General features: G+C 37.1%; 3 protein-coding genes and 1 long non-coding RNA gene across 7 annotated transcripts; 3 read left to right on the forward strand and 1 right to left on the reverse strand.

Moving 5' to 3' along the window:
• The first annotated feature begins 13,558 nt into the window (after positions 1-13,558).
• LOC110677705 lies at positions 13,559-26,820 on the forward strand. The gene is made up of 2 exons (XR_002501141.1): positions 13,559-14,173; positions 26,641-26,820. It is a non-coding gene; the product is annotated as an uncharacterized LOC110677705 (long non-coding RNA).
• A 723-nt stretch (positions 26,821-27,543) lies between these two features.
• LOC5572554 lies at positions 27,544-52,333 on the forward strand. 2 transcript variants are annotated; one of them, XM_001654018.2, is made up of 5 exons: positions 27,545-27,974; positions 36,359-36,687; positions 38,814-39,074; positions 39,276-40,125; positions 51,050-52,333. In XM_001654018.2, exons 1-5 carry the CDS (start codon positions 27,785-27,787, stop codon positions 51,103-51,105), a joined length of 1,686 nt encoding a protein of 561 aa, XP_001654068.2. In that variant the 5' UTR covers positions 27,545-27,784; the 3' UTR covers positions 51,106-52,333. The 2 variants fall into 2 exon arrangements, with proteins under 2 accessions (XP_021704525.1, XP_001654068.2); XM_021848833.1 differs by having other exon boundaries at positions 27,544-27,974; positions 38,814-40,125.
• Positions 52,334-63,003: 10,670 nt separating this feature from the next.
• LOC23687878 (thiamine transporter 1) lies at positions 63,004-76,304 on the forward strand. Its single transcript, XM_011495216.2, has 3 exons — positions 63,004-63,121; positions 74,678-74,851; positions 74,915-76,304. Exons 2-3 carry the CDS (start codon positions 74,726-74,728, stop codon positions 76,118-76,120), a joined length of 1,332 nt encoding a protein of 443 aa, XP_011493518.1. The 5' UTR covers positions 63,004-63,121; positions 74,678-74,725; the 3' UTR covers positions 76,121-76,304.
• Positions 76,305-76,346: 42 nt separating this feature from the next.
• Positions 76,347-109,293, reverse strand: LOC5572556 (protein kinase C-binding protein 1). 3 transcript variants are annotated; one of them, XM_021852923.1, is made up of 9 exons: positions 108,792-109,293; positions 108,457-108,719; positions 103,875-104,123; positions 102,718-103,676; positions 102,381-102,653; positions 92,374-92,548; positions 83,727-86,107; positions 82,631-83,284; positions 76,347-76,797 (listed from the first exon to the last, which is right to left on the reverse strand). In XM_021852923.1, the coding sequence occupies exons 3-9, from the start codon at positions 104,113-104,115 to the stop codon at positions 76,540-76,542; spliced, it is 4,941 nt and encodes a 1,646-aa protein (XP_021708615.1). In that variant the 5' UTR covers positions 104,116-104,123; positions 108,457-108,719; positions 108,792-109,293; the 3' UTR covers positions 76,347-76,539. The 3 variants fall into 3 exon arrangements, with proteins under 3 accessions (XP_021708615.1, XP_021708614.1, XP_001654069.2); XM_021852922.1 differs by lacking the exon at positions 108,457-108,719 and having other exon boundaries at positions 108,792-109,292; XM_001654019.2 differs by lacking the exons at positions 76,347-76,797; positions 108,457-108,719 and adding an exon at positions 82,390-82,535 and having other exon boundaries at positions 108,792-109,288.
• Between the last annotated feature and the right edge of the window lie 12,603 nt (positions 109,294-121,896).

The following is a 121,896-nucleotide window of genomic DNA, read 5'->3' on the forward strand; positions in this document are numbered from 1 at the left end:
TGATATAGACCATTTCTTTGTTTAATGTTTGTTATGGTTTGTTTATAAATTTTTGATATCGTTATATCAGCCAATACAGCGTAAAAAACTGAAGCACCTTCAATATTACGGTGGCTTTGGAAGGAAAGCAAACATTTCGATGCATCCTGCGAGCCTCCTAGCATGCAATCAGTTATTTTATTTTGAAGCTTGTTCGATTTCGGATCATAAACATTAAACAAAACATCAATTTATGATTACACTCTCGATTCAATTAACCCGAAAATGGGTAAACACATCAAGATGTTGACTACGCTAGAAGTTGTCCCTTGCCATGGGCCTGCTTAAACTCAAATTTTGGGTGTATTTTGCTTTCCGTGTCCCTTCCGAAATGTCAGATGGACTTATCCACGGTCTTCTTTTATCCTCGATTTTCTTTTTCTTTTCTGCTCTAAATGTGGGCAATGTTTACATTTAATGACATCCGGACCAACATCCGGACAACAAATGTTCACCGGATGAACACGAAGTGGATGAATGCACAACGAAATCGTTCATTTTTTTGTAAACACGGCCCGCAGTAAAGGTTTTCTTCCCGCTGGAAGTTGTAGCGTGACGTCATTGTAGATTAGTTCATAGAAACAGTGTTAAAACTAAAAGCCCTGTGGTGTTTTTGTCGATTAAGCGAACGTCAAACATGGTCAAAAGTGTCAAGGTTCATTTATGGACCCAATTTTTAAATTAAAGTTTAAATATGATGTAGCCGTTATTTGAGCGGAAAAAAATTGCTAAAATAGTTGCAATAACATGCGTTTTCGTGTCATTAAATAAAAACAAGATTTCATTAAACATTTTAGGACCCAATTGGGCTCCCGTTAGGTGAGCTATAGCCCATCTAAAACGAAGACAAGCGTCACTTTCTGACATAAAACGAATTTTGTGAATGTTGGTAGCTCTGATTTTCTTTTGTTCTAGATAAATTCACACACTGAAATGAATGGTTACGTAAATCGAACGACATTCAATCAGTTGAATTTACAATGAGCAAATATTGTCAAAGTTACTATAAAATCAGTTATAATGAACCTCATTATGTTATTTTCAGAATGTGCTCGGTCATTTATGTATGGTAACTTCAAGAACACAATGTCTTCAAAAAGTCCACGCATATTTTGTTATTTTATTGGTCAATCCACTATATTCATTGTTGAATTTAGAATGTATTATGGTACAATTCTCAATTCTACAATAATTAGAATGTAAAATTGACGAACTTCAAAGTAGAAATTTCCATTCGTTTTGTTTACGTTCCACCATTTTATCATTCATCTGTATCCCTAATATTTACAAGTGGAAATTAAGAAAAATTGTTATGTTTCCGTCTTAATAGCATATGAAACCACTGTTATTTGTGAGAATAATAAGCGCAGAGCTAAGAGCCTAAAAGATTATATTGGGTAAGTCAACATTTCATATAAATTACTGTTTTCTTCATCTGTTTGCTGCTGTTGGTATCTTCAGGTCATCCTGGGAACAAGTTCGTGAAGTACAACGATTGTACGTAATATTGTTTTTAAGGCTCCAAGTTACCGGCGTCTTACAAGTGTATCACGGATCCTAATACATAAAAATACCAGCTGACAAAACACCGTAAAATATGCGTATAATTATCGTTAGGTATGTGTAATATTTATCAATGTTTAATCCTGTTGTTGAGCATAAAATAAATAAAAACAGTTTTCAATGACACAGTATTGAAGAATTTTTTTAAAGTGATTGAACGCCATGAACTATGCAGCAGTTTCATCAGCACAGTCCAAATAACAGAGTTTTCTTGTATATTTAACTAATGAATAGTAATATCACAGACAAACAGACGTAACACTTAGAACAAATGTCGATCAAAATCATAGTCACGAGGACATGTACGCCCAATGCTAAAATCGGTGTGTTTGGCCGATAGGCCAACAGATGGCGGTAGTGTGCAAACGTCAAACACGAACAAAAACGATGCGAGCGCTGCGGGTGGTGGATCGGCCACCTACCATATTTTTGAACCGACCGTTAAAAAGGTTGTCGATGGCCAATGATGAGAGTGTGACGTCTGTTTGTCTGTGGTAATATAGTATTCATTAGTGAAGCCAACAACCTCGACAAAATTCTGTCATAATAGTAAAAACTACAACACTTCTTCTTATTGTAATCATGAAATCACTTCGGTTAAAAAACGTTGGTGCGAGTCTGTCAGTTGTAACCCCTATTGTAGTAATTTTCACTACAAAGCTGTTTTCAGTGCAGCTCAAAACTCATTTATACCGGGTACCCCCGTTGGTTTGACCACATTTAATCTGAACACTTTTTAATCTGTACCCCGCTAATTTGCACATCGTTCAAATTAAAAATGCTTCAAACGTCATTTAGCTCATGGAACGGAGTGAAGTGAGATGGAACGCTATGGAACGGAACGCAGAATCAATACAAAACAGTGAAAGAGATTACCAGAAACACGTTTTTAGGGTGACTAGATGTTCAAATTAAACATAAACCCCGATGGTTTGCATGACCCGCATAGAAAAATACACTTTGTCTTATTTTCCAAACACTATACATCTTTTAACTGATACTGTTAATGTATCACAAACAGTCAATATTTCATTTAACAGTATAAATTATAAAGCCTTGGACTATAAGACATTATTTGTTTAATTCATACCAAACTGTGACAATAAATTATACTGTTCAGAAACAGTTCAATTATATGGGGTTGTGAAAATGCGAGAAATAGTAGCAATATAACACCACCTTCTCCCAAATTGTTCGGGCTTTTATAAGCGCAACACACTCATACACAGTACCATTTTACTATATCTAACCAAAGCATAACAGTTTGGCAAACAGTGACGCGCATTAGTATTTGTGAGCGATTTGTATTGCATGCCCAGCTACAAGCTTGAACTTTTTTACGCTTGGGTTGGGTATGCCTCACATTCGTGAAAATGTTTTTTTTGTATTGTAAAGGAACTTAACCTGAAAAGTAAAACAAAACACATTTTGTTTTGTTTCACAGTGAACGATGAGTGTTTTTTTAAATAAAAATTTAAAGGAATAAGTAAAAATGTTAGCAGAAATTTATTTGTTGTGTGAAAACAACGGAGTCAATATATTTGTTTTTAGCGTGTTTGTTTTCGCACCGATTGTCAGTCACGAAAAAATAAAGAAAACCTTATTTTCAGTTGATACTCAGTGCTAAGTTTTGGATTTTAGTTTAAAATGTTCGGAACAACCTGGTTCTACAGCAATACTGGTAAGTAATTCATTTCAATCAATCCACTGAACAGACAATTAATTCATTGTTTCTAACAAATAGGCTCGAATGTACCTTTCTTCGATGCAAGTTTCTGTGGGCTGCTGTGAATCCAACAAATTCAATGAATCGGGAAAAAATGGCCAAAAGGATTTCTCAAGGAAATGCTTCAAGAATTCTTCTAATAATTTCTCCAGAAGTTTTTTTTTTCTGGCCATAGCAGCAAGTTGAATTGATGAAAGTTCTCCCACCTACACCCCACTGACTGTCCAACATAACACCCCACTTTTGATTACAATATAGCAGATTTGGGAATTCCACGTGCATTGTAATTGATTGCATGAATCAAAGCATTCATAGATTGACTTATAATAATTATTATTGAACAGTTAATTTGTTAGATTAGCTTCAAAATGTTAAGTGCCCATTATCAAATAACAATTTTAGATTAGCCCTTTTACCACCCCTTATTTTCAATGCTGTAAATGGGCGAATCAGCACTCTAGGAATAAACTTCTCGAAATCCAATTGGGCCCATTTGTTTTTTATGATTTATTTATAGTAAAATCAAAGAAAATTGAAGTTTCGTGGCTGTTTTTGAAACTACGCAGCGAGCCTATGCATCTACTGGGTATAACTAAATTTGTTTATATTTGTTACTTTCGCCCTTTTGAAGAAAGCACACAGACTTATTTTCAGTTGATACTCAGTGCTAAGTTTTGGATTTTACCCAAGTAACACAACATGTCTCATATAAATCACAATGACTTCAATATGACTAATGAGAATGTTCTGTTTCATAGCGAAATAACTGGAATTCATACTTATATATGACTGGATAAGCGCAGAAGGTGGAGCTTGTGCAACATATTTTTGTTGACAAAATTATGTATCATATGGGTTTAGGTATACATAATTATGTATTATACTTTGTCCAACAAACCATTAACGCAACAAAATACTGAGAACATTTGGTAGTGGAAATGCATTGGATGGTCGACAATGAAAAATGAAAAGTGCAAACATTGACAAGCCTTCATTTTGATTGCAAAACTGTTATTGACTGATAACTGTTAGTTAACACTAAATTGATATGCGAATCAAAAATTATGGTGAAATATGCACTTTTGCTTCGAAAAAATCAATTCGCCCTTATAAATCGTTCAATATACATTTTTCGACATCAAGCCAAGTAAATATTTCCAAAAAGGAATCATCACATTTTGCAAATTGGTTCATTATTTTGTTTTCTACTAATACACTGAACTTTTACTGAACTATTATTACTTTTTTCAAAGCTTCAGAACAAAAATATCATCGTTGTGGTAAATATTCAAAATTAAATTCAAAAATTAAAGATGGTCCCCTTAGACACACTGCATGACGAGTGTTTTGGGAAAAGACAAAAATTTTATTGCCAATCATTAGCCATTGTTTCATTCAAGGCAGTGAAAAGTTTTCAGGGACAACCAATGTGATCATAAATTTACAGTGTGATATAAGTTTGATAAATCACTTGACTATGACAGCATAAATGAAATTTGCTTCTCAAATCTCACGAACCGTTGTTGATTTGTACCCGAAATAAAATAGTCTAATCAGGTTTTTAACAAAAACTATTCCGGCAAACTTTATGCTACAATTTTGTTGACGAAAGCTCCTATACCAAATGACTATGAAGTGCTTTCTAAGTCTTTATATTTTTTCCTACAATTTTTCACAAAAACACGTAAGCCCTGCATGAACACAACTGTAAGCGAGTTAGGTAATTCCATTGAACCTTTTTCGTACTAAACAGTGGCAAACAACCACCACACTCTATTCATTCATATAAATTGATAAATCGGTATTTAGAGCATACCTTAAAATAATAATTTACTCAAAACATTTGCTTAAAAGTATTCAGTGAACACCACATGGCGAATTTCTTAGCCGGCAGTGTATTATCCATGCTATGAAAAGTATTTAATGTCACTTTTGTTGCATTTGTTTTATAGACAACTAGAAAAACTTATATTTGACTGAAAATAAACATAATTCGTTTATTCAGAATATGTTTGAAGATAGTATATATTATGACATACATGTAACATGAATATGACATATTGAGTCTGTTGATTTCTCGCGTAACTTTTCAAAACGTCCTAAGTAACAAATGTAAACAAATCGAGATTATCATTGTAAATCATTTGCGTTGCACCACTAAGCAGCACACTAGAACACTCGTTCTGATATATTAACAATAAATTAATCTATTAAAAGCTTAACAAAATGACCAATGTTCAAAACTGCATCGCTTTTAATCAATTGTTACATTGGACCTTTGATCAGAGAACCAACCACATGTCCTATGTAACATTTATGAATAAACACGATTCTAATGTTACATTGGACATTCCTGAATAAAGCTTTGGAATGGAGTTTAAAAGGTAGAATGATTTGTAGAAGCGTGTCTGAGACACTACTTAGATGTATAGAATGCCACAATAACTGCTTCTCAATCATTTCAGTCGATATTTTCAGAGTCGAACTGCCTCGCAAAATTGAAAACGCTCAAGTGACAAAAACAGAATGAGTTACACAAAACTGTATTTTGGTCTTCTTGCCAAACCATGTTTTACCGTTTCGCTGGATTGGATCAGCTGCAACTTCTCTTTTCATATAATTAGCGCATTGCGTGCATATAGGGGAATGATATTGAGCACAAGATTGAGCATCATGATGTCATTGTATCTATCTGATTCAGATGCATGATCGATCAAGCATATGAATATGCTTCCCGGCAGCAACACGAGCAACGTACATGCGCGACTTGCTCACACATATTTTCAGAGCGATCAATCCCCGACGGGAGGAGAAGCTGTATGTATTTGTTAGGCGTGGGCTCCTTTCTCAAGTTCCTACAACAAGATGGACGGCGTCGTCATCGTCATCATTCCCCACCGCAATTTCTTGTTTCAACCGACGGCTGGTGCTGATTGCAACACAGCCGTCACCACCACCACGTCATGCAGTGGGAAACTCACACATGATCATGTGGGCGAAACCGTCATAAAAACGGGGGGAAAATTGAGGGAGAATCAGTGAGAGAGCAAAATGTCCTACATACAGCTCAACGTTTCCCCTCCTTCTGTTGTTACATAGGACACATAGACGGAGGGAAGAAGTGATGTCGTGGGATTGAATGAATCAAAACAAAGCACAGCTGGTGTCTCCGATTAGCATGCTTGAACTCATTTATACCGGGTACCCCCGTTGGTTTGACCACATTTAATCTGAACACTTTTTAATCTGTACCCCGCTAATTTGCACATCGTTCAAATTAAAAATGCTTCAAACGTCATTTAGCTCATGGAACGGAGTGAAGTGAGATGGAACGCTATGGAACGGAACGCAGAATCAATACAAAACAGTGAAAGAGATTACCAGAAACACGTTTTTAGGGTGACTAGATGTTCAAATTAAACATAAACCCCGATGGTTTGCATGACCCGCATAGAAAAATACACTTTGTCTTATTTTCCAAACACTATACATCTTTTAACTGATACTGTTAATGTATCACAAACAGTCAATATTTCATTTAACAGTATAAATTATAAAGCCTTGGACTATAAGACATTATTTGTTTAATTCATACCAAACTGTGACAATAAATTATACTGTTCAGAAACAGTTCAATTATATGGGGTTGTGAAAATGCGAGAAATAGTAGCAATATAACACCACCTTCTCCCAAATTGTTCGGGCTTTTATAAGCGCAACACACTCATACACAGTACCATTTTACTATATCTAACCAAAGCATAACAGTTTGGCAAACAGTGACGCGCATTAGTATTTGTGAGCGATTTGTATTGCATGCCCAGCTACAAGCTTGAACTTTTTTACGCTTGGGTTGGGTATGCCTCACATTCGTGAAAATGTTTTTTTTGTATTGTAAAGGAACTTAACCTGAAAAGTAAAACAAAACACATTTTGTTTTGTTTCACAGTGAACGATGAGTGTTTTTTTAAATAAAAATTTAAAGGAATAAGTAAAAATGTTAGCAGAAATTTATTTGTTGTGTGAAAACAACGGAGTCAATATATTTGTTTTTAGCGTGTTTGTTTTCGCACCGATTGTCAGTCACGAAAAAATAAAGAAAACCTTATTTTCAGTTGATACTCAGTGCTAAGTTTTGGATTTTAGTTTAAAATGTTCGGAACAACCTGGTTCTACAGCAATACTGGTAAGTAATTCATTTCAATCAATCCACTGAACAGACAATTAATTCATTGTTTCTAACAAATAGGCTCGAATGTACCTTTCTTCGATGCAAGTTTCTGTGGGCTGCTGTGAATCCAACAAATTCAATGAATCGGGAAAAAATGGCCAAAAGGATTTCTCAAGGAAATGCTTCAAGAATTCTTCTAATAATTTCTCCAGAAGTTTTTTTTTTCTGGCCATAGCAGCAAGTTGAATTGATGAAAGTTCTCCCACCTACACCCCACTGACTGTCCAACATAACACCCCACTTTTGATTACAATATAGCAGATTTGGGAATTCCACGTGCATTGTAATTGATTGCATGAATCAAAGCATTCATAGATTGACTTATAATAATTATTATTGAACAGTTAATTTGTTAGATTAGCTTCAAAATGTTAAGTGCCCATTATCAAATAACAATTTTAGATTAGCCCTTTTACCACCCCTTATTTTCAATGCTGTAAATGGGCGAATCAGCACTCTAGGAATAAACTTCTCGAAATCCAATTGGGCCCATTTGTTTTTTATGATTTATTTATAGTAAAATCAAAGAAAATTGAAGTTTCGTGGCTGTTTTTGAAACTACGCAGCGAGCCTATGCATCTACTGGGTATAACTAAATTTGTTTATATTTGTTACTTTCGCCCTTTTGAAGAAAGCACACAGACTTATTTTCAGTTGATACTCAGTGCTAAGTTTTGGATTTTACCCAAGTAACACAACATGTCTCATATAAATCACAATGACTTCAATATGACTAATGAGAATGTTCTGTTTCATAGCGAAATAACTGGAATTCATACTTATATATGACTGGATAAGCGCAGAAGGTGGAGCTTGTGCAACATATTTTTGTTGACAAAATTATGTATCATATGGGTTTAGGTATACATAATTATGTATTATACTTTGTCCAACAAACCATTAACGCAACAAAATACTGAGAACATTTGGTAGTGGAAATGCATTGGATGGTCGACAATGAAAAATGAAAAGTGCAAACATTGACAAGCCTTCATTTTGATTGCAAAACTGTTATTGACTGATAACTGTTAGTTAACACTAAATTGATATGCGAATCAAAAATTATGGTGAAATATGCACTTTTGCTTCGAAAAAATCAATTCGCCCTTATAAATCGTTCAATATACATTTTTCGACATCAAGCCAAGTAAATATTTCCAAAAAGGAATCATCACATTTTGCAAATTGGTTCATTATTTTGTTTTCTACTAATACACTGAACTTTTACTGAACTATTATTACTTTTTTCAAAGCTTCAGAACAAAAATATCATCGTTGTGGTAAATATTCAAAATTAAATTCAAAAATTAAAGATGGTCCCCTTAGACACACTGCATGACGAGTGTTTTGGGAAAAGACAAAAATTTTATTGCCAATCATTAGCCATTGTTTCATTCAAGGCAGTGAAAAGTTTTCAGGGACAACCAATGTGATCATAAATTTACAGTGTGATATAAGTTTGATAAATCACTTGACTATGACAGCATAAATGAAATTTGCTTCTCAAATCTCACGAACCGTTGTTGATTTGTACCCGAAATAAAATAGTCTAATCAGGTTTTTAACAAAAACTATTCCGGCAAACTTTATGCTACAATTTTGTTGACGAAAGCTCCTATACCAAATGACTATGAAGTGCTTTCTAAGTCTTTATATTTTTTCCTACAATTTTTCACAAAAACACGTAAGCCCTGCATGAACACAACTGTAAGCGAGTTAGGTAATTCCATTGAACCTTTTTCGTACTAAACAGTGGCAAACAACCACCACACTCTATTCATTCATATAAATTGATAAATCGGTATTTAGAGCATACCTTAAAATAATAATTTACTCAAAACATTTGCTTAAAAGTATTCAGTGAACACCACATGGCGAATTTCTTAGCCGGCAGTGTATTATCCATGCTATGAAAAGTATTTAATGTCACTTTTGTTGCATTTGTTTTATAGACAACTAGAAAAACTTATATTTGACTGAAAATAAACATAATTCGTTTATTCAGAATATGTTTGAAGATAGTATATATTATGACATACATGTAACATGAATATGACATATTGAGTCTGTTGATTTCTCGCGTAACTTTTCAAAACGTCCTAAGTAACAAATGTAAACAAATCGAGATTATCATTGTAAATCATTTGCGTTGCACCACTAAGCAGCACACTAGAACACTCGTTCTGATATATTAACAATAAATTAATCTATTAAAAGCTTAACAAAATGACCAATGTTCAAAACTGCATCGCTTTTAATCAATTGTTACATTGGACCTTTGATCAGAGAACCAACCACATGTCCTATGTAACATTTATGAATAAACACGATTCTAATGTTACATTGGACATTCCTGAATAAAGCTTTGGAATGGAGTTTAAAAGGTAGAATGATTTGTAGAAGCGTGTCTGAGACACTACTTAGATGTATAGAATGCCACAATAACTGCTTCTCAATCATTTCAGTCGATATTTTCAGAGTCGAACTGCCTCGCAAAATTGAAAACGCTCAAGTGACAAAAACAGAATGAGTTACACAAAACTGTATTTTGGTCTTCTTGCCAAACCATGTTTTACCGTTTCGCTGGATTGGATCAGCTGCAACTTCTCTTTTCATATAATTAGCGCATTGCGTGCATATAGGGGAATGATATTGAGCACAAGATTGAGCATCATGATGTCATTGTATCTATCTGATTCAGATGCATGATCGATCAAGCATATGAATATGCTTCCCGGCAGCAACACGAGCAACGTACATGCGCGACTTGCTCACACATATTTTCAGAGCGATCAATCCCCGACGGGAGGAGAAGCTGTATGTATTTGTTAGGCGTGGGCTCCTTTCTCAAGTTCCTACAACAAGATGGACGGCGTCGTCATCGTCATCATTCCCCACCGCAATTTCTTGTTTCAACCGACGGCTGGTGCTGATTGCAACACAGCCGTCACCACCACCACGTCATGCAGTGGGAAACTCACACATGATCATGTGGGCGAAACCGTCATAAAAACGGGGGGAAAATTGAGGGAGAATCAGTGAGAGAGCAAAATGTCCTACATACAGCTCAACGTTTCCCCTCCTTCTGTTGTTACATAGGACACATAGACGGAGGGAAGAAGTGATGTCGTGGGATTGAATGAATCAAAACAAAGCACAGCTGGTGTCTCCGATTAGCACACCGCAACAAAATGTCGATATTTTCAGAGTCGCTCTGCCTCGCAATATTGAATACGTTCAAATAAATAACAAAAAGAGAACGAGGTACACAAAACTGTATTTTGGCACGGCAGCAACACGAGCAACGTACATGCGCGACTTGCGCACATATATTTGCAGAGCAATCATTCACCGAAGAGCGGAGAAGCTATCATTGTATTTGTTAGGCGTGGGCTCCTTTCTCAAGTTCCTACAACAAGATGGACGGCGCCGTCATCATCATCATTTCCCACCGCTATTTCTTGTTTGCGCCGACGGCTGGTGCAGAATACAACACAGTCGTCACCACCCGTCGTGCAGTGGGTAACTCACACACGAACAAGTGTGGGCGAAACCAGCATTGAAACGGGGGGAAGATTGTGAGAGAAACAGCGAGAAAGCAAAAAGTCCCATGTACAGCTCAACGTTTCCCCTCCTTCTGTTGTTACATAGGACACATAGACGGAGGCGAAAAAGTGACGGCGTGGCATTGAATGAATCAAATTGTTGTTGTTTGTGAGGGACTTTAACCCGAAGGTCATTCGTCCCTTCTTCAAATGAATCAAAACAAAGCACAGCTGGTGCCTACGATTATTACACTGCAACAAAATGAACAGTTCAACTTGAATGTTGAAGCAGTTCAACGCACGTGGATACAAAATGAAATAAAACATGCTTGCTGTGTGCTCAAATCAAAATGTCCGATGTTACTATAACTGAAACAAAATGACCGAAGTGCATGTCCAATGTAACAATTGTTGAAACAGAACGACCTATGTGATTTATCCTATGTACATATTTTTGGTCAAAACGTCCTATCTGATGTTTTTTTAGATTTCAGTGTAATTTCCAAATAAATTGACAAAATTTCATTTCTTACGTTGAACTCTATTACACTGCTTCCCTCTACAAGCAACACAGTGGGGAAAAATTGTTTCATTTTGATACAGTTTCAAAATATATTTTCACAACCTTCAAGCTCGATTTACTCGAAATGTGTGAATTGTTAGATAGGCCGTTTTGAAAAGTTACGCGAGATTTGTCGTACATGTCTAAAACAACCAAAATAAGACATATAACCAAACACATGTTTTGATAAACATAATAAGACAAATATAAAACATAATATGGTTGAAACATAGTAAACATAATTAGAACATTTTCAGCAAAATGGTAGATTTGTATTGCAAAACAAATTATATGCCTTAGTAGAACATCTCCATTCAAGTTCAATATTGAAAGGTTTAACAAAACAAAATAGCGACTTACGTGAGACATGACATGTTTCAAAAACTTTCTAGCAACCATTGTAGGACAAACTGTGTATTTTTACATTTGGATTTATGTTATCGGTGTTACTTGGGTAGTTTAAAATGTTCGGAACAACCTGGTTCTACAGCAATACTGGTAAGTAATTCATTTCAATCAATCCACTGAACAGACAATTAATTCATTGTTTCTAACAAATAGGCTCGAATGTACCTTTCTTCGATGCAAGTTTCTGTGGGCTGCTGTGAATCCAACAAATTCAATGAATCGGGAAAAAATGGCCAAAAGCGGACCAGGCAAACTCACATTGACGGCTGCCTCCATCAGAATAAGGCAAACTACGGTACATATTGAATGGGAAATCGAGACTAGCTGCATGAACTTGAATTTCCCGGGGTGTTCCGCGGTCTGTTTGGCGTTCGGTACTCACAGCTGCAGAATTGGTGCCACCAAGAGCTGAATGTTTCGGATGTTACCTAATCGGATCTCGTACGCTAAATATTGATGTAAATTAAGTTCCGATTGTTTTCAGTACATGCTTATTTATTTATATTTCTTGAGGCTTTAGAAATTTTGAGATAGAACAGCATCCCGCCGGGTTTTTTTCCTTTTACATTCCAACAGTATGTGAACTGTTTGCCTTAATGTATTCCACCGAAAATGTGGATGGTATACCAACCGTTTCCCATAACATAATGCGAAAAATTTGTTCGAGAAAATCGGCGATTTTTTATGGTTACATAACTTAACCGCCTATTTCCCATATTGTGATTTTTCTAATAACCATTCGCGAAACTGTGAAAATTGTTTCTGGTACGGCTGCTTTATTGTTTTTTTTTGATGTTTTACAATATTATTCAGATATGGTCGAAAATAGTGGTAAACAATCTGGGAAATGCTAATAGTATGGTTCTTGATTATGCGGGGAGGTACACAGCAAAAAATAATGTAATATGCATCGACGTAACTCATGCCGATGTATTGAAAATCCGATGTAATCAACAATTTCAGGTGTATAATAACATATTTTCAATGCTATATTACATCGCCCCAAAATTACACGGAAACATCATTACCAATTGGGTCCTAAAGCCCTGTCCCAATTTTAGTGCCAAACGCTTAAGTTTAGGCCAAAAACACATGTTTACTCAATTTTCTAATGTTTTCCGTTGGTTTAAGCCCAAAAATATTTTTATTAGATTTTGTCGCATCCTTTGGCTTGAACTAAAATTTTGGGTGTATTTTGTTTTCCGTGTCCCTTACGAAATGTCAGATAGGAACAATCCCAGTGGTCGAACTAAAACCCCTGTGGTGTTTTTGTCGACTAAGCGAACGTCAAACATGATCAAAAGTGTCAAGGTTCATTTATGGACCAAATTTTTAAATTAAAGTTTAAACATGATATAGCCATTATTTGAGCGGGAAAAATTGCTAAAGTAATTACAGTAACATGCTTTTTCGTGTTATTAAATAAAAACAAGATTTCATTACAAATTTTAGGACCCAATTCTCAACACGTTGCTGTTGTGTAATATTCACATCTGAAAATGTTGAATATTACACAGAAACAGCTGCAACCAACTCGTTCCAACTTACGTTAGTGATATTACACTAATTCGATGTCATTTCACATTCGGCATCTATGCTATAATACATCTCGCAACACTGCTCAGACTTTGTTTTGGTCGGCGGTTGTTGGCCGCCATTAGTGCGCGATCGCGTTTTATTTTGTGGATTTCCGGAGTTTCCGACGCAAAAAACTCCTGAAAATAGTGAATTTAGAAACATCGGCCAGGAAGGCAATCAACGAAGCAGGAAATTAAGACGTCTCTGGAGAAAATGTGCTCCCTTGTGATCCTTCCGGCATAAACGTCTCAACCGGTAAACCAGTCGGGAGAATTCAACCTTTGTCGACGTTTGTTGTCCAGCAAAAGCCATGAAACCGGCCATACCAAAGGAAGTCTGGTGGCTCATTTCAATAATCTGCCCATGGATAGACTTGGGAATAAGTGGAGACGCTCGTAAACGGGATCCGGCGTCCCGTTTATCTGCCATTCCAATCGATCTTCAGCAACTGGCGCGCTGCAATGATGTGAGCTTCTAATGATGAACCTAAATGGAGCTTCGGAACAACTACGGTAAAAAAGGTAACTGTACGTCAATGGGCGAAATTAACTACTTTTTGATTGAGAATTTTGAAAATTGTTTTTAGTGGTTTTTGAGTTGATTAGGGTCTCGGAGAATGATTGAGAATTTTTGTTTAATATCTAGCAATTCACACAATTTTGTAGGTTTCGTGGCCGAGCAGTTTAGTGTCGTTCGGCAGTAATTTGCATCGTGTCATGGGGTGTGGCCATTGAAACTTTTCATAAGGAATGTTTGTCGGCTGTGTCTGGAGCATGTATGTCCGTTGTCAGCTGTGCAGTGTCTGTGCAGCTAGATGGTGTCCGTGTCTACACTTTTTCCTAATAAAGATTTCGACGATACAACAATTTAACACATAGTTTATTTGATCTTACTATTTTTCTGCTAAATTTAAAAAGAAGTAAAACCCTTTTTATTTTATTGTTTTGAATTTTGAACTATTTGAAATATTTAATTTATTTAACAAAATGTGATTTGGTTTTCTATCAACACATTTACATTTTGCAGCGTTAATTGCATTACTGTGCCAAGTCTACACCAATTCCCTATAAGGGGAGATCCCCCAGTGCCGGACAGCACCCAATACCGGACAAAGTCGAAACATTGAGAAATCATGGTCCAATCAAGATGGTGTATTAGTAGAAAAGAAAGCTATTATGTAGACTAATGTTTGCGTAGAATAACACATCCTTGAAATATGCATGCCTTTTTAAAAAAGTAGAAAAATTTGAAAATCTTTAAAAAAATGACGTATCTTTTTAATTTTGAGCCTGTTTAATAATTATTTTGAACATAAAAAAATACTTTGGATCCCACAAGCATGATCGAACAACCCTGGCCACGATCACAGGGTTTGACGGTGCCAAAGTAGAAGGTGCACCATAATAATACCCGTCTGTGAAACATATCACCTTCCCAATACTTTGGCACACCTCTAACGGTTCATGATTTATCATGAAACGGCTGCATTCAGGCGAAGGATCTGTTAATATGTTTCGGCATATTATCAGGTCCTCTTCGAACGGAGGGACCGCCAGGGCTCATTAGTTACTTATAAACCAGTGCTGGTTGTTGATGGTTCAGTTCGTTTACCACGAGCTGTAGCATCCTTTGTACTAATCAGTAATGGTTGTTAAGTTTCGAAGCTAACGTGTGATCAATCGTTTTATAATGCAACATAAGAATGGGTGTTTGGTGGAACTGCGCGTAACACTTGTTGTTATTAAATTTAGTGATTGTGTTGGTGCTAATAGTGTGTTTATAATAAAATCTATGGTGATAAAAATTTGAAATTGAAATTGGAAGTGATTCTGATAGTTTTGTTAGAAATATAATAATGATGATGTATAATGATGTGAATTCTACTAATTTAATAAAGGCCATAATGCCTTTTGCAATCATTTCTCTGAATATAAACATTATTGCCTAGTTCTTCGAACATGCATGATAACAGTGTTAATAATTACAGCGAGTGCCGAAAAACGGATCGAAGTGATTTTGTTCTACTGTAACTTTGTTGATAGTACTAAATTGTAGTTTGAATAGTAATGACTCTACAGCAACAAAAATAATTGAATATCTTTTAATTAGTTAGTAATGCTAATAGATGGTAAATGCTAATAACAATGAATTTATATGAAAATGGTGTGATGTGAAAAGTGATATAATGGAAAGTATATCTGAAGTGTATTACGAAAGTTGATGAGTGATAATTGGTGATAAACGTGATAGTGTCGAAAATAAAAGTGACGATAGTGAGTGATGAAATGAAATGGGGAATGAGGACCTTTTAATAAAACTATTTCGTTCTTCACTTTAACCACTCTAGTAGCATTTCAGGCCTTATCATAGTTTGATAGTAGTCTAAAGTACTAGACTGCAAAACTACGGTAAGGGCTGATTGCTGCTAGGGTACACAGTGACCATTTGAGCAACATTGCTTAGGAACGTCTGTGTGATGAACGCAATAGAGGCTTATAAAAGCAAATGCTGGGAAGGAGCTTAGGGCAGATTAAGAGTGCCAGTACTACCCCTATCGCTACCGACAAAAAAAAAAAAAAAAAAAAAAAAACTGGATCCCACAAGCATGATCGAACATAATCCTAATTTGATAGCATGAATGTATTTTGTACCATAATTGAACTAAATATGGACAAATTACAATTTTGGTTAAGCACCTCCTGTCCCTTAGTTTCGGACAGCTTGATTTGTTATATGATATCTTTGTAATTTTTGCATCAGTGTCTCAAAATTCTTTCATTTTTCATGGGTTCCGTCGATCGTGGTATCAAACATGCAATAAAATTAAGAAGAATGAAAATTCAGAACAACATCGTAAAATGTGCTTTTTTTCATCATATATGATAGAGGTTTTTGATAGGCATCTTGCAAACTAAGAAAAACTCAGATTACCCTTGTAAATGTTGCAAATGCATTGAATTGGAATTATAAACTATTCCTGTAGTGTACACATTCTATGATGTTTAAATTTGCAGAATTCGAGGCATTCCCAGATCGTGTCCGGTATTGGGTGCCTTTCAAGATCGATCAATGTGGTACTAAAATACAACATCAAAATGCAATGTCAAAACTCATATTTATATTTTCAAATTTATTTTTGTACACTATAAAAATGATAATATTTATCATAAATGGGTAACACGAGCCCATAAAATCAATATTTTTCGAATTATGAATTAAGTGGCTTAAGTGTCCGGTACTGGGGGATCTCCCCCTACCCTATCACAACCCTCTCTATGCTTTCCGATGGTGTTCATGTAATCTGCATTCTGCATAGACCAGTGTTGTGAAAAACTCAATTTCTCACAACTCACGCTTGAGATTTTTCATGCGTGAGCTGTCAATCACGCAACTCAGCAGTCAAAAAATCATGGATGAGTTGGCTCACCTTTTTAACTCATTGTCTCGTATTTCCACAGTTTACTCACACACGGCAATAATTTCTTGTTAGTCTGGTAAAATTATAGTAATCCTTTCTAACGTAAACAACAACATTCGGGTTTCACGAGTTTTTGCCGGGTTTTGCGACTGAATCATTTTTTACGGTTTGAGTTGATTGAGTAAGCGTGAGAATTGCGAAGCAGATCTTTAATGAGTTTGCTCTCACGGGAGAGCGTATTTATTGAGATTTGAGTGTGAGTCTATCAACACTGGCATAGGCTATTACGTCTCCTTCATGATCCTGGATCTGGACTGACTTGAACCCCTGTTATGTACAATTAGTAATTAGATCTTAGGTAATTAGTCCGGTATAACAAAAAACTTTTCAGTAGGGGGAGATCCCCCGGTACTGGACAGCACACAATAGCAAAGTCGAAAAATTGAGAAATCATGGTCCAATCAAGATGGTGTAGGGTCGGTGTTCCCTTAGTGGACAGTCCCCTATAGTCGCACTAGTGGCTTTTTACGGCCGTTTTGCTATAAACCTTTTCAAAACATTTTTTGACATGAAGGTCAGGAGCTATTTATCTAAGTACCATTGATACACAGCTTGATTTTGTTCAAAAAATGATCTAAACAATAAGTTTTGCTTAAAATTTGAGCTCCCTTGAGCCTATAGTAAACCTATTGATCCTATAGTAGCACTACTGAGAGAAATTATTTTTTATTTTACAAAATAATTGATGAATTAAAAACTTTTTTTACATCAAACGAAAGCTTTTGATCCACACTTTGTAGGAAAAATATAAAAGTTTTGTAAACATACGGTTTTGATAAGTATTTTGCCAACGCCGGGATGCTAGTGCTACTATAGGAACAGAAATTAGAAATAGTGCTACTATAGGCACATGTATGCCTATAGTGGCACACGCGATAATAAATGCAAACATTTGAGTTTTCGTAGTTTTCATATTTTTCCCACAAAACCAATATAAAAAGCTTTCAGATGATGAAAAAATAATTACGATAACGTTATTTTTCGATTTTTTACGAATTTTTGTTCTTAGCTATGCGGCTATTGGTACATCGACCCTATTCGGAGTAAAGAAAGCTTTAACGGGGAGTAATATTTGCGTAGAATAATACATCCTTTAAATATGCAAGTTTTTTTAAACAAGTAGAGATGTTTGAGAATCGTTAAAAAGTTGTCGTTAAGGTGATAGGTACTCATATTTTTGTATATATTATCGCTTGTGCCACTATAGGAACATATGTGCCTATAAGGGGTCATGCACAAATGACGTCACGCTTCGAGGGGGAGCGGGTCAAGCCAAGCGTGACAAGCCTTACAAAAATTTAGGAGGACTCTAACAAAAAACGTGACAAACGGGTCAAAAAAGTTGAAATTTAGCGTGACATTATTTGTGTACCTTCCCTAAAAGCACAATTTCTAATTTATGTTCCTATAATAGTACTAGCTTCACGGCGATGGCAAAACAAATCAAAATCGTATTTTACATAACTTCTATAATTTTCCTTAACAGATTTTTTTTTTTCAGGGGAGCACGAATGCTTTACAATTTGCATCATGACTGACAATATGATTTTGTAATAGTTGACAGAGTTGGTTCTTTTTTCGAAATACATTGGATTTTAGGAAATACCTGAGGCAGATTTTGCTCACATTTGAAACCGATTTTTGTGAGATCTTTCGTGAATTTCTGCCTGAAAATATTGAGCAGATTCAACTGAAATTTTATGTAATATGATTGGATCCTTGGAAAATTTCCAGTAAAGTACTTATGGATTCCTGGCAAGGATGCTTGAAAGATTTCCATTAAGGTTCGTGACAAATTCTTGACAATATCTTTGCAAGAATCCTAACGGGAATCGAGGCGATAATAATTATTGACCAGATACTTGAAAATTCTTTGGAACATAACTGAAAAAGTAATTGGCGGATTCCATAAGAGATTTTTAATGAATTCTTCAAAAGATCTTATTTTCATGCAACTCATATGCTATGAATCTTAGCAGTTGATTTTTTTTTAATAAATTTCTTAGAAGAGTGGTTTCCTACTAAAATCCTGGATAGTTTCATTAAGGAGCCTGATTGGTGGATTCCTACAGCGGCTAATAGGTTTTTTTTGTTGGTGTGAAGCCTTGTTTGGATTACTAGCTTAACTAGTCCACAGTCTTAATGACTTGACGTGATTTTGTATGGCTTTCCGAATTCTTATGCGAATTTCTAGTGAGATCCGCAATTAATTAATGGCGAGATCATTAATGGATTAATAAATGGCGAGGACACTTAGCTAGTATTGGGCAGATTTTTGTTTAGTTCTCAACGACACAAGCCATCAAATATGTTTGGCGAGATATTGTTTTTGAGTTTGACCAGGACTCAGGAACCAGCCACAGGTCATGTCAAACTTTGCTGTTTTGTAGAACAAATTGACCAGATGGTTTTCATATTATTTCAAAATATCCCAGAAACTTTTATGATTTCTAATTCATGCACGGCATCCTTCACTCTTTCGAATGAATGTACTGTACGTATTGAAATGAAAGGTTATTTTTTCTGTGCCAAATATTTGCTTTAAAGGTTTCAAAATATACATGTGATTTTTCGATAAGAAAGTTGAATCACAGAGAACAGACGTTCATCTTTTCTTGTCAGCGTGTGTAAAGCATTGTACTGGTCAATTCGAAGTATGTCGTTATGCTCCTGTTACGCGGCGCTGTCGTCATATTGAGAACGCTACAAATTTGCCGCTTTTTCCACTTTGGCGTTAGTGTCGATATCAAAAATTGCCACTTGTCGCTAGCGTTGCTTTGTGTACTAATGCATTTTGATGTTCTCTAGTGACATCGTGTTGTCGAAATGAGTTTGTATGTCGGGCTGTCTGCGTTGGCGGCGCTGATGGTTGATTCGAACTTTACACATGATTTAAATGAAATTTTGTTCGAGCCTCCATGTCTGTTCTCTGTGGTTGAATTGATATTTCCTAAAAATCGAAGACCTGGTCCAAAGGTAACTTCAGCAAACTTTCAGTGTAAAGTTTGATAAAAAATTTAGTTGATCTATCAGATTTTCAATAAACTGATTATATCTCTTCGTAACTTGTTGCTTCTTCAGATACTTGTTTTTATTTTCCATTATTGGACAATCTACATACTAACCAATGCAATGGTGTTCTACGGGAATTTGAAAACTTATTTTGAATAGACACCCTGCGATTGGTTTTTAAGATCGAAGCCACGCTGCAAATTTTTAAGGGAATAAATCTATAGAATCAGGCAGCCATTTAATAGGAAAACTTGATTGATTAGTCTCTTCCTGATGATGATCAATCGATCAAGTTTCCAGCTTGAACCACTTGTTGGTTCTTTTGATTAGTGCTCTTGATGTTTTGAAGTATTGCTTTGATTTATCTTTTTCTTAATTATGTCATTATACAACCCATCAAATTCAATGGTCTAGATTTTTTTTTTCTAAAATCGACTGGAAGGTCAGGAAAAATCAGGGAATTTATTCATCAAAATTTGGTTGATACCCTGCTTAGACTATAAAACAGACTTACCCAACCTTTTTAAACCGCGGGTCAATTCGCTGAAACAATTTTTTGTGGGGGGCCATTTTTTACAATGTATAAATATTCGCATGAAATTTGACAAAAGTCAGTAAGCCAATTTCTTTTGAACACATCGAACAATAGGTGATTGCTGCTAAACATCCAAACATCCTACTGTAGATTGTGAGATTCCCTTACGAATTCGTGCAATAATCTTTTTCAAGCTATTTTGAAACTCTGCCCTCTTCCTTCAAAATTTCTTCCAATTTTCATTTCGCAATTCTGAATTAAAATCATTTTAAATACTTTCCAATAGTTCAACTCATAGTTCAACACAGACAAGCAGACGTCACACTGACGCAACTTCCATCCAACAGTATTTCGTGCAACATGCTCACCAGATGATGATGGTGTAAACTGGACGATGGATTTTAATGAAATTTGTTCTAAGTGTTACGTCTTTTTGTCTGGGGTTCTATTATAAATTAATTTGAGAATCATTTTAATCCCTACCTAAGGCTGCATTTTAATCTTTTCCATTATTTTCGAAAATTGGAATTGAATACGTTAAAAATCCTGACCAGAAGTCTATGGAATCTTGTTGAAGATTTTATGAGAATCCTGCTCATGTTATCTCTGAAACTCGTGTCCAGAATTCTTTGAGAATCCTGTCCAAGATTTTGTGCAAACCTTGTCTTTTTTATAATCACACGTATAGGTATCACTCCTAGGAGTTGGTAGAATTAATTTTAAGGTCCTGTGTAAATATTCTAATGTAATTAAGTAAAATCATGTTTGAAAGTTGGACCTTGATGCAATGACTTTTGTTTAACGAAAATTGAAGGAGGTTATTGCACAAAAATGTGTTGTTATAAACCTAGCAAGATTCTCATAAATTTGTGGTTTTTAGAAGTAACCTCAGTTTGGTCTTTTCAAGTTAAATTTCTTTGTGGAATGTTTTGGCTGTGAAACTAAAATCGACAGGGCTTACAATCTTACTGCAAAATATCCCGAATTTTTTTTTAAAATATTTGAAATAAAAACTATTAATAATTCATAAAAGCAAAAATGTTTTCAATATAAAAAAACAAGCTCAAATGTTAACTAAACTAAATTTAAACCAACCACGGTATCTCAACTTCACGTTGTAGAATACTCAACGAGCCAAATATGAAAAAAATCTTCGAAACCTCCGTAGGCCGCACAAAATTTATAGAGCTGATGATTTTTGTAAATATTTGACTATTCTTGGTGTTTATCAAAGCTGTTTTGTTTTGAAAAAGCTAGGGTAAAAACACTTGAATAATCTGGAAATAAAATATATTATTTCTGAAATTACTGTAGGGTTGATAGCGAGTAACTTGTTAAACCCTTGGTCACTTTCTTGAAGCCGGTCACTAAAAAGTTACTGTTTTAAGGCCAGTGGTGGAAAAGTTCGCATCACGATGCAGCCCACGAGTTTATACCAACGCATAACAAACATCACTGACTCGCGAACTGGTTAGATGTGAGTAAGTCCGCACCCGTCTGCTCGGGAGAACATGTCAAAAGAAGTAGCAACAAGCTCGGGAACGTCTACTCGCGAGTAACAGAGCAAAGTGTGATTTATTATGGTTTTGACAGACAAATTAATTGGAAACCCATCAAATCGACAGTAAACTACTAGTTTGTAGTCAAAAACCCTTGGAAATCATAAATCTCGGAAAGGAAGCAGTTTTTATCCTAAAAGCACAATATGACTCTGAACTGCTCTGAACACGCTCGCGAATCACTTTTAGCTTCGGTTACTCGGGAGCACGACGGATGCGAGTAAACCAGCGCTCTGACGCTCGGGAGCGTTTGGTTTTGTTTTTGTTCCAGCTGCTAGATACCTTACCTTGATACCTTGATGGCTACAGCGTAGCATCACGCCATTGCCGGGCGTATTGTAGAGCTCCATCTTCTTCGGTCTTGGGCGAAACTTCTCCAGTTGCCCCGAACGTTTAGGGTCGCCAGGTCCTCTTCCACTGCGTACAGCCAGCGTATTCGTGGTCTTCCCCGAAGCCGCCGGCCTCTACCTGGTTCCCTGCTGAATAATATTTTCGCAATTCTTTCTTCCGACATTCGCACTAAGTGACCAGCCCACTGAAGTCTGCAGTATTTTACACGATTGATAATATTCGCATCTTTTTACACTTGATACAACTCGTGATTCATGCGTCTGCGCCACACACCATTTTCGAGTTTCCCACCGAGTATTGTCCGCAGCACTTTACGCTCGAAAACACCGAGAGCTTTCCGGTCTGACTCTTTCAACGTCCACGCTTCGTGCCCGTAGAGAGCCACCGGAAGAATCAATGTTTTATACAGGGCGAATTTTGTTTCGGTTTGCAAGCTGCGGGACCTAAGCTGGTTACGTAGTCCGTAAAAGGCCCTATTCGCAGCCGCAACACGTCTTTTCACTTCGCGGGAAACGTCGTTGTCACATGTCACAAGTGTTCCAAGGTAAACAAATACTTCAACAACTTCAAACACATCCCCATCAAACACTACCTCAGTACTTACACCACCATGCCTGACTCTATCTCTACCTGCAACCATGTACTTCGTCTTGGTAGAATTGATGGTCAGGCCTATCCTCGCTGTCTCCCTCTTCAGAGGCACGAAGGGCTCTTCCACTGACCTGCGATCGATTCCAATCAGGTCCATATCGTCCGCAAAGCCAAGGAGCATGTGCGACCTTGTGATAATAGTGCCATTTCTTTGCACGCCAGATCTCCTAATAGCACCCTCAAGTGCAATGTTGAACAGTAAATTCGAATGTGCGTCTCCCTGCTTCAATCCGTCTAACGTCACGAACGAGGTTGACACCTCGTCTGCGATCCGAACACTTGATTTCGAACCATCCAGCGTAGCACGTATCAGCCTAATTAGTTTCGCCGGAAAACCATTTTCAGACATTATCTACCAAAGCTCATTTCTTTTCACTGAGTCGTACGCCGCCTTGAAATCAATAAACAGATGGTGAGTCTGCAAGTTATACTCCCGGAATTTGTCTAGGATCATTCGCAAGCTAAACATCTGGTCCGTTGTCGAACGGCCCTCACGAAAACCAGCTTGGTATTCGCCGACGAAGGACTCCTCGAGCGGTCTCAGTCTGTTAAACAGGATGCGCGACAGAATTTTGTACGCCGAATTCAGCAGGGTAATTCCTCTGTAATTGGCACACTCCAGTCTGTGCCCTTTCTTGTAGATAGGGCGGATGAGGCCATCCAACCAGCCGGTGGGCAATTCTTCGTCCTCCCATACCTTCAGAAGTACTCGGTGGATCGACTGGTAAAGCTGCTCGCTTCCGTGCTTGAGAAGCTCGACCGGGATCTCGTCCTTCCCAGCAGCCTTACAGTTCTTCAGCTCGCTGATAGCCTTTTTAACCTCTCCTATGGTCGGTGGGTCCACAGCTTGATCGTCATCATCTATGTTCATCCTGTTCCTCGCTACATTTCCATTCTCACCGTTCAACAATTGCTGGAAGTGCTCCTTCCACCTGGCAGCCACCGCCGTTTTATCGGTCAGCAAATTCCCTTCTCGGTCATTGCACATGGCGGGCACTGGTACGGTATTGTGCCGCGCACCATTGACCGTTGCATAAAATCTCCGCATATCATTTCGGTTCATGCTTTCTTGTGCATCAGCTACCACACTTTCTTCGTGCTGCCTTTTCTTTCTGCGGTGGATTCGCTTTTCTTCGGCTCTCGCTGCCCTGTACCGCTCTCTGTTCTGTCGGGTACCGGCCACAAGCATACGGCTTCTGGCAACATTCTTCATGTCTGTCACCCTCTGGCACTCTTCATCGAACCAGTCGTTCCGTCTTCGTCGTTGACCAGTGCCGATCACTTCCCGCGCCGTTGTTGTCACAGCTTCGTGGATAGGGTCCCACAGGCTGTCGACGTCTCCAGCAACGTTGACTCTTCCCAACTTCTCGTCTAGTTGCTGACGGTACTGCGCAGCTACCCCATCAGTCGACAAGCGTTGTATATTGAAGCGCAGCGTTCTGTGTGTTGCGTAACTCGTGACGCTGGATAACCGCGCCCGAATTTTAGCTACAACGAGATAATGATCCGAGTCGATATTAGGGCCTCGGAAGGTCCTGACATCAATGACATCTGAGAAATGTCGCCCATCAACCAGCACGTGGTCTATTTGGGAGCAGGCATCGCCACTCGGGTGTCGCCAGGTGTGTTTGCGGATATTCTTTCGTGCGAAGTAGGTACTGCTGATTGCCATCCCTCTAGCAGCAGCGAAGGTTACTAGCCGCAGGCCATTATCATTGGTAACGGAATGAAGGCTTTCCGTTCCAATAACGGGTCGGAAGAAATCTTCTTTCCCGATCTGCGCATTTGCGTCGCCAATGACTATCTTGACGTCTTGTTTTGGGCACTCTCCGTAGGCCTTATCCAGGCTCTCATAGAACTCATCCTTCATGTCATCGGGCTTATCGTTCGTTGGCGCATATATGCTGATCAGGCTGTAGTTGAAGAACTTGCCCCTCATTCTCAACACACAGATTCGGTCGCTTACCGGTTTCCACCGAATAATTCGCTTCATCTGCTTCCCAATCACTATGAAGCCAACTCCACGTTCTGCTCTGTCGCCACCGCTGTAGTAGATGTGGTACTTGAGTGAAGTGTTGGCGATGGGGTCCACCGCTCGGAATTCGCGTTCTCCGGTTCTCGGCCAGCGTATTTCCTGGATAGCTGCCACGTTCACGCCGACATTCCGCAGTTCACGAGCCAGGAGCCCAACACGCGCGGGTTCATTCAAAGTTCTCACGTTCCAAGATCCAACTTTCCAATCGTTGTCCTTTATTCGTTGCCGGGTCTGTTGCCGTAAAATCAATCCGTTTGCTCTACTTTTGCCTTTCTTGGTTGGTGAAGAGTCTTCGATAGGCCACCTAACCAGGGTTGCGCTACCTACATCGTGCTAGTGGGGCTGCCTCCTCGATGCTGACACGATACAGCATCGTCCGCTTGTTCTTTACATGATGACCACGGTCATAGCCATCACAACCATCCACCTTTATCAGGGCTTTGGACCTGTAGCTCTGGTTCTCAATAGTTTCAAGTTCTTTCGGACATGCTACTATGGTGAGCCGTCATGCGCCAGCTGCTAGAAAAGAACTTAAATATTATCTTTTTTCGTTGTTTCATTTATATGGTGTAGTGGCGTAGCCAGAAATTAATTCTAGGAACATAAGGGGTCTTGAGAAGAAAACAATTTTTTGACCAGCATACACAAACAAACCATTTTCAAAAACCCTCCTTTTCCTACCTAGGTCCAAAACTGCTAAACCATTCATATTGTATATTGCAATACTAAATTATTTTAATTTTATGCATAAAAACCAAAAAACAAGAATATCAAAAATCATACTCCGAATAATCGAGTCTAAAATTCCGAATAATCGAGTCTCCGGATAATCTAATCCGACCTGTATACCAGAAAAATAAATGTTCATTACTCAAAAAAGTGATACCAATATGATTCGTTTTCTCAGTCTCTCATCCTATTCTAGTTTTGAACAACAAATAATCGAAATGATAAATAATCTGTAGGCTGAAATGTTTAAGATTAAACATCTCTGAATCCAAACATGGCCGTTACAATGGCCGACATGTAGCCCTATTCACGTTTTCAGAAGCACTCAGCTGATGAAATCGTCAGCTAATGGACTAGATCTTCTCATTTTAAGCTCTTTGCTAGTACACTGTTGTTTGATGCTTTATTCGTCAGATTTGTGCCTTTGAAGTTTTGGTATAAGATTGAACTAGAATCTCAAACTGTTTCATCTTAATTACATTATGGATATGCGTCGGGCTCCCAAGAAATCGAAAATTTTGATCATTATGTTTGTAGGGTGATGAACAATGTATAATATTTATTTTTAAATATCACATTTTACACTTAAAAAATACCAAACAGTACATTTTACTCACATTTTATTTTTTTTTGTATAGGCTCAACAGAGTACGAACTTTCCACAATGGTTCACAGTCTAATCAGGAAGTCAGCACACAAGATCGAGCGTCTTCTGGTATTCATCACTCTGGGTTTCATTGCGAAGGCCTATTACTGTTAAAAATAATAATATGTAATAAAAAAATAAATAAAATTTAATACTGTCTGTTTAACCATTCTTTATTTTTATCGTCAAATTCTTTTCAATGGCTGATCAAATTGCTTTTTATCCATTTTTAATATGCAAAAAAAAAAACACTAATATGTAACTCTTGTTCCCGAGTAATACGCGGTTTATATCATAAACGAGATTCAGCTGCAAAAAAGGATAAAAAGGCAATTTGATCAACCATTGGACGGAATTTGCAAACGTTTTGTTGCTAAAATCGTTCTGATTACATAGTTTTCATATTACATCGCATCAATTACATCGTATTGTGTACATGGAATATATTACATCGCAAAAATTACATCGGTCGCATTTTTTACACCAATTGCCCTCGAGTACGTCGGGCTGTGTAATATTCCACAACCGAGGGAACGACTTGGTTGCAGCAGTTTCGATGTAATATTCAACAACTTTTTTTGCTGTGTACCGTTCAAATTAGCGGGGGTGCACGGTAATATGTTAAATGGACCTTTGCATGAGTTCACTAATTTGACGTTTGAGCGGTGCCGAATTCACTCGTTGCCATGGTCACGTAAATAACACGGCACCGCTCAAACGTCAAATAGTGAACTCGTGCATTGGTCCATAGCATTTTCCGATTTATCCGTTTTTTTAGAGTCATGGATTGTTTTCTCCGTGTAGAATGAATTCGAACATTCTACCATCCTACCCCTCATTCTATCAACGCAGTGAACTGTCACGCACACTTCGACAAAAATACGTGAGGAAGGGCAAAAACATCTTTTGTTGACGTTTTCTTTGCTGGCTTTTGATCCATAAAAACGGGAGAAGTAAAAACGGAGCACACGATCTTCGGGAAGCAGCCAGAGTTTGATTAGAAAGTAATAATTATAGTTGCGTCAATGGTCTAATAACGTGCGATAAAAGGTCAAACTTTTGGAGATCAAGTGCTGTGTGGTGTGCCATCACTGAAAATTGAAATCTTGCGGAATCCGTTCCGCCACCACAGTCCAATGAAAATGACCGCTCCGCGACTAGTTGCCAGGGCTAGTCGCAGTAGATTCTTCATCGGGCTTGGCATACTGATACTGATGGCCGGGTTCGTGGCTATCTTCCATAGCTCACAGCAGCAGCTGGACGAATTGCGACAGCTGGGAATCCGGTGCGAGCAGCAGCAAGAAGCCATCTCAGCAAAAATGCAAGGTAAGGTCAACAAATATTATGTTTTGGGTACAACAGGGTTGGTAGCGAGTCACTCTTTTGTTACTTGGTCACGTATTTTGAAACCAGTCACTAATAAGTCACTTCTTTTCGACAAGACTTCATTCATAATAATACCTAAGGTCTCTAGTACCTAAGGTAGCATGTCTCATTTTTGTTGAGTTGGTCTTTCAATGCAAGTCATCAAAAAGCAGGGTTCTGAATTTTCGTTCAATGATGCGAAATCAACGATTTTTCGCACGTAAGGAGAATGCTTTTTCACTTCCTCACGCGAACATCTTTTTTCGCTCACACTAATTTTCCCTAGAGTTACGACGGAGGATAACCGATAATCATTCAACTCTGGGGATAATTTCTTTTTCACTCTATCATATTTTCGCTCACTAACTGCTCCGGAGAATTATCCATGGAATTATCAATATGTGGGTAAACAAAAACTAGAATTCAGCCATTTTCAAAAAGATTGTTCAAATATTTCTTCTGGAAATACTTTCTCATATAGGCATATCTCCAGAAATTTCTATAGAGATTTTCCACGAACTCTTCTAGATATCAGTCCTAATATCCTTCCAGAGATTTTTTAAGGAATAATAATAATTATTGAAGGAATTCATTAAAATAATGTGTCCAGAATTGGATTCAGGAAATCTAAAGCAACTACCTTTCCACAGTAATTACTTCGTATTTTTTCCCAGATTCCAGGATTTCCTCAGTAATTTTTCCACAAATTCTTCCATCGATTCATAGAGTAGTTACTCTAGCTGATCTTCTAAAGCTTTCCACAGTCCATACAAGAAAATCCTTAAAAGTTTATTCAAAAGTTTTTAAAGAAATTCAGAGAGGAGGGTATTTTTCCAGGAAGCCTTATAAGAAATCCTCAAGTAGTTTCTACGACGATTTTTTCAGTGTACTTCTTACAGTCATTTTTATTTTGATTCCTTCACGTATCCATCAATGGTATATCTAAGTACCTATTTATAGTGGTTACACTATTAAGCGTCGCCCACTATTATGAATCATTTAATTCGAATTGCGTGTGGAACAGAGTGACTAGTTGACCCATAATAATGTGAGCACGTCTGTGTGATGAATGTACCGTAAAGACGCCATTCACCGCTCATTTAACAGCATTTCAACACATTAAATTTTGTCAAAAATCGTTTTTTTTTTATTTTTTGCAACTTTTTGCGCTAGATGCAAGATAAAACATTTGTGTTTGTAGGAAAAAAGTATAAATGTGAACAACGTATAATGATACCGAAAAACATGTATGCCAATGATACATGTGTAGGGCGCCATTCACCGCTCATCCTAAGTATGAGGCTCTCTATACACAACCAGTTGGAATTAATTTACTTTCATTAGCTGGTTGTTATCTTTGTACTATAGTACAACAACATATTAAAGCGTGGCAGCTAAAAAGCATTTTTCGATCTGCCATAATAAAATCATTGTTCAACTCATGTTTACCGCCTTTTTTTTTACTTATCTCGTTTATTTGGCAGGCTCAGGCGCCGTAGGGCATAACAGAGCCGAAATCTCTTCTTTTTTTTACATTATTTACATTTTGAAATTTGAACTTATTTTAAAAACTATGTTAGTTTGCGGAAGTTTTAAGGTTAGTGGATACATTTGAAACAGGGAAGGAAAGGATTTTTTGGAATTTCTTAAGCTACTTAGACTACTAAGCTGATGAAGCTTGAAGGGACAGGATGTCCAGATCTGTAATGAAACTAAACAGAAACGGTTTGTGGGAGACACGACGAGAAGAGGACAATTTGAAGGGGAAAAAGAAAGACAGGGAACGAACACAATCAAACCCGGATATTGATACGCTTCAAAAACAGATGGATTAAATTCATATATTCTAAATCAAGGCCCGCCAGCACTTCCCTGACAGGTTTCTGCTATTTTCCTCGGATCCGGAGAGTTTTAGTCAGCTCAGATCTGACGCCACGATGCTCAACGCATCCCCACACAACATGTTCGATATCCTGGTAAGCCACGCCGCAAACACAGAGATTGCTTTCTGAGAGCCCAATACGGTGGGTATGCGCGCTTAACGAATAGTGATTAGACATAAGCCGACACATGACACGAATGAAATCACGGCTCATGCCCAACCCCTTAAACCATGACTTTTTCGACACCTGTGGAAATATGGAATGCAGCCATCTACCCATTTCTCCGTCTCTCCATTTCTGTTGCCAGCTGATCAAGGTCTCCCGACGGGCCAATGCAAAAAATTCTTCGAAGGCGATTTGACGCTCGTAAACATCGCCTTCTTTAGCGCCTACCTTAGCCAGAGAGTCCGCTTTCTCATTGCCAGGAATGGAGCAATGTGAAGGGACCCAAGCTAGGGTAATAGTGTAAGAGCGAATTGACAAAGCACTCAATGCCTGGCGTATTCTATTCAGGAAGTACGCTGAGTGCTTCACCGGCTTCATTGACCGAACAGCCTCCAGAGAACTTAAACTGTCGGAAAAAATGAAGAAGTGCTCGGGTGGGAGAGAACTGATGTACTCTAAGGTGTAATGTATAGCTGCTAGTTCAGCAACATATACAGAACATGGTTTTTGAAGCATGAAGGAGGCGCTATGAGAAACGTTGTAAACACCGAAACCAGTGATATCATCCATTTTTGACCCATCAGTGAAGAACTGTCGGTTGGATGAGTGCTTTGTGAAGCCCAAGCAGGACAGTTCGGTTTTTCGTCGTCCGATTGATTTTGCTGACGGATTCGCGCGTATTTTCGTTGCCGGAGAATTTTTTCCCCTGTTTTGTAGTAGTGTGTGATCCTTTGACTGCGACGCTTGCTCCTGCGGGGGCGGGTGATGCGGGCAGGATCGAACGTGTTACGCGTGGAGTGCGGTGAAAAAGTGTATAGTATTTTACGGAAACCCCAGTGCGGCGACGGAGAAAAACTGCTTCACATCCTGGTAAAATCGTTCTTTATTATTGTTTACTTTACTCACTTATTACCAATTCAAACTAAATACGTGCCAGAGTCGAAAATATAATTTTCGATTCGGGAAGTGTAAAAACATTGCATATATCCATTTGATATCTGGATGTTTTTATGCGGGGCTTACTGTAAATGAAAATGACCTCAGAATGTGTGTGTATTTACTGCCATTCTTGAAATGGGTCGTTGGAATTTCAGTAGAGCTATCACCTTTCATCTCCTGGGCTAAAATTGTCTGCAGATATAAAGATATCGAAGGGTATTATTAAATACATGCATACAATTTTCTTCCATAAAAGCACTGCCGGCCAGTGGGAGGTGGATTGTATCACACACACACACACACATCAGTGAAGAACTGTCGGTTCTCGCTGACATGCCCGAATTTACTTGCAAACATGGGAGGGATAACGAATGAACGAAAGTGATCTGGTATACCATGGATATCTTGCTTCATGGACAAATCAAATACTACAGAGGAATAGTCGAAGTCTAGGAAGTTATCACGATTGGTGTTAACCGAAGATGGGCTAACCTCCAGCGTCATGTACCAGTAGTACACACTCATGAAACGAGTTTGAGGGTTATGTTCAAGCAGCTTTTCGTAGTTTTCAATAACCAATGGATTGAGAACCTCACAACGGATGAGGAACCTGAGTGTTAACTCCGCGAAACGATCTGTCAGGGGCTGTACTCCTGCAAGTACCTCTAATCTAAACTCATTGTGTGAGTCGTGTTCATGCAGCCTAGCGCGGTGCGAAGACAGCGGTACTGAAACCGCTGTATCTTCAGCATATGTGTTTTCGCCGCGGATTGAAAGCAAAAGCTACCGTACTCTAAGACCGACAAGATGGTTGTTTGGTACAGCTTGATCAGATCTTCCGGATGGGCTCCCCACCATGTTCCGGTTATAGTTCGCATGAAGTTGATTCGTTTTTGGCATTTCTGTGTCAGATACACAATGTGTTTCCCCCAGGTGCATTTGGCGTCGAACCAGACCCCGAGATATTTAGAAGACAAGCTATGAGTGATTGTCTTACCCATGAGTGTAAGCGGAAACTTGGCAGGTTTGTGTTTCTTTGAAAAGACAACCATCTCAGTTTTCTCCGCAGAGAATTCGATACCCAGCTTTAAGGCCCAAGTAGACAAATTGTCCAGAGTATCTTGTAAAGGTCCTTGTAGTTCGGCTGCTGTTGGTCCTGTGACAGAAACAACACAGTCGTCTGCAAGCTGTCTTAACGAGCAATTTTCCATGAGACAGTCATCAATGTCTCTCACATAAAAATTATAAAGAAGGGGACTCAGACATGATCCCTGGGGGAGACCCATGTAGCTAATTCGTGAAACTGACAAGTTGCCATGAGTGAAATTCATATGCTTCTCGGACAACAAATTGTACAAAAAATTGTTCAAAACTGATAGGAGATATATTTAGAATTCTTCGAAGAATTCCACAATAAATTCGAGCAGTGATTTATAATTGAGTTCCTCCTCAAATTTGTCTAACACTTCATACAAAAATTACCCCCGCAGCTCTTATAAAAATACTCGACTAATTTTCCAAGTTAAATCTCTATGGATTCTTTAATATTTCATTAGGGCAAACGCTCCCTTAGTGGAGGTAGCTCCAATAGTGGAGGTAGTGTGTTTTGGCATGTTTCGCGCTAATAAATGATTATGTGATATTTTTGTATTATGTACGATGCGAAAATGATACAAGGAATCGAATAATATTCATGAAATTTAACCGTAAAACTATTTAAAACAATTATTTTGCTTATTTTTTTTGCTCCTTTGCATCTATAGTGGTGCATCAGTACCCATAGTGGAGGGTCCCATAAGAAATCAATGGTTTGCGCCACTAAAGGAACCATCCTTAAAATATACCTCCACTAAAGGAACAGTGTTCCTATTATTGGTGCAAGGCTTTTTGCAGGGAAATTTCAAATGAATCGTGATTTTTATACATTTGAATGATAGAAGGATTTGAGATCTATCGAATGATACGTTAAAATCATATATTTCATGATCTTAACACCGTGTTTAAGCAGTTTTCCCTTAGGTGCACCACTAATGGTACACTTGCCCTAAAGCTTTCACACCAAATCCTTGTTAAAAAAACCCAAGGTAATTTCGTTAAGAACTACCTTGAGAAATTTCTCAAAGAATTTCTGCTGGACTTTCTGAAGAAATCATAGGAAATCTGAAATACCTATAAAGGTACCTTAGAGAAAGACTTGGTTGAAATCTTTAAAAAACTGAACTACAATTCTAGAGTAAATCCTAAGAAATCAGTGGAGACATCCCTCGAGAAACTATAACCGTTTAGCACATGGAAATCTTGAACGAAATCTTAGTGAAATCAATTGAAAAATCACTGGATTAATTCCAGTATTTTCACAAAAAGTTGGGAAAGAAGGAATTCCTGAAGAAACTCATGGTGGAGTCTCAGAAGTACTTTCTATGGTTATCTTTTAAAAAATCTAAAATGAATTTTTCAAGGTATCTTTAATTTCACGGTGGAATTCTTTAGAGAGGCCGTTAGAGATTCACTAAATGAATTTTTTGGGCAAATATCTGCATTAGCTTCTGATGAAATTATTGGAATTATAAAATGTATGCAGTAATAGCTGTAATTCTCAAAAAATAAAAATATTTATAAAAAAAATACTGGCGGGATTTTTTGAAAAAAAAAAGAGTCTTATGAGAATGTTTGTCTCCTAATTCCGGTTTGAGTTATTTTTGTTTTAGTTCCTGTATAGTCTTTTTCGATTCCTAGTTTTTTTTTGGTCGTCCAGAATTTTTTCAAGATATGCTTAGAAAAGTTTCTCCACAGAGCTGGCAGCAGGTCTCTGTTTTAATACTTGGTCTCTATTTTAATGGAAGTCTCTTGTGTTAAGGCGAAACATTTCAGAATCCGCACATGGCTGTCACAATGGCCGGCCTGTACCCCTACTCACGATTTCAAAGGCACTAATCTGCAGAAATAATGAACGTACGAAATCGATCTTTTTATTTTGAACTTGTTGCTAGAGCGTAAAGTTAAAATAGAAATTGATTTTTCGTTTTATACTTCTTTTGCGAGATTTGTGCCTTCAAAGTGTTGGTACATTAATGAATTTGGATTCTAAGCTGTTTCATCTCAATGCATGGTTTCTAAAGTCTTTTTTTCACTAAAATGGTCTCTAAAGTACATATTTTCCTTTTTCTCCTTATAGTAGTGAATACTGAATTCTGGTGCAAAATTACAGAGGTCTTCAGAGATTCTAACGTGACTATTCCACGTGACTATTTTTTAGGAATCTTTTCACGGATTTCTCAAGAAAATGCTTCAAGAATTCTTCTAATAATTTCTCCAGAAGTTTTTTTTTTTTCTAGAATACTATCAGGAACTTCTCTAGGGATCTGTCCAGCAATATTTCTAGAAATTTCTTCACCAATCCTGCAAAAAACGGTAATTTTTGAAGAGATGCTTAGAGAAATTCCTCCAGAATTTTCTGCAAAAAAAATCTTCAGCACTCCAACGCTACCTTCTTCAGTAATTTCAACAAAAAATACTCTGATAAATTTGTTACGTATGGTATCACACCAGCAAATAATACAACAGTTATTAAAGTATATCATCTGATCATTCCTACACAAACTTCTGAATGGATGTACAATGTTTTTCAAGAATTTCTTACAGAAAACCCTGCGTGATATTATCTACACGCAGAGAAAACAATTTTAAAATCAAATGAATTCTGTATCATTACAACAATATATCTGTATTATTTGCCGGCTTATAATTGCCTTTCATTGTTTCAATAACAAATCGTAATTTGGTTTAAACATATTTATTGTTGAATTTGACAGCTGGGTTCATTGTGGCGCAACAAAATTAATTTTTGATTCAACTTTCTTTTTCTTTTCAAACAACAATTTTTTGCATTGAAATAAAACCTATCGTTTTTGAAGCAAATAACAATGTTTTTTGATGCGATAACGTTTTTGTTTGAAATAAAAATCCATTTTTGTTGGTCCCAGTCCCCTGATACCTCGTTTTTTTAATGAAATAAATTAGGATAATCGCTTTTAAAAGCCTACTTTATTTATATTTCACGTAAGTTTATAAAACTTGCTCCATAATCCGGTGGCAGGAAGATGATCTTTATCCGCTCCGCGACAAAGCAAAAGGAAGAAATCACCAGCTCATGTAGGAGTTGACTGCAATAATTGCAGATTCTTTAGTGAAAACAAAAATTTTGAACAAAATTATTAAAACTTACCAGAAATAGCTTAGATTATAGTTTATGAATGCTGCGAAGCTGTGATGCAAAATCGATGACCTGAACTTCATAAACATACATTTTCTGCACGTCTTGCACTTTGGTCTAATTCAACGCACTAGAAATATCCACATTCTCGCCGTTTCCAATTAAAACCAAAATGGCAGGCCAGTTTTTATGTTATACGCATGATTAATTGAATCAACGATGAAAGAAATTGAAACAAATAAAACTTTCATTTGATGTAAAGTTTTTCTTTTGTTGTTTCAACAAATTTCTTGTAAGGATTGCTTCAACAATATTTGTGTTTTATTCTGATAAAAAATATTCGCATTTTTTTAATTGCAACAAATTGAAAAGGTTTATTGAAAACAAAAAAAAAATATTTTGAATAGCTGTTAATTCTCTGCGTGTAGGAATTCGATTAACTATTTTTATAATAATTATCTTACCAATTTACCGGGATTACGTTCTTAGGTCATTGCTGGAGTTCTTCGAATATTTCTACCGAAGCTTCATCAGGTATTTAGGATTTCCTTTGGAAATATTTCCAGAATACAGAATGAAAATTCAAGTTTAAATCTTAAAGAAATTTTTATGGGTAAATCGTTGTGGAATTTCGTAAAAATACGTGGAGCTGTCTTTATAATTTGTACTTTAAAAAAATGAAGATAAATTGGTCATTTTAAAAAAGGATTTCAAAAGGAAATGTTGGAGGGAATCCTAGGAAAATCGAGATAATAATCAATGGATTAATTACTTCCTTAAAAAATTTCTGAGAGAATGTTTGGAAGATTTGCTGAGGAAATTCCTGATGCATTTTCTGGAGTAATTCATGGGATGATCCTTGGGAAAAATTCCAGAGTGAATTTTTGTAGGTATATTGAACGAAATTCATGAAAAAATGCACACAGTATGATTGTGTAATTAAAAATAAAAATAACAATAATGTTCTTAGAGAAACGTCTAGCTGGATTCGCTGAGAAAATTCTTATGCTTAATCATGTTTCCTGGTTGGTATTAACTTCCTTAGTTTCTGTATGGTATCTATTTTTAAGACTCAGTCGCTACCGGCCTAGCAATTATTATGATGTATTTGAACTCAATGACTTATTTCACAAATTTTTTTTCAGTGGTGGTGGATCAGAAGCTAAGGCTCGAGAACTCGCTAGCTTCGGAGCGTATGATAAACGAACAGAATCGCCTGGAGCAACAACAGAAGACTCAGGATGAAAAGGAGCAGCACAGCAAGGCAACAATGGAAGCCAACATTCGATACGCTTCCTTGCAGCAGCACTACAATTTGGTAAAGACCCAGAAGGATGATCTGGAAGAGGAATGCTCCAAAGCGAAAAAGAAGCAACTGGAGGAGATCAACTCGCTCAAATTGAAGGTCACGGAACTGCAGGGAAAGGTGTCGCTTCATCAGAAGGCTTCCGCGACGGATGTGGAGCATCTTAAGGTGCGTACAATTTTGATATAGGTGAAGGTCTTAAACACTTATTAGCAAGCAATGTTTCTTCGTCCTTTTAAACTTAAAGAATGAGATGGAATGGGGCTTTTCTTAGTTGAGTGGTTAGATTTCGAGGCTACAAAGCAAAGCCATGCTGAAGGTGTGTGGGTTCGATTCCCGGTCGGTCCAGGATCTTTTCGTAAAGGAAATTTCCTTGATTTCCCTGGGCATACGAATGCGAAAATAGAAACCTTGGCAAAGAAAGCTCTCAGTTAATAACTGTGGAAGTCTATGAGCACTAAGCTGAGAAGCAGGCTAATGGAGTTTTTCGAACGAATTATTTTGAATTTGCTGCAAGGAATTGAGCAGAAACTACTGTAAGAATTTCTTTGCAAATTTCCGCTTGGGTTTTTAGCGGAATTTCCGAAGCATTTCAAGGGAATCCATGGAACAATACTTTCAATGAATCCTGATATACTTCGCAGAGGTTGCAGAAATTCTTCACGATTCTTCCACAGGGTCTTTAGGAATTCCTAAAATGATTCCTCGACAGCTTTTCCTACATTTTGTGACTCTTCCAGAGATAATGTTTCCAATATTAGTTCCAGCAATGTGCGAAATTTTTGAAAGGGATTTCAGTAAATCGAAGATTACTTTAGCAAATATTTCTAATGGAATCGTTCCTGAAGGTTTCCTTAGAAAACTTACAGGCTAAAATTAAAAAAAAAAAATCGCAACGCAACATTTTGAGGAAGTCTGTTTAAATCTGAAGTGATGGACAAGTTTATTAAGCAATTCCAGAATCACAGAAAATAAAAATAAAACTGTAGGAACCTCTACAGAAATTGCTAAAGCAATTCGTAGAGGAATTTCTGAAGTAGTTTCTGAAAATATCATTAGTGAAATTATTGTTTGAACTATTGTAGCAGTCCTACGCGTAAGTCTCGAAGTAAATTTTATGAAAATCGTTAGAAGAATTACTGGATGAATGCTTTGAGAAATTTAAGAAAACTGAAGGAAACATTGGAGTTATTTCTAGGGATATACTTCGAGGAACTCTCGCTTGAATCCTTATTAATATTGGATACATGCATGAAGATCTAATAGTTTCCTTGAGAAATTTCAGGAATAATCGTGGAGAAAAAGAAATATTCTTGGTGAAAGTTTTGGAGGAATTTATGGAGAAATCCGTGAGAGAACAACTGGTTGAATTCCTGAAAAAACCTTTGGAGTATGTGTTGGCGTACAAAAATGGTTTTGGCTTTTTTTCGGACTCTTGGAAGGATATTTGGCGAAATCCTGATAAGATTTTTAATGAACTTAGGAAGCTCCAGATGAGCTTAGTAGAATTCTAACATTATCTGTGGTGTATTACATATGCTACTTTTGGGTATGCCTTCCAAGAATATCTGTTGATTCATAATTATATCTTCCATAAATTTTCATTTCGAGAACATACATTTTAGGGGTCTGTGGGATGTTTACAACTTCGGAGGAGGTCACTGCTTCAAAAAGTTTTGGAACCACTGTTCTAGAGTACCCACTAGTGAAAGAATAAGTGGAAGAATCTCAGGAGTTTAATATTGGAACAGCCCCTGGAAAAAATCATGGTAAACCCAGTGAAAATTTCTGAAAGTAACGTTGAAATACTAAATAAAAATAAAAATTACAATTTCTGACGAATTTCCTCTAAGCATTGCTTGAAACATTACTAGTAGAATTATTGGAAAAATTCCTGGAAGACTCGCTGGAGGAACTTCTAAAGAAGCGGAGTTCCTAAAAGTATTCCAGAAAAAATCTCTAGATAAATCACTAGAAGAATTGCTTATGCCTTTTTTTGCAATTTCTGAAGAATCTGTAAAATAATCGCGTTGGAGATTCTGAAGGTTTGTCTGGAGCCTCTAGAATTTTTGACCAGGATTCACTACAAACAGAAAAAGAGAAGAGACTGTATAGATCGTTTTGATTAATATAGAGACTTAAGAGTTCTTATTAAAATTAGAGTCTTTCATTAGATTAGTTATCAAATCTCTAAATAGAGATCTACAACCAGTCCTGTCTAGTTTATTCATAAACAATCGGTTTGTCGACACGCATTTTTTAATTTAATAAATAACTTTTTTTTCTATTTTCAGAACCAAATCGTCCAACTCAAACAGGAAAAGGCCAACATAGAAAGCACTTACAGGCAAAAGCTTGCATACAAAGATAAAACAATAGATAAATTGAAGGACCACAACGACAAGATGGAAAGAGAGAACGCTCAGTACATCGAGCTGTGCAAAATTCCACCGGAAAAAATGCCTCATCATGTTAAGGCTAGCGATATATTTGACCAGCTGCCTCCTAGCATCCTCGAATCCGGTCCGCTGAGAAATTTCGCTGAGCAGATTTCCGTGAGTCAAGATTTGTACAAAATTCCAGTAGTATTGAGCAACCGAACTAACCGCCTTGGGTCTATACGTGATGGTGATCAAGAACTAGATGGTCGTGGTGTTATTGCTAAGCCTTTTGAAACTAACGATCAGATTAAACCCAAATCAGCCGCTGCCGCAGTCGTTGACGGGGGAGTAATTAATTCTGTGGAAAATTTTCAGATGATTCCTAAGCCTCTGCCGCTCGTTTCGACCAATGAAGAGAACAAGAAGCCAATGGCGCAAGCCAGTAATGTGCTTCAGCAGCCTCAGTTGATGAAAACGTCTACATCCATTCCACCGTCTTTGAATAAGAAAACTTCTGAAAGGAACAGTAATCTGCAGGTTCCTATTCTAGCTGCTCCGACGGTCGTTCCGCCTGGTGGCGCCAAGTCTTCGTCTTCTACCACGACGCCAGCCAATGGTTCAGTCAAAAAGCCCGCCAATAAACTTCGCTCAAAAGCTCTTCCAGTAGGGGTTGTTCCTTTCCCTGATAACATGGAAGATCTGATGAAGGTTGAAGAGAACAACAGCGAGAACGCTGTGAACAAACATTACCTTAATGCGGCATCCCATCAGAATGCTAATGCGAATGGCGAAAAGCGATCTCGCAGTGACAAAGATCTAAACTTCAATAATGCCGACCAGGAGAATGGTGCTCATGAAGTGTTAAATGACAACGATTTCAACCTTGGTGGCGGAGTTGGCGCCAACAACAACCAGCTTCAGCAGCCCAATCTCAAAGATGCCAATCAGAACGGTGAAAACGCTGCCGAAGAAGATACCAATCTGTACGATCAGAGGATATTCGGGAATGCACATCCACAACCGCAGCAGCAGCATGGAGACTACAACGATCTGCACCATCATCTGGGAGAGCAGAGGAAAGGGGTTGCAGGTAAGAACGGTATCGGTGAAAAGTTGATCAATGAGATCGTGCGTGATCATGGCAAGGAAGGCGATAACTACCCGAACGAAATGGAGGAAGATCTGCACCTGGACGGACTACCGGAAGCGGAAGACGAGGGAGACGGTGAGTACGAATATTTGCTTAATTGACTGGGAAAATGATCATTTTGAAGTACGCTTTTCCCAATGTCAAGATTTTAATGGGAGAACTCCCGAAATTTCACACAGATTGTCACATCTTTCAAATCTATTTTACACCGACCAAAACCGTATATAATTTACATATGACGGATTTCACGCCAACTCGACAAAGGGATTGGCAGCACCCCTTCAGAATTCAATGAAACTTTCTGGGTATCAACGTCATATGCAGCCCAGATTCCCCTCTCACGAAACGTCAAATGCAGCCCACCGTTTTTATTTCTGAAAAAGTGAAAAGTATTGTGTTCAAAGTAAACTGTTATTAAAAACCTCAGTCGGTGGAGCAGTTTTTTCCAAAGTTGTTGATAAATCTAAGCAGAAGTTTAATTATTTATAATGTCTGCTACGTTTGCTGGCATGAAATTTCGGCTATTTATGATTCGATGTGATGCAAACTCAATCATTTTTTACTGAGAGGTTCATGTGAGGATTTGAACAGCATGTGCATAATTGGTATAAACACAACGTGGAATAAGAAAAAAACTCAGCAATCACAGAAAAAGAAGACCGTCTTCGCGAGTCTCGTCTCAGATCTAGACTAACATTTGGAAAGGGTCAAAGTTTTTTTTAACTTTTTTTTTGTAAACCCGTATAACTCGAAAACGTTAAGACCTACAAAAAAGTGTTGTATGAGGGACTGTCGTGAAATTTCCTGACGTTTTAGTAAAAAATATTAAAAAAAATAAAAACACATTTTCTACACTGAAAAAAAAAATTATTCAAAACTTCAAAGTCTATTTAAAAAAACGGCCTTCAGATTTTGATCATCCTTAAGCAAAAAGTTTCGTAATTAAATTTACTAAAAGTCGTCCATACATTGCAAATTGGGCATATTTTATAGAAAAAAGTTTTTCTAACATCGAAATTTTCAAGTCCCTAAGATTTTTTTTTTACTTTTTTTTATAAATCCGTATAACTCGAAAACGGCAAGACCTACAAAAAAGTGTTGTATGGGGGACTGTCGTGAAATTTCCTGACGTTTTAGAAAAAAATATTGAAAAAATAAAAACACATTTTCTACACTGAAAAAAAAATATTCAAAACTTCTTCAAAACAACTTTAAAGTCGATTAAAAAAACGGCCATTTCAGATTTTGATCATCCTTAAGCAAAAAGTTACGTAATTAAATTTACTAAAAGTCGTCCATACATTGCAAATCGGGCATATTTTAGGGAAAAAAGTTTTTCTAACATCGAATTTTTTAAGTCCAAAATGAACTTTTTATTTAATTTTTATTTCGCTTCAAATCGTCTAGTATGATCATATTTTCAAGTGATAAATGAGTTTTAATCACAAAATAGATTATATTTGTTTTATTGGGAGTAGTTAAAAGAAATAAAACGGAATTATACAGTTTTTTTTTAAATTAAATTCAATTGATCTCGCACCATACCGCTTATGAGAAAATCAACTCCTTCTAACAATCCGATGGGTTTTTTTATGGTCGGAAAGATATCACAATAATATTTAATTTCTTATTTGGTCAAAGCTAATCTTAACAGGCGTCTGGAAAGGATCTATATTATGCTTATGAAAAAAGTCGTGGTTTGTTTTTATTTTTATTATTGCTATATATCCTAAAACGTAGTACCTGCACATGAATATTTACATTATTTTTGGGCTTTACAGAATAAATTGAATATTTTGGTTCATCCTCTGAATTCGTATAATATTTGGCTGCAATTTGTGTATCACTAGTAGGCATAAAACAATGATATTTTTGGGTACCAGGGACAGCTTTAACCTTATCAAACAATTCCACGAATTCCTCTGACATTTTAACATATTGTTCATTAGATATATAACAGAAATTTAATTTGGTGATACATGTATCAGTTTGTTTCACTGCCCAGTCGAATAGTTCTCGCGGAGTTGCGATTGTGTTTCCATAGTATTTTGCAAGACTTGCTTTTTTTGCCATTCGCTTGAGAGTGCCACCAATAGCGTCACAGGGGCCTTTGCCGTGGGATGTGGCAAAAAAGTGCCACTCTGCTTCCAATCCATGTATTTTCTTGAAATTACATAAGCTGGCATTTTTTTTCTATTTTTATAATGAGCTGCAGCTCCATCTGACTTAAAAATAACTTTTGATTTGTTTAACAAAATTTATCAATTTTGTAATAAATAGCTGAACTGCTACTGTGTCATGGGTCTGATATTATAATAAAACTAACATTTTCCAATTTATTATCTTTTTTATGATAAATTTAGAATTGGGAATTATTCCAGTGATATCCTTGAGCAGCGTTATAATTTTCAGAAAAGTCGCTAATTACCAGTATTTAACCTTGTTTTAAGGAGTCTTTTTTGTTTCGTGAAAAAGAAGACTGTTATTTGCAAATAAAATCATGAGTTATGAGCTTATCAACTTTTTTTAGGTAGATAACAATACAAACATATTCATTACAGTGGGATTCCGTTTTTGGCATGCTCCGATTTTGGCACCCCCCGATTTTGGCAACAAAATGGATCCGTTTTTGGCAACATTTTTCAATACCATTACAATTTGTAATTTTTCGTAAATATTATCGTGTCTGTTGCTTTAGTCATTTAAATAGCATGTCAACTCCACACCGATTACAATCCAGAGCTCCATTTTCGTCAATATTTCCCCAAATCTCACGAACTACTAAGGACTCGCGTACGCGCTTTTTTACTTCAGAATGGTCATTGGTCATACATTGGCAACGTTTCATGAGGCCAATAATCTCCACCAGTAGCTCAACTAAAGACCAATATCTTTTCTTAGGCATTCATATTGAGTGACCAGCCCACTTGAGTCTGCCAGTAGGTGCTAAAATAAAAAAACACTGTTCTTCAGATTTGGAACAGCTTGTTTGAACAAAGCACCAGCACCGACATAAGAGCAACAAAAAATCTATGACTCACACAGAGTTACAATCAGAAATTTTGTTTCATCTGTTTGGCTCACTGTCTTTATAATTATGAATTTACAATCATCGATGTTGAAAAAAACACCGCAGTAATAGTTACAAATATGTACAGCAAAATGTCGCGTATCATAAATTTTAATAAATTTCATTAAATAACATGACAAATGCGAATACAGTCCAAACTACAATTTATTCTAAAGAATATCATTGAAGCGTGCGATAAATATGACTGAGAGTGTTTTAACTTTTTATATTGGTGGTGGTATTGGTGTGTATATTGATCTTTCTGCGTCAACAATTTAAAGCTACCTTCCTTTTTTTCAATAGACTCTGTAAGGAGTTAGATTTGTTGAGAGACGATCCAAAATTTTGTCAAGACTGTTAATCAAGGATACGGGTCTCAACATCATCAAAATGTTCCTTACGAGCTAAGTCTTCTTCTTATTCTTCTTTCTGGCGTTACGTCCCCACTGGGACAGAGCCTGCTTCTCAGCTTAGTGTTCTTATGAGCACTTCCACAGTTATTAACTGAGAGCTTTCTTTGCCGATTGACCATTTTTGCATGTGTATATCGTGTGGCAGGTACGAAGATACTCTATGCCCTGGGAATCGAGAAAATTTCCTTTACGAAAAGATCCTCGACCAGCGGGATTCGAACCCACGACCCTCAGCATGGTCATGCTGAATAGCTGCGCGTTTACCGCTACGGCTATCTGGGCCCCCCACGAGCTAAGTCTATGAGTTTCCTAACTGTGCCCTGGAGAATCATTAAGGGATTCTTGGATCTTTTGGGACTTTTCGGAAATTTTAACGCATTCATGAGGATATCTGCAGATTCCAAGTGGACACTGAGGGCTTGTTGAGGGATCCTTAGAGTGTATAACTGGTCATGGAGGATTATGTCCAAAATCTGATGATTCCTAATAAACTCTAGGGCGTCCTGTATATTTTAAGCGGGATAATGTGAATTTCTAGTAGTATTTTCAATACTTCCGGCGAAATCTTGGGGATTTTGAAAAGGTTCCTAGAGGGATTTGAGGTGTGCTAGTGGTAGCCTAATAATAATAAACTTTTAAATTTTTCATCGGAGAATTGAGAATATTCAGCAAAATTGCAGCGGAATTCCAAGATGTTAACTCCTATCCAATTCCTAAGCAAGATCCTGAGAACTCTATGCGAAATTCTACGGATGCTTAGCAAGATGCATCAGAGCTCATGCGTTTTTGTGTGGATTTCTTATGAGAACCTGAAGATTCCTATAAGGTTCTTGAGGTTTCATAACAGGATCCTGTATATTTCAGTTGATTTCATAAGGTAGGTATAAAACCTATATCTAGCTTTTGCATTTCTAAGAGCTTTTGATTCGCAAATACGTCTTTGAAACAAAGTAAAAAGAAAAAATCATGTTTTTTCATAGTTTTAAGAAAATGTTCAGTTCTTCTATAAAAGTCACTTATGCGATTATTGGTTTTACAAGGCCCTCCTATACAAAAATTATACATAAAGCTTCTAAAAAATAATTGAAGACGTTGAGACGTAAATACGCCACCAGAAAAATGTTTGCCAGATTTAACATTACGGGGCTATAGATTCATAGCATAGTATAACCCTTCGGGAAAATGCTTCGAAGTGAACCTTTTCGAAGTCTTAACGCCTTATGATTCCATAAAAATGATGTTTTAACATTGTGATGATGTTTTCTAAACCAATAGTTGAAAAATAAAATTTTAAATATGGGTTCCAATTTTGGCACGGTTCCGTTTTTGGCAACTGAAAATTTCAACTTTGTTGCCAAAAACGGAATCCCACTGTATTTCTTATTCATCTGGCGTTTAACGCAGGTACGTTTAGTAAGTTATTTTTCACAAAACTTTTTCTAGAAGAGAATTTAATGGGATATGGATAAGGTTGTAACTTTTCAATGTTTGCAATACTGTTGTGATACCTTTAGAACCATAAAAATCCGTCGGATTGTTAGACGGAGTTGATTTCCTCATAGGCAGAGGCGAAGTCCATTGATTGCCTTCATTAAAGAAACATAATCACTGTATAATTCCGTTTTTTATTCTCAATAAAAAATACAATCTATTTTCTGATTCAAACTCATTTATCACTTAAAAACACGATCATATTTGACGGTTTAAAACAAAATCTTTGAAAAAAAATTCGACGTTAGAAAAACGTTTTTCCCTAAAATTTGCCCAATTTGCAATGTATGGACGACTTTAAGTAAATTTATTTACGAAACTTTTTGCTTAAGGATAATCAAAATCTAAAATGGCAGTTTTTTTTAAATCGACTTTAAAGTTTTGAATATATTTTTTTTTTCAATGTAGAAAATGTGTTTTTATTTTTTCAATATTTTTTTCTCAAACTTCAGGAAATTTCACGACAGTCCCCCATACAACACTTTTTTGTAGGTCTTGCCATTTTCGAGTTATACGAGTTTATAAAAAAAAGTAAAAAAAAAACTTTGGGACTTAAAAAATTCTATGTCAGAAAAACTTTTTTCTCTAAAATATGCCCGATTTGCAATGTATGGGCGACTTTTAGTAAATTTAATTACGAAACTTTTTGCTTAAGGATGATCAAAATCTGAAGTGGCCGTTTTTTTAAATCGACTTTAAAGTTTTGAATAATTTCTTTTTCAGTGTAGAAAATGTGTTTTTATTTTTTTAATATTTTTCTCTAAAACGTCAGGAAATTTCACGACAGTCCCCCAACACTTTTTTGTAGGTCTTACCGTTTTTGAGTTATACGGGTTTATAAAAAAAAGTAAAAAAAAACTTTGACCCTTTCCAAATGTTAATCTGATCGATTTTGAAAAAAACAAAGTATGCAAAGTATCTTAGTTTCTTACTTCTTCATACTTTTGACATCCAGAAAGTTTCATTGAATTCTGAAGGGGTGCTGCCAATCGCGTGTCGAGTTGGCGTGAAATCCGTCATATGCTGCTTCATCATTGAGATTCTTACATTATCAATGTCTAAGTTCCCTACGTACCTATATAGACATTGAGATAACATTCTCTGAGTTATTTAATTTGTTCAGGAATACTTTCAGGGATCCAAAAAATCATCTCTACAGTTGTCTTCTCCTTTTTCTTCTTGGCATTAACGTCCTCACTGGGACAAAGCCTGCTTTTCAGCTTAGTGTTCTAATGATCACTTCCACAGTAATTAACTGAGAGCTTTCTTTGCCAAAGTTGCCATGTTCGCATTCGTATATCGTGTGGCAGGTACGATTATACTTTATGCCCAGGGAAGTCGAAGAAAATTCCATTACGAAAATATCCTGGACCGAGCGAGAATCGAACCCAGACACCTTCAGCATGACTTTGCTTTGTACCGCGGACTCTAACCATCTATTCGCCTATTATCCTAAACATTCTTTCAAAGATGCTCACAAGAATTTCTTCGGAACTTGCACCGGTAGATGCTTAAGCAATCCAACGCTACCAGATCCAGTAATTTCCACAGGGAATACTCAAAAAAAAAAATGCCAGGGACTATCCCAGGATTTCCTCAAGATATTTCCACTAATTCTTCCACCGATTTCTCCAGTTATTACTCAAAGAGATTTTTCAATGATTGATACAGTAGTTCTTCGAGTAATTTCTCAATTGACATTTCAATGAATTCTTAAATGTTCGTTTATGGTTTCACATTTGTTAATACTACAGCAATTATTCTAGTATTTTTTCAGTCCACTGCTTAAGAACTTACACAAATTGATTGATTACTTTCTAAGGTATTTTTTCTTCAAAAATACCTCGCGGATGTTTAAAAAAAATTCTATTGAATTCTATTGCATTCAGTAATTTTCACACCCTGAAAATTATCACAGGATTTTTGCCAGATATTTTGCCACCACTGATTTATCCAGTTGTCTCTAAAAGAACTTTCAACCATCAACAACGATTGGTTCGTCGAAGAATGCAAGCGGGTTTTGGAGGAGAAGGATGCTGCGCGGGCTGCAATGCTGCAGCAAGGTCGCAACAAAACGTGAAGCGATATAAAAGGAAACGAAAGCACCAAACCTGCCTATTCCAGGACAAAAAGCGTCGCCTGGAAGAAGCGGATTGTGAAGAAATGGAATAGTTGCATCGTTCAAAAGAAACGCGAAAATTCTACGAAAAGCTTAACGCATTCCGAAAAGGCTTCGTGCCGCGAGCTGAAATGTGTAGGAATAAGGATGGAAGCATCTTGACGGACGAACATGAGGTGATTGAAAGGTGGAAGCAATACTATGATGAACACCTGAATGGCACGGAGAACACAGGCGCGACAGCGGAGGAAGTGACTACGCCAGCACCAACCTGTTCCCACATTGAGGGAAGTTAAAAATGCCATCAACCAGCTCAAGAACAACAAGACAGCTCGTAGGGATGGTATAGGAGCTGAACTCATCAAAATGGGCCCGGAGAGGTTGGCCGCCTGTCTGCACCGGCTGATTATCAGAATATGGTAAATGGAACAGCTGCCGGAGGGGTGAAAGCAAGGGTTAATATGCCCCATCTAAATCATCACTGTACGGCAAATCCTCCAGAAGTGCCGTGAATACCAAATCCCAACGCATCACCTGTTCATCGATTTTAAAGCGGCTATGGAAAATCATGGATGAATACAGCTTTCTCGGGAAGCTCACAAGACTAATAAGAGCAACGATGGATGTTGTGCAGAATAGCGTGAAGATTTCGGGCGAACATTCCATTCGTTCGAATCCCGCCGGGGACTGTGGTGATGGATTTTCGTGCCTAGAAGGTGTCATGCGGAGAGCCGGGTTCAATAACCGAGGTACGATTTTCACAAGATCCAGCCAATTTGTTTGCTTCGCGGATGATATGGATATTGTCGGCAGAACATTTGGAACGGTGACAGACCTGTACACCAGCTTAAAACGTGAAGCGACAAAAGTTGGCTTGGTGATGAATGCGTCACAAACAAAGTACATGCTGATAGGCGGAATCGAGCGTGACAGACCCCGCCTAGGAAGCTGTGTTACGATAGACGGGGATACTTTTGAGGTGGTTCATCAGTTCGTCTATCTCGGATCCTTGTTAAGGCCGCACGGGACGTCATTATAATCACCCTATCCATTTGAAGGATATATTTGAAATATCACCACATACTGCGTAGATTTTTCTAGCATGCACATAGTATTTAAAGTACCAGATTTCTAAACACTTATTGCGATGCTCGAGATTTCAATGGAATGAGCTGAAACTTTGCAGAAAGTATATGTAAAACAAAAGGAAACTTTAAATTGACGGGGAACCCAAATCCTTGATGGTCGCGGAATAATGGGACACCCTAATTTACATGAAGCTTGGACCATGCTAGAAGAGGACCTGCAAGCACTTGGAATCTTCGAACGAAGGGCGCTTATGACCATGTTTAGCGGTGTGCAGGAGCCTGCTAGGCTCTACGGCGAACCCAGTATCCAGAAGGTGACGAAAGTCGGAAGGGAGCGTTGGGCAGGGCATGTTGCAAGAGTACCGGACAACAACCCTGCAAAGATAGTGTTCGCGTCGAATCCGGTTGGTACAAGAAGGCGGAGAGCACAGCGAGCGAGGCAGCTTGATCAGGTACAACAAGATCTGGAGAGCGTGGGCCAAAATCGAAGTTGGAGAGACACAGCCATGGACCGAGTAAATTAGCGTAACATCGTTGACGAGGTTTTATCAAACTAATTGATGTAACACCAAGTAAATAAATAAATAATAGAATTTTCTTCAGAAATGCCTAAACACCGAAATAGATTTTCTCAAAAGACATTTCTCACGAGACATCGCTGGAAGAATGCCGTGAAAAGTTCTTTAAAGATCTTCTTGGGAAACAACAATCAACTGTTTGAGGAATTCCTAAAGGATTGGAGTATTTCCTGAAGTTAGGTATCCTTATAAAAATTCCTACGGGAACCATGGTGAATAACAATATTTTTGTAGGGAATTCTAAGAAATCCCTGAAGGCACTTATGAAGAAATTACTGGCTGAATTCTTTAGGATCTTCTAATCGCGTTTCTTGGAGAAAGTCCTAGGGAAATCTGTGAAAGGATCACTGTTTAAATTCCTGGAGAACATAGGACCTCTTTGAAAAATTTCTAAAGAAATATTTGGAGTAGTTCCTGATGAAAACTATGAGGTAATTTTAGTAGTGATCCTATCTATAACGCAATTCTTGGAGGTATTCTTCAAAAAACGTAAATAAAAAAATTTGCCTAATTAATGTCTGACCAAAAATAACTTCGGATTAATATCTGAAGGAAATTTTGAACAAATTTGTGCCTAAAATAACTTTATAATAAATTTCTGTGGAAATTTCATGAAAAATTACATATGATAATACGAGCAGTAACACAGCAGGAGTTCCTCCAAAAACTCATCCAGGGATTATGCCAGGAATTCTACTAAAAACTCATCTGAGAATTCACTTTGGTTTATAGACTCTTGTATGGTATCTTTTTCCAACCTGGTGTCTCCAAATTCGTATATTCAAGACACTCAGTTGTTACCAGCATTGAATATACCGTCATATTTTGAGAAATTCCGTAAAAACATTCCGATGGAATTTAGCAAAACTAACTTCGAATCATTTCATTACAAATTCCGCGGGGTATCTAATCAATATCCTGGATAACGACATACAGTAATTAGTGAATCTGTTGAAAAATGTCCTAGAGTAGAGTTGTTTCCTAGAATAATATCTGAAGAAATCACTCTTGAAATTTCTGAAGTAATCCCTGTTCGCGCCAACGCGAAGTTTCCATTTGTATGTTTGTCCCTCACACCCTGTTCCATCTAACCTCGAGCCGCCGCGAGTATTTCGGCCTCTCATCCCGACCACTAACAACCACCCAACTGTTAGCGTTTAAGAACGAAATAAACAGTAAACCCTATAGGGGAAGGGGTGGTGAAATGAACACCTTAAGGATATCACCCTGTTTTTGATAGAAAAACGAGGAAATTGTATAATGCTATCGCACAACATCAAAAATAGGGATGTTATCTATGGACCGATGCACGAGTTCACTAATTTGACGTTTTAGCGGTGCCGAATTCACTCGTTGCCATGGTCACGTAAATAACACGGCACCGCTCAAACGTCAAATAGTGAACCCGTGCATAGGTCCATAGCAGACTGAAATAGTTAATTTTTCACATTTTTTCTGCGCTAGCAAAAACCAATGGATATGTTTATTTTAAATGCACTATGTGGGTAAAATAAACATCATGCAAAAAACGTGAGCAAAACAAATATTTTTTAAAATTTTCATTTCATTCCCGAAAATATATCCATTTATGGTTATATTAGTTTTGACATCATATCATAACGATATTGATCTCACTGTAAAACCTCAAGACTCCCGACCTAAAAATTACGTCAGTTCTATTTTTCAAACGTTGTTTTCTAAAATTTTAGTTTTCGTTAATATTTTCACTTCAATTGTCCTCCGTATCAACCCGAACACTTCGATTTATGCTCTAAATCGTCCGTGCGTGATAAAAAATCAATCAAATTTGTTTTTTCTCGGTAAAAGGCACTGTGTTCATTTTACCACCCCTTTCACTAATATCGAACCATGATATAAGATTCCATAAAAAAAAACTCTTAAGAAACACATCTAAGGCGATTCCTGGTAGTATCTATTGAGTTTTTTTTATAAAATCTCTGGAAAGATATTCCGATGATCCGCTAAAAATTTTTGAAAAAGGTTCACAAAAGACTTGTTACCTTAGACGCGATTAAAAAATTAAGGGAAGCATGCTAGCAAACGTAAATGACAATTTCTAACTACGTAACGCTTAAAGGAGGAAAGGGAGTAGGTTCAAGCGTTACGACTCATACAAAAAGAGTTACGGCGGGACGTTTAGCGTTACGTACCTATTGCATAAATAAATGCTGTCTTACTGAACCAACATTTTTTTTCATACTCTATTTTTGTCTATCCAGATGGAGAATATGATGATCCCAATGCACTGAAGCAGGGCCACGCAGAGCGCAACTAAACCATCGTTGAGCAAGTTCTTCTGTTTTGTTGAGAAACTTATGGGTTCTATAGAAATAATAGATTTGAAAGAATGGAGACACGACTTTGCTCGGTTGAGATACGAAATTCTGAATATTGTGGTACAGAATATGTTCTATAAGTTACTAGTAAATGTGCTTGTTTACCCATCACGATGAGAAGAGAACCGTTGCGTGAGTATGTCGTGACATCATTTCCTAAGCCAGGTAGTGTACATGTAGAATTATAGGGAAATGAAATACCTATTTACTCTAAGGCAATCAGCACTGTTTTTCGTACATCCTTAGAATAAAGTGCATATAAACGGTAAAGTGATTGAATCTTTGTAGCAATTGCAATATGATACCAACTTCCGTACTTGTTAAATTTGAGCATATGTCTTAGTTTACTCCTTCTATAGTCTAAGTTAAGCTAAATGTCTTGAATTCGCGAACAAGATACAATTTATCAGATTAATTCCTATTTTATTCTGATATTCAACCACGAAACATACGTCCATAATGTAGATCTCTATTTATTAAACTAATCGTGCTCAAAAGTGATTTAAGGTTATTTAGACTCAATCTTCTTTTAACTACTTTTTTCTTATGTTATAGTTTAAAACGAATCGAATATTGTCTATAAGCTGACTGGTGTCCTAATACTCTTCATTTGCCATACATCTCATACTTTCTTGCCGTGATCATAACTAAGTACTACAAACTTTATTTTCATTTCAACGTACTATCTGTAAAATAACTTTTGAACCCGTTGTTGAGCACAAAACCTTTTTGGTATCCTTTAATTTCGCGTCAAGCATTTGAACATGTGATTACAGTTATAACAATAATCCACCGGATAGTGAGCAGCTCGGTTCGTGTCGGATTATTTGGATAATGCATTTAATAGAACACTATCGGCACCTGCTAACGAAGTAAAGTTATCCAAAATAAACCTCAAAAGAGGAGATTGGCTGAACTTATTGCTAATCCGAGAATTTGACACGTCGTCTAACGAAAATTAATCTCCTTTCCATCAGTATCAGTGTACCGCGCAAAAATCTTTTTCAATAGTCGAATTGTCAAGTTTTCATATGGATTAGCAATGACGGCTTTCATTTTTTACTTATAAGTGTAAAATTTTCCATTCATGTGGCAACATAAACGAAAACAGAATGAATGTTAGGTATTTCTACATTCGCAATAAACACGTTTATTTTTATTATCAAATTATTGGTTTGGTTTTCTGCTGTGAAAATATTGAGAAATCCTTGAACACTTTTCAATGACTTGGTCACTATTTTCGACCTGGTCATCAAAAAAATCACTACTTGCAACTAAAAATCACTTTTATCCGAAAATGATCTCTAAAGTCACTCTTCTTGTGATCTGATAAAAAGAAACTACAGACTGGGTTAGCTTCTCAAACTCAAACAGTAAGACAATAATGTTCGCGTTTCAAATTACTATTTTAAAGACACACACTTTATTTGATTGGAAAATCAAAGAATGAAAACGGTAGGGATTCATGATTAACTTTCTCTGAATACTTTGTGATTTGTGGGGCTCTCTAAAACATTGTTGATGAAAACCGCAAAATTTTGAAAACAATTTTTTTGTGGGAATTTGAGAAATTCTGACAGACCTGTTGAATGAAGCTCTGTAGTTTTTACATGGCTCTTTGGCTGTTAACCCATATCCGCCCAGCGTCCTAAAAATAGGACAGAAGCCCCGAACGCCCAGCGTCCTATAAATAGGACAGTACTTGTAGTGCAAATATCTTGAAAATAAAGAGGTTTAGGAGAAAACTGTCTTCTGCAAAGTTGATCACAGGACTGCTGACTTCCACTTGGTAACTATTTTAATTCAGAATTAACTCACCAGGTGGCGCACAGACGCCAACAAATGTCGTATTTATAAGCAACATATGAAACAACTTTCCAGCGTACAAATATTTGCTTCGTTTATATCTCAGTCCAACGATGAGATACAAAATTGGTGTCTTCGACAATGTTGAACAACTAAATAATACCTATTCGCATAGAACCTTATAAATTCGGAAAACACTCCCAAGATGGCGCTAGTGAGCCAAAACTTTATTTGCTTATATCTTAGTTCAGTCATGAGATACAAAAATGGTGTCTTCGATAAAGTTGATCAACTAAATGAGAACTATTCGCCTAAAACCTTATTTGTTCGGAAAACACTCAAAAGATGGCGCTAATGGTCGAACATTTTGATTGTTTATATCTCAGTTCAGTGATGAGATACAACATTGGTGTCTTCGACAAATGTGTTCAACTGAATGAGATCTATTCGCCCGAAAACTTATTAGTTCGGAAAACATTCACTGGATTGCGCTAGTGGGCAAATATTGTATTTGCTTGCATCTAAGTTTTGTTATGAGACACAAAATTGTTGTCTTCGACAATGTTGAACAACTAAATGATACTCAGTCACATCAAACCTTATAACACTCACAAGATGGCGCTAGTGTATTGTTATTATGTGCGAAACATCAAGGAAACAACCAATAAGAAATTGGTCAGCCTAGATCAAAACAATGGATACTTACTATCGATCCGAGCAACAATCGCTTATTTCGGATGCAATGCTCTTTACGTTTTTAGATGAACCTTGACACCATTTAGGTCTTTTGATCATTTGAAGGGACTATTGAATGAAAAAAACGACAAATTGACTTATCCATCCATGAACTGAACTCCAAGGGTGAAGGGCGGCTGTCAAATGAGAGTAAAATTGAATAGCCGCCAACCTAAGTCCAGAACCAGTTTTATGACTTAAACGTGGAAAAGTAAAAATTATTTTTCGCAAAATTACAGGTAATAAATGCGCTTGAAAGATATTGTTTACAAGCAGTTATTTACTACGCGCTACTGCAGTGCGTTGTTGCCAATTTAATCAGAAAATTCTACTTAATTCCCAAAATGATTGTTTTCGAGAAAATTGATTAAGCCTTCACCATTGTTTGATCGTAGTTTTGTATGGTTGTTTACTTTTTAGAACCAGCGACGCGTTGAGGTAGCAGTAAAGACCCAGGTAACAATTTGATGCTGGATAAACGCTTGTATAACTTATTCAAAGAAGCCTTAGTTTGAATAAAAGCTGTGCACAGGTGCCACACTCGATTGTTCAGCTCCTAAACATCTCATTTTGGCGATTTTAATCAGACTCAAGTTGACTTAGAGCTGTTTGGAGAGCTGAATTATGGTTGAATAAGCGCTCTGTTTTAAATGTCAAAATTCTATTTTTGGAACAAAAATCAACCATGTATAGCTTACCAATCGCTTATACAGCTTTAATTCAACAATTAATAAAAAAATGCAAAAATACATGTTCCTAAGCCCGAGGGTATTTAATGATGCTAACAAATTGTAACTAATTGGATAGATATATGCTGGAATTTAAATGTGTAGATAAATAATTATGAGTGATTGAGAATTGAACTTGGATTCTCTGATTTACGGCCGCTCACCTTACCATCTGCTCCATTTGGGCTTGTACGAGTATTACTAGAAGCATGAGCATAAATCATTGTCTTGTATGAATAACGGCTATAACTATTTTGATTTTAGGTTGCATAGAGGCTGGAGAAGCGATACCTGCACTACGCAAACAATCTTAGGTTAGCTGTCAGAAATTTGTTGTGAATGTGAAGTGTTTCGAAATGATAATTTATCATGCCAAGTTGGCACTTATTTGTTGTGTTAATTGTTATCGGCACAATATATTATCGATAACTTGAGTATACAGTGAAACAATGATTTGTGGGGAGCTCCTTAAGATCACAAAAGAGTTATTCTTATTTTGCGTGCTCACTTCTTACAAAGAGGAAAAATATGGATGAATTCCAGGGGTACCATTCTATTCATGTATCGATGAATGGACTCTGTGCGTCAGAAACAGGTAGGTCAAAAATTGCTTTATGTTGTAGAAAATTCAACCAATTATGAACAACAAAGTGTGGGAGGTTAAGTGGCGATACAATATCTGTATAATGGTTGAATAAACTGTTAAACAACCACCAATAAATTCTATGAAGGATAGCTGAATTAAAGTGAATAATTAAGCTGGATAATGTATAATTCAACTTGGTATTCAGCGTTGAGTGTATCGCTGAATACGAGGGTTGAATAAGCTCTTACTCAAATTAGTGTTCAGCTATCACCGTGTTCAGCCATTAGAACCTGCAACCAGCCATTGTTTAGCAAATACTCTTGCAGTTCAGCTTTGATTGTTACTTGGGGAGCCTTCCTTGCTGAACTCACTAAGACCAAGAACTGTGACATTTGAGCGGGCACGCTTCAGTATGCTCCCCAGGTATTCTGGCCAGCTCTAGTGTCAAAAATCTTGGACCGCGTGAATTCGGTTCTATCGGTAAATATGTGAATATATGCATCAGTGATGCAGTAACTTCAACGTTATAGCCGAATAATGTTGGCTTCAAGTATTCACATCTGTAAAGCATGCAATAGTTGGAGTCCAATATTTGACTGTCATTAGACTGAAGAACTAACTTTTGATCAGCCCTAATGAAATTCTGATATTGCCAAATATATATTTCAATCACTGTCAGATCCGAGGCACATTGTATACTAATAACTTGACCCAGAAAAAAAAATATTTTGATAGTTATGTTACCATTATCAGCTGGCAAGTTTTATATAATCTTTTTAAAGACTATTCTGAAACATCTGTAGGTTTTTTTTTTTAAATCAAAATATTTGATGTAAGATTTTATTTTGTTTTTGGTATAAATGGTTTAAGTGTGCATAATTGTACATGTACATGTATGGAAATGTATGTATGTCTGTATCTTTCTTACGTGGTAGAGCAGAAATTGAATTGAAGTCACTAAATGATTAAGTTCTGGCATGAACCTTTCGCCTCTGAAATTTGTATTCTTTATGGTGCAATTTCTTTATCAAGGTACGTCCATAAATTACGCCACGCAATGTTTTGCCATATTCATCCTCCTCAATTTTCCTCTGTTTCACACTTTTTGTATGGATTCTAATTTTTATACGGGTAGTCACGTTTCATTGTAACCCCCTCCTTCCTCTTCTGTACGTGACGTAATTTATGAATTACCCCTCACCAGCAGTTTTTTCCAACTTGTTTACATTGTAATGGGTCGAACTGCATTAAAATATATTTGATTAATCTCGAAAATAAACTTATAGAACAGCTAGATATGGACGACACACTTTCAAGAATTTTTTTTGGATCCCCACCATAGACTTGAATTTTTTTGGTGAATTAAGGTTTAATTTATAGGAATACGACTATGAATAACAAAAACGGAGCTGAATTCCAATTGTGAGATACCTTGGGCGTTAAAGGGTTAATAAAGAAATCTCCAACATATCGAGTAGTGTTTAATCCTTTGGCCGTGTCGCTTGCTCCTGCGGGGGCAGGTGAAGCGGTCAGGATCAAGCGTCCATTTTTTACGTAACGCTAAAATCGAAAATTGTCGACCCCCTCCCCCCCACCGTAACGCTTTTTGTATGAAAATTTTGAAATTTTTGTATGAGCCGTAACGCTTTAGCCTACTCCCCCTCCCCCTTGAGCGTTACGTAATTTGTGGACGGCGCCTTAGTAGTGTTTGATCCTTTGATCGTATCGCTTGCTCTTGCGAGGTCAAGCGTTCAACATTTGTTTGGCGTGCAATACTTTTATCGAATAATATCGCGAATCAGGTTAGGCGTGAATATACCATGGATCGCATCACCAAACATTGGTGACTCCCAGATCTCTACCTTGTCCCACGAACCCAATATCCTTTCCATGACAGCCATGGAGATGCAGAGGTGATCTCGGTCTCTAGTAGCAACGGTTGCCTAACTAACATTCCTTCGCTTCCCCGATGACCGTAAGGACGTGACCGGCGCCGTTATTGACTTTTAAAATTTGAGTTCTCGATTTGTGCACATTGAGAATGGTAAGCCTCATTCATTAAATCTGTGCAATTTCGATTGCTCTGATCAATCATGGAGTAGTGTGGTTGATAATTGTAGGTCATCTATGCTCATGCTCTAATCTCTAATGTTTAGCAATTAAAAAGTTTTCTGTAGCTTTATCGAACATTTTTTATAAATGATTAATGAAAGTTTCAGTACACATTTCTCCAGAGGATTTGTGTGAAATCCACGAATTTTCTACATAATCCACCAAAATTTTAACTCAATTGTTTCATGAATTTGTCTATAAGCAATCCGTTTTCCATCTCTACAGAACTGGAAAAATCTTCAATGATTTTTTACTGCAAATTGTCCTTTGTACGCGACGTTTATTACCAACTGTAATTAGGTGACCTGACTTCTAATTGAAAGTTTTATTCCGGTTGGATAAGTGTCGGATAATATTTCAAACTACTTCTGTAGTGATAAAAAATGTCGTTAAAGAATCTGTGAAAGGCTTCAAAACCGGCTCGCGCTCTAAAAAGTTTGTCAATGAATACTAACGGGTTTTCAGTAAAAAATGATAATTATTTTAATACCTTTCCGTAATTAAAGTAAATAGCGTAATTTTTTTTTCTCTTCAAGAGAATTGCTCTCTGGACTCCCTAAAAATGAGTGGCATGTTTTTTTTCGCTCGGCTGCCGTTAGTTCAATCGAAGATGGCGTCGAAACAGCAAGTAATCCGTGTAAGCGTGTTGTACGGTTATACGAAAAGCCGTACGCAGCAAATGAAAGGAATCCGATCAACTTGAACCAGTGCCGTCCCATTGAGGATTTGTTCCGGCTCCCTCAGTGCCCTAGTGTACAAAAATATTTGGCAAGCCAATGATACGAAGCAGTTGACGAGGATCCGGAATTGTATCCGGAAGATGGACGTCAGTGCCGTCCAGCGCTCTTGTGAGAGCATCGCGACCAAGTTGCGTCGTACGGCTGATTAGGGCCCCGTCTCCAATATTCATTGACGTTTTTTTGAAGAGCAACATTATGCTTCCAATTTTATTATAATTTTTATTAGTATTAATATTGAATTCGATGAAAAACAAATTACTGTATAAATGAAAAAAATCTAAGATTTTATTGAGCCGATTTTATTGAGCGATTTTCTATTTATTAAAGTTAGACAGCCCTTCTTAGAACTAATCCTATATATGGAAAATGTTTACTAGGCCGTCCCTTTTTTCGAAAAGGCGAAATGTTATAAGTTCGTCATTGTAAAGTGCTCGTTTTGGTAAGAAAAAAATCAGGTAAAAATTTGACGCTAAATGGTCCCCCAACGACCCTAAAGGTATTGGGTGTAGATGACCTCCGTGCGCCAAATCAAGCTCGCTGCTCTAGTGTACGCAACATGAGTACGAAAAGCCACTAGTAACAAATTGATAATCAGCATAGAATTTTAGGTAAAATAATATATTATACTGTGGATATCTTCAAAACATTGCACGCCGACATACAATTCATAACTACAAAGGGATCGTTCAAATATTACGTAACGCAACAAGGGGAAGGAGGGGGTCTTGCGTAGTGTTACGGTTTATACAAAAAAAAATGTTTCATGCAAAAGCTGGTATGTGGGGGCCTAAAATTGGCAAATTTTGCGTTACGTAAATATTTGAATCATCCCAAAGAAAACAAACTTCTATGCTGATTATCAACGCGAGCAGGACAATTTGTTACTGGTGGCTTTTCGTACTCATGCTGTGTGTACTAGAGCAGCGAGCTTGATTTTGCGCACGGGGTCATCTACTCCTAATACCTCAGGGCCGTTGGGGGACCACTTAGCGTCCACGTACGGACTTCAAATTTTTACCTGATTTTTTTCTTACCAAAACGAGCACTTTACAATGACGAACTTATAATATTTCGCATTTTCGAAAAATAAGAGACGGCCAAATGTTTACCTTAACCCTCTAATACCCAAATTTTTATTTTCGATCTAAATATCATTTTGAGTTATCTAAAATCGTTCTAAACACGTTTTGGGCAATGATTTATTTTTATTTGCGAATCTATGAATTTTGGTTTTTGATTTTTAAAATTTTTATTTTTGAACATCCCTATCCTTTTTCATTTTTTTTCGAAGTCTCTTCTAGCTACTGATTTTTGGCAATAATAAAAAATCAAGTTTTTACGTTACTTTTAAATATTAAATTTTTTTAACATTTTTCTGGAAATATTTTTTATTTTTCGTGTAATTAACGGAAAAACAGGTTTGAAATTATTTTAATACCTCCAAGCTCTTCTTCTGTTATAGGTTAATAGTAAAAAAATATAAAAAGGTACGATTTTTATATTACACGTTAAATAAACCCCAGGCATTTGTAGGTTATATAATAATACAATTTTTCAAACAATTTTCAAAAATACAAAAAAGTTTCAGAAGTCATAAAAAACTTTTCTCATATGCGTGTTATGAGTCAAGGTTTAAGCCAAAAATAAAATCATTTTGATTTCCGAGCTACAAAAAAATACAGAAAATTCCAAAGTGTACCCCGTTTAAAGGCGGGGTTGGGTATTAGAGGGTTAAATTGAAATATTGTATATATTACACATTTATATATATTTGTATATACATCTTTGAAGTTCTATAAACATCCACCAGACTCCGAAAATGAGTGTTTTTGAACTCAATATTTATGCCAATGAAATTTTATGCAAACCTGCCGTGAATACTTGACACTTTTCAGGTGAATAAGACAATTACGTTTGTAATTCACTGCCGGATAATGTAAGGATTCTGTTATGATTCTTTGGAGAAGTCCTTTAAGATATAAGCCAGATGTCTACTAAATAGCTTTATTAGAATCCGATAAGGAACTTCTGAAACGGATCTTAATTATATCGAATGAAACACAAATAAATCCAAACAGGGCAGTAGGATGAAGAGTAGAGTGCGGCTTATTTTTCAAAAGTTCTCAAAACCACAAATTCGTGTGCTCTTATGAATTCAATTGACATTAAGAGAAAAACCTCAAAGTTTGAGCTAAAAATATTAAGGTTTAGAAGTGTCTTAAAGGTTCATTTTCAAGTTATAAAAATGGCTTTCAGTGAAGTCACTATAACTTCTTTATTTTCTAACCAATTTTAAAACTGTTAGTACCGTTATCATCAAAATTCATAAAAAAACTTTGTAGAACACCAAATTTGTCTAAAATCAAAACTAATTTTAGTTATAACTAATTTTCTCCAAATTTTTCCTCATTTTCCTAAAAAAAAATCATCTCTGTTTGAGCATAACTTCATAAATACTCAACCGATTCCAAATCCTGTTGTTGATGAAAATTTAGTTGTCTTCAAACTGTTCATACAACACAATTTTCTAAAGAATGGTTTTGATTGAGTATTTCACAAAAACTACTTAAAAACGCGATTTTATAATGCAAAAATCATTTTTTCTGGATTATTTAAGTTTTTTCGCCGGAAATTGCATTTTTTCTACAAAACTTAAGTTTATAAAGCATCTTGTTTTAACTACGAGTTGAATAGTGCACATATTTTTTAACACGTGCAAACATATTTTTGTTTCAAAATTATTTATAGGAAATTGTTTCAAAGTATTTTTCAAAGGTTTAACAAATAAGAAAACACAGTTTCAGCTTTGGAGAAATTGTTTGACTAGCAATAATCTGAAAAAAACTGGCATTTTTCGTTAATCATGTTTTTGTGCAGTTTCTGTTGAAAAACTTGGTCAAAACAATTTTTCAGTGAAATATGTTATATGAACAGTTTGAAAACAACTAAATTAGCTTCAAAAGTATGCAAAACAATTGGAATCGGTTGAGTATTTATGAAGCTATGTTCAAACAAAGATTTTTTTTAGTAAAATGAGAAAAAAATCGGAGCAAGATACTTTTAATTAAAACTAGATTTGATTTTAGACAACTTTGGTGGTCTACCAAGTTTTCGTAAATTGAATTTTGAAGATAATGGTGCTAACAGTTTCAAAATTGGTTAAAAAATAACGAAGTAATGAAGACTTAACTGAATTTTTTATAACTTGAAAATTCACCTTCAAGACGCTTGTGCCACTTCTAAATCATAATATTTTTGGCTAAATATTTGAGGTTTTTTTTAATTGTGATTTAAATTCACAAGAGCACACGAATTTTTGGTTTTTGAAGCGCTTTCAAACAATCTATTCTACGATCACTGTTTAAGTTCTGAAGAGTTGGTAAAATCTAATCCACATACTCTCTACTGCAATGATGTCAAACAGAGGGTTGGTTGTTGATTTCCATGCGTTTGTATACCCATTATCAAAGTTACCCCAAAACCGACTTTTTATTATAATCGACTTTCGATTATAATAAAAATATAGGTGCAATTAAAATTAATCGTTTAGCAATCTTTCATCTGCAATCGATAGCTGAGATGCCAGTACTTTTTCTAAAATTAGAAAATGGATCATTGAATGTTGTTTTTGACAGTGCTCACCGCATCAAAACAAAGGCGCCACTGTATATGGGATTTAACATTGTGACAGCATTGCTGTTCTGTCAAACACACAAGGCTACGGTGGCGCTATCTATGCTTTCCATAGCGGCCGTTTTGGTTATTTTAATGATCCAATGAAACAGAATAATCATATTTTCTTCCAAAAAACTATCAACAAGCATTTAATGGAGTTAACGAAAGACGAAAATTAATTTGCATCCGGAAAAGTTAAATCTAGGTAAAAATAGTTACTGGACAAACAAATTTATGCTGAAAACTAAAATTTACCAAGATTTGATGAAGATAAAAAACATGAGTTTTGAAGCCTAATTAAAGTTTTTGGACATGTGTGTACACCTACTTAAAGTCAAAATACAAAGAAAGCATTTATTTTTAATTCTTGTGTAAGTTCTTAACTATTTGACATTGCAGATTAATGTTTGACTTTGTTTTTCAACTAAAACATGTTTGGATATTGGGATTTGCCAGCTTTTTGGAAAACTGCACCTCTGTGTGACACAAGTAAAAATTGTCTCACTATAAATTGAGTTTTTGTTTGCTCTTTTAAGCTATAAGTAAACAAGGTTCACAATTATCATAGAAAAACTGAACTTATCGATAATTCAAAAACACTTTGCTCAAAACGTTAAAAGCTATTAGAAATCATGGAACTTCTAAAAAGGACGTTGCCAATCATTACGAAATTAATGTGTCTACCTCGGACAGTCGATGCAAAGGAAGATTTTAATTGAAAAGTTCCAATATTAGGAAATACACGGAAATTCCATTCATTGTCGATGTAAAGCTTGTTTTAAACACAAAAATGGGGTGTAGGTCTATCCACACAAATAAGGCTATAAATAGTTAATTGAAGAATTTCCATTTTTACATATAACAAGATATAACTGGTCGCAGTGGTGCATCCCGAACACAAACAGAAAAAAAACATTGTCTTTACATTTCCAAGTAACTTTGACATGTTTCTAGGTTTTGAAGTATGCAGAAATAGATTTAAAAAATGTCAATTTACTTCCGAAACCTTTTCTTATGTAAATATTTTCAATATGCTTAACTCCCTTAATTTTATTGAATCAAATTATTTGATCTATGTTGTGAACAGTAGCAAGTCCAATTTTCGATTAGATACTATCTGTGTCCCACTTTATCCGTTGTAAGCTTATCGAAAATTGTGTTTTTTTTTTATATTAGGCGCATGTACGATTGATTGATACGAATTAATCTTTGTATTACTTCGGGACAATTTACACTACATATTATCTTGAGAACCACTGCTTTTCGCGGCTTGCAAGGGATTCCACATTTCAACAAGAACTTTCGCAATATGCGTTGATATGCTATGCAATATGTTAAGCTCTTCCTATCTTCCCTATACATAAACCCAAAGAAAATATTTACATCTTCGAATGCGGATGGATAGATAGAGGAACTTCGAAATCACACCGCCACCCTATCGTGCTCATAATAGCAGAGGGAACTCGTTCTAAACACAAACTCGCGTGCATTGCGATGCTATGCTAGCATAACAAAGTTTTACTCTGCGTTCATTCAGTACAGAGCGGAGATCGTGACGGACGGAGGTGTTTATGTAAGTGTCCCGATTATTGATAGTGGAGTGTTGTTACATTAGAAGGCTAATGCAAGTATTGCCGTGTTAAATACCTTTGCAATGTTGATAAGAAGAGAGTATTTCAAAGCTACATGATATCAAAGTTGTAATGCTTTTCAAAAATTAAGTTTGTTAGTAAAACCATGTTTCGTAGGTTCAATGGTGTATCTGTATCATTGTATAGGCATATACAGTTTAAAAATAAATTCTTCTGACGAAATCATGCATCATTATGTTTCAATTTTTAAGAACGATACAGATGATGATACCAAGTTGTTTGTCATATATCTACATTGCCAAACAGATTCGGCCAAACAGTAGGTATCAGTCAAAACAAAACATGATGGTATCAGCTATAAATGTGTATGATTATTGTGACGATTTCCTTTCATTGAACCATTTATAAAGGGTACCGGCCGGTCAACGCAAAGTTATGAGGTTAATTCACGTGATGGTGTCAACAGTCTAGTTGTTGTGGAAATCAAGAAAATAGTTTTAGTTTTAACAAACCAAGATTCTGTCGCTCGTTTGCAGAGTCACTGTATGAAATCGAACATTTTGATTGATATAGATGCGCTAAGGTATTTCCTAATTTGTAATTCAGTGTATCGCCTAAGGAGCCTGTATTTCCGCGGGTTTCAAATTTCGTTCACTGTCAGTTATGCGAAACTTGTATGATAAGGTTATTTGAAAAGAGAAGACCGTGTGAAATGTAAGTGCCTTATATTCTGCTCACAGACAACAATGTAGGTACGAAAGTCATGAATGGTCACCTACTTCATCCAATAGAATCTAAAGGAATATTGGTATGCCATTATCCAGCTTTTTACGAGCGCTAATGTCTGCCGCAAGGAGACTCGCTTTCTGGTAGGGATCGGTCGATTTGACGTTTACCTTGGGTCTGCTCAGTATAAAACGACCCAAGCCAAACGTCAAATCGACCGATCCCTACCAGAAAGCGAGCCTGTTTGCGGCGGCCATTAGCGCTTTAAAAAGCCTGATATCATGAACCTAATATTTATGGGCTGATCAGATTAGAATTCAAAGTATGGAGCTTTTGCAGCAATGTCAGCTACAGAGTGGGTGGCCACCAAATTTGTATTTTGAATTTCCCGTCTTTTTCCCGGTTAGCAAAGATTTTTCGGGATTTAATTGTGCTAATAGTGCCATTTTTCTTATTTTCAATTTGTTTTTCCAGTTTGCTAATGCAATGCAATAATGTTACTTGGCTGTAATTTAAGCTTGTAAAATTTTACCGCATATCATTCATGTAATTTATGTTCATTTTAGTTCGCAGCTGTCAAAATAACCGAATGTTGGGTAATCCATTACCGAAAATCTGTAATTCCTTCCACCAGGGTTTTTTCTTATTATTACATTACGATTTTCGGTAATATTGTCAATTCACAGAAATATCGGTAATTTGTTGGCATCTTCTTCTTCTTTCTGGCGTTACGTCCCAACTGGGACAAAGCCTGCTTCTCAGATTAGTGTTCTTATGAGCACTTCCACAGTTATTAACTGAGAGCTTTCTTTGCCGTTTGACCATTTTTGCATGTGTATATCGTGTGGCAGGTACGAAGATACTCTTATGCCCTGGGAATCGAGAAAATTTCCTTTACGAAAAGATCCTCGACCAGCGGGATTCGAACCCACGACCCTCAGCATGGTCATGCTGAATAGCTGCGCGTTTACCGCTACGGCTATCTGGGCCCCAATTTGTTGGCATGTCAACGATAATTTACCGAAATTCTGTAGAATAAATAATTGATGGCTAGCTGTCAAAAACCGGTAGTTTACCGAAATATCAGTGATTAAATAAATTACTGATCGAATTCGGTAATTTTAATTACCGAACACGCACAATCTGTTTAACTGTGTAATATTTCCAGGAAAAGATATATAAACATTATCATTGTTTCTAACATCCTGTATAATCGGATATTATCATTTTTAGATTTTTAGAATTAGAAGAATCCGTGTCAAACATCTAGAGATAAATTCTGCCTTGGACTATAAGAATGATATGCAAAACGTTATGAAAATTCTAAATCTCTAAAATCAGGGTCCTATGAGATTCATGTTTCAGATTAAGTGAAAATCCTGGTTAACATTTTTCGAGAATCCTGCTCAGAGTTCTGTGAGAACTGTGCATAGGAATACATTTTTTTCAGAAATTAACTTAGGATTGTGTGAAAACTGTGTGTCATTCAGTGGTAATCCTGACAAGAAATTTGAGCGTCCTACCCAAGTTTTCAGTGCAAATAAAATCAAGGATTCTGTAAAATTGTGTGTAAACGTGCTCAGAATTGCGTAAATTCATCCCAGGTTTGTTTAATATGTATGACCAAATATCTGTAAGAATCCGGCCAACATTCATCAAGATTGTATTTGCCTATTTATTTATGCAACTACTTTCTATGAAATAATGGAGATATTTTCACTAGAGATATAGTTCTTGTAAGAGACGTATGGCCTTCGGGTTAGCAACAAATAATGTATGTAATCGTTTTTAAAATGAATAGCCTTGATACGTTCTATTTTCAAGTTGGTAGCATAGCTCTAGCTGGCCAGCCGGATATGCCAACGGTGTTTAAGCTTTTCGCCTACCGAAGTTTGATACCGAAGGAAATAAAGGCTTACGAACCTCAAAGAAAACGGTAAAGAACATCTCAGTGAAATCTCCCTAGAGAATTGTCATGTTAGAGAAACCAATATTGAAACATCTAGATATCATCTTAGCATGAACCCTGAACGAATCGCTAGAAGAATATCTGAACGAATATTTCGAAGTTTTTCAACGGATTTCTGATGCTATCCTTGAAGATATCAGTAGTAGTACTCACATGATTTTTAGAGACACACTCAAAAAGAACAACTAATAATAAGAGGAGACGGATTTGGTGTAGGGGTTACAACACACGACACTCACGCCGAGGAGCTGGGATCGAATTCCATCCCGAAAACGTTTGGGATTTACGTATTTTTCTACTTAATAGAAAGAAACAAAACAAGCATCACATTGTATACCTGGCCACGTCTTCACAATAACTGGGGGAAGGGAAGGAATGACAGTTCAACGTCTACTTAAGAAGATACAGGGTGTGTTACATAGTAGGCTAGGGTGTATATGAGGATGGACTCAGATCGACAATTTAGAGCATTGTTGGTAATACCTGTATGATAATAATTACGTATATATTTATTTTGAATTTACCTGATACCGAAGGGAAAATTTTGATTAGTAAAATATAAAATAATACGTTTTTACTGCACTATGCGAACAATACACTTAACGCGATTGATCCTGAATGCATAGCTCAGCACCAGCAGGGACAAACAAGGCGATTCAAAAATCAAGTTTTGCTGACCGCGATCCGTGATCCGCGACACTACACTAGCGCGAACGACGCGACTGACACTAAATCATCAATGTTTAAAAGTTATTTGTTCAAAATTATGGATGCCTGAATGACAATATTGTAGTAATATTTCATCTCCTTTACTACAAATGTCATCAATCATATCAACTTTCTACAACTTATGTTGGTGGTCTCTGTAGATTTATAGCTTAAAGATGTTTGTTCAGAACGATTTCTTCTCAATTCAGAGGCGATCTTCTCAAATTCCCTGTTTTTCCTGGTGGATTCATATTCCCGACTTTTTCCCGTTTTCCCGGTTCGGTGGCCACTGGTCCCGAGATGAACTAGCCTAGGGCTTAAAATCTCTTTAATAAAAAAAGCATTTCCTGAGGAATCCCTAAAGAAACATTCTCTGGATAAGCATTCTGAGAAATTGTTTAAACTTAGTTCTTGAAGAAACTTCAAAAATGTTTGCAGTACCTAATAAATGCAAGAATTTTGATAAAAAATAAGGAAAATTTTAGAAAGCCTGGCCCTTATTGAATTACAAGCAATATATTTTGGAAATTCTTTGATCTTTTGAGAAAATACGGTAGACATTTACTGATGAGTAACAAATCTAGGATCTAGAATCTCTGGCAGGGTTTATGCAATGAAGTAGGGTAGAACTGGCCATACGCCAGATGTTGCCATAGAGCAGTGATTCCCAAAGTGGGCGAATTCGCCCCCCTGGGGGCGATTTTCAGGTCCAAGGGGGCGAAAATTTGTAAAACTGAATTTGGGGGGCGAAAATGCTAGAAAGGGGGCGAAAGTGCGAGCAATTGAAAAACAAAAATAGATTCATTGATAAATAATAGTTTGTAAGAGACAGTAATATTTTAATGATAGCATATACATCTGAGTAAGAATTTACTTGACACCTAACTATTTCTTCAGTTGTTTACCTCTAAACGCGCTAGTTTTTAAATTATGATTGACAAGTTTGACGATTGTCATTGAGACCTGAATATTTTTTACCAAAAATAATATTGCATGCATTTTGAAAGCAGAAAATATGTAAGAACTTATGGTGATGTTTGAAATTTATTTCCAAGTCCAAAGTAAAGTAAAAGTCATCAACTTTGTTAGGGGATTTTTAGAATGAGGCAGCTTAATTTGTCAAAATACTACAGTCGCCTCTCCACATCTCGATATCGAAGGGACTATCGAGATAGGGAGAGATCGAGACAAAGAACACATTTTTGATGAATACTAGATTGAAAAACACTCCGTTGCCAAGAAAGTAATACACAAACAAACGTCATTTTGCGCTCCAAATTTGTTTTGAATCCCAAAACTTTGGTCTAGTAACCTTCGATATTGGTCATATCGACATACGGAGAGAAAATTGAGAACGAAAAATCAACAGAAACATATCGAGATATGGAGATATCGAGATATGGAGAGTGAAAATGTATGCAGACTGAAGGGACTTATGAAATCATCGACATAGGGAGAGATATCGAGATGTAGAACATCGAGATGTGGAGAGTCGACTGTAATTTTGATATTTTGTTAACACGCATACTAATCAGTTTTATAGTACAAATCATATCATAAACAAATTTATGTGATTTTGGTGGACAAAAATCGGGTTCCAATGATAAAATCGCTGAATATCATATACGTAAATCACCTTACTTAAAAATAGGCCTATGCGACATAAAATTGCATGTATCAAAGCTTGCAAATAAAAATCTTAAAATTGGACGTTGTATTCCAGTGAATAAAGAGATGAAAAGTCTGGGATTACTGATTTTTTTTTTATGTTTTGAATATAAGTTGGACTATTTACAGAACAGCTTAAAATGTATCACTCAAAATTTCGTAAATGTATTTCAACAATATAACACTAAAACGAAGACAAGAAAGCATTAAGTGAGCCGAAACTTTTTTGATGATCGCACATAAGCCATGATAATAGATTCGTTGACACAAAAACAGTTGATGCATATGATAGATATTGCATGACTCTTTAGTTTAAGTTTAGGATAGACAAGTAGAAGACACTAATTTTAGGGTATTTTTATTGAAGCATTATGATTGATCATTTAAATTTGATCAATTTTCGGTATACTTATGATGAAATATTGATCAATACTTCAACGTAAGTTTAACGCTCAATACAAATGTTTAACTTTCATATCAGGGGGGCGATTCCAAAAAATATTGGTCTCAAGGGGGCGAAAGTCAAAAAAGTTTGGGAAACACTGCCATAGAGGATTATAAACCATTGTACATAGTCAATCATCATGAAACCTTTTGAGTCCAGTAGTTCACATTCACATGATAGAGCTACATTTATTTACTCGTTCGAATTGATAACAAACATAAGAAATACAATGCATTTTTCTTACGATGTATCATTAATTCTTAACACAATGGACAACGGCAAGCACGTAGAAGGCCCCTACACTGACTTCAGTAAGGCATTTGACCGAATTAACATACCATTATTAATCTCCAAATTGCAAAACATAAGAATGGAAATGAATTGGATCCAGTCATATTTACACTTCTTCTTCTTCTTCTTCTTGGCATTGACATCCTCACTGGGACAGAGCCTGCTTCTCAGCTTAGTGTTCTTATAAGCACTTCCACAGTTGTTAACTGTGAGCTTCCTTTGCCAATGTTGCCATTTTCGCATTCGTATATCGTGTGGCAGGTACGATGATACTCTATGCCCAGGGAAGTCAAAGAAATTTCCATTCCCTTTTTTTTAATTTATTTTTTGGCAGGTTCGGGCGCCGTAGGGCATAACAGAGCCGAAATCTTTTCTTTGTTTTACATAAATTACATTGTAAAATTTGTAATTATTTTAAAAACTATGTTGGTGTGGGGAACTTTCAAGGTTATGGAATATATTTATACAGCAGGAAAGAAAAGGATTTTTGGGATTTCTTAATCTACTTAGACTACTAAGCTGATAAAACGTCATGAGACAGGATGTCTAGATCTGAGAGGCCAATACGGTGGGTATGCGCGTTTAATGAATAGTGATTGGACATAAGCCGACACAATAACGGCTCATGCATAACCCCATAAACCATAGTTTTTTTCGACACCTGTGGAAATATCTACCCATTTCTCCGTTTCTCTATTTTTGTTGCTAGCTGATCAAGGTCTCCCGACAGGTCAATGCAAAAAATCGTCGAAGGCGATTTGACGCTCGTAAACATCGCTTTCTTTAGCGCCTACCTTAGTCAGAGAGTCCACTTTCTCATTGCTCGGAATGGAGCAATGGGAAGGGACCCAAGCTAGGGTAAGAGTGTAAGAGCGATTTGACAACGCACACAACGCTTGGCTTATTCCGTTCAGGATTCTCGGCGGAATTGTCTGAAAATTTGCAATAAGAAGTGCTTTAGCACGACGCATATTGTAGCTAAATATGAGCTTCATAGCTTTCAAAACACCCCACTGTCGAAGTGAATCAAAAGTGCCAATAATAGGATCCGGCTCCCTACTTGTTGCAGAGTTATATATTTTTTGTTGGTAATTTATTACATCTATCTTATTAATATTTGCTGAGATTTTATTCTCACCCCCTAGATCCATTGTCACCCCCATCGACGATACTTAAACTAGCTCAGAAATGTTCCAATAATGTATACAGGGTTCATGAAAAAAGTTTTAATCAGAAATCCTGGCAGCAATTGAATTGTTAACTGTTTTAAAAATATTTCATGCAATCTCTTGAGCAACTACCGTAGAAATTCTTGAATGAATAAATAATAAAAGAAATCTTTCTAGAGTCTCGAGCAGAGTTTCTTGAAGAAATTTGGAGTAATAAAAGAATCACTTAAGGTTACACATATTAGAATACTTATAGCTATCGATGGGGAAACAATCGAAGAGTCCTTAAAAATGCAAATTTTAAAATGGAACCTTTGAAAATTCAGACAGTTCCTAAAAAATGGAGAAATTTCTGATTAATTTCTTAATCAAATCTTTGGAAGAGTCATCAGATAAGTCTTAGATAACCTGAAGAAATGCTGAGAGATCATTATATTGAAAACATAAAAGATCTATAGTTATATATTCCATTACAAAACATTTGAAGCCACTCAAGGCCTCACATTCTGGCCCTCCCGGAATAGCCGTTCTTAGTAAACTATTGCGATGAATCCAAAAACTTCTGAGACAATGCACTGTGTTTTATTTTCTCGATTTCATGCGCTTTTTGAATAGCGTTTAAACCGTTGATTTTAGCGAAATAGTTTGTTCGGAGAAGTTTCTTGGCATATTATTGCGCAACTTTTGACGCAAAAAGTTTTGTGATCAATCCACCTAGCAGTGAGATAGAAAAACTATTTTTTCAAAACATTTAGATAGACATATGGTGTCTTCGGTAAAGTTGTAGAATTGGCAATTTGAAACAGCTTTGCTATCTCTTATACTTTTTGAGATATATGCCATTGTATGTGAATGGCCCCTAAAAATTATATATTTTATCATAACTTTTTTCCAAGATTTTTAACATTTTTTGTGTTTTCTACAAAGTTGTTTGTCATAGAAAAATCCGTGTTTTTGCTGAACATATCATCACCCTATCTTTTGAAGTAACAAAGTTATTCATGAATTACTCTCTTTTCGAGGGGTAGTTTAGGCATTTATAACTGGCTTCGGCGCAAAATGGCGCAGACAATTCTTACAAATCATGAAAGTACCATATCTCCCCTTTCGGCAGATGATAAAAACTTTTGTCTATAAGCGTCTTTGTATGGGTTTTCACTATCAAACAAATAAGCTTTATTTATACGAATTCGACCGATAATTCCTTTACATTAAGAAATAGAGAGGTACAATGTTCAGCATAAACACGTGTTTTAAGATGTTTAACAACTTTGCAGAAGACATGAAAAATATTAAAAATTTAAGTAAAAAGTTATGAACAAAAATAATTTTAAACGAGTTTTTTCGTACACGTTTGTGTACTTACTTACTTTTGCTGGCTCAACGTCCTTCAAGACATGACCTGCGCCACAATGTTACGCCAACTAACTCGGTCCATAGCTGCTATCCTCCAATTTCTCGATCGCCCCACACTTCCAAGATCCTGCTCCACTTGGTCAAACCACCTAGCTCGTTGCGCTCCCCTTCGTCTTGTACCGGCCGGATTTGAGGTGAACACCATTTTTGCGGGATTGTTGTCCGGCATTCTCACAACGTGTCCCGCCCATCGTACCCTTCCAGCTTTGGCGACTTTCTGGATACTGGGTTCACCGCAGAGTTGCGCAAGCTCGTGGTTCATTCTTCTCCTCCATACGCCGTTCTCACATACTCCGCTGAAGATCGTCCTAAGCACACGTAGTTCAAAAACTCCTAGCGCTTGCAGGTCCTCTTCGAGCATTGTCCACGTCTCATGCCCGTAGAGGACTACCGGTCTTATTAGCGTCTTGTACATGGTACACTTAGTACGGAAGTGAAGTTTACCAGACCGCAAGGTCTTGTGGAGTCCGTAGTAAGCACGACTTCCGGCAATGATACGTCTTCGAATTTCTCTGCTGCAGTTGTTATCCGACGTTATCAATGATCCGAGGTAGACAAATTCGTCCACCACCTCGAACTCATCCCCGTCGATCATCACGCGTCTGCCAATGCGAGCTCTATCGCGCTCGGTTCCTCCAGCCAGCAGATATTTCGTCTTCGACGTATTTACCTTCAATCCAACCCGATCTGCTTCACGTTTCAGCCTGGTATACTGTTCAGAAACCACCTGGAACGTTCTTCCGATAATGTCCACGTCGTCAGCAAAGCAGATGAACTGGCTGGACTTATTGAAGATCGTGCCCCGCATGTTGAAGCCCGCCCGTTTCATAACACCTTCTAGCGCAATATTGAAGTCCTTTGCGTGTTTCAAACGGGTCCGATAATGCACTCGATACAAATTTGTGTACTTTATGTTAAAATATTCGTAACTCTTTTACAAGATTTTTAACATTTTTCATGTCTTCTGCAAAGTTGTTAAACATCTTAAAACGCGTGATTTTGCTAAACATTGTACCTCTCTATTTCTTAATGTCGGTCGAATTCGTATTAATAAAGCTTATTTGTTTGATAGTGAAAACCCATGCAAAGACGCTTATAGACAAAAGTTTTTATCATCTGCCGAAAGGGGAGATATGGTAGGGGAAAGTGGGGCAGTTTGGCCACCTTAAGGAAAAGTCGTTAAAAGTGCTGAAAATATTACGAGTTTTTCGAATGTTTGCATGATTTCCAACAATTTTTAGATGAATACACTAGATCCGCATGATTTCCTTTGTCTTATGAAGTTCACGGAAGAATGATTGATTTTTCAACATTTGTAATTTTTCGAGTCGATTTTTTACTGATGGGGTGATATGAGCACCCCATATTTTATTGCAGAATAATCTCATATAATCTAAAAATTGAATTATTTTTATACTACACTCGAAAGTTATTATTATTTATAAACACTCCGTGCAAGAAGATATATTTTTTTAAGAACATTCTAACAGTCAAACATCATCATTCTGAAATGATGAAATTTAAAAGAGCCATTCGGGGCAATATGGGCAGTTTTTTCGAACATTATTTATTTCTTTTTATTTGAGTTTCGAACACTGACTTATGACATGCCTATTGCTTCATTTCCTCATCAGCTTTGGGGTTGCATGTTATTTCAGATGAAATTTCAAGAATTTATGCAGTTTTCAAGGGGTGCTCATTCCACCCCATTGGCCAAACCGCCCCGACTACCCCTACTTTTATGATTTGTAAGAGTTGTCTGCGCCATTTTGCGCCGAAGCCAGTTATAAATGCCTGAACTACCCCTTGAAAAGAGAGTAATTCATGAATAACTTTGTTACTTCAAAAGATAGGGTGATGTTCAGCAAAAACACGGGTTTTTCTATGACAAACAACTTTGTAGAAAACACAAAAAATGTTAAAAATCTTGGATTTTTGATAAAATATATAATTTTTAGGGGCCATTCACATACAACGGCATATATCTCAAAAAGTATAAGAGTTAGAAAAATCGTGTCTTTGACAAAGTTGTTTCAAATTGCCAATTCTACAACTTTGCCGAAGACACCATGTGTCTATCTAAATGTTTTGAAAAAATTGTTTTTCTATCTCACTGCTAGGTGGATTGATCACAAAACTTTTTGCGTCAAAAGTTGCGCAATAATATGCCAAGAAACTTCTCCGAACAAACTATTTCGCTAAAATCAACGGTTTAAACGCTATTCAAAAAGCGCATGAAATTGAGAAAATAAAACACAGTGCAATGTTTTACACACCTCATTCAGTATCTGTGTAACACCCATCAAATGGAAGCCTGAATTTACCCATCTTCTTCTTCTTCTTTCTGGCGTTACGTCCCAACTGGGACAAATCCTGCTTCTCCGATTAATGTTCTTTATGAGCACTTCCACAGTTATTCACTGAGAGCTTCCTTTGCCGATTGACCATTTTTGCATTTGTATATCGTGTGGCAGGTACGAAGATACTCTATGCCCTGGGAATCGAGAAAATTTCCTTTACGAAAAGATCCTCGACCAGCGGGATTCAAACCCACGACCCTCAGCATGGTCATGCTGAATAGCTGCGCGTTTACCGCTACGGCTATCTGGGCCCCTGGATTTACCTTTTCCAACAAATTTCTTGTTGAATATTATTGCGGCAACCATATTAGCCGGACCAGTCCATTTAGGTAATTCGTGATTTTAGTCCTATTTGAAACCTCGCCATTTTTCAATTTATCTATATATTTTTTGAAGCCTGTATTAGATTTGTTATTAATAAACTAGTAACTTTTATTCATTGTTATGTTTTTTCTGTAGAGATTTGGAACAAAATCACTCAAGGTAAATTGGGAGAGTTTTACAAAAATGCGCAAAAATCATAATTTTTCGAAAAAATAATCAGAATCATCTTTACGTAAATGATGAACAATCCTTGTTCTAAGACGTCCATGTGATTGATATCTCAAGCGTGTGGCATCGCTCATAACTACAAATACTCAGTTCGTTGCTGATTATTAATACACATGCATCAAGTACTATCAAGTCTATCTAATTCGATTAGTCTGCAACGAATGTAAAGTCCCATATATATGCACACAGTGTATGTAACTAAACTCATTTGATTCGACACAACGTTCCACCAGGTCTGTACCAGTCAACCATCAGTTGGAATCACTTCGATTTGCGAAACGATGCAACAATGGCTCAAAATATCGTTGATGCTCTGCACCTTCGGTTTCCTCAAGGAAATCCGACCTAGCGAACCGTTCATTGTAGATTACCTGGCGGGACCATGGCGCAATCTCACTATGACACAGGTAATTGAGTGATATTGTTAACGATTTATAAATCATTAAATTACGGCTCGACGTTGATTTCAGGTCATCCAAGAAGCATTTCCGATCGGAACGTACTCATACTTGGCCCAGCTGGTGATCATATTCCTGATAACGGACATGCTTCGCTACAAACCGCTGATCATAGTGAACGGTCTGGCCGGGGTCATCGTTTGGAGCATGCTGCTGTGGACGACGTCGCTGCAAGCTCTCAAAATTCTGGAGATATTCTACGGTACTTATTGTGCAGCTGAAATCGCGTACTTCAGCTACATCTACGCCAAAGTCGACAGGGAGCACTACCAGAAGGTGACATCGCATACCCGTGCAGCAATCTACAGCGGTAGATTCTTCGCCGGGGTCCTAGCGCAAATTCTGGTGTACTTCAACGCTATGGATTACAAAGAGCTTAATTATCTCTCAGTGACGGCGCAAATCTGTGCAACATTGTGGGCCCTGTTTTTACCATCAGTGAAGACGAGCATGTATTTTCATCGGGCATCTCTGCCACCGATATTGGGGAACGGAGCGGATGAGAACCTCAACGGAAACGATAGCTCCAGTGAGAAAATATCTACGACATCTCCATCGCTCCGGAGAAAAATGATATCCGCATTCAGGTTGATCTGGGTACACTTTAAGACATCGTTTACGAATCTCACCGTTCTGCAGTGGAGCATCTGGTATGCCCTGGCTATGGCTGGCTACATCCAAACCATCGCTTACATCCAAGCACTGTGGAGTGAAGTCGATCCCACCCAGGAGGCAATCTGGAATGGGGCTGTCGAGGCTACCCTAACTCTGCTAGGAGCTGTAGTATCCCTGTTAGCCGGCTACATACACAGCGGTTTCTTACAGCCAAGAAGCAGCCTATTTGCCCTCTCCGTGTTGTCCGTCGGACAAGGTGGTGCAATCTTGTTAGCAACAATGACCAATAGTCTCATCACGTCCTACATTGGTTACATTGTATTCGGGGTATTGTATGCCTTCACCATTACGGTTGTTAGTGCCGAAATAGCGAAAAATATCTCGGATGATAGCTTTGGGCTGGTATTTGGATTCAATACTCTGATAGCGTTATCACTGCAAACGCTGCTGACCTTTGCCGTGACAGATGCAGACGGTTGGTTCGCTCTAGATGTGATAGGACAATTCACCGTTTACGGTTATTACTTTGTCGCTCTCAGCGTTATCTATCTGATATTCTTGATAGGTGAGATTTTGAACAGCGTTTGTAGCACGAAGCTGTGAAGCTCTTAGGTAGTTTATTAGTAGACATTCAAACACTGTACTATAAACTCTAGAAATGATGTAGAGAAGAAAACCGTAGACTGATTTACAATAGTACAATAGACTGAATTTCCCTGAGTTACTTACTATGCAATGCTTTCGAAGAAATTCGAAGTAAAAATAAAGATTATTATGGAGAATAGTACTACATATATAGTTCATCATTTTATTAGCCGATGTAATGTAAATTATTTGCATAGCATATCCTGCAATCTCACTCTTTTATTGCCTTGAAAATAAACTTAGCTTTCGTTACATTTTTATACAGGTGTCTTGTTAGCTTGTTAGTGTCAAACGAAAGACATTAGCATCCATATCACCATCTTCAAATTTACACGAGTCTATTACAAAGTTCACATACCTATTGCACAAACGTGACTCTACTTGGCACCGACGACAATTTTTTCGCCTCCAGCTGCTTTGACGCTGCTAGGTCGACCAAGTACACCTCCGGAAACCGCTGCCGCCATCACACTGGAGCTTGCCAGTATACCAACGGGGGTGGGCGATGCGGTCGGAACTTTCTGCTGATCCATGGTACCAATGGAGGCCGTTAGGGTGCCGGCAGCAGGCCATCTGCCCTGGGAGCTGCTGACGAAAGTGTACGCCGGTGGACCAGCCGAAGCAGGGTTGAGCATCTGCGAGAGAGAAGTAAAATCGTACATATAGGGTTAAGCGACATTTCTTAAGGGCCATGTATATAGCAGGCTACTGGAACATGAGCTGGTGCACTAACGGCACAGAACTAATAACAGTAGCGGTAAATGCGCAGCTGTTCAGCGACATCATGGGTTCGAATCCCGCCAGCCGAAGACCTTTTTGTAGAAGGACATTTTCTCGATTTCTCAAGGCATAGACTGTCGTCGTACCTTCGCGCTATACACATACAAAAAATGGCCAATTGGCAAGGAAACATCTCAGTTAAAAACTGTGGAATAGAACGGTTTGTAATGGTTTACTCTGTTGGCTCAAAATGTCCGCCTCAATTAAATTACCCTTATGTGATTCTTTTGATTGCTTTTATGAAATAAGGTACCGTGGGGCAAGTGGGTAATGGAATTCCCATAGTTGAGATTCTTCAAATTCTAGAGACTTTAAATTGAAACAAATGAGGTCGTGTATATTTTTTAGCTTGACTCCCACCAAATATAAGCAGCATACTGAAATTGATTTTTATGAAAAATTAAAGAAAAAAATACAGAAAAAGTTTATGAAAAACGTTTTGAACAATAAATTCAAAAACAAACAGTTATATTCACGATTTCTATTAGCTTTAACATTTGTTAACGCTTCCCAATGAACAATAATATAAATGACATGTAAACAAAGAAAATGTTATTCTTTTCACTTAAATTTTCTTCTCTACAGTTATGTTAGTTGAAATGATTCGACAACATTATAACTGCAACATTTCCAATGTTAGTTCTTACATTATAGGACAGCAATTGCATTTATGCTCTGTAGAATTTCCACCGCTCGTTATTTGTTTTTGAGAAAGTCGGATATGACGTCGGATAACTCTTCGGGAGAAATCGAACGGAATCCTTCAATAACGTATTTAGAATCTTTTTTATGTGGATAGACCTATACCCCATTTTTATGTTTTGAACTAGTTTTACATAGACATTCCACGAGGTTTCCGTGTGTTCTCTAATATTGCAATTTTTCAGTCAACGTCTTCCTTTTAATTGGCTGCCCGAAGTAGACATATTAATATTGGAATGTTTGGCAACATCTTTTAGAGAAGTTCCATGATTTCTAATAGCTTTTGACGCTTGAGTAAAGTGTTTCTTGAATTATCAGCACGTTATGTTTTTTATGATAATTGCGAACCATGTTTACTTATGGCTACTTAAAGAAAAAACACAAATTCAATCTTCAATGATAAACTTTTCACTTGCCCCACCTGATAAGAAAATTGACGCTGTTTAAATTTAGTTATTTTTAAGTCTACGTCAAATTAATTCTCAAATTTTTTTTATTACAGTTTGAAACTGTCACAGAGGACAACTAAGAAGTGGTACAGGAAATTATTTTCCGCAACTTTTTTCCACTGAAAATATTAAAATAAGATTGTACGCTGCCAACTTGTTACGGAGTAACAGTTGACAGGTTAACAATTTTTCGCTCTATTATGCAATAATGGCTGAAAAATATCAGAAATCTCTTACCTATCGTAATGTTCTCAATGGCCTCAAAGGTTTACGCATGAGTTTAAAACGTTAATTCACATATTCAGTAAAATATATCAATTGTTTTCACTTACCCCATTTACCCACTTGCCCCGCGGTACCTTACTTAGTTGGGACTTTTTGTCAGGTAACTTAAAATTATAGCAATTGTCAAATTGTATGCATCTATATTTATTATGGAAGTTTTAAGCTCAATAGCTTCCAAAGAGACAATGACGATGTGACAAAAAGTATGAGGAATAGGATACTTTTCCCTGTTTGTGTAAATAAAAAAGTACAAGATTACAACTACAGATTGGACTCGGAAAAAATGCGAAACTTTGTTTTGGGTGCAACTTTTTATCGCGTGGGTAAATATTAATGAAATTTTGGGTAATACTAGTTTAATTTATGTGTGCAAAATTTTAACGCGATCTGTCAAGTAATTTTCAAGATGCATTCGAAACAAGAAGAGCCACGCTAGCAAATCTTGGGCGCGGTGATCGATAATCCTGATCAGTCGCACAGATGGATCGGCAAAAGGCTTGGAATCCACCATTCTACAGTGTCCAGCGTTGTGAAGATGGTCCAGGAGACGAAAATCATTGAGTGGCGCGCTGGAAGTGGCCGAAAACCGAAATTCCGTTTTCGGTTTTCGGCCGGTTACAGCGCGCCGCTCGATGGTCTTCGTCATCCTGGAACCCAGAGAAGGCGCGGAAGATAAGGCAGTACTTTAAGAATTACCCGACACTTTCCACCCGAGAAGTGTCCAAAAAGGTCAATTCGTCGAAGGGGTTCGTCCAGCAAACTATGAAGCGGGCTGGGCTACGTCCTTTTAAGGTCAGGAAGGCGTCAAACCGGACTGACAAGCAAACACGGTGGTCAAATTGCATGTGCGAAAGCTGAACCATGAATGAGTGGTCAAGCCATATGTCTCGTCGTCCATGACGAGACAGCCATCGAGGCGGATAGCAAGCAAATCCCCGGCCTCGAGTTTTTTGTCGGTACGTCCCACATGGAGGTTCCGAAAAAGTTCCGGAAGAGAAAGATGGACAAATTCGCGAAGAAGTACCTGTTGTGGCAGGCGATCTGCGAGTGCGGACGTTACAGCAACCGGCACCGGAAACGGACGCGGACAGATTTATCGAGAGGAATGCTTGCAGAAGCGCTTGCTGCCCTTCCTCCGGTCTCACCGTGGTCCCCCGCTGCTCTAGCCGGATCTCGTTTCGTACCATTACGCCAAGTCTGTAATGGATTGGTACGAAGCGAAGGGCGTTAATGTGGTCCCAAAGGACGCGAACCCGCCAAATACACCAGAACCAGAACTTTGTCCGATCGAAAAGTTTTGGGCGATAATGAAGAAGTTGAAGAAAAGCGGAAAACATTCAAAGTTGATGAAGTTTTGAAGCAAAACTTGGAGAAATTGTGTAAAAAAGATGGGCAAAGCCCCGCCTAAGATCTCATGAGCAGTGTTAAGAGAAATGTGCGAGCAATCAGCTTGGGGGAGGAAATTCAATACAGTAATACCTCCATGAGTCAATGTTCCATGACTCGATATCGACTCATGGAACCATACTAAAAACAAAATTTCATGGTTACTATGATGGTCCCTAGAAGCAGCTTTCAAAAGGATTGCTGTTCCATGACTCGATATTTCCATGAGTCGATGGTCCCTTCAATATCGACTCATGGAGGTTTCACTGTAAATAAATTATGCCATAGCTAATATATAGTTATTTGATCCCTGAAAGTTAGAGAAGTATCCGATTTGAAATGAATTCTTGGTGATCATTTTTGTGTGTCTCATTTTTTCGAGTCCAGTCTTTATTATAATCTTTATAATTCAATAACGCAATCAGGGCTTATAGCAACTGACTGTCTTCAAAATACGAACTTTTAAGTCTATATGCTTGAAAAGAAGAGACCGATCAGGAATCAAAAAGAGACCATACATGAATCAAGAAAACAAAACATTCCGGGTATCAGGAGATCAAAATTTTGAACAGAATTTTTCTGTGAATCCGGCTAGACATTTCTCTAAACACATGTAACTGCTCGTAATAATGTAGGGTCGATAGGGGCAGTATGGGCCACCTAAGGAAGAGCATCTTGAAAAGTCATAGAAAAATATTACAAACTAATCGTCCCATAAGGTTGATTTGTAGTGTGAAGTGTCTCCTTGCAGGCCACGGTTGTATTTTGTTAAAAAGGTTATTTAGAATTTTCTGGGAAACATTTTTGGAAAACATTACTTTTGGTGGATTTTTCCACAATGGTCCCCCTTCGGAGCAATATGCACCACCATATTGCATGCGATGACTTTGATAGGAAAAAGCGCTTACAAGAAATTATGAACTAGAAGGCTAGATATACAAAATGCTACCTATTAAAAATATTAATACTATACTATTGCTAGGGAAAGTGTACTAGTTATAGCCATAGTGGTTCCCTATTTGGCCATATGTGAAATTTCTATAATTTTCGAATTTTAAATCTGTTTGAATGGAACCCTAATGCCCAACTAGGAACCCTAATGCCAAGTAGAGCATTTTGTGTGAAAATTGACTTTCACTACTATTATTCTCAACACAACTGTATATTCTTTGAAAACTTCCAAAATCGAAAAAAGAATCACTGGATGGACTCCCGGATTTTCTTCAGAAATGTCAAAGGATCTTTGGAGGAGTTAAAATAGATATTTATGGTGAAGTTTCTGAAGTAATTTCTGAGGTTATCCTTAAATAATTCAGTTTGAATTTTTGATGTTATCTGTCCCTATTCTGCAAATTAGGGACCGCGCGTTTCGTCGAGTTAGGGGAATTATCGAGATACAGAATACCGATTAAAGGAAGAGTTGACTATATGTTGTGTATTATCTTATCCCTAACAAAAGAATAACAACCGAACATATTTACTTGGCTAAGTTATTAGAGGAACAAAAAATCGAGTATAAGAATTCGATCACTGTAGATACGTTATGTATCATAACGTCAACTCTCCATAACTCGATATTGAGGGACCATCGAGTTACACTTGTAGTATAAGTACCATGGTACAATTATCTTGAAATGGATTCCATACTGATAATTGTCTTCATTCAAGATAGCCTTGGAACAATTTTCTTGACAACTTGTACCATGGTATATGTATCAGATGTCTGTCCAAGGTATTACAGAACACAAAACCAGTGCAACTGTGATCGGTCCCTTCGATCACAGTTGCACTGGTTTTGTGTTCTGTAATACCTTGGACAGACATCTGATACATATACCATGGTACAAGTTGTCAAGAAAATTGTTCCAAGGCTATCTTGAATGAAGACAATTATCAGTATGGAATCCATTTCAAGATAATTGTACCATGGTACTTATACCACAAGTGTCGAGGTAGCCACATTCACATTTTTCACTGTTGGATTGTTCAACGGCCTGATCACAAATTTCATAACGCTGAAGGGGGTGGGTGGGTGTCATCGAAATGTTACAGCTCATACAAAATTCGTAAAAATATGTATATAAAAAGCGTTACGAGGGGGTGGTTGGGTGCCGAAAATGACCATTTTTGGCGTTATGAAATTTGTTCACAGACCCCAAGGGCTGCGACGTCTTCATGTGTAGAAAACGCTTAGAAAAATCTCAAAAATAATCTGACAACGGAGGAAACTAATCTGTCATTTTGTAAAATTTTGTCCGGACCACTAATTTTAATTGAAAATTCAAAAAATCAGAAAATTGTTTTTTTTTTTATGTTTTATTACAACATTATCAATGTTGGTAAAGTGGTAAAAACATTTCAGTGTGCATCAGTGGCGAAAAATGGTACTATAAATACATATCCGTGACATGAACCATATCAAATCTAGTGTACAGCCCTTGCTGCTAGGTGTCGCCTCCAGACAATGAAAAGAATTGGTATTAAAAGATTCAAATACAACTAAGCAAAGAGAAACGAAATGTGAACGCAGCACGAAAACCAAAAAACGAAAGGCACCGAACACGCAAAAAGGGGGAAGGATATACTAAGAACTTTCTCAAATAATAAAAAAAAAACTACGCTAAATTATGCATATTTACATTGAGATGTATTTTTAAACTTAAGAATTAACAATATGTTCCGCAGAAGTCGTTCTGCAGAAGCTTTACTTGTCCAATGTACATACAAAAGAGTTCAATCGGCTGATACAGTTAAAAACTTAAAAATTAACGCTATGAAATAGAGATCGAACGGGGAGGAAACAAAATAAATTAAAGAAAAACGTTAGATATCTATGAAACAGGGAATAATAGTTCAATTAATTTACCAATCGTTGGTAGGGCTGTCCTTTGCCCAGTTGTGCTCCTCCCCGTGCAGAGGTGATTATCAGCTGCTGCTGCTGTTGTTGTTGTTGTTGCTGACCTTGCGATGCCGGTTGTATCGTCAGTCCAGATCGCCCGTTCAGGTTCAGGGTCTGCACGGTGGTAATTTTCGGCGTGGTGATATGCTGCTGGGTTGTCGTCAGCTTATTGTTGATCACAGTGGATGGCTTCGAGGCAATCGCATTGCTCGGTAGGTTGAACTGGCTCTGGGTGCAGTGGTTCATATGCGTTGCCCAGTGTTGCTGTTGACAAGGATAATCACAGTAGGACGTATTCCAGCAACAGTAGAACAGCGCTTCCTTGCCACAGTTCACACACCACTGCTTCTTCTTGGCTTCCTCCACAGAGCGAATCCTCTCCAACTCGCACTGCTTGCGAACCTCGTTGATAATGCGCGTCTTTTCCACTTCCATGTTTTTGCGCATCTCGCACAACACCAGGTCGGAATTGTGCTTCAGTTTGGTGATTTCCTGTTGGTGGCAGTGTTTGAGCTTCTCTATCTCTAGTTCCAGGACCTTAACCTTGGCCTCCAGGGCACCGCTGTTATTGGACAAATCGGACAACGTGTCCTCGATCACAGACCTGAAGAAATCCGCCATCTAGAAATAACGAGACGCATTAGAAAACTGATCCAATAAAAAAACATTCTGCTGACGGAAGATTTGAAGCTACCTGCAGCAATAAAACAGTGAGGTAGGGCGGGACAAGTGAGCTTATTTTACGAGTGAGGTGAAGTAAGAATTAACGCTTTTCCATAGCTGGTGACAATACTCGAGTCGAGTATTATTGTCATCTCTCTATATGAGGCCGACTATTCTCACCTCATTCACTTGTAGAACAAGCCCAAAGATCGATATGATGAATCGATATTTACAGGATACACTGATGGGAATGTTTATAATTGCTTAATTTAGTTTTACCAAATTGGGATGATAGTTTTGACTAACACAAAACCCAGAACTATAGGTATAAGAAATGATTGTAATGATACTAATGATTAAAATGATATTAAAAAAAGCTTGAGCACAATTTACTACATACCTTGTAGGAATTATTTATCAATATTTGAGATACAGGGCCAGCCCCGGAAGGGTAGACACAGTCTCCCTCGGAACGCAGTGCTCCACTCGGCCGAGACTGCAATTTCGGCGGCGTAGACACAATAGTTTCCGTAACCGCCGCAGCCAGATTGGGCGTGATGAAACCAGCCATCATGTGTTCTCCTTCGTCCGATCTTCCCGCCGCAGACGACGATTGTTCATTGTTCGGCGTTATTGGGTTAGATTGGCCGGAGAATGTTGCTTGGGGAGTTGAATTCGTTGCAGTAGGTTCACCGCTGCTGACAGGCGTGGTGGATGGTTGCTGCTGTTGTAGTGCACCATTCGATTGATCAGATCGTCCAGCTTGATCATTGGTCATAGGAAGTGGACTTGGAATGTGAACCATATGCATCATACTGCCGCCGCTGTTCCTACCAACGGGGAAGTTATTCGTTCCAGATGTTCCTGGAATAGTTGTAGTTCTCTTCATCGCCACCTGTGATGGTTGGATAGAGTTTGTTTGCCCAAGAGGTGGCTTACGCGCCTTTGCGTGGATGATAATTGGCGCCTTGGGTGTTATTTTCTGTGGGACTTTCGATTTGTCGACAGGCGTTAGGACTACTGGCTGTCCGTTGTTGTTATACACCGCATTGGCTCTGGGTGCAGTCTGGTTCGTGAGTTGGTTGATATTTCGAACCATGATCCTGTTGCTAGTACGTATTAAGACTTGGTTTGCATTTTCTGTCGGCTGATTGGTATGCGGGAGAGCTTGGTTTACGGAGGCTTGGTCAGCATTACCATGCGAGGATTCCTCATCGGATACAGGCTCCGATTTGATTGGTAATAATGGTAAGGATGTGCCTGTGGACGAATTATCGTTCAAATTCGCTGTCAATGTGACCGAGCTGTTACTAGTGTTTGCAGGTGATGGTTCCACTGTATTGCTAGTAGCGGATGGTTCACTAGGAGGTGGTGGTTCTTCTTCAGTTGGTTCGGTTTTAATGTCGTCTGCTGCCAGTGGAATCAAAGGCAACAAATTCAACCTGTTTGATCCAGGTGCTTCTACAATCTTAGTCGCTTCATTGACCTTTGAAGCGACCTCTTGTTCCGCCGGGATGCAAACTGGAGCAGTTGCCGATTCCTGTGGATCCTTCTCATCCGGTTTAGGAATTGAGCTGCCGTTATTTTCCGCTACAGGCTCCTCCTTACTCTCCGTTTCTTTCGGAGTTTCCTCTTTATCAGACACGGTGTCTGATGATTTAGTAACTGTATTTGCCTTTTTCCCAGCCGGTACAGTTTTCCAGCTGTCCGATTCTCGCTGTAGCACTACGGATTCAATCTTACTCTGCTTAGGTTCTTTGACATCCCCAACAGGAGTACTCGTTTTGCGCTTCTTACTGGAATAGCACTTGGGAGCCGGAGCCGGTTCAGAAGCAGTTGAGCTACCATCTTCATCCTTGGGTTTGTTTGCCAGACTCGACCGGATACGGCTGCTCTTTTTTCGCGGTTCTTGCGGTGACTCCGGACTTACTTCTTTAGGCTTTGACTCGTCAGTACTCACGCATACACTTCTACGCTTTCTTGTCGCGTAAGTTCGCGCAGCAGTTGACACAGGATCTGGAGTGCCAACTGAGTTTCGAATCTCCTCTTTGACTTGCGTGGACTGCGGCCGGTCCTTAGAAGATGGAACTTCGAATGAATTCATTTCTGCAGTGGATATTTTTTCTGGGCTGCCAAAAATGACTTCCTTCACCTTTTCCGGGGAGATGCTTTCTCTTTGTCTGGCTTTCGGTGTGGATGTTGTCGGAGGATTCGGCGATACAGGCGACACCGACAGCAAGTTATCAGCGGTTTTGATTATCTTTAGCATCAACTTGGTTTTATGAGAATCTCCATTTTCAACTATTTTCCGCAACACTCCCGGAATCATTGCTTCCAAGTGTTCGTCGAGCTTTCCCGGTTCCATTGGCGTTCTAAAATCCGCATAACAAAAGCATCCAAATTTCTTTTTCAGCTTGGAAATATACGTGTCAGCCTCTCGCATACACTCAGCCATGTTTGCCCGACGTTGCTGCTTCGTGTTGGGATCCTTATCACAGAAGAGAAAGCAATCCTTGATCGGCACCCAAGCTCGATCGTGATCACCGAAGAATCGAACATCTGCCAGTTGATTCACGTTCACCGACATGAGTTTTGCCGGCCAGAATGGGAAACCTTTCAACTTGGCCCACACCAGCAGATGAGGCTTACTGCAAACTTCGGTGAACCACGTTTTGCACGTATTGGCGTTGAAGTAGCATTCGTTGCAAGCTTCGATTTCGTTTATTTCCTGCTTGCAGATTTTCATCAATCCCTTTGCAATTGAAAGCAATTTACTATTCACTGAAATTGAAAAGAGGGTAATATATTATTATCTGCACGTACAGTATTGGACATTTGTACCTATTATTGTTTTCCATACAACATAGTCATCTTTAGCCATTTCGATCTGAGTTATTTATGAATTGATTTCAGTGAAATATTCACAGTTCTTCAGGCATAACGTGAGTAACAACATATATTTTTGAGTGATTTTTCCAATCACGAGTTCAAAAGCAATAACGGATTGACTGAAGAGATTCTTTTGACAAAATTTATCTGCCCGTACTCGCATAACAGTCTCATTTACATAGGAAATCCTATAGAAAATGGGACTGTTATGCGAGTATGGGCAGTTATGCATTCAGATAACTTAAAAATTGAAGGAATAGCTTCACGGTCACGGTGCTCCCTAAACCGTTATTATCAAAAAGAAATCCCCATCAAATTTGTGCTCACCAGTCGTTGTATATGGCTAAGCTGCATGACTGCTTCGAAGTTACGCCCTTATGATGATCCACAAATTCAAAGAAAACGGGGTTTCATTAATTTTCTAATGCCCCGCCTTTAGTAATTTCGTGAATTTTCTCAAAGGTCTAAAATCAAAATTATTTTATTTTTGGCTTAAACCTCATGGTCATAACACGTATATTGGAAAAGTTTTATACGATTTTTTGAACTTGTATTTTGAAAAATTGTATAGTTTTATAACCTACAGATGTCTGGGTATATTTTAACGTGTAATACACAAATTTCTACATTTTATATTTTTCTACAATAAACCTGTCACAGAAGAAGAGCCTGGTGAAATTGGAATAATTTCAAATTAGTTTTTCCGTTAGATACACGGAAAACAAAACATCCTTAAAAGTGCCGTTTAAAATCGGTACCCAGAAGAGGCTTCAAGAAGAAATTAAATAGGATAGGGAAGTTCAAAAATAAAGTATACTTACTTAGCTTTATTTCGTTCAAGAAATGTAAAGAAATTCCTTGACTGAATGGGTCAAGAAATTTCCACCAGGAAGGGGGCTTCCTGTACATCTCTTCTTCATTGCTTACTGCGATCAGAAAAATGTGATTTTCTGGACCATTTCTGAGACCATGCCATGCCCAGCGCACCCTTCCGGCTTTCGCAACCTTCTGGATACTGGGTTCGCCGTAGAGCCTAGCGAGCTCGTGGTTCATTCTCCACCGCCACACACCGTTCTTCTGCATCCGCCAAATATCGTCCTAAGCACCCTTCGTTCGAACACTCCAAGTGCTTGCAGTTCCTCTTCCACCATGGTCCATGCTTCATGTCCATAGTCTTATAAGTGTTTTGTACATGGTACATTTGGTGCGGGGATGAATCTCGACCGCAGCTTCTTCTGAAGCCCATAGTAGGCGCGATTCCCAAGTAACAATTTAGATTCTAACTGCCTTTATTTATTTTTATGAAAGTTTTATCGTAGATTTGCATATTCTTGTAGGTTTCATAGTAATTTTCATCCAGTAGAAATGATCTTGAACCGTTTTTGGTTTTAAATACTTTTTCAAGAACACTTCGGCTACATCACATAAAACTTCGTTTTCAATAAGAACAAGTGACCTTGGCAACAGTTTTATGAAACTCTCGTACTTATCTGTAAGAACGCGCTCGAGCGAGAGTAAGAACTCTTGGCCGAGAACATCATAAATTTTTCAACGCACTAATATGTACATTATTGATTGTATTATTATGAATCCTATCGTTTATGGATCGCCTTGCGTGGATTTTCGATCTGTTCTTCACGGAAGTCGTTGTTGAACTTACGGCGCACAACTTATTAATAACACAAATAACCAGTTTCAGTGGTCTTCATCCTCTTGGCCATGATATAGGAGCGGAACTGGACCACTGGACACCTCCTTGTAAGGTGGACTTCTGGATGTGGTTAAATGTCCGATTGATTTTCCTGCTCAACATCTGGGCCTTATTAAGAAGTTATCCACAGCTGAAAATACTTACCTTTAAGCGTTTTGTAGCTTTAATTTTAATGCCGTAACATAATCTAGCATGAACGCTTTTCTCCAAAAATGAAAAGTGTAAATAAACAAACGTCAAAATGTGCTTCCCTTGAATAAAACGAACGAATCTTATCACGTTCTTCAAGAAGATCAGTTTGTCTTCATCAAGATCGCCTTAAGCCAAAGAACTCTCAAGTGATATTTGTTACGCTTGCCCGAGTTCAGCAAAATTTATCATGGTTCTATTATGGTGTTGAGTAAAACTACCGCCATGATTGTAATTATCGATTCTTTGGCAAGGGAGCCATGATGGGAGATTCCATGTATCCTGTATTGTTCAACATTTTCGGGCACCAAATTGATGAAATTGTTTCCCTAAAAATTCAATTTTGTTGAGGCGCATTATGCGTTTCGGGTGTTTCTTGCATGATATTCACGATGTAATAAGCGTGACAACCGAAAACACAGGAGGGTATCGAAAAAAACGGAAAGTTATCATCACATATGTTTTAATTTGCATTTTGTTTTATTATTGATCGATAATTCAATGGAGAAGTATTTATAAATTCGTTAGCCAAACCAACATGAAAAACATATTGTGAGTTTAACTTGTCTTGAGAACTACTTGTGGAAGGTTTATGGAAGTGTTGAGGATTGTCATAAGTGATGATTACAAGTTTTAAGAGATACTTGACAGTTGCTCTCCAACACCGTCTCTAGTATGGGCCACTTTAGTCTTATGAGAGGTTTATCATTGGCATAGTGTAGGTTTGTAGAATTACTGGTTTTATTTCTAGTTTTATATAATTGGTGTAAGAGAATACTTCAAGAATAGCATAAAATCAACTTTGCTACTTGGGTTTCCACTGATGATGCGTCTCCGTATATCGTTGTTATCAGCCGTTAAGGCCGCACGGGACGTCATCATAATCACCCTATCCATTTCAAGAAGCAAGTCCCAAGAACCACTCCATATATCGATGCGAAAATGTATCACTATGATTCTATATATGTAGAGCACAACCCGATAAATTTTCAGCTCCATCGGTTCACTAAACCTCAAGATTTGCTTCCACAAAGTTTTGATGATAATTGTTAGAGTGAGACGAAAGATAGGGAAAATAACACGGTCTCCCGTGTCCTCTTAACAAGGATCCGAGGTAGACGAACTTATCAACCACCTCATGTATCTTCTTCTTCCTCTCGGCATTACCGTCCTCACTGGGACAGAGCCTGCTTCTCAGCTTAGTGTTCTTATGAGCACTTCCACAGTTATTAACTGCGAGCTTTCATTGCCAAAGTTGCCATTTTCGCATTCGTATATCGTGTGGCAAGTACGATGATACTCTATGCCCAGGGAAGTCAAGGAAATTTCCATTACGAAAAGATCCTGGACCGACCGGGAATCGAACCCAGACACCTTCAGCATGGCTTTGCTTTATAGCCGCGGACTCTAACCACTCGGCTAAGGAAGTCACCTCATGTATATTGTTGCTAAATTAATTATGGTGTATCTCAAAGTGATGATTAAATATTGAAATATCACCTGAAGCATTTTTCTTCGTATAAATTATCCATAAAATCAGTCGATGAGCAGTTATTTTCAATCGATGCTGCAATACTATATACCAATACTATTATAACAATATGTTGATGATTTGAGAAGCAGCCATCTTGTGCTGACGCACCAAAAGGCCTTAAGTCCTTTTTGAGACGTAACCATTAAAATCACAAATTCGAAGCAGAACTATTAGATATTCTAATACTGTTAATCATGTTCAAATGATTTCAATGACACTAAAATTGTATGTCGAGAAAGTCTTTCACAATTAACTGAGCTAAAGCGCTTACGTAGCTTAGCGAATCTATGCACTCACAATTCTACATATTTTACATGCAACTTCTTGATACACGCGCGAGTATACGTCAAAGAATACTTTGAGGCTGAGTTTTCGACTGTGGGTCATACCTTGTAGAGTCTTGCATTGTCGGTAGTTTATGGAATAGAAGGAAATTATCGAAGTGGAAAGCATCGCTAGAAAATAGAAAAAAAATTGAAAAGTGTAGAACATTCGTTATTATTTCGTTCCATGGAATTCAAAATCGAAGTATTTACAGAACTTAATTTTGAATGTTTGTCTTCGTTAACTTGGAAAAACTTGTGTAGCTCTTACAGTGCGATTTTTTTAGTTGCCTGCGGCTGACGAGTCTTAACTTCACAGGCACAGTTTGCTACAGATTAAAATAAAAGCTTACAGAGAAACCATCAGTTTTTGTAGGATTCAATCCAGGTTATAGTAGTACGATTTCTCGCTTATTAAAAAAGAATAGTTGTACAGAATCCATTAACAACTCTATATTCACCATATTTATCATATTCTAGCACTACTCCGAATACCATAAAACGGAGAAACATTTTTCGGAATTCCATTATCACATCATTTTTATCAGTGGTAATGGTCAGTTACACATTGGAGAGTCTAAGAGTGCCATAGTTTAAGTTTAAATTCTGAGGCAGCACAAAGTTTGCCGGTATAACCGAGGGTACAGTTATTTATGATAAACAAATATGAGTACAGTCAATTAAAATTTATGAGTACATTCAACTTACTCTCCCTTACTCGATATCGGGTTAAAGAAGCATAATAAAAGTGGGTTTTCATGATTAACTCGGTGGTCCCATGGAACGGAATTGCACTGGTTTTGTGTTTTTTTACTTGATACCTCCCTAACTCGATGGTCCCTTCAATATCTAGTTATGAAGAGTTGACTGTAATCATATTTCAAAATCGGTATCGTAATGTTTTATTGTGCTTGAGTCTATAAAAACAAACAGTAATTTGTGAAAAAACTTATATGGTATGATTCTAGTTTGTCATAGAAAACATTTGAACATGATTAGCAGTATTAGAATGCTTCATTAAACTATCTAAAATTAATGATTTCAATAGTTATGCCTCAAAAGACGCATAACCTAATTTTGTCGATCTCTTCATACAAAACTACACGCACAGGTTACAAATAACTAAACAAACCATTTCTTTCTAACCATGTCATGGTCATGAGTGTATGTTTCTTCTGATATTCACGGTTAACCCCTCTACCGGCAGCTTCATTTGTTACCGCTAAAAAAATATTCAAATCGTGATAACTTTTTTGTTTCTGGATATGTTTGCACCATTTTTTCACAAGATCTCAAAAAACTCTTCTAGTTTGAGCATTCGTGTGGATATTAATCATTGGTGATCTATTTTTGAAGATATTCCGATGTTCCTTGGGGGACCGACATTCTCCATATGAAATGTATTTGGCGGTCATTTTGTTTTTGATCCATTTATCAAAAAAATAAAATGTGAACTATGCAATGCCATGAAATAAGGAGCTACTTTGAAAAAATCGGTACAGTATTCTTGGAGAAATCTGAAAATTACGATATGAGGTTCAAGATCTTTATTTGTCCAGCGTGGTACCAGAAACATAGATGCTCATTACTCATGAACGGCTGCACCAAATTGCTTCATTTTCTCACAACATACTCGCATTAATGTATCATTCCAAGAAGTGAATATCCGAATATGATAAAAATTCTGTAGGCTTAGATATTTACGTGGGTTATGGCTTACGCGTCGGTCCCCCAAGGAATTTTGGAATATCTCCGGATTCAAATGACCAATTAACAATATCGACACATATTCTAAAACTAGAAGAGTTTTTGAGAGCCCGTGAAAAAATGGTGCAAAAATATTCCAGAAAAAAAAAGTTATCACGATTTGAACATTTTTTTAGCGATAAAAAATGAAGCTGCCGGTAGAGGGTTTAATGAAAATACTCTTGAAATCGTGGACTTATGCCACCTACATCATTACGGGCCCTACGATTCTTTTTATTTAAATTTTTCTTAGCCATAGAAAACGACAGATGAGCACAGCTTCAATGTAGACAAGCTATAACTTTTCCTAGACTAACTAGACTGGCCAAGTGCGCCTGAGACAGTTTTTTTGTATGGCTTTTTCAGATTTTCAGATAAATGATTAAAAAAATTTCATGAGAAATTTCGTTTAAATCAAACTATTATTACTTTTGAACTCTTGATTGAAAAATATACTCAACAATATATGTTAAAAATAAAGTTATGTCTGAGGAACTGTGAAAACATTATTCAAAACTATTAATCCATGAGTGATATATAACCTACAAAAAATGATCATTTTGTATGGAAAACCGCAAAAAGTTGCAAATGTAATGTCTTTATAATATTGGACAATACATTAGAAAATTTCAACACCCTAAAATATTTTACTTACATGGATAGATAGATGCATTATGAAGAATCCAGTTAACGTCAGCCTGGAATGCATCTGTTGTTTGATACTTCTGCTCGACGACATTCTTCTGCAAGGTAGTGAGATCGATGTGCTTCGTTACGTACGCATCGTAATTGGGGAAATGTTCTTTATCCAGTGGATTGAGGATTGCGCTCTGAAAAAGAAATCAGCAATATAGGCATATGATAGATATTATTCATTCTGCTTCCAAACGAACGTAACGACATCTAGCGGATTTGATGCACAATCAGAGTATGACTGGTACGTTGGTATGTGTTCGCTCTGCTTCCACGCGTAAACGTTCGCATGTGGTAGTGTGACAAACACATTGAAGGCACATGTTATCTCGCAATAAATTGTTATTATGTTTGTATGTATGTGAGTGATCAGAAAAAAAAACACGAAATCTCCTGCGATATGAATCTCATTGCATTGAAATGGTGAAAATACCTTTTGGCTAATGGACATTTGAACAAAGGCATGGCATATGATGTAGAGGCAATAATTAATGATTTATGTAATCAGATTGTCAAACTTTATCATCATACGTACCTACTCAAATATGCATTAAATATAATGTAAAACTTGATTTTTGCTTCTGTTTCTTACAACCAATTCTAAATACTTTTGTCTTGACTTTAAATGCTTATTGAGCTATTTTCTAACCTATGTAGACAGTGATTTGCTAACCTATTCGAGTAGCATTTGAGCATTTGATTTGAGTTGCATCATTGCGAAGCAGAATATTTAACTTTGGTGCGATTCAGATGGGAATAATGTGTCATTTTAAATGGTTTTGACCTGGGCCTCAAATTCGCCAAGAAAAGAACATCCATACGTGTTACGTAAACTTAACCTTAAGTCTACCTATTCAAAAAATATAGTTATTTGAACCTTAGGAGCAAATATCGTAGAAAAATGCAGAGAATTACAAAAAAATGGAGTTTTCAAGCATCTGCTTAAGAGCAATGCATTTGCTCTCATTTTCGAAATCGCCAACATCATTTACGAAATCGACAAAAGCATCAATTATTGCTTCGTTGAACAGGTTAAAAGTATGTTTACAAAACGCTACATAACAGGGTCTGTTCCCCATGTCAGAGGCGGTAGATCATAATCCGAGTGCCAGCAAAGGACTCTAAATTCAACCGTATACTATGATCCGTCGGAAATTTAGCAGGAATTTTATCATGAGATATTAAGAGTTCATACCATTCATAAGAATGGCCTAAAGCTATCCACCATCAACAATGTCCGTTACCGACAGTCTATGGCCTAGAGTAGTAATCCTTTATAGCCACGTTTCTCAACAGGGGGTCCGCGGACCCCCGACTATGTAGAAAGCACGCTGCAACGAACACCTTACAGCGAGCCGTTTTTTTGCCGTTACCAAGGTTGAGAAACAGTGCTTTATAGAGAGATTCGCGGAAGCTGACATTTCTGTCAAAAGGTGAGCCAATCGAGCAGCGAGAGCTGTCAAAGTGTGAGCCAAACGAACATGTGTTATGTTTGTTTTGAACTTTTCTTCAGGAGTAATGCTATCCGCTTGAAATTATTTTGGTAAAAGTAATTTTGCATGAAGCAAAAAATAAAATATGTTTTTTTTTTAATTTTTGTCAATGCGATTTTTAGTTGTTGATTTTTTCAGCTGTTTATTAGTTTGGATATGTAGCTCAAAGATCTATAAAAACAAAACAAAACAAAATACACTTTTTAGCAATGAGGAAGTCATGTCCGTGTTATAATATTATTCTCGGCGCCGAGCAAAATCAGCACTGCTGGTCTGTTGCCAAATCATTCCATTTTACTTCCGCTTATCTCTCTATAAAGGATCACTAGCCTAGAGCATCTAAAGCAATGACTTCGTTGCTTGAGACGAGATGTGCATGAATAATGATGAATGAGATGATCGAAAGGTGGACGCAGCACTTTGATACCTGAGTAAGATGGGGCCGGAGAGTTTGGTTTGGTTCTCTGTACCGTCTGTTAGAACCGGACGAGTGTAAGGATGGGATAACTGTGCAACAAATCCTTTGAAAATGACGTGAATAACAAATTCCAACGCATAATATGCCAATCAATTTCAATGAGGCTTACGATAGTACCGATGGCTAATCATAGATGAGATCTGCTTTTCCGAGAAATTTGGTCAAATCTCGCCATCAGGGAGTACGGCTCTATGATTTGTAAGTCGAGTAAATTTTCATAACTAAGAGACTCTCAACCGTTGGGAATCGAACCCACGACCCTTAGTTTAGTCTTACGCGTTTAGCGCTGTTTGGGTCCCTTTAATTCGAATATTCAAGGGGTTTCACTACTTCTTATATATTTTTGACATAACGTTATATAATTTCAATCTGATAGCGCAGACAAACGTATACAACTTGCACCATCCATCCCACGCCTTAACAGCCTTTTAAAATAAACGTAGCCTTGCCTGAATTAGCATTTGTTTATAAGATAATTCTAGGCATAAAATATCTAACATATAATTTCAATAGTAGTTAACTACTAGAAGACTTCTTTCCATTTACATTTCAATAAATAATTGTAATCAATTAAAAAGTGAAGTGTTTATTTATTCTGTAAAATAACGATATCTTCAAGTTTTACTCTGAATTTAACAGCTAGATCACATTTTTCATGTTTCATACGTTGATAAAGATTCATTTTGCTACATTTTGTTTATACAAATAATAGGGTCCTAAAATGGTTAATGAAATCTTGTTTTTATTCAATAACACGAAAGAGCATGTTACTGAAACTACTTTAGCATTTTTTTCCGCTCAATCAACGGCTATAACATATTTAAAGTTTAATTCAAAAATTGGGTCCATAAATGAACTTTGACACTTTTGTTCATGTTTGACGTTCGGTTAGTCGACAAAAACACCACAGGGCTTTTAGTTTTAACACTGGGGTTGTTCCTATCTGACATTTCGGAAGGGACACGGAAAATTAAATACACCCAAATTTTGAGTTTAAGCCAAGGAGTGTGACAAAATCTAAAATAAAAACATAAAGAATGTTTTTTAAACTTAAACAAACTGAAAAAAAATTGAATAAACTTGTGTTCTGGCCTAAACTTAAGCGTTTGGCACTAAAATTAGGACAGGGCTTTAGGACCCTATTGACACGCAACACATTTATTCCTGGTTCTTATGTCAGATTTACAACATTCGCACCTTTTCCGTTTGATACTAGGGGTCACCAGATCAAGCACGGTATGTTGTTTTGTATCACATTTTTATTTTGCGAATTAGTCCTATTACTTTCGAAACATGATTACTGCAAAACTGAGCAATATGTTTACTCTTTCGCTGCAAACAGATAGAACAATTATAAAACTCTGAGTAGTACTCTTAAATCAGTTTCTTCAAAAAAATATTCCATATTAGCCTTTAGTTTTGCAGTCAAGAATCTTCCCGACAACCTTTCTTTAACTTGCTGTACTACTAGCTCATTACACCAGTCTTTAACCCTTCTACCGGCAGCTTCATTTTTTACCGCAAAATATATATTCAAATCGTCATAACTTTTTTGGTTTTCAATATTTTTGCACCAGTTTTGCACAAGTTCTCAAACAACTCTTCTAGTTTAAGAATCCGTGTCGATATTAATAAATGGTGATCTGGTTTTGAAGATATTCCGATGTTCTTTGGGGGATCGACATTTTCCATATAAAATGTCAAGGGCGGCCATTTTGTTGTTGGTCAATTTATCAAAAAAATAAAATGTGGGCTAAAAGATTTGAATATTTATTTTGCGGTAAAAAATGAAGCTGCCGGTAGAGGGGTTAAGGAATGTTGATCGCCATTGGGAATTACTCTTGTGATACTGAGGATATTTACGATGGGCTGACATTAAAGCAAGCCATACTCTAGAATTCCATTGCAAGCTAAGATGCTGAGAAGCAGGTTCTGTCTAACTTGGGACATAACATCAGAAAGAATCAGAAACATCCGAATTGCATTTCCAAAGCTTTGCAGATGATTCTGCGATATCAGATGTTAGAAAAAGGAACAACCAATAAGCTTGGTAACAATTGTTTTCAACTACAACGGAGATTTGTGATCACGTAAAACATGTTATTTAAACAATAAGTTGAGCTGCGAATTGACCCTGTCCTTCGGTTCAGAAAGGGATATGGGCGCGTTCTGCCAACTCGGTCGAGGCAGATTTCTTGTGTGAGCAAGTTACAACATGGACGTTCTAAAGTGCCAGAATGAAGTGTTGTGCTTGTGGGGAGCACATGAAGATGGGATGGAAGGTCATTACTACGCGTTCGTGCTCTACTTCTGCGTCTATAAAAAGTTATTTACGATAATCGACTCTTAGCTTAACTATCTAAATTAACAGTTGCAAATACAATAATCGTTCTGAATATACTAAAATGTCCTCGCGTTAATTCTATCATAATGATCTTTTATCTACATCCGTCGAACCATTCTGAATGACCGTTGTGAGAATATCACCAAGAACTTCTCACATGCAATAAAGCTGAATTGTCCTACATTGAAACATTAAGGTTTTCGCTCTTTTGGATTCATTTTTTGTTGTCTATACAAGTTTTGTTGAGATGCCCTGAATGCCGTGCATAGCGTACAGTGATCATTGCCTTGGAGTTTCTCGGAAGCTGCATGTGGATTGTTATCGTGGAAATCCAAGGAGCGAATTGTGTATGTTTTCATTGTAAGCCAATACAGCAATAAAGCATGTAACAATCACTAACATTTTTTCTTTCCTTATCCTTGTTTTCATATCTAACCCGCCATTACAACGAAAAAAAATGCATCGGAGAGGAAAGACATGGCAGCGTATTGGCCGACAAAAGATCACTAACATTTTTTCTTTCCTTATCCTTGTTTTCATATCTAACCCGCCATTACAACGAAAAAAAAATGCATCGGAGAGGAAAGACATGGCCGACAAAAGATAAGTATCATATTTCTTTGAATATTCTTATTACTGATTGAAAGGTGAATCAGATCAACTAAATTTTTAACTAATATCGAACTTGTTCCACAGAGCTATTTACAAAACACCACACATAATTCCTCCTTTCCCAAATCCTTAGGCAAAACACTTCACTACCGCTATATGTATGACCTGTATGACTGATTCCATGTTCTTTTGACCTTGCATCATTCATACGTATATTGGAAGTCTAGGGTAGAAGCAAAACTTAAAGAACCTTCTGGTCAAAGATGTTGCGTTGCCTACTTCCTAAACTCCAAAATCCTCGGTGTATTATGGAAGGTGTGAGTTTTTGAACTTATGCTGGAGACTTAACCCCTGACCCCCTTGTACATCAATAAAAAAAAATATAATAAAATAAGTTGAGCTGCGAATTGAAATTAATGCCCACCACTTCAGTATGTTCCGAAGACCTTAAGATTATCAATATTCATAGCAGTATACTCTGCGAGCCATATGAAGCTTTATGGTAGGAACGATAAAGTTTCAAGAGAATTGGGTTAGTATAGACAGTAGTAGATTTGGTAGATCATTAGTACCTGAATTCAAGGATGATTTGGATGATTTAAAATAAATAACAACGCTAAAATTTGAGAATACGTCTGTTAAGGCTCAGTAAGTACTGTAAACCAGCGTTGGGCAAATTTGACCAGAACATCGATGTTACTGAATCGATTCAAATTCGATATGTCGAATCGATTCACCGATTTAATCGAATCAATTGAATCGATGTTTTTGAATCGATTTGATTTTTAAGGTCATATGAAAATGTAGAAAAACAAGCTCTTAAAATGAAACGAAATTCAATTATTAAATTCCATCAATATAAAAACGTTTGAAATTGAAAATTATACATTGAACGCTTCAAAGCCAGTTCATAACTAGGTTCATGGTTCATCATCTCATCAAAAATTCTAATCAATTTCATCCTTCTGAATCGAAACAAAAAATCGAATGAAGAAAATCGATTCACTCGATTTTGAGTTGTCCTAACATCGATTCAAAAAATCGATTAATCGAAACGAAAAAATCGATGTTTGCAACATCGATTCAAAATCGCCCATCACTACTGTAAACCACCAAACGTAAACATCAGTTACTTACAAATAATTTATGAACGTGTGTTAATTACGGCAAAAATTCTCTGGAGGCCTTAGTCTTACTCTAGGTTATTTATATTTTTTTAAATTTTCACATTTAGTATGAAAACATTTCGTTTCCAAATGATACATGGGTTATAAAAGGAAGCTTATGTGATTTTTACCCTATCTGACCCAGAGATGTTCTGAAATAATTTTGTTCACAATACTCCGAAGCTATACTTTCCCTTCACTCATGAGACTACAACTAATACAGGGTGGCCACTAAAAATCCGTTATGAAATTCCCGCTTTTTTCCCGGTTTTCCCGGTATAATTTTCAAAATTTTCCCGGTTTTTTATTGATGGGCCCGAACGCAAAAAAATAACGCATTAATCGGTTTTTTTAGTTGAACATACCAAAAAATTGTACTTTATGCTTTTAAACGGTATTTTTAGGTGATTTTTACGTCCAATAAGAAACAAATAATATTCGTAGAAGATTGGCATGTGCTTTTGGCTCTCGTACAATTAGTATGGAATGAAAAATTTTTGAAAAAACTTAAAAGTTGTTTTTCTCAAAAGTGGGATTCTATCACTCACACCCTATTGCTGCTATTTTTGGCACTTTTGATTCACTTAAACATTTAGTGTCCCGGCAAACGTCGTATTGCCCAGTAGGCCGTAGAGGCTTTGGGAAAAATTCCCGAATTTTATGTCATTTCCCGTTTTCTCAAATTTCTTGGAGGATTTTGAAAAATGTTCTTCCACTCAAATACGTCGGAACCCTTGAGGAAAACAAAAGTGAAAGAATTGTTCAAATCAGTCGTCCCGTTCTCAAGCCAATTCGTGACATGCAAACACCATTCCATTTTTACACCGTGTCCAATATATTCTCATACACTTTTTCTTTTCTTTGGTATAACTTTACTGAATGTAGGATAATCCAATGTTGTAGTATTTCATTGTAGTCTGGTACTATTATACTAACGTAGAATAGCTTGTTTTATAAATAAGAAAAAATAATTGCTATGATAAGTGATGAAATGTCCATTGAAGTCGTGTTTTGCACTTAAAATGAATTTTTGTTCATATTGGTCTGGTTTACAAAGTGAAAATCAGAGCATTCACAAAAAAGTTTCAGAAACTTTCAGTTAATCATATTGCGTTTTGAATAGATAAATATTGATAAAATTTGATAAATATATGTGCGATAACTGCAGATTGAAATTGGGCTCTGCCTATGAGCGTGCCGCTGGAAATATTTTTCGTAAATTCTTAAGTTGATAAAATAAGTTTATAATTGAAATATTTCCAAAATATTTCCTGTAGTGAATCAGTATTATAACCACTTTCAAAAAATATTATTACCAATGATGTCAGTTAGACAAGCGTAAAGTAATGTTATCTTGAATTTGTATGAGAATATACTGGACACGGTGTAATTTAAATACCTAGATATGTCCCTTTTGTGCATCCTATAATAGGATAATAGGATTCCTATTTGAAGTATTTCAATTTTTAGTGTTTCTTCTTTTATTTCTTCATAAATATGAAGAGTTCACTAAAGTAAATATGTTTAAAATAACTAGAGAAAACTATGAATCAAATATGTTTGAGAGCTTGAACCTTTTGTTAAAAGTTTTAGAACTCTGAGTTAGATAAGTTACAGTAATAATAAAGTCCTGTTAGTGAGAGAAAAAAATCATAAAATATTTCGAAACATTACCAACCAACTTTAGTGTAGCAAATTAGACTATTTCTACAACAAAATCATGTTTGAAACCTATCTATCCAAGATAACAGATGGCATAATGATCAACCATATCAACTTTCTAAAACTTATTTTTGATGGTTTGTAGATTTAGAGCTTGAAGATGTTCGTTCAAAATGATTTTCCCGGTAACCATCTCAAATTCCCGTTTTTTCCCGTCTTTTTCCCGATGGATTCAAATTCCCGTCTTTTTCCCGCTTTTCCCGTTTTTCCCGGTTTGGTGGCCACCCTGCTAATAGTGGAGCAATCCTCAAAATTTCATCCAAAATATGGAGTTATGCTCAAATACGAACAAATTGTGTGTCAGCTCCGTAGCCTACGGGTTAACAGGCCAAAATAGACTTTATTGACAAAAAATGAGCTGTGACAGATAATGTCGGAACATGGTTTTCCGGCGAACCTAATCATACTGATACGTGTAAGGCTAGAGGGCTCGAAATCAAGGGTTAAGCCCTCAGTATACTGTTTGTCAAGTGTGCAAATTTTTCCGCACGCATAAACCAACATGCAAACATCGGTCTCAACAATGACAAAACATCTGAAGTGTCAAGTGGATATTGAAGTGTTAGTTTATGCGTGTGGAAAAATTTGCACACTTGGCAAAGAGTGTACTGAGGGCTTTAGAATTGCAGACGATATATCAATCTCATTTGTGACGTTAGACGGATTGAAGCAAGCAGATACGATTGTGCTACTTTTCCCTGAATGTAGTTTCTTCGAACGCCCTTAATGTTCATTTTCCCCGAGCGACCCGTGTCCCAAAAAAGTGAAATGCAGTTCGAACGAATATTTTTCAGTGAACTAGAAAGAACTAGAAACAACTATGAGTACCAACAACTTTTTAGGAAAACGATCACAAATGCTCCTTCACATTTTAGCCAATATCAAGCTCATTGAAATTCTATTTTTTATTATTTCTTCCAAAATGAAGTACATGATTGCAGGTAAAGATAGAGGGATGCCTAGTGATGTTTGGCAGAACATGCTACTCAGTTTATTTCTTTAAGAACACTTCCACAGTTATTACCTGAGAGTTTAACCCGTAACACGGGTAGATTACCTTTTCGAGGTGCGTTACGAGGTAAGATCTACCATATTGTACTCTTGTTGTATCTGTTCTTGTTTATACTGATAAGTTATGGTTGGAAAAGTATAATGTCTTGGATGATGAGGATGTCGAAGTGGAAAAATGACTCAATCATCATCTGAGGCTGGTTTCAATTCATGAGACAAGTTCTTTCCGAGTTCAAGTGCTTATATTTGGATATATAGGAGGTAAACGATTCCGAATCACTGGAGTAGCAGACCTCCTACATTCTAAAATAAGCTTCTTGTTTCAAGGAATCTAAATGTCTAATGTGAAGCAACCTGTTCACAGTTCGAAAAACGACTTTGAACCTTATTAGTAGATCCAATAATTTGATACGCTGGACTACCGATGCATGGTCAAAATCAGTATCATTCAACCAGCTTAGTGGCCGAACCTAAATGAAGGGCGCGCTTTTGAGAGTTTAATGATGACCCTTAAGGTATAAATAGCAGTATCTTTTTCTAAAGAGGCTCTATGCAACATGGTAAAGAATGATAATTGTATAAAAAACGACTACCTCAGTATTTCTCAATAGTAATGGAGTAGAACGACATGCACTAAACAAAGGACACGGGTATACCACAAAAGATCAAAGAAAACTGGTCGCAGTGGTTCATCCCGAACAGAAACAGTAAAACTGAGGGTTGTCATTTCGTATTTGTGAAGAAAGCACGATTATAAGTGCCAAGAAATTTTTTTATCACAAAAAGATTATGAGAATCAAGAAACTTAGCCCCAGAATCGAACTCAGACACCTTTATCACATTACTAAAACGCCAGTCACCTGAAAGATGTCCATCAACCTAACTTCCCTTTTGTCAATTTTAAGCTCTGATACAAAAGTAGCATAAATTGAATAGAAAAACTTTTTGGTCGAAAAACAAAGTTCTATCTTTAAAATAGAAAAACCTTGTTCGGGTTTAGTAGATCTTATTTTACAATAAATGGCGTACATTACGGCTGTAACAAAAATTGGACATCCAAAAGGTTTGCTATTGATAGTAGTTTTGGATTGTAACAAGGAAATATAGGATTGCTAGAATAGTAAGGATATTACTTCGACTCACCCCTTTCAGCTGCAGCATTCGCTTCATCGTGAACTTTAGCGATATGGTCAAACTGTCCTGCTTCAGTTTCACGTCCTTGCTAGGCTTCTCGTTAGCACCATCCGTCTGGGCCTCCGCTTTGATACACTCCGGACAGTTCCACTTTTTTTCCACGATGAAAAATGCCGGATTCAGCTTGAGGCAAACCGGATGGAAACACCGAATGCACCCGGAGCACGTTTCCAGACCCGGTTCGCAGGTTTTGCACCGCCAGCAGAACTTGTCCCAGCCAAGCTGAAAGGTGAACGATTGCAAGTTAGTACTAAATACGAATCTTTCGTCGGTATTCGACATCTACCTTAGGTGCTCGGGGAGGTACAGGCATTTCAACTCCTTTCTTAGCACCTTTGGACGCATTCGACCGATCTCCTTCATTGTCTGAGTTGTCCGACCCATCGCTGTTGTGATGGATGCTGCTGAGGAACTTCTTTTGCTTCATCGAAAATTCCGCGTTAGCCGAGCGCATACCAGCACGCTTCGTGCACGACGATGGACTGCCTTTGCTTTCGTCCAGGTCATCGTCTTCCCGTCCTGAAACTGAGTATCGCTTTTGGGAGGTTGGCGTCAAACTGCCACAACTGCGGCTATCCTCGCCTTCGCCACGGGAGCGGCAACGCTTTCTCAACTTTTCCGATGAAGCTGAATTCAACATAAACTCCGTGAGAATTTTGGAACTACTTTGCGACGCTTTCAAGCATCGCATTTCCCGGGACATTTTTACGTTTCCGGTGCTAGCACTATCATCATGATCGTCGTGTTGGTCACTCTCTTCTATTGATTGCGATTGATTTTCTTCTGATTGATCCGTTTCTTTGTCGTCGGCCGTGGTTGGAGAACTGGTTTGCTCATTGCCGTTCTCGGTTTCCGTTGAAGTAGTAGTGAAAGAACTCGAAGACGTAACAGTCGTTAGGGTTGAAGACAACGAAGTATCACTTTCAGTTTTCGCTAGTTCCTTAGTTGCAGTTGATTTCTGTTTCTCAGGCGAAATCGACTTTTGAGTTGTAACGTTTGAATTTGAGTGAGAACTAACATGTGCAATAGGTCGTAGACCTTGAACACTTCGAGCAACCGCCAGTGTGGTGGGTGAAATACTACTTCTAGAGGCCTGAGATGCAACGAATTGTGGGCCATTTTGTGGCATTTTCGGCATCATTTTGACGAAAACTATTTTGTTTTGAGGAGTTTTTAGTTGAAATGTTGGCTGCTGTGCTAGATTTATATTAATCTTTTGTGGCGTGGGTTTGTTGTCAGTTTTACCTGAAACAAAGTTAAGGATTTTATTGCTTTTGGTTACGTTTTTAATGTTGGACACTAAACGTTGAGGGTTTCCTGTAGAAGTATCCGTTAGGTTTTTCACAAAGTAATCTTTGATGGTTTCTTGTCTATACGGGGCTAACCGTTTATCTTCACCACTCAATGATAGTTTAGACGCAGTAACGCTACTAGTTTTATTACCTTCTGTCGATTGGGTACTAGTGACGATTGTCTTTGTATACCCAAATCCATTTCCACTGTCATCCTTGGTAATTCTTATTTTAACAATGTCCTGTTGCTGTTGATTCGGAACGACAGGCTTTGTCGGCGAAATTTTATACACGTTTCGACAATCAATCATAGATGTTGTGGGAGCCTGTGTCACTATGCTTTTCGGTATCGGTGGAACGGTGCTACCAGCGTCAGAGTTTATGGCAGACATTGCTGTGTCTAAAATGTAAAATTATGCAATTAGAACTGTTTCGAGATTTTTTTTAGATTTATGCTTGAATGGTACAAGGTTTTATCATTGTTTTGTAAAGCTGTTTTATACCTAAATACCTACAGCCTTGTTGCAAGGACGTAATGTTCGAGAACTTTTACATAGCTACTTCTCGACTGATCTTTGTTTTATATCATGGAGATGAGCTAGCCGCTCTGTATAGTTTTACCGAATATCCATTACGAAAAGATCCTGAATCGACCGGGAATCGTTATTGTTATTGGTAAGTATGTAGTGTCAAACTTGAATAGAGGACGATTCTTCTGGTTTGTTCCTAATGCGGACCCCAATTCCAGCTTCTTTGACTTAATGACACCGTAGCTGTCCAGGCCACGTCCTTGTGAATGCCAGGGAAAGGGAAGTAGTGTTTAATTGAACGCCTACTTAAGAAACATCTCTTTGTTACGGGGGGGGGGGGGGGGGGGGGGGGGGTAAGTACTGTAGCAAACATTTACCGCCTCTACATTTACATGTTTCTATCTGACCATCAAAATCCAAAGCAAACGATGACCGTTCAAAACCAAAAAAATGTCTTCAAAACTGTAATCTTTTTCTTCCCAACGTTTTTCGAACCCGAATGCGAAATGACTCGAGAACAAAGGTAACACGATTTTACCGGTTTTCGGGGTTTTGCATTTTTGCTCGATAAAGGCAGCATGAAATTGAACTTGTTTATATGTATCGCAACGGAATGATTGTGCTCTTTTTGTTAGCGCTAATAGATTTCAATTAGTTGAAAACAAAAGCGAAATATTAGCGATTGAATGATTTAACATTTATTTCAATCATTCACCTCGTGATGGCTGCCCGAAAACGGTCATAGAGGAGAGACAAAAACAGTCAAGCTGTGTGTGAACCGTTGGCAGCGCATCGCCTGATGGTATTGATGCTGCTTGCTGCTGCTTTGTGTTTTGGTTGACTGGCAGAATCGATGAACTGTGGTAAATTGTGGTCACAGTTCCCAAGCCTGATCCTATCACACACGCACACCGACCTGAGAGAGAGGAGACAACTGGCTTAGTTCGCGCGCTCCAAAAAGTCAAGGGAACCTATCATTAACTGTCACTAGAAAACCGCACATCCGAATGGCAGAGCGTTAAAAAGGTTAACATTCATGTAAACGTTATTATAATTCCCTGGGGATGCGAATTGAAAATCAACAAGCAGCCAGGCTGCTGTCAAACTAAATTTTCCGTAAGAATGATCTTAGTATGCCTAGAAATGTACGGTCATGATTTCGTCACGCTAAAAAATGTTAAGCTAAGTATGCTGTTCACCTCAAGAAAAGTAAAAATTTCTGCCCAAGAAATGGTCAAGTAATTTCCTACAGTGAGCTCCATTTGAATTGACATTTCTTTTTAAAGCTAAGTATGCTGTTTCGCCCAAGAAAAGTAAAGAAATTCCTTGACTGAAAGGGTCAAGAAATTTCCTACAGAGAGCCCCCTTTGAAGTGACATTTCTTCTCAACTGCGTACTGCGATCAGAAAAAAGTGATTTTCTTGACCATTTCTTGGGAGAAATTTTCCACGCATCGAGATAGGCGATTCCTTTTCTTGTCAGTAGCGAACCGGCCTTAACAGTGTACTGCGATAAAAGAAATATGCTTTTCTTGAGCATTTCTTGCAAGAAATTTCCCACGCATTGAGATAGGCGTTACTTTTCTGTTGAAGTGCATACTTCGCTTTAAATAATTTATGTAACATAAGGACCGCCATTTTTTAAAGAAAAGATACACGCAAACAAATTTTGTTGTATAATCTATCGAATCAATGGTAGAATTTAGAACTACACCAACGATTTTCAACCGACTACAAAAATCTGTTAAGTTTACTATAATCTAGTAAAAACCACTGAGCAGTGCAGTAAATGTGACTATGTCCATAGTAACTTCGACTACAAAGCATTGTATTTCAATCCGTGACACTCACCGTACAACACAGTGTGGTCAAAAGTATAATGCCAAACTTGTCAAATCAAGAATGTTTCTAGTCATAAATACTGCAACTGTGGTTAAATAAACCGATTATATTTTCTTGTGTTGTGATGTTGACTATGTATCGGTAGAGTTAACAGATTAATGTAGTCGGTCGAAAATTAACCCCTTTATTCACAGAAGAGAGGAACGATGAAGAGAAATCGATCATGCGACTTACGCCCTTATTCTAGAACACGCTTGATTTGCAGGGTTTTGTAAATGAAACCACACAAGAGGGTCCGTAATTAACATTTCCAGGTGGGTCAATAATAGGCACGTCGGCAGCGAGCCGGATGTTAAATTTGTAAAAATTCCTATAATGGACCCCGGGAGGGGAACAACAGTTTTACAAATGCATATTTCGCCGAAAAAAAAAAGATTTTGTATATTTCATAAGCGTACGATGAAGTAAAGACATTGAACTTATTGTTAGACTCTACAAAACGTATATCCGTCTGAGATATCATTGCGGATAAGCAACGAGAATGAATTTCAGCTACTAAGGGGTCCATTACTAGCATTGAAACCTTAGTTTTGGAACAGAGAACTGCACAATTTTGACTCAATATAACCAAATCAAATGCTTCATAATCCAGCAGCTGTTTTCTTCAAATTTTGTCAACACAAAAATGCATCGTTGTACATTAAATAAACTTTATTTTAAAAATTGTTGTTTTAAAAATGAGGCTGCATTGAGCTAAAAGAATAAATTCAATAATTCGATGAACCTTAAACAGGTTGATTATAATAGTTGCGTTTTTAGGATCGACTCAGCAGTTTTATTCTGCACATAAGCGATGTAAATTATGATAAAGACCATTCCCCAAAATTTGAGTTTTCTAAAAAAATATGTTCTATCAGTTGTAATTTCCATGAATCGATGATCAAACATCTACTCATAGATGTTTGACTGTAGCAATGCTTCACCGACTGATCGGCAGGCAACAATGGAGCTCCTGATGGGAACAATAGATCAAAAGTAGTCCAGGCAAAAAGCAATGTCAAATGTTAAGGCCGTAGTAAAACTGGAGCAAATGTCAGAATTGAAAAAAGCATAATTATCGACAAATCAAATTAGAATAAAAACATACAGCTGTTTTTATTTCGAAGATAAAAAGGCCGTGTTTTTATATTTTTTGATTTTTCGATAATTATGGAGAAAACTGCTTTTTCAATTCTGACATTTGCTCCAATTTGACTAGAGCCTTAAAGTGATCATCTCAGACTTCGTAATTAACAATAACACATTATCCAGACATTCAATAAAACTTTGTTCTTCGGCCTGGCGCCTGGAAGCTGGCAAGTTTTAACTTGAAAAGTTCGTTAATTTTTCCATACAATATAATGACGAAAAGTTAGCGGGTTAAACACAAAATATTGGCCTTTCCCATGGTTACAGTAAAACCTCCATGATTCGATGTTTCATGACTCGATATCGACTCATGGAGTCACGCAAAAAAAAAAAAATCATGGTTACTATGACAGTCCCCTCAATCAGCTTTTCAAAGCATTTCTGTTCACTCGTTCAGATATCGACTCATGGAAGTTTGACTGTATTCCCATGTACGCTTAAAATGGCGTGTGCACAGCAAACTTCCTTCAAATATCTTCAAACTTTGGGAGAATGATTTTTGTCATAATTAACTCTGTTTGAGCATAGCGCAGCAAAAACATAGCAAGTAAAAACTAAAGAAAAAAAAAGCGTTTTTTTTATGGAGTTCATAAACTTTGGGAATCGTTTAAATCATGGAAAGATCGATATATACAATATGTTTCGTTTAGTATTCCCCGGATAATGAATTCTTGTTCTATAGAAATGCAAAAGTGTGCATCATGATACGCATTACATACACCTTGAAAGCAACAAACCTAAAAAGGAAATAACACAAAACGTGCATTACCACTGCGGTTTTGTATCTATTTGCATGCGTGTATCGCACCGACAGAGGCAATATCTAGTTCAAACATATTCTTTGAAATACGACTGAATTGCGACTTAGAGCTAATTTTGTTTAGTTTCACAAAGTAGCATCCCGTGTAAATATAGTGCTATTGTCTCTTACATAATAGTAAAACCATAGTATTTTGTACGGCTACTATCATTTTATGTGTAGAGCCGAGAGCCCCGCAAGGTTACCATATTAATACTAATCGATTGTGCTCAGGCGCCACCTTGTGGCTGTTCTGAGAACTAAACGCCCTTGGGCTTCGAACTGAAGACAAAATAGGGAAGCAATAACTTTCATTGAGATTTTGATGTGCCCTATTATACCACGTTTAGTGAATATGCAAATGAAATTACTTACCCAAGCAATTTTTTTCAACTTGTATGAACCGTTTATTACAATGATACTACCAATGACAGCATAGCAAGCGGGTGATAAATTAGTGATCCTTATATTACAGGATTGCTTTGATCAAAAAATTATTGCTAAAAAAAGAAAACAATCTGAGAAGAACCACTTTTCATGCTGAGCAATTTTCCGCATATTGAGAGGTTCCAGCCTGTGGATCCTATAATTTCATTCCACCCGATGCCATCATCTTCCGAAGAAGCATAAAATGGACACTGAGACATAACCAGAAAAGAAGGAAAAATGTAGTGATGATCTTGGCCAGTTTCCTAGCTATGTTTACTCACCTGCCTTTGGGCTGGCGCTGAACCACAACCTGCAACTTGTCTTCAAACTTCCGTACGTTCAGTATCCGTTCGATTCCGGTCCGAAGCTGGATTGCATTTCCTCCTTAATTGTACGAACAAGATTTTTTTCCTCCTGGGACTTCTTTATAGAGGTTGCCTGAACCGAGCTGTGAACTTTCTCTGCTGCGAGTGTGCTGTGCTCTGCGCTCCAAGACCAAGAATAAACTGGTGTTGTACACATGCCAAACCAGGCCTACTGAGCCAGTATACAGTACGTGTGTAGTTGAAAAATTCGTCGACTTCAATGCTTTGCTTCGTACACGGGGCAAATGGCATCACAGCAAGCGTGCTGTGTAAATACGATGCCGAGCTCGAGCAGCCACTACCGGTATGGATGTGTGCTTGGTTGATTGCGTATGTGTTGGTGCGAGGTGTTGTATGTTTTGACGTTTTTTACTGCACACGCACGCCATCCAAGCAATCCTCATGCTAGAGTGAGCAATGATACATCAGAGTCATCTGCCGGATTTAGGTGTAAGCATGCACAAAAGTGGCACACTAATCACAGAGGGGAATAAATTAAATTGATAGGGTTGGTGTTGACTGGGATTTGATTAGATAGAATAATTACACTCCAGTGCAAAAGTTTGGGTTCTCCTGCTAGTATGGGGCTGAGATGCATTACATACAGTCAAACTCTCTATAACTCGATATTGAAGGGACCTTCGAGATAGAAAAGTATCGAGTTATGGAATTCGAAAATAGTGAAACTGTGTTTAAGGGACCATTGGGGTATAGCCATAAAAACAACTTTCATTGTGGTTCTTTAACTTGATATCGTGATACAGAATATCGAGTTGTGGAGAGTTGACGGTATTAATCTGTTTTCTAATCATTTTCATAACCCTCTCTTTCCCACGACTTTGATCGACTATTTTTTTTTACGAAAATAGCGTTTTTACGGAAACTGCTTGAACAAATAATGTTCCACACAAACTATTTTTTTCGAAATCAGTTAAAAAAGTTGTTTTTCAAAACTAAATTGATTGTTTATCAATAGTGTTACTATTGAAACAATTAGTTAGCTATTGGATTAATCATATGGAATCATATTCTAGTGACTGTTAGGGGTAAACACTCAATTTCAACCTACAAAAATTCTGTGACAATTTTAGGATTTTCATACCAAGCAAACCAAAATCGTATGAATAAGTCGAAAATTTGCGCTTTAGCTTAATATAATAGTTAACCGATTCTATTTGTTTCAAGTTCGTCGAAAGTCAATGGAGCTCTTGAGCAACCATGGGAAACAGAGGTTTAAAAAATATACCACTGCCGTTATTCAGCGCAGCCAAGCGCTAAATAGGGTGAGATTTACCGGACAGTACATTCGAAGAAAAGGAAGCTATCACCGAGAGTAATATTTGCCTTGAATCCATTGCCTTTGAAAAAAATGCATGGAGCCGTATCCTATTCTTGGCACTTTTGATTCACTTCGGCAGTGGGTTTTTTTTTTTGAAAGTCACAGAGCTAATATTTGGCTACAATATGCGTCGTACTGAAGTGCTTCTCATTGCAAAGTTTCAGGCAATTTGGCCGAGAAAAACCCCCCATGCCAAAGTGAATTATGGAGGTGCCCAAGTAGCTCTGCAGCCTACTTTTCAAGAATCACAAATGTTTGGATTTCGATAAAAAAAATCGACGTATCGCCTTATATTTCATCATATTTATCAATCCTTTCAAATATGAGATATGAATATTAAAAAAAAAACAAGAATGATCCAACACAATCATTTTTGGGAAAGTATGAAATCATTTAGAATCATATTGAAAGAATCCGTGGAAAAATAGATTTTGGTTTAGTTGATATTTTGGTCGGTTTTGAGTTAAGTACATTAAAAAATTCTAATTGGGTCTAAGCCTTCCCACAGTATATTTAGGTGATGATTGCTGAAAAAACTCAAAAGTCGATTTTTAAGGCTAGGTTATTGTTACTTGTGTCGATAGGCGTGTCGGCCTATCAGTTGCAAGGCTTTTGGTTCGATACCAGGTTGCCGCGAGAACTTTTTTTAAACGTTGGTTTTATGAGAAAAAAATATGAATTTTAACCCGATTACTTGTGATGAATTTCTATAAGTGGTTTCTAAGCTTTTCAATAATCCACCCTCAGTTGGATTATTCCTAGTAACACGAATCCTAATTTCACTCAGAAATTGAGCCAGAATCTCTCACCTGAGTCTAATTCGGATCGTCCATGTCATTGAGAAATCCAGAGCAATTCGATGGAGGCACATACATATTTTTGCAATTCCGCTGCATATCAGCCTACTTTTTATTAACATAACGGCCTACTTTTCCTATCACATTAAACTTTTCAGCACTGAAAACGGTACTGAATAGTAGCACTTTTCAGTTCTGTTTTCGGAGTTGCCAAAATAATATCTGAGTGCATCCATACACAATTCGTTAAATTACTCTGGGCTTCTCAATGACTTAATCAACTAGCTTCAGATTCTACATCCGTCGTAAGATCGAAATCCGATTCAGGTGAGGGATTCTGAGTTGGAATCGGATGTTAAAATATAGACCAGCAATTAGGGCGTGAAAATTTGTGACAGTCTCCTAGGGATATCCATGTGGATTCTCTTGAAATATGTTAATGTTTTGTAACTAATGGGGCGATCCCTGTCCAGCACAGTTGAGACTCCCCTCTTTGCAACTGCCTCAGGGTCGGCGTGCACGCTTGACTATCGCGACAAAGAATACACTAAATTATTTTTGCTAAACACAAACCCACTTTATTTCTATCTTCGCACAAACATCTCCTACCTAAGTTCCCTTCTTCTTCTTCATTATTGGCGGCCCCTTCTTCACGCTCCGCTATTCCACTGCCTCTTCCTCGTTCAGGGTTAACGGCCGGCTGGCACTTCACACCTCACGCTTAAACAAAACAAAATGGCCGCCTCTACCGTGACATGCTCTATTACCGTGAGGTTAAAAAAACTCAAGTTTCAATCGATCAGATAAAAATAACGTATGGTTATTTTCAAGTTTTTCATGTTTTATATAGTAGACCGTTTTATATACTTTGCATAAAAAATATGATTTGATCCATTTTGAAAATTTTAACCATAGTTACAGTTGATGTTGTTAAACATACCAGTGTTCCAAATACCGTGCATCTGACCCCGACTGCCGGGTCACATTTTGAAACACATGTCAATTGAACGAACGAAGCGCATCAAAAATATTTTTTTTGTATCAAACAACGTATTGAGGTTTGCATGATTGATTCGGGAAATAAAATATATATTTTACTTCGCCATTTTGAAATTATAACTGAAACACGGTATTTGGAACACATAAGCAACCGTGCCCTAATACCGTGTGTTGGCCCAAGGCGATTACATTCTAACATTATTTTTGTTTGTTTGTGTGTGCAATTTAAGTTCAAGTTTGTCATGGCTTTCTAAATACTACTTAATGTACTAACGTTTGTGACAATCATTTAGAAAACTAAATAATATAATATGCTATAAATCCACATATTTCCCAAATACACGGTATTAGCAGGGTGCACGGAGAAATATTTTTACCTAATTTTTGAGTTTACTTTACCCAAAATTAAGTATATCGATTATAGTTTCAACCCAAAATCTCTCGGTTTTCTCTTTCTCCCACACGAATGTTGTCAAAAATAGAGAGAGCTGCATCTACCCAATGGGGGTACTTTGGCCCAATAAGCCAAATTTGGGTAAATGCAACTTTTCTTATGTTTGGGTCGAAAGAACTCAATTTTGCGTTAAATCAACCCAAAATTGAGTATATTTTTCTAATGGAATTAAAGCCAAACTACCTAGTGGGGACCTTGAAAATTTAGCCAAAATTGAGTTATTGGGCTCAACTACGGAATTGCGTTGAAACAACCCAAAATTGAGTTGAATTCCGTCTCCGTGTGGCCAGTGACAAGTCAATTTCAAATTCCCGGTTTTCTCCCGGTATTTCAAAAATATTCCCGGTTTGATGATATGCTAAGAAACATTATTGTGATTTTTTTACCATTTAAAAAGACTTTTAAGTACGAGTTTATTGGTCATAAACCAAAGCATTTCTATTAGGGGTAGACGGAAATCAGATATTTTGCTGCGCATTTATATTTTTTGGGCTTATACTGATTCTGATAAATTCCAGTTTGATATAATAGATCTGGCAGAAATAAGGACAAACCTTTTTTTAATTATTATTTTGTCAATCTTCAAGCGTCGCGACTAATATTTCAATAGCGCGCTGTGTTCATAAACATCGTAAGAATGCAGCGCCACATTTAAAAACTAATTTCGAAAAGCGGCGACTTGAGGTGCGTCGCGAGTCTCACTGGCGCGATCCGGATGGGTGGTGACGCGACAATATATGAAACGATATTTTACGACGATCACTTTAAGTAATCGTGGAATTTGTTATAAAAATGTTCAGTGTTAAAAAAGTTTGACCCTTTTTTATATGATGGGATCGAGTCAATCTTTGAATGAATCAAAGTTTAAATTTCAAACGGTCACAGATATGGTAGACATAAAAATGAATTTATCAATTGTTCAACATTTCGTTCCATGGTCATCAGCATAGAATTTTTTGTTATGTTTGATCCCCACAAATCTGGAACATTTTCTCAGGGCAATTATTTCTGATAAAAAATAACAGTCATAATTCTGAAATAAATTAGAATTTTACCAAGTTGAGCAAGCCATTTTAAAGTCAGTAAGCATCGAAGCGTCCTGTATTTTGCCTAGCTTCGCTACTCTACCCTTTTCCAGTAGAGAAGCTAGGTAAAATACAGGACGCTTTGATGCTTAGATACTTTAAAATGGCTTGCTCAACTTTCACCACCTAATTAAATTTCAATCTTGTCGCTCCCTTGCGACGCCTATCCACCTATTCATTTCCATCATTTGTTTCTATAGACTCCCTTTAGCTTTGAGTCGCATGACCGCTACAGCCATGAAACAAAATAATATATAAAGAATATGTTCCTGACTTTATTGATTTGTTCGAATTCATAAGCTTTTGTAAATATCCACTAAAGTTTAGATCGTGCTGGTTAAAACATTACTTGGTATGCAAAAATTTCCCGGTGCCAATTGAAATTCCCGTATATTTCCCGGTTTTCTCCCGGTGATTCGAAATTTCCGGCTTTTTCCCGGTTTTCCCGATTTCCCGGTGCGCTGGTCACCCTGTATTAGGCAACACACGGAATTAGAGCAGGTCACGGTATGCACCAACTAAGTGACGCCTATCCGCTCGCGGTAGCAGTCTACGCGAGTGGCACACTTGTCGGCTCTAGGCAAACTCCAAGATAAGACAATGGCCACGGCGTGCTTCCGGCGGTACTTCGACGAACACAGGTTACGGCCCAGGGCCAAACTCAGGATAAAGCTCCGGTGTACACTGATCCAAGAAACATAAAAAAGTATTAAAAACATCACATACATTCAGAATAATTGAAATCCTATCAATGTTACATGTATCCATTAAAATTCGTGTAATAAGCACATCGAACTCATTAATGTTCATATTAATGTTCATGTGATTTTCAGATATGAAAATTTAGGATTTGAAAACAGTGTTTTCACGATGAAAGTCTACTCACAACCTTTTCAATGTTTTTGTGCAAAATCAATTTGAATTATGCCAAAGGAAGGTAAGTTTGATGACTACATATAAGATAATTAAATATTAATCCGTCGTTCGAATCTGAATTTCATAGAATAATGATGGAACAAATCAACCAAACTCTCACAAATCGCAGATGATGGGCCATGACAGGAAGAAAGATACTTGGAATTGGATAGTTTAAATTTCTTTGTGGAAATAATGTGGAAGCCAAAGATTCGGCCTATATACGAAGTTATATCTAAAGTTTAAATTGTGTTGTATAAAGCATTTAATGCTCATGAAGTTAAATTGTGGGTACATTGATGCTTTCGAATAATATCAAACTTAATCTTTATCTAGTGCAAAAAGGTGTTACGGAGAAACGCAGATAATGTATTAAATAAAAAATGTTAAACACGAATTATATTTTTCTTTTATTTCAGTAGAACAACCCCATAAAACTGAAATATAAGTTTTTATAATGATTAAACGATCATATGAGAATTACGAACAAAAAAATAATTTTCATCTGAATTTCGCATGAAATTCATTAACAAAATCCAATAACTCACATACGTGTTTCTAATAAAATGTATGTGCTTTTCTGATAAATTTAGTCAAAAGGAAATAGCTACAGTTCATGTTGTAAACTGATGAAAGTTATGTGAAAAGCTACATGGAAAAAAACTATGTGTTTTCAGATAAATCTTAAATGAATACTTGGTTCAGTGTACGGTTAGAACTACGGGTGAACTAAAGGGTTTTGTTGGAGAAGGTGGCCGTGGTGGGTTTTGGCGGTTAGTGATGGGGTTCTAGTTTTGATAGGTTGGTGGTTAACCTGGATGACATTCTTTCCTCGCTTCTTCCACTTTCTTTTAACCTTGATTGTTATTGATTTCTAAGCTATCACTTTTATCGTCGTTCTTGCTAGAATGCTGCAAATTTAGTAAACTTTGCGATGGCGGTTAGGTATCGACGATCGCGACCGTTGAAACCTTTTTCCGCCCATCCTTATTCGCCCCATCATTGCCCTTACACTACTTTACACTACTCATAATAGCCGCCCATTTTCCCAGGTAACAGCTGAATAACAGTTCATTCAGCTGAAAACAGGCTGAATAAACAAAATTTTAGCAGAACAAACTGTTGTTCAGCTACCAATGTTACTTGGGTTATGCTCCTGCGACGTTTGGTGGTGAGTAGCGGAACTGATACGATGCGGCAGCGTTCTTCACAGTGGGTGTTGGATGGTGACCAGTTTTAAAAGTTTAATATTTTCTTGGTATGTTTACGAAATTACGATAATCTCACAAATATTGGACACTTCAACACACCACTGGTTACAGTTTCTAGATATTATCCAACTTCAACAGCATTTTTCGTAATTGCAAAAAATGTTGTATGCAACTCGTCGCAAAACTCGTTTTTTTTTACCTTTTTTCATTTATTTATTAGGCTCATGCGCCATAAGGAATTACGGAGCCGAGATCTTTGATTTTATTTAAAAATTCATGATGTTTTCCTATGTTAGCTTTGGGGAACCGAAAAACTCGCGGTTTGGTCGAGGTTAGGGGTAACAATAATTTCAAGGATGGGATAGGACAATGGGATCGTTTCGTTGACAACCTGTACCGATACAAAAAGACGGGTTTCGACAAGGTGGACAAGTGGACCGACAAGAAGAGGACTCAAACAATCATATTAGCTTGTTTCATAAAATCGTACATAAGCTTCATGTGTCAAGTTTACCCAACACATCCCTAATGTCTTTCTTTTCTGGTTTCCCTTGAGCCCTGAGGGATGCACAAAAATTAGATCTGACAATACCGTATTCAAGGCACTCCCAAACTACGTGGTTGATGTCTTGGTAACCCGCACTGCAGCTGCAGTTATTGCTATATGTGAGCCCTATTCGATAGAAAAAGAGCCTAGAGAATAGTGGTTGGACATAAGTCGACACATTACCTTAATAAAGTCTCGACTTAAGTCCAACCCCTTGAACCACGGCTTCTTCGGTACCTGCGAGAGAATGGAATCTAACCACCTGCCCAATTCTCCGGCATCCCATTTTTGTTGCCAGCTGATCAATGCATTTTTCAGCACTCATCGTAATGTATCGTATGTATTATTATGTACCGTAATCCGGAGTAACATTGATCATTGTTTTTAATATTTCTTAAATATTTGGTTCGAAAATGCAATAGTTGCAAATTTTATATTTTTAAAACAAATACTGCCACCCATAGCTCGTAACTATATTCTTTATTTTGTTTTTTGAAACGTTTAAGCATGTTAAAAAAATATTTTAAGTGATTTTTTTATTTAGCTGATATGGGGTAACATTGATCACCTATGTAAACAACGTTCGGTAATATTGAACATTTCGTTACCTACTAAAATCATGGCCCCTGAAGCCGAATATGAAGGCCAAATGCTTACAAGTCATTTACTTTTTGAGTTATTTTAAAATTAAAAACATCTCAAACTACGGAATACGCCTAAAGGTAGGCAATTTCCTAAGGGAAAGTTACATTCTTAAAAGTAATTCGGTAATGTTGCCTAATTGAACATACTTATGAAAGTTTTGACAATGGAATCGTTTTCGGCGATGCCGTTTTTAGTAAGAACCGCATTTTTTTGCTCATATCATTTACAGAACTTACACTCCCGTGCAAAAGTTTGGGTTCACCCCCTCAAAAACATACAAAAGTGTTCTGTCCATATCTCTGTGATTACACGTCCAATTGAAACTCTTTAAGCCGCATTCGAAAGGCAAAGAGTTATTCTTACTTCGTATGTATTTTTCCAAAAACATTTTTTGAATTTTGTATACTAATTTTCTACTTAAAGTTGTGACATTTTTCAAAAAACACACTGAAAATTCATATTCAATTTCCTCAGCATTGGGTCGACCAAAATTTTAAATCAAAGTGTCATTAGAATCGTAATCTTATATTCTTTGAAGAGACCTCACGAAATTTTTGCGGAAAAATCTGGAAAGTATTCAAAGTCAATGAAACAGTCAGTCAAGTCATCGTGCAAAAGTTTGGGTTCACCCCTCAGTATGATGCAAATCGTGCAAAAGTTTGGGTTCACCTGAGCCGCATGCACATCATTTTTGTCAATATCTCTGCCATTTTTCAACCGATTTTAACAGTTTAAAACTTTTTTGAGCGCAAATAATGGCGCGTACATGATCGGTTTGAGATTTCACAGATTTAGGTAAGTTCAGGTGAACCCACACTTTTGCACGATACACCATACTGAGGGGTGAACCCAAACTTTTGCACGATGACTTGACTGACTGTTTCATTGATTTTGAATACTTTCCAGATTTTTCCGCCAAAATGTTGTGGGGTCTCTTAAAAGAATATAAGATTACGATTCTAATGACACTTTGATTTAAAATTTTGGTCGACCCAATGCTGAGGAAATTGAATATGAATTTTCAGTGTGTTTTTTGAAAAATATCACAACTTTAAGTAAAAATTTAGTATACAAAATTCAAAAAATGTTTTTGGAAAAATACATACGAAGTAAGAATAACTCTTTGCCTTTCGAATGCGACTTAGAGAGTTTCAATTGGACGTGTAATCACAGATATATGGACAGAACACTTTTGTATGTTTTTGAGGGGGTGAACCCAAACTTATGCACGGGAGTGTATGTGAGACATGAATGTTTGGTAGTGTCATCCTTAACCATTGAAATCATTGTTTCGAAAAGTAGCCAAATTCACGCATGAGGTAAACTCAATTTACGCAAAAATCTTCGCTTTTATCAGCTGATGAATATAAGAAAGAGAAGCACCATTCATGATTTTGAAATGTGCCATCAATAAATGATAATGCGAACTTTTTATGAGATGGGTCATTCCGATCAATGTTACCCCGCTGATCAATGATACCCCGGATTACGGTACAACTCGTGCTGAAAAAAAATCATTCTGCAACTTGATGCATAAATAACTGTTTTCGCCAACTCACGAAACGGTACCTAAAAGTAGCACCTTCCAATTTTTTTGTATGGCCGTTATGTTGTTCATTCTTTTCATAAAAATGAAGGCTGATATGCAACGGAACTACAAACATATAATTTTGATCAGACAAAGATATTTTTGCAGAACATAATATCATCATTATTATCGCACAACTGTCACGAAATACAATCAATTTCCATTGTTCTTGACAATCGTGGTATAAAATTTGCAATAGACATAGACAAAAAACATTGTAAGAGGTGATTTATTCAGTTCGGCATAAGCCCTTATTCCTGTTTAAAAAAAGGCTACACGTGTGTATTATTTTATTTATTTGTCACAATTACGCACGGCCACGAAGCCCACATAGCATTACATGGAAATTCATTGTTTCCAAATTGGCTGCTTACGTCTAAGGACAGTAAGTTCTATTTTGACGGGTTATTCTTTATTGGAATATACTTACCTGGTAAGGAAAACAAATTTTTAAGTATTTGATTTCATATTCTTGACCATGGTTGGCGCTGTGTGGGATTCACTTGTGTGCCTACCCTCTAAAAAAGCTATCTTAGGATCCCTTTCACCTGACTTCCCTTCCAGCACCACCTGGAAGTATTACTTCGAAGAAGAGGTGGTGCTGTTTACACCGCTTTGTTAGATTTCGACGTATTCTATCATTGTCATGCTAAGCCCTTTGGCTCCTGTGAGAATTCTTGATAACATGCTATACTTTCACCATTCAGCGATCCTGTTAACATCCCAATCTTGAACCATGGAAAAAAATGCTACTGGACCGACAGTTCTCCAAGAAGCTTTTCGAATTTCAATTAATAATATTTCAATACTTCTGAAGTTTCCTCCAAAAACTTCCAGGAAATCGTTGATGTGACCGTATATTCTTCTAGGGCATGTTTTTCTTTCTTGGAATTAGTTGTTCCTATAATTTTCCTGCTAATTCTACAGTTATCCTTACTTCTCTAAAGGGGCTGTCCATTATGTATGTAAGACAATTTTTGTTTTCTGGAATCACTTTATAGTGATCATCATTTTATCACATCCGTATAGGTAGAATGTTCGGTGGATTTAGATTCAAACATGTTTTTTTTTCTAAAATTTATGGGAAGGAACAGCAGCATTTATAAGTTGCAAGTGATGGGTTAAACTATAATGACAAATAATTCCAATTATTGTGACCTTTTATTATTTTTGTTATATAGATCAGATGAATTGGCAGTAATTAATTATCCTAAATTTCATGGCATCTCCGTGCCACAAAAATATCCACAAATCCAAATGCCACAAAATCAAATACTTGCATAAGTCATCAAATTGAATCAGCAGAATGTTGGTGATAATTTGATGATCTCCGACTTTCTTAGGGTCTGTCTCAATTGCGTTGTTAAAACTAGTCCGAACTTAAATTTGACCGTTCGGAAATTATTTTCCCTCTGATTTCGATCTGTCAAAAATAAGTCTGCTTCAGAGGAGACTTATTTTTGACAGACTTATTTTGGTTGAATGTTTAACTAATTATATAAATGAAATTTTGACGAATTATTATCGTAATAACAAAAACAATTTTTGGAGATCAAAAAGTAGTGTTTTTGATTCCGGGGTGAAGTTGATCAATTACTGCGATAGGTTTCCTAAAATAAAGAAGTATGCTATTCACTAAAGTTGGGGTCTCTAAATCTGAATCAAGACTTAAAAATCTTAGAACTTATTGATAAATCGGTTAATTTTTTAATTGAAAGTTGTGAATTACAGATTACACCACATTAAACGCCTAAAGGTAGGCAATTTTCTTTGAAATTAGCAACCCTCTTGCAAAAAGATCATTTTTTCTCTAAAAAAGAATTTGTATCCTCAATACAAATTCGAAACTGGGTACACAAAACATATCTGGAATGCCTGAAACAGTTTATTAAAACTGTAGCTTTGTATAGCCGTGGAAAAAGTCGATTGTTTGGAGAAGAACCCTTCAACAGTTCATGAAAAATTTCCTAAAAAATCTGTTTTTCCATGAAATAATTACCTTGAATGCCAAACCGAATTTATGAAAATCAAGAGTAGCTATCAGGTAATGCAACAACTCAGAAATTGTGATAATTGAAATCGTGTCATAGCTCTTATAACAGTCTATACTTTAGGGGCCCAGATAGCCGTAGCGGTAAACGCGCAGCTATTCAGCATAACAATGCTGAGGGTCGTGGGTTCGAATCCCACTGGTCGAGGATCTTTTCGTAAAGAAAATTTTCTCGATTCCCAGGGCATAGAAATATGTTCGTACCTGCCACACGATATACACATGCAAAAATGGTCAATCGGCAAAGAAAGCTCTCAGTTAATAACTGTGGAAGTGCTCATAAGAACACTAATCTGAGAAGCAGGCTTTGTCCCAGCTGGGACGTAACGCCAGCATAGATAGCATAGATTCCGAGAAAAATCCAACGTCGGAGAGGAACCGTTTCTAGCTTTTTACCAAGCTATAAAGCTTCCCATGGGTGGGACAAGTTGTTCAATCCGGATGGTCACACAAAAAATTTCTGGGTTAGATGAAACGGATAGTTGCAGGGCTGTTAGCGAGTCACTTTTTACCTGGTAACTAAAAAGTCTCTATTTGTGACAAAATTGACTTTTCCGGGTAAAGAGTTATTTAATGGGCCCATTCACAAATTTCATAACGCTGGAGGGGGTGGGTTTTTGCTCTTGGAATGTTACAGCTCATACAAAATTTGTATAATATTCATACAAAATGCATTACGAGGGGGTGTGTAGGATGTCAAAAATTGCCCGCTGAATTAACCCAAAGTCACTATGATAAAGATAGTAAGAGCTGCGCTAGCTCCTCAAACTCAAACAGCAAGACAATATTCTTACCCGGGTAGAGGAGAATAGCAAAAGAATAACAAAATTTACTATTAAAATAGAATGTTCGAATAGCAAAATTTGTTCTTTGTTTGTTTGAAATAAGAGATAAAATAACAAAAATAATAACTAAGTTTGTATGGCATAACAACTAAATAATAACATATTTTGCCATTGTAATAACAAAATAATAGCAAAAATATAGGCAACTGTAAATAACAAAATATGTTATTATTTAGATATTGATAACAAAATAATAACTAAATAAGCTATTCACAAGTAGATCAATATAATGGTAATTTAAGTTCTTTGACTTTAATATCTTAATTTAGCATGATTGAAAAATGAACTTTTTGCTTTCCTGCTAAAAAACTCTTGCTTTTTTAATCTTCAATGAATATCATACGAATAGTAAAATGAGCTATTATGGTAAAATTTGATATTGGTTTGTTATCATGAATTATTTAAATAAAGTTTTGAAATATCAAAATAATGACATATTTTACTGTGATGGCGATATTTGTTATTCTTTAGATATTTATTGTTTTCTAGTATTTTTTGCACAAATAACAAATTTTACCATGATAGTATATTTTGTTATTGATTAGT

Source organism: Aedes aegypti, chromosome 3 (assembly GCF_002204515.2).
Source record: "Aedes aegypti strain LVP_AGWG chromosome 3, AaegL5.0 Primary Assembly, whole genome shotgun sequence".
NCBI classification, from domain to species: domain Eukaryota; kingdom Metazoa; phylum Arthropoda; class Insecta; order Diptera; family Culicidae; genus Aedes; species Aedes aegypti.

What these genes read in the sequence shown, in the direction of transcription:
- LOC23687878 (XM_011495216.2), top strand. Translation starts at nt 74,726, where the DNA reads ATGCAACAATGGCTCAAAATATCGTTGATGCTCTGCACCTTCGGTTTC. An exon ending in GCAATCTCACTATGACACAG is followed by an intron (nt 74,852 to 74,914) that starts GTAATTGAGTGA and finishes CGTTGATTTCAG; the next exon opens with GTCATCCAAGAAGCATTTCC.
- LOC5572556 (XM_021852923.1), bottom strand. Translation starts at nt 104,115, where the DNA reads ATGTCTGCCATAAACTCTGACGCTGGTAGCACCGTTCCACCGATACCG. An exon ending in TAGTACCCAATCGACAGAAG is followed by an intron (nt 103,677 to 103,874) that starts GTAATAAAACTA and finishes ACTTTGTTTCAG; the next exon opens with GTAAAACTGACAACAAACCC. An exon ending in TAATGCATCTATCTATCCAT is followed by an intron (nt 86,108 to 92,373) that starts GTAAGTAAAATA and finishes TTTCAATTTCAG; the next exon opens with TGAATAGTAAATTGCTTTCA.
- LOC5572554 (XM_021848833.1), top strand. Translation starts at nt 27,785, where the DNA reads ATGAAAATGACCGCTCCGCGACTAGTTGCCAGGGCTAGTCGCAGTAGA. An exon ending in CGGATGTGGAGCATCTTAAG is followed by an intron (nt 36,688 to 38,813) that starts GTGCGTACAATT and finishes TTCTATTTTCAG; the next exon opens with AACCAAATCGTCCAACTCAA. An exon ending in AGCGGAAGACGAGGGAGACG is followed by an intron (nt 40,126 to 51,049) that starts GTGAGTACGAAT and finishes TTGTCTATCCAG; the next exon opens with ATGGAGAATATGATGATCCC.